This window comes from Mustelus asterias, chromosome 20 (genome assembly GCF_964213995.1).
Source record: "Mustelus asterias chromosome 20, sMusAst1.hap1.1, whole genome shotgun sequence".
NCBI classification, from domain to species: domain Eukaryota; kingdom Metazoa; phylum Chordata; class Chondrichthyes; order Carcharhiniformes; family Triakidae; genus Mustelus; species Mustelus asterias.
The window spans coordinates 33,594,592-33,738,770 of NC_135820.1; the positions used below are offsets into that span (position 1 = coordinate 33,594,592).

General features: G+C 40.3%; 2 protein-coding genes across 5 annotated transcripts; both read left to right on the forward strand.

The window, feature by feature from the left end:
- Positions 1–1,133: 1,133 nt before the first annotated feature.
- Positions 1,134–103,761, forward strand: LOC144508463 (ankyrin repeat domain-containing protein SOWAHC). 4 transcript variants are annotated; one of them, XM_078236396.1, is made up of 10 exons: positions 1,141–1,400; positions 8,843–8,904; positions 12,204–12,275; positions 21,039–21,077; positions 21,324–21,683; positions 33,663–33,812; positions 44,695–44,757; positions 71,843–71,944; positions 76,681–76,696; positions 90,694–91,044. In XM_078236396.1, the coding sequence occupies exons 1-10, from the start codon at positions 1,259–1,261 to the stop codon at positions 90,795–90,797; spliced, it is 1,110 nt and encodes a 369-aa protein (XP_078092522.1). In that variant the 5' UTR covers positions 1,141–1,258; the 3' UTR covers positions 90,798–91,044. The 4 variants fall into 4 exon arrangements, with proteins under 4 accessions (XP_078092524.1, XP_078092522.1, XP_078092523.1 ...); XM_078236397.1 differs by lacking the exons at positions 12,204–12,275; positions 76,681–76,696 and adding an exon at positions 99,977–103,761 and having other exon boundaries at positions 71,843–71,954; positions 90,694–90,780; XM_078236398.1 differs by lacking the exons at positions 12,204–12,275; positions 21,039–21,077; positions 76,681–76,696 and adding an exon at positions 99,977–103,761 and having other exon boundaries at positions 1,134–1,400; positions 71,843–71,954; positions 90,694–90,780.
- Positions 103,762–103,885: 124 nt separating this feature from the next.
- LOC144508464 (uncharacterized) lies at positions 103,886–119,784 on the forward strand. The gene is made up of 3 exons (XM_078236401.1): positions 103,886–107,424; positions 108,977–109,072; positions 114,837–119,784. Exons 1-3 carry the CDS (start codon positions 107,370–107,372, stop codon positions 115,019–115,021), a joined length of 336 nt encoding a protein of 111 aa, XP_078092527.1. The 5' UTR covers positions 103,886–107,369; the 3' UTR covers positions 115,022–119,784.
- Positions 119,785–144,179: the final 24,395 nt, after the last annotated feature.

Sequence of the window (144,179 nt, forward strand, 5' to 3'; positions counted from 1 at the left end):
TCTTGTTGAAGTTGTACAAGACATTGGTAAGGCCAAACTTGGAATACTGTGTGCAATTCTGGTCACCCTATTATAGAAAGGATATTATTAAACTAGAAAGAGTGCAGAAAAGGTTTACTAGAATGCTACCGGGACTTGATGGATTGAGTTATAAGGAGAGGCTGGATAGACTGGGACTTTTTCCTCTGGAGTGTAGGAGGCTGAGGGGTGACCTTATAGAGGTCTATAAAATAATGAGGGACACAGATCAGCTAGATAGTCAATATCTTTTCCCAAAGGTCAGGGAGTCTAAAACTAGAAGGCATAGGTTTAAGGTGAGAGGGGAGAGATACAAAAGTGTCCAGAGGGGCAATTCTTTCACACAGAGGGTGGTGAGTGTCTGGAACAAGCTACCAGAGGTAGTAGTAGAGGCAGGTACAATTTTGTCTTTTAAAAAGCATTTAGTTACATGCGTACGATGGGTATAGAGGGATATGGCCAAATGCAGACAATTGGGATTAGTTTAGGGTTTTTTTAAAAAAAGGGCGGCATGGACAAATTGGGCCGAAGGGCCCGTTTCCATGCTGTAAACCTCTATGACTAATACTGCTAGGCCATCGCCTCTCTGGGTTAGGGCATTTTTCTTCAAAGGAGAAGACTTGGAGATGACCTGAATGAGTCTTTAAAATTATGCATTGGACAGGAAAGGTCTGGAGAGAATGTTTCCACTTGTGGCAGCATCCAGCATTAGGGATTATAAATATAAGATTGTTACCAAAAAAAATCTAAGATAAAAATTTCATCACGCTCAAGGAATGCTCAGGATGTGGAACAGATACCACAGGAAGTGGTTGATTCAAGTAGCTCAGATGCTTTCTGTCGAAGAACCAGACAAATGAGAGAAAAGGGAATAAAAATAGAAAGGCTGAGGTGAGATAGATGGAAAGGGAGTTGGAGATGCATGTGGATCCGGCTGAGAGATCTGTTTCTGTACTGCACAGTCTATGTAAAATGACTCAAAAAAGTTCCTTATTTATTATGCTGTGTACTGATCTCCTGGGTTTAACGTGGGTCACCTTTAATGTAACCACGGCTATTACTTGAAAATGCAGTAGCAGTGGCGGGCTCCAGCGCAAGCGCGTTTGGGAGGGTGTGGCCGGTCGACGCGCACGCGCACTGGCCAGCTGCAATTTGAAGCACCAAGTGGGTGGCGTGCGCGAGCTGGGCATTCGGACCGTTATTTCAGAGGCTGCCAAACACCTACTCACCCCACACAGACATGGCGGAATGTGGCACCGCGGAGGATCTGCGAGAAGATGCTCTGATCGACTACTTGGCGAAGAAAGGCGGCCGAGTGAGGAACAAGGAGCTGGTGGAGAGGTTTAAAAAATTCATCAACGCCCCGGAGCCACAGCTGAAAGGTGAGATGCATCCTCCCTCCCGCCCGCATGGAGAGCCACCTGGTTGGCTTGCGGGCGACCCGATGTCGCGCATGGCAGCGCTTCTGGTTGTGTGAATGGTCAATCTAGCTGTCAATCATTAGCGGAGCGTGCGGGGTTGGTAAACTATGGGAGTGGGAGGGTTAACTTGGGGGTGGACGTTCAGGTGAGTTAACACATGAACGCAATGGAACTTTAAAGTTTATTTATTATTGTCACAAGTAGGCTTACATGAATGTTGCAATGAAGTTACTGTGAAAATCGCCTAGTCGCCACACTTTGGCTCTTGTCTGGGTATACTGAGGGAGAATTCAGCATGGCTAATGCGCCTAACCAGCACGTCTTTTGGACTGTGGGAGGAAACTTGATCACCCTGGGGAAACGCACGCAGACACTGGGAGAACATGCAAACTCCACATAGTGACCCAAGCTGGGAATTGAAATCAGGTCCCAGGTGCTGTGAGGCAGCAGTGCTAACCACTGTGCTGCCCTGTGAGTGGCAAGGTTTGTTTGGTTGGTAATGGGATCTTAAAGTTCTTGAGAAACTCCCCAGAGTATTGACCTAAACCCTGCATTATTAGCGTTGGCTGGAGTAGCTGCAACATTAAATTTGACTTTTTGAAGATCGAACGAATGGTTGCTGGATGAGGAGTGCTTCCAAATCATGACAGATATGGACAGAGCAGGTAGGAACTAATTCCATTGGCAAAAGGGTTAAGAACTAGAAAATGCCAGTTTAAGGTTATTGGCAAAAGAAGTGGTGGTGACATGAGGAAGAACTTTTTGTTTGCGCATAAAGTAATTGGGATGTGAAATACATTACTGAGAGTGTCATGGAGGTAGATTCAATACAGTCCTGGCTTTGAAAGGGAAATTGCAGAAGCACCTGTAACGTATATATTTGTTGGGCAATGGGGGAGTGGAACCAACATGTCTGTTTCCAAAACACAGGCATGAATACAATGGGCTAAATGGCCTCCTGTATTGTAACCATCCTATGATTCTATGTTTCAAGTGGCAGATGCTATCTGGATCATAAAGACCCTTGGCCTTAAAGATAATTAATTTAGCTGTGCTGGGAAATTGTCTCTCAGGAAGCAATGAGGCCAATCAACTAGAGTTTTCTGTTCCTGATTTCTATCCGTCTACTACTGTGACTTAGTGAGAGCCAAATCAAGCTCAGTAGTAATGACCATCACAGCTTAATCGTCTTCAGATTCTCCGGCTAAACATGCATGTGGTACTGGGTCCATGGCCAAAGGTGGCCTTTAATGATGTGTTTAAAAAACAGAGAGCATAACTACATCTATCTCTGTTCTAGTCAAATATTTACATCAAAACTTGTTTTCCATGGAATCAACAAACAATGTTTCTAACTCTGAAATGTGCTATAATTCCCTACCCTCCCTATTCTAATTATGCCTCTTCTCAGAAGTATTTGATTCCTGGATTTATTTGTAGTGTAGACTTTAGTATTTGGAAAAAGAAATTCTTGAAGTGATGTGCCAAAAAAGTGCCCAGTGCATTATATGATTTGTATCTCACTGTGTCAAGGTCAAAATTTTTGTTTTTTATAAATATTTTATTATGTAGTTTATTTGCTGTTTGTATAGGTGGCCCTGAGAATTATTGCAGTCCTTGCGAGAGTTAATATTTGCAGTTCTTCACGACAGGGAAAGCATACAAGTTTAATGCCCATTGAAACACATTGAAGATCTGGAACATGTTGCTTTGTGAAGGAGATGGAAAGTAGTAAGAATCATATGAGATTTGAATGCGCATAAGATTGTGAGTGTAATTTGAAACAGTAAAAGGGTAATGCATTGTAACATCTGGAGGTTGAGCTGGGAAGATGTTGAGATTGAGAAATTATCATTCTGTAGTTTATATATACATGTGCAAAATGTCTACATAGAATTTGTTGATACTGTGATTATACATTCTTGTATATCATTCCTTACAATATATCTGCAAATGTCTTGTACTTAGGCTTGTAAGGCCATTTCTTTCTGTCATTGTCTGTTGATTGATTAAACCAATGTGAAACCACTAAGGTTTTGGGAGCGCAGCCATTTCTTAATGACAAATCAAGAGAACTTATCTGCCCAAAATAAAACCAGCTAAAGCTAGTGTTTGATAACAACATGATCAAATTTATCTGATGAATCATCTTCACCTTCAGTAAAGTTTCAGCTTCATAGTCTCAGCAAGACTCAAACGTAGGATTCAATTGGATATGTTTTCTCCAGAGCAAGTGATGGTAGTTAACAAACAAATGTGAACGATGACTATATGCAATGTGATTGGTATTGTTTTTTTTCCTACATGTATTAAACCTAGTTCAACAACAATTGCAATCAAAAGACGAGTTTGAAGTTCCTTCTGACTGGCTGCTCCCCATGTCAGTCAGTCATCACTTTATTTTGGCTCCAAATAAAATTTTCATCTCACAACAAGAATGTGCTAAGCTTAAAGCTGTTCAGAAATGAACTTAAATGCATTTTGTGCATTGAATACTGGGTTTGAAATTCTGGAGTCTGTACTCTGCACTAGAGATGCACAAAGTATAATGGTTGGCCACAAACTATGTGAATCAGTTCATTTCAATACTTAGCATGAATAAGTCATGCAACACAAATGCTGCCCCCCTAGAAAGTGGCAGAAGATCACAGCTGCAGGGTGATGTTCCGATGGAGGAGAGCAAAAGGCTATTCAATAATGGATTAAAGAGATGATTTAAAAATTTTATTCTACAGGATTAAAGTTTTGGCACTATAAGGTACTCAACTCTGAAACCATGTCTGCCTTAGATGGTTGAGATATTTCTAAGACAATTTACAAAATTGATATCTGCTCTCTGTATGGTTTCAAGTTATGGGCCTAACCACAACTTGTTGGCTGGAATTCTTATGACAGCCAAGAAATAGGAACTGAAGCTGTGGAAGTTGGGAGGCGTGGTGTGTGTCTTCCTTCCCAATTTGAATTGGGGCCATGATGTAACTGGGATGGAGACCCGGTGGAACCAGGATCTGCTTCTAATTCTTGTTTCCTCTCAGTAGTTACCTCTTGTATTGCCTTCCACAATCCTCCCCAAATCTCCAGCTCAGGAATTTTGGCAACTGAAACTTGACATTGTGCTTTAAGTCAAGAAGTTAAGAGTAGGTTATGACTGATGATAGGAAAAGGGAGTGGATGCTTGATGATTCTAAGGCTGCAGTTTGAGAGGAATCTCAAAGGTACAAGCACATTTGTTTACATCTTAACAGCCTAAAAAAAACCAAGGGTCATTTTAACATATTTGTGCTCCCCTCTCTTAATGCTGCCAGAACCTGACACTGACCAAGCTGCAGCCCCCCCCCCCCCCCCTCCCCCCAACCCTCAGTCAAGTAAATTTTGGTATCACTCAAGATAGTTAACGCCAGATGGCACATGTTGCACATGTAAATCAAACACCTAAAGGAAGAGTATGAAAGTCAATCATTGCATGATGAGCTTTGATGTGGAGCCAGAAATTTGCCAGTAGCTACAATTGGTTTCTCATTCAGAAGTTGACAAATGGCTAGAAGCATTTGGCTTTACCATCTAAAATCACTTCAGCACAAAGTATTTGAGCAATGGCCTCAAGGAATAGTCATGATGTGGAGCGAAAAATCGCACCGACCTCCTCAGAAGATAAACACGGGACACAGTGGACAGAGTACCCTTCGTCGTCCAGTACTTCCCCGGAGCGGAGAAGCTACGGCATCTCCTCCGGAGCCTTCAACATGTCATTGATGAAGACGAACATCTCGCCAAGGCCATCCCCACACCCCCACTTCTTGCCTTCAAACAACCGCACAACCTCAAACAGGCCATTGTCCGCAGCAAACTACCCAGCCTTCAGGAGAACAGTGACCACGACACCACACAACCCTGCCACGGCAACCTCTGCAAGATGTGCCAGATCATCGACACAGATGCCATCATCTCACGTGAGAACACCATCCACCAGGTACACGGTACATACTCTTGCAACCCGGCCAACGTTGTCTACCTGATATACTGCAGGAAAGGATGTCCCGAGGCATGGTACATTGGGGAAACTATGCAGACACTGCGACAACGGATGAATGAACACCGCTCGACAATCACCAGGCAAGACTGTTCTCTTCCTGTTGGGGGGCACTTCAGCGATCACGGGCATTCGGCCTCTGATATTCGAGTAAGCGTTCTCCAAGGCAGCCTTCGCGACACACGACGGTACAGAGTCGCTGAGCAGAAACTGATAGCCAAGTTCTGCACACACGAGGACGGCCTCAACCAGGATATTGGGTTCATGTCACACTATTTGTAACCCCCACAGTTGTCTGGACCTGCAGAGTTTCACTGGCTGTCTTGTCTGGAGACAATACACATCTTTTTAGCCTGTCTTGATGCTCTCTCCACTCACATTGTTTTGTTTCTTAAATACTTGATTAGCTGTAAGTATTCGCATTCCAACCATTATTCATGTAAATTGAGTCTGTGTCTTTATATGCCCTGTTTGTGAACAGAATTCCCACTCACCTGGAGAAGGGGCTTGGAGCTCCGAAAGCTTGTGTGGCTTTTGCCACCAAATAAACCTGTTGGACTTTAACCTGGTATTGTTAAACTTCTTACACAAGGAATAGGTCAGGTTAAGCAAATAAGCATCACACTAGCTCTCAGACCAGGTATGTGTAACATCGTGAAGAAATTGATTAGATTTCCTGGAAAAGCCTAAAAGCATTGATTAAAATCTTCAATATTGATTTTTTAAAAAAAAAATCATAGTCCCAAATCCATGCATCTGTCGTTTGTATAACAGTTGTGAAGCTGTATACATGTATTTTGCCAATGCACTGTATGCTTATTTGGTACATCCAAGGATGTTTTATGATTATGTTTCTAAAATGGCAGTAATTATTTTTGAATTAATCTGGGTTGGGTTTGGTGAGGGGCATGTATGCAGAGGGAGGTGTTGGGGAAGGTAGTGTAGTTGGAGTCGTTGCAGTATTTCTCAAGCCACATGATATGTTTTGAAACATGAAATAACACCACCAAACTATATTATCTAATTGGCTAATCCATGGCAACTCTTTCAGAATCTGTAATCCTAAAAGGTAATTTGATTTTCATTGTTTTGGTTCCTTCTCTATTTTGGGATTCTGACTGCTGCCCGAGTTAAATACGTAAACCAGCACAAGACTGGGAACTGGGCCTGAGTTTCATGTGCTCTGACATAGTGTTGCAATCTATGGTGGGCAGGCTGCAATCTGTTTATCTATTTCAAAAAATTTACTGCATTCTTGGCTCGCACTAACCTTGCTGGACCACTGTTTTGAAGTTGTCGGTGACAGCCTGTTGCTTACAATCGGCATTAAATATGACATATTTCTCAAAGTTAATAAATTGAATGCAGCTGCTGAAATGATGTGTTGAAATAATAGCTTAGTTGCTTTAGTTTTCAAAGCACTGGACAAAATTAAAGCCCTTAATGTGGCTCATCAGTTGAGCTGTGTTTATGTGTGTGTGTGTGTACATAAATCTATTGAAAAGCTAAACATGCAGCAATTTAATACATGCTTTTAGATATTCAAAAATCTTCAGTGTTTCAAGAACTCCCCCTGATGCACTTTCTTTGCTACCAAATAAACCTGTTGGACTTTAACCCGGTGTTGTTAAAACTCTTACTGCACTTTCTTATGCCATATGTAGTGGTTTCCATGCCAATATTATCTGAGACAAATAAATGTCCATAAAAATGGCAAAAGTGTGAATGTATGCTGCTGTGCAAAACTCTTGAATGCTGCCACAGGCAATGCAAATAGTGAGAGTTTACCATAATGAATTTATGACTGTGATAACTTACCAAGATTTACTTCAGTGAAAAATGTTACAGCTTTGCCCATCCCCAATACAGCAGTTCCTGGCTAAAGCATAGATAGGCAACTTGTTCTTCGATTTACTTGTAAAACCATCATTTAAAATAACTACACAGTCTGTACATACAGCATTAGGCCTCACACTTTGTTTCATTACTCACTTTCCTCTTGTGGGGATACCCTTTGATGCCACAGTTGAAACTGTGAGGAAGCAGCTTGGTTGTAAACCCACCAGGTAACACCATGCTTTGGTGTTGTTATTGCACTCTGTTGCCTAAGACTGCGCTTTTACAAAGAGCAAAGAAAAGTACAGCACAGGAACAGGCCCTTGAAGGCCTAACTAAACTTTTTAGAAGTTAACTGCATTCATCAAATTACTTGTTTTACACAAGTTGTAGAGGGCCAGATAATAGTGCACATTTACTGTACAAATGTATTATGCCTTGGGAGTGGTTATCCCACTAACGTCTCACTTTAAGTGGGAAAAATCCCAGTTGTTTTCTTTTTTGAGTCCCTATTTTTATAACTTTATTCCTGCTAACATCTATTTTCATAGCATTCACATACAATACAAATGGTCATGATCACATCATTTATGACAACTGCGAGAATCAAATACATCAGTACATATGAATTGTTGTTCTATGTTTATATGGGGTGGATTGTAAACCTTTGCTCCAAGGTTGACACTCCTGGAAGGAGATATGCGAGTCATGGTATATTGTAGGATAGCGAGCAAGAAAGCTGGGTCTCAAGTTATACACTGAGATAATTACAGTTAATTACAGTCTGCGAGTTTTCACGCTTATAATGGAAGAGTGCTGATTTGAGAAGGAAAGCTACAAGGGTGAGAATTAAGAGCATTTCTTGAGATGATCTTATTCCAGAGCATAAAAAAACACTCGAATCTTTATCTCTAATATTTTTTATGTGATTGAGTGCCAGAATTGCATTTAATAACTCAATTTGTGGCCTAACCAATATCCTGTGCAAATTCAGCTCACTGAATTTATACTCTGCGCCCCTAATTATAAAATCTAGTCTTTAATTGCTCCTTATGGGCTTTGAACCTGCACTCACAGGTTCTATGTATCTGCACCCTCAGGTATTTCTGTTTTTCCTTTTTATTAAAAATTCAAAAATAAAAAAAATACTGCAGATGCTGGAAATCTGAAATAAAAAAGAATGCTGGAAAGACCCAGCAGATCTGACAGCATCTCTGGAGAGAGAATCAGAGTTAACATTTAGTCTGTGTGATTTTTTTTTCAGAGAGCTATTATTAATAGCTATTATTTAGGGTAAAATAGCTTTTAAATGTATTTTGATTAGCATCAGATGTGATCAGCTAATTCCTATGGGGAAAAATTGTAGATTAGAATAGTTCACATAGAAGCTATAAGCAAATGATAAGACATTGATAACCCTCTTTGGTCTATTGTATAAAATCCAGACAGCCTCTTGTTTCATGATTTATGCAATCTTATTTAACATGTTTAAGGTTGGAGTGTAATTGGCACTAAAATAAGTTTTACTTTTCTATAGCTAAATATCGTGATGTCTTCAAAGATATTGTCAACAAGATTGCACTGGTGAAGCAGGAAGATGTAAGTATTGGTTAGATTTCATTATTTGTTTAAATAATCTCTCTCATGCCCTTTTCCCTCTTTCACACATCTGCAATCTTCTTGTGCTCAATCCATTTTTTTTGTTACATCCAACTGACTTGACTATACATTACCTGTACAAGAAATCCAGAAAAAATGTGTGTAAATGCATTATTTTGCTTAGTTGCAAGATCTTGCAGCAAAAAAAGATGTGCAACTTGCTAATGATAACCCAGCAGATGCTGTATTTGCTGTTTTTTCCTATGTACCTAGATGGACCCCAGTGTTAGTGTTGAAGAATGTTTGTTTCAGCAGGGCTGAAGATGAAGGCTCTAGGGCTCTTACAATACTTTTCTGATTGCTGATTTGATAGTATGTAAATGACTAGTGCAAACCAAAGTTTGATCCTTCTATGCTCAATTGCCTGACCTTAGCATATTTGACAGTGCAGTGGATTCATGCCTTTGTTACCTCTAGATTTGACTACATCATTGCTCTCTTGACCACTCTGTGTCTGCATCAATGAGCTTATACAAAACTCTACTGTCCTTATATTAACTCACCGAGACCTAGTCACCCATCACCCCTGTGCTTGCTGACCTAGACTGGAAGCTGGTCTAACAATGGCATAATTTAAAACTTCTCATCCTGCTCTTCAAATCCCTTCATTGCCTTGCCCTCTTTATCTCTAAGTTCCTTTAACCCTATAACCAACATCAACAACAATTATGACTTGCATTTATATTGCAGGGTGCTTCACTGGAGAGTTATCAAACCAAATTTGACTGAATATAAATGCAAATGTCAAAATTATAGTACATTTGAGTGTTGTTTATTTTGACCAATGCAAAGAGAGAACTATTTTACCTATGCGGCTAATTGGTACCTACAGCTGATCAGCTTCAAATAAAACAATCACTTGTTGAATAATTTTTGTTTGTAATAAATATTTGGATGTATAGGCATCCAAAGTATGAGCCCATCTGTTCTTGCTCAGGTACTGGTAGACTAGCTTTGTTTTTCAGAATTTTTATTTCAATTATTTCAGCTATCTTTATCAAGTTTAGCAGTGTGGGGAAAATCCCTTGTCTGTATTAGTAGTGTATTATAATTCTTCTGGAATTTTTGATTGTATTCTTCTAATCTCAAGATTTGCTGCTGGGTATTTTGTTTTGTCTTGATTGTATACCAATTCATACAGCATGAGTAAGAGATAAAGTATGAATGAAGAGTTGAATAAAAGCAAGTGTACCATGTTACACAGCAGTATTCTGACCACTTCAACTGAATCATGTGCCTCTTTTGAGGACGCCTTGCCTTTTCCTTTTTGATCACTTAATTTCAGCTGCCTTAGTTTCCCTTCCCCTCCCCACATTCTTGCCCACCAAAAAATACCATCAACTTTCTGCCTACTCTGATCCCTGTATTTTTCAAGTTTCTCTTTTTAAGCCCTTTCCCTGCTCATTTCCCCCCCCCCTCAATTCCCAAATACATGCCTGTCTTTCCAGCAACTGCATGTGTGAATTGCCGATCAGGTTCTGTTCCTATCACAACACTTGCACAGCCTCTTCGAAGTCCTAGATGTTATCCTGTGGGATTGTGGTGAATTTTCCTCCCTGACTTCTCTGCAATCTTTAAAATTGTTTACCACACTTTCGATGCCGCTCTTCTGTTGTGCAGTTCAGTGGGACTGCTCTTTCTTGGTTCCACTCTTGCCCATTCAATTGTGGTCACGATATCTTCAACAGTGCCTTCTCTTTCAAAAGTCACAATAGGATCATTTCCAAATTGCTGTTTGTGGGAGCTGATATCACTCGAGATTGGGTAAACATGTTGTGCGTTCATATATTAAAACTGGGCACATGAGAACAGATATACATGGATAGAAAGCTTGAAAGCATCAGCGACAGAGCTTTCTTTGCGCGTGCACTGCTCGATCAAAAGTGAAACTAAGACTGGATCACATGAAACAGTTCCTTCTAATGATGTCATGCCACTATCTCTGAAAGGCATGTTACAACATCCCACTTCCTTTTGAAAGACATTTTCCCCTCTTCCAAAGAAGTATAACGAAACATGAACATGTATTGTAAATAGTCACCATTACATATGTGTAAAGAACTGATCAATCTATAAGCCTCTAAAAGGTAGAGGTAATCCACCCAGTTCTTGCAATCGTAACCTTCTCTGGGGGTGTCTTTAATTGCTCAGAGTGACCTGAGGGATTGGCATTCTTGGATGTCGTTTCTGGTTGCATTTGGGATTTAGTCTTCGATGCAATAGCTGGAATGCATCTGATTTGTTCTCGGTTACATCTCACCATTGGACCTTTTGTATGTAATTACTTCCTAGAACTTTGGTTCTGAACAAATCCTTGTCACCTTGGCTGATTGCCATGTACTTTTCCCTGAGATCCTAGATGAAAATTTGTTGTCCCAACTCTAAACTTGGCAATTTTGTACCTGCATTTTTGTTGTGCTCGTTGGTTATCTTCTCTTGCAGTTTTAAAAGTTGCTGTCTAATTTCTGAGAGGATAGAATGGGTAAGTGTAGGTACATTGGGATGCAATGGTCTGCTGAATGTGATTTTTGTCAGTGATGGAATAGTTGAACTTAAAAGGTGCCACACTTGGATGTAACATTACAATGTGTAGATCTTGCTTGGTCTGTCTATATTTGAGAAAATGATTTCACTGTGAGAATCATTTTTTCGGCTAGGCCTTTAGATCTAGAGTAATGAGGCAAATAAGTAGTGTGATCAATATTCTACTTCTCACATGTATTCTGAAACTACAAACTGTCATCCATAATGATCTCCAGGCACACCAGATAAAAGTGTGTATAAAAGTTGTGCTTAGGGTATTGTGCAATTGTTGAATAATGGAGTAATTGGTAAAGTAGTTGACGATGAAGTCAGCACCATGGACATGAGGGAGACGTTGGATATAATTTTAGACCAAGGATGGGTAGGAATTTCATATGGAATCCATGGTGCTTTGTGCTCACTCTGCATAGGCCTTGCACTTATTATGATGACTTCAGTGTCATTGTTCATACCTGGCCAATAGATTATCTCACTTGCGAATCTTCTCATCTGATCTATGCCTATGTTTGAGGAAGTTGGTGAAGAATATCGGGTGATCTACCTGCCTTTAAAAATGACTCCCCTTGAAGTGCCTAACTCATCAAAGTAAGGCCAAAAAGGTCTTGCGTGTATCTGGACATGCTGAATTGAATCGGGTCATCCTACGATGATTTTCCACATTTCTGTAGTTTTGAACCTTTGCCTTTTCTTTGTAGCTGCTGGCATCTGTGGTGTGCAAAATATACCAGATCAATTTGGAGAACACCTTCAAGCTCGATGTCAATGAAGTCAGGTTATCATTCAAAGGATACACCTTTTGTTTTTGCTGGGTTAGGTGAACTGCTAAGTGTATCTGTGTAATCGTCAAGTGACCTGGCTTGCATTTTTTTTAAGAGGCAGGGCACTTGTCAATAATTTTATCCAAATCATCTCCTCCAGATAGGTACGAAGACACATGACTGCAAACACTAAAGCTAATGTTCCTCATTCGATGTTGGAGCAGTTAGATTGTGTTGCACACATGCAATCGGTTTGTCTTTTCGAATTGTGTGTGCTTCCAGGCCTTTCTGTAAGGCATCTATATCCAGGATAGTTGTCTCCCTAGGATCATTAAAATTGCTGTGTTGATGCTTGTGGTGATGACAGTTTCAGCACTTTGAAAAAGTGTGCCACAGGAACTTCCTCAAATTCCCTTGCGCAATTAAGATTTTTCCGAAAAATTGGGAATGCATGGAGACAGAAAATTATAGCAATGCCAACTCCTCAAAATAAGGACGATCATCAAAAATATCTAGGTCTCTTTAATATATGTTCTTCATTTACTTGGATCAGGACATATTTCAGCATTGGAATAAATAAAATTGAAGAAAGTTATTTGATGCTGTGGATTTCGGACTATTGAATACCAATCCTTTGTTACATGCCACTTGCACCAATAAGTGCAGATTATGATCCTACTCTTGCTTCCTACAAAAGCAATGTCATTGGCAATGTAGATGTATCCTGACGCAGCACATGTAATGTGATCCATATGGTCTTGAAAGAGATCCTGGCTAACGGCCCGAAAAGAAGTCTTTGAAAGCAGTATCGTTTGAATAGGTTACAAAGCATAGTAAGCCCATCGGACTTCTCCGCGAGATGTACTAACCAGTTGCCATGCTTGACATCAATGTTGCACTTTCAAATCTTGGATTTAACTTTTCTAGTACAGGTGTTTGGTAGAGACAGTGTTTCAGAGCTGCATAATGAGGCACTGCGGATCAAGGCATACTTTCAATGATTCATCCTTTGATGTGCGTAATTGAGTTGCACCAGTCTGCATGCTCTTGTACTCTTCTAATGATTGAGTCTTTCTCCATTTTGTTTAGTTTGAACTTTTAATTTGTATTGTAAGTGGATGCTGTACTTGCATGTTGGATCAGTTAACAGTCTTGCATTCTCCTGCAAGGGTAATGTTGCAGCTCCCTTGAAACTGCCTATGTTGTCAAAACATTCTGTATATTTTGATGTTAGGTCATGAACTGAGGTAATAGGAGTTGTCTCTGAGGTTGTTCTGCCAAATGAATTCTGACTGATTCCATGGATTGTTACTCTGCGAGGACACTCGGGAGGATTGATTATATTTGTACTCCAGGGCAATGGATGCTGCACGTAGAATTTATGAACTGTTGTATGTTGAAAGTTTTGCATTAGTGAGTTTGGCTTGGTTCTATCGATATGTTTTCTTGTAGAATTTGCATAGTTAGTATGTTGGCACTTGTCTTTGTTGGCTGACTGGAATACTTTAAACCTTTTAATGCCCTCAGATATTTTCCCCTTGTGACTAACAAAGAACATAGAGCCAACTCAGCTTTCACTTAAATTCAATCACTCTTTATCATTTCAGATACCAATACTCAACATAAATACGTTCATTGCAACACTTTAGCTTAATTTAATTCTCAATTAATTCAACCTTAACTTCAACTCAATCATTTAACTTTAAGCTTTCACTGAAAATAAATATTACCCGCTTGAGTGAACTGGCCAGGTCTGCCCTCGGGTATGAATCTTCCCTTAGTTCTTTGATCTTCTCTGAAGATGATCTTCAGGACATGTGATTCCACTGAGGAAAAGACTCAAAGGTCCTCTTTTTACTCTAACCTTTACACATCCTTTCAGGAGGTTTTCTGGCACGCAACCAATAATATAACCGTAAACTGATCACAATATTTGACTTGCAGCCAATGGAGTTGCTTGGAAACAACTGCCAAATGTTTTTTTTTAGTCACAAGTAGGCTTATATTCCCACTGCAATGAGGTTACTGTGAAAATCCCCTAGTCGACACACTCCAGTGTCTGTTCGGGTACACCAAGGGAGAATTTGGCATGGCCAATCCAAATGTTTATACCAAGTTGCATGTTTCATATAGCCATGGAATAAGGCAATAATCATTGGCTCTGGTCTGTCTGGAACCCATCCAAACAACCGTCTTTATTTGGTCAACACAAAGTTACAGGTCATGATTTGCTTCAGCCTTCTTTGACCTGTACCAACTTGATCAAAATTCCCAGCGTGCTTGATTATAGCGCTATTGCCGTTGGCCACCTGGCCACACCTTTGTGTCAATCTTGACCAATAACAACTAGTTAGGGCAGTTAATTCAAATATTTTTAAAACTTCAGACAGTGTGGCGGCATGTAAGGTTTCAATGAGATTGTAGTGAAACAGGTTTTCACCATCTTTGTCTCATTGTGCATACCATTGGCAAACCAGAAAATTCCAAGGGAATACCAGATGGTCATTCTTGCTTGAAGGTACCTGTTTTGAATTGTTTTTGTACCTGCATCTGCTTTTGTTGCCAATGGTCTTTTCTACTACATGCCTTTTAGAATTGGTGGAAAACTGGGCATTTGCTTGATGCATGCACAAGGCCACACCTTCCACATGTTTTGCTAGGTTTGGGTGTTCCAGTAAATGCATCAATAATTGGAGTTGTCCACCCTTGGGTAATTCGACGACATTATACGTTTTGGATTTTTATGAAATGCTTCCACGGGAATGGATTTGATCATCAACTCCACAATCCTGTCTGCTAGCTCTACATCTCTCAAAATTCACAGTATATACTTTTTTTGTCTGCAACTTCTGACAATGGTCTCTGGAATCTGAACGCTGTTGTCAAAATGACGTGAACTGTAGTCGATGAATATGGAAGTTCACCTGATTCTGAACCCGCCCTCCAATGTATTCCATATCATTAGGGCATTCTTCAGCTCTTCTGTTAATTTGGACTTGTTCAGACAGTATAGACCTTCAGTCCCAATTGCTAGGCAAATTTTTATGGCTTGTTTTTCTGGTTCAGACACACCTGAATCAAGAAACCATAGCTTTGTCTGCTATATAAACATTTTGATTTCCAATAGTAGTCAACTGCGTCCCAATTCAAACTGGAAAATTTTGTAGACATTTGGATAATGTCCCTTTTTGAGCTTCCTCCTTCTATAATACCTGGGCTGAGTGTTGTTGTAGCTGTTTTTCTGTGCTTTTTCCAAAGCTCTGCCCATTATAATCACAACCTTCTCTGGCCTGAATTTTATGGCGGTTTTTTTTTTTGACTCTCCCTCGCTTGCTATCAATCCAGCCCATGCCCTGGTCATTCGGATTTCTGACTGAGCTAACCTGTTGCTGGTCCCCTCAATGCACTGTCCCACTCACTGAACTGACAGGTTATGTACTGAAATTGCACCACAAGAGATCTGTCTGCTTACCAACTCTTTATTTGAACGCTATCCTGGTATTGTGTCTACAAAGCCTATCTATGTAGTCACCACGCTACAGTTTCAACACTCTCCAACTCCAACACCGTTGCAATTCCATTGTGGTCTGCCCAGCACATCAAGGATCATCTCATGCCATGTAGCACAATCTAAGGCCGTTCACCATATCATACCTCTATTAATCTTGTTGCCACCTTGCTTGACTAGCTAGGTGGTCAAAACATGTATCTTTGATCTTGAGATCTCTGCATTTGCCTACATTAAAGTAAGAGGTGATGTCATTTCAGCCAGAAATAAGTCCAACTCTTGCTTGAACAGATTTAGTGAATCAGCATTCACCACACAAAATGGCAGCCTGTTGCTGAGGTCTACTATTCACTGGGGGGGATGTGGGGGGGGGAACCACTTCTTCCTTACATCCAACGTAGATCTGGACTGCTAAATGGCAAGTAACATTTGCGCCGCACATGTACCAGACCAATTTCAACTCGAGAGAGTCTAGATATCTCCCCTTGACATTCAGTGACATTTACCATCACTGAATCCCCTACTATCCACAGCCTGAGGGTTACCATTGATCAGAAAATGAACTGAAGTAGCCATATAAATACTGTGGCTACAAGAGCAACTCGGAGATTCAAGAACAGCATAAATTTAGACGTGAAATAACAGGCAAATTATGTTTGAGATAAAAATTTATATTTCACTTTAAATAATTGATACAACAAAGATGCATCTTGCACAACCACATGCACTCACATCACTTCCCACAGACATGTGGCACCACATGCACTTTCAAAGTTCTTAACTCGTCATCTGGTATGTAGAGTCTGTCTCTTTACCACTCAAACAGTTTAGTTGCATTCACCAGTAAATGTATTCCGTCTGAGGTCCCCAGGGACGGACGTCACCCGAATGGTACGCACCATGAGAACTTTACCTAGGTTCGCAGCAGTCTTGATGACAAAGATTATAAATCCCCCAGAGACTCCTTTTATCAGATCCCTTTAATACATCCCATTAAATGGCCTGATGAACGCCACCAAATCTGAAGCAGCACCTTGTCTTCAGCTTTCTGTCCTGTTTAACTGTATTGCGCACGCGCACACTGCTTCTTGTAAATGTGCCTTGTCTGTTCTTCCCCCTGCTATAGATATCCTTTGTCTGCAGCTCTTCCTTGTACCTGACCACAGCTTTTGTACATTAATTTCCTTCCTGTTGGTACTGTTTCTGGGTCAAAGATTGGCCGATCAGATGGACCAGTATTTCTTATTATTCAAGAAAATTAAAAGTCCTTTTCAAACATCCTTAAAAAGAATTACAGATTCTACAAATATTTTAAGAAATTACAGAATTTTCTTTTAGCACTGCTTTCAGGTCAAAGGTTGCCATAATCTGCAAATTGACAGATCATGGCCGGAATCTTCTAGTCTTCTCTGGACACAGTGGAGGTGCCAGAGGACTGGCAAATTGCAAATGTTATGCCCTAATTAAAAAAAAGGTTGTAAGGATAGCTCCAGCAATTACAGGCCAGTCAGTTTAACACAAGTAGTGGAAAAGCTTCTAGAAACAATTATTTGGGATAGAATTAGTCATCACATAGAAAAATGTGGGTTGGTTAGAAAGAAACAGCATGGATTTCTAAAGGGGAAATCGTATTTTGCCAACTTGCTAGAGTTTTTTGAGGTGGTAAGTGAAAGGGTCGATGCGGGTAATGCCGTTGATGTGGTGTACGTGGACTTTCAAAAGGCATTCAATACAGTGCCACACAACAGACTTGAGAAAAGTTATAGCTCATGGAATAAAAGAGACAGAAGAGATGTGATTGCAAAATTAGCTGAACCGATAGAATGCAGAGAGTAATGGTATTTTTCAGGTTGGAGGAAGGGTTGCATTTTAGTAGGAAGAACATGGAAAGACTATCAAATAAGGGGTAAAATTCTTAAAGGGTTGCAGGAGCAGAGGGACCTGGATGTATATATGCATAGAACCTTAGATCATTGAAAGGTGCAGGACAGGTGAAGAGAGCAGTTAATAAAGTGTATAGCATTCTGGGCTTCATCAACAGGGTCATAGATTGCAAGTGCAAGGTGGTTATACTGAATTTATACAAGATGATAGTCAGACCTCAGTTGGAATATTGTGTATTGTTCTGGGGCGCCACACTGAGAAGGATGTGAATTCATTGGAGAGAATGCAGAAGACGTTTACAGGAATGGTCCTGGCATGAGGAACTTCAGTTATGAGGATAGATTCACTGATCCATGAGGCTAAGAGATTTGATAGAGATGTTCAAAATCGTGAGGAGGCTGGCCTGAGTATATAGGATGAAACTGTTCCTGCTCATAAAAGGATCAAGAATGAGAGGGCACAAATCAAAATGATTTGCAAAAGAAGCAAGAAAAAACTTTTTCACACAATGAATAGTTTGGCTCTGGGATGCACTGCCTGGAAGTGTGCTGGAGGCAGGTTCAATCAGAGGCATTCAAGAGGGCATTAGATGATTACTTGTATAGAAACAATGTGCAGGGGTATGGGGGGAAAAAGGCAAGGGAATGGCATTAAACTTGCCTGTTTGGAGAGCCAGTGCAAACATGGGCCACATGTCGTCCTTCTACATCGTAACAATTGTGATTGTGTACCAACTCTTGTATCCAGAGCATTGTTGAAAATGGTTCCAGCACTGATCCATGTGGGACACCTAGATCTTAATCCAGCTATAACTACTTTGTGCCTATGTCCTTTCAACCAGATCTCAGTCTAGCAGAATGTATAATCACTAATACCAGAGACTACAATTTTAAAGGGAAGTTTCTTGCGCAGTACCCTTTCAAAAGCTTTTTGGAAGTCTAAGTAGAAAATGTCAACTTGGCTTCTTTAATCTACCAATTACATGATTTCTTAAAATGCAATTAAGTGTGTAAAGCATAACCTTTTAATAAAATCGTGTGGTGTCCCAAAGATTTCCCTCACTATGTAAGTAATCAAACATTGCACCAATAATAATTTTCACTGGTATCTTTCCTTTTTACTGATAAACTAATAGGCCTATTGTTACCAGGGTCCGTCTTATTTTTTTTAAAGATGGGAACTATATTAGCTTCTTTTCAGTCTAGAGGACCCATCCCACAGATCAGTGAACCATTAAAAATTCAGGCTGGCCTTCACGTGCCTGTTCCATCTCTCTTGAGTGCCCTTTAATGGATATCATCCTGCCTGGTTCCTCAGTCCATTTCCAAGACCCTATTCTTTCCAAATAAAATGCTGACCTCATTTAATACTTGTTTTATTATTAAAAATTATTCAATTCTAACATCTAAGTATCATTTTCAAGATTGAACACTGACACACAATACTGATTTAATTTTTCTTCCGCGTCTTTTTAAACTGTTCTTGTACACGCTTCAACGTCCTGATTCCGCCTTTGACAGCTCTTGGACTTTTCACATAAAGCTTTTAACCATTAGTTCCAGAAATGTCTCCCCTTTTTTCATTAGTCTTGTAGTTAATCTAACAGCAGCTTTTGTTTTCTTTCACTTTTCCTTGTACACAACTATTTAGTTGAAAAGGAAGTTGCTAAGTTATAGGATATGTTTATTTTGTCATGGCCAGTCAGCTTCTTGTTACAAAAAAGTCAACTTTTTACACATTTTTTGTGTTCTTGAAAGTTTTCCATTTGTATTTTACATTGGTCTCATCACTACTTTAAAATAGTTTGTTGTCTCAAAGTCTACTCTTTTTTGAAATTTGAGTTACTGATTTTTGGTGCTTCTAGTTATTTTGAAGCCATATAATGTTGTGATCCTAACACGGTTTCCCCTCCAGCAGTGGAGGTTGACACGGCTAGATTTAATGGACCCCACCAGAGCTGGCTAGGTGGTGGTTGGGTCCACATAATAGTGAGGGAGTCAATGTTTTGCATCACATTCCAGCCAGTGGGAAACCTAACCTCCATTAAGTCAGCAGCAGGAATAGGCTGACGTGGGGACCTGTTTGCTGGATTATTAGGCTCATTAAAGAGCCACTTTAAAATCATTATCCTGGCACCCACTGGAATTTGGTGGTTGCTCAAGGATACACTCGAACTCGCATGGGTTTCCCATATCTCCTGGGTAGAGGGAGGGGACAGTGGTATCCCTCTTTCAAAGGTAGTTAGCATCTAATAGAGGGTGTGCCCACTGAGAGCTACCCTTGCACCCAAACTCCTCTCCTTTCCTCCAGTTCTCACTGGCGACCTGCTCTCTGCAGCCTTCATCTTTCCCTCATTCACAAATGGCCTAGTTCCCTCATTGATGCTAGGCCATTGATGGGTGCATTGTTGGCAGCGGCCAACAGTTCTTGAGGGGAGTGGGTAGGATGGAGTTCTGCAGGGGTCCTAAATCCTGACACTAGCCACTAAAATGCCTGAGAAGCATTTTAGTGTGGTTGGGCCTCCCCCCTTCAAAGTGATGCAGGCCTCCCAGCAGTTGTAGAACTAGTGTGTGGGCCTGCATTGGGGACACTAAATTTGGCTCTCAACCATGTAACAGCATTTTCTGGTTGTTTTATAGAATTTTTGGGGGGATCAATTTTAAAACTTGTCGGAAAAGAGAGAAAATGTTGATACTCTGGAAGGCGAGAAAAAAACTGCAGTACTCGAAACTGAAACACTAAACAGTACAGCTCACAGCACAAATCAAATAGAATGCAACAGAATTTTGCGATCAACTATAAGATTTTTAATCCTCAAGACTTCCATTTTCAAACCTAAGAATTAAAGTAATCTATAGTTGAAACTGATGGCGATATTCGGTCTATTATCATGGCGACCTTGATTTTTAATAGGCTGCTACTGATACTTCATGAAGTTTCCAGTGTGCAAATGTGAATCAATGATCACATGTTAAATCCTGATGGCATATCTATTTAAAAACTTTACAGAAGCACGATTGCACTGATTCAACCATTTTGATATCATGATCAAGCAATGCTAACTGTAAATTACTCATTCATTTACAAAACCTTAAACCGTTGAAAAGTAAAGAGAAGGAAGTGCTGATATTGGAAACAAAAGCAGCAAAATGCTAGAAGTTGACAGCAGGTCAATCTGCATCTATGAAAAGGACAGACAAGCCAAATGTTTCAAAAGCTATTGGGAATCACAACCTAGCTGAAAATGTTTCTTGTCTCTTCTCTCCTCGGATACTGGTTTATCTACCCTGTATGTGTTTCTAGCTTTTTCTATTATTTAAACCTCAATCCCAGTTTCAAAATGCAAAATGTTTTATATTTTATTCATCGCTCTCTTCCAGAATGGTATACACATGATGTGCAAAGCAAGAAAAACACAGGTGACCATTTGACCGAGCCTTCATTCTGTAGGATTGTTTGTAAAGGGAATCTTTAGAGCACTTGTTTTTCAGTTGCTTGTGGGTTAAATAGTCTCATTTATTGCTGAAATTGACGTGGGTTTAACTTGTGGCATATCATTTAATTTTGTGTGGGTATTTTAACATGAGAATAGCTTTGTATGAAAATGTATAGAAAATATTGGTAATGTATTTTTTTAATTGACATTTAACTTTTAAAAATTTTAGGGTGAAAAATATATTGTTCTTAAAAAGAAATATCAGCATCTTGTGTTGGAAAGAGATGGTTGCAACAAAGAAGAAAAACTAATGTTGAGTACTCCTGTGGAAGAATTAGTTCAACAAGTACAGAAAGGAGAACTATACTCCCACTCTGGGGAGGAAAAGCTGAAGAACTCTAATGCTGATGCCTCAAAGGTCAAGGCAAGGTTTCAGAAAGAAAACTTAGAAAATATAGACATTAGCGGCCCTCTAAGTAGTAAGACCAATGCTGGAAACCCTACAGCAGAAACCGTGAACATGTGCGAGTGGATTGTACAAGAAACTGACAAGTCCAAGACACCTTCAGAACAAACCAGTGATAGCCAGGTACAGTAGTTTTTTGTGTTCTTGACAGTATTCTTTTGTGTCTCACCTGCCTTCTCTCCTGAAAGTATCAAGCCCTCTGGTTGATTCCACAAGTATCTGGACATATTTGGGTGCTGCCCTCTCATGACCATTCTTCATGTATAACCCAGAACAGTGAATAATAACAGACAGCTAAGTTTGATCCTGTTTTCATTCAATATCCACATTGGTGCAGTTCCAACAAAAATCACTGGGTAGCATACAGGAATGAGAAATCTGGAAGATTTTCTTCTCAAAGTGCTGAAGGAAGCTGAAATGCTCCTTTTTCTGCCTTAGTCACCAAAGACCATGACAGGGTTCTCCGGCCATTCATGCTAGCAGGATTCTCCCTTCCCGCTGCAGTAAATGGAGATTTGGCTAAGTGCCAAATTTTCCATCCTGTCTGGCAGTGGGGTGTGAATGGCTGGAGAATTCCGGCCCATGAATTTGGCATGTTTCTGGTCTTTGAAGATTGTGTTACATCATTAACTGAGCTATAAACATCAGTATAGCACAAATTCAGACATCAGTCTTTTTTTCTCTTAAATATTACTGAAGCAGGAAGTGAAAAAACATTTTCTAAAAATGCAGGTAAAGGATTCAATTGTTCAGCAGATCTGGCTCTGAGAATTTAAAATGGAGATTTGTAAGTAGGTATTTGAAATCTAGATCCATAGATGCAACCTGGGGACCTTGATGATTTCCTGTTAGGAGGCTCTGTTAAGTTTGAGGAAGGGATAATCAAGAAGGTAAAGAATTCAAGGTAGGAAGTCAGGCTTTAAATACATAGATTTGGAAATGAAGCAAAACAAGTTAGGAATGACACTGTCTTACCTAGAAAATGTTAATCATATCCCTATAACTCAGGTTAGATCCTCAGAGGATCCTGCCAGCAGGAAGAAACAGAACAAATAATTCGGCAGTTGAATTGGTTGTGCACTCAGACTAGACCCGACACTGGCTATGATGTGTTAGAGCTAAGTACCATGATGAAACATGCTTCAGTTAGAATCATTGAATCCCTACAGTGCAGAAGGATACCATTCAGCCCATCAGGCCTGCACCGACACTCTGACAGAGCACCTTACCCAGGCCCTATATCTGTAACCCCACATATTTACTCCGCTAATTCCCTTAACCTACATATCTTGGGACACTAAGGGGTAATTTAGCATGACCAATCCGCCTAACCTGCACATCGTAGGACTGGGGAAAGAAACTTGAGCCCCCGGAGGAAGCCCATGCAGACACGGGGCTAATGTACAAACTCCACACAGTCACCCAAGGCTGGAATTGAACCTGGGTCCTTGGTACTGTGAAGCAGCAGTGCTAACCACTGTGTCACCGTGCCACCAAATTCTGAGCAAATAAAACACTAAAGCTATAAAAGCAAATTACTGCGGATGCTGGAATTTTGAAACAAAAACAGAAAATGCTGTAAAGTCTCAGCAGGTCTGACAGCATCTATGCAGAGAGAATAGAGCTAAAGTTTTGAGTCTGGATGACCCTTTTTTCAAAGTCATCCAGACTCAAAACGTTAGCTTAGTTTTCTCTTCACAGATGCTGTCAGACCTGCTGAGACTTTCCAGCATTTTCTGTTTTTGTGACTATAAAAGTTATATTCAGAAAGTTGTGTGCTCAAGTTCCCAGTCTTGGGTGAGCCAGATAATGTGATTGGTCATTTTTAGTGATACTTCACATGCCAGTTTCCCAGATGAGTACTTCACAGCAGGGTTTATCATATTCTTGGTGGGGAAAAAATGAGAAGTGTTGTCCATTGGCTTGGGAGGCCAAGAAAATGAAGAGTCATAAAAAGTTCATTTGTTGCTGAAACACTGACATTGGTAGAAGCACTGGTTAAAGGGGTTTATTTCTCCAATATATTGTCAGAAATGTTATACAAGGGACAATATGAAAAAGGTTTATTTATAGAAGGCTATGTTGATAACTGGTCTCTTTGGGACAATGTTCATTCAATAAAGAATGTAACTGAGTTAAGGTTAGACCTAGCAGGCATAAAATAAATGTTAGAGAAGGGAATTCTCTTTTTTTAAAAAAAAATGGGTTGACACAAGTCACCAGCGATTGGGCTGTTTCAGAAAAAGTGCTTGCTCTAAGAAATTACTAAATGCATTAGAAAAAGGGCATCTTAGCTATAATGAGGCAATGAAAAAAAATCCACTAGTTTGTGTATATTTGGGATTCATAGATGCGGAAATATGAGAATTTATTTCTGTTTAGATTCACAATGTTCTATAATTTTGTATTTTCTTTCGAAGCTTTCATTACATAAGGAAAAGAGGGGAATCTGTCAATGTACAATTAACCACATTGTATGACAATTATCTTGTTAAGGAAATTTCTCATTAAACATGCGACATTGATTGTCCTATAAATAGAGACAGCTGGATATTTTTGTAGTGTAGTGGCTATCATGTTTGCCTAACACATGAAAGGTCTCCCGTTTGAAACTGGGTAGAAACAACAAATCTTTCTCACTTAGTGTAAGGAAAGTTTGCAGAATTCAAGTCTGTTGTTGAATATTACTTGAACATTTGGGTGGAGGGCTTCTTGTAGGTTAGTAGGATTGAGAAAGTATCTTACAATATACTGGCTTGAACCTAAAGGACCTGTCTGGATTGATTGTTCCACCACATCACTTGTTATGAATAACAGGTTTGAGAGGAGAAAAAATGTCTCCTTGTCTCCATCTTAAACAGTGGATCTTATTCATAAACTGTGTACTCTACTGCTACTCTCCGCTACAATTGGAAACGTCCTCCTTGTATCTACCCTCTAAAATCTGCTCAGGATCTAATATGTTTCAATAAGATCACTTCTCATTCTTCTAAACTTCAACTTATCCAATATTTCTTCATAGGATGAGCCCCTCATCCCAGGGGTGAGTCAAGTGACTTTCTCTGCGACCATATAGTTTTTACAATCCTTCTCTTGCATGTTAAAACATACACACGCTAAATCAGCATGTTCACTTACACTACCTTGCATCTTTTTCACTTTGTGCTAATTGACATACTCAACTAGAACTCCGCTGACATGAGCGTAACCAACCGTTAGAAAAGAGTGCTGCTATCTGAGTGCAAAGCATAAAATTGAATTAATGAAAATTGGAATTTCAACCAGACCATCAATACCGCTCTGTAGCAAAAGTATTTTTGTGATATTTCAGAAAACCATTGAAACTCCATGGGTGGGATTTTCCATGCTCCCTGTGGCATGTTTTAGGGCAGCACAATTAGCCAATGGCGCGATCTTATGATCCCACGGGTTTTTACACACCCTGCTGCCAGGGGACCCACAGTAGGGAGTTGCATTTGGTGAGACCAGAAGATCCTGCTGGTGGCAACAGCTGGAAAATTCCTGCCCATATCAAAATATTTGTTCCGTCTGAAGTGTTCATGTTCACAAATGGAGGGCAGGGAGAGAGGAGTGATCTGCAATTGTCACACTGCAATGCTTGAGTGTTCAGGTGATGTACAACACAATGTAAATTGGCTTAGCACACTGGAACACTCTATTTGGCTCTCTGGGCATGTTAATTTATATCAGAGTCCATGCTTTGTTTACCTTCAGTATTGTTTCCATGCAAAATTCCATCCTTCACATGTTTCAATGCAAACCCATCAATTTTCTTTAATATTACTCACGTCTGATCTGTAATAGATCCATGTTGTATGTTCTGAGATTCCTGACTAGATGCCTACATAATTATTGACTGGATAGTTTAAGTTTAAAGTTAATTTATTCGTGTTACAAATAGACTTGCATTAACACAGCAATGAAGTTGCTGTGAAAATTCCCGGTTGCCACTCTCCAGTGCCTGTTCGGGTACACTGAGGGAGAATTTAGCATGGCCAATCTCCCTAACCAGCACATCTTTCGAACTGTGGGAGGAAACTGGACCACCCGGAAGAAACTCACGCAGACACGGAGAATGTGCAGACTCCACACAGTGACCCAAGCCGGGAATCAAACCCAGGTCCCAGCTTCTGTGAGGCAGCGGTGCTAACCACTGTTTGGCTTTCGAATAATTATGGTGTTGAAATCATAATGTGCAATGATTGGTATACAAACTCTTAACATGTTCATAAGCAATTTGTTTTTTTAAATGGGGTGTTAACTTATTTAAATTATAATTTCAAAGTCTAAGTGATACTCTGTTGCAGCACTTAAAAAGCTGCTATATTATAGTATTTGTTTTTATTGAAACCTTTTTTGTGGGTTTTATGGAAGGAAAAACGCTAAGAAAGTGGAAACGCAGGGTATGTTTTAAACCACGAGGGCCAAGTATAGTGTCGCAATGCAAAATATGGTCAGTTCAAAGCCACTTAAGTGGAGGAAGCAAGATGTCTTCCTCCACATCTTGCTAATTTTCCCTCTTTATTAGGTTTATAATATTGGTTAACAAATGTTAATTGTCGTTAAATGCCACACATAATATGGTGCATAAAAGTGGTGCTTTTTAAAGGTCCTATTTTCTCGGAGTTAAAAACCAGTAAAGTTTCCTGAACAATATAAATAGGTGCTTCTTTAAAAATAAATTACGCAAGATATTTGGAGAAATGGAATATGTTTGATCTAAATTAGTTTACCTATCCAAAAATTAACCTTGGCTCTTCTCCCACTCCTCATCCCATTGGAGCATGTGTTTCTTAAATGATTCCAGCTTAAATCTAAAAATCTCACATTAATTATTCCTGTGTGAAGTTACATTTAATAATTCCATTCCTAAATTTGTATTTTATTACTACTTTCAATCTGTGGCACTTTGCTGTACTCGTGTGTTATGGACAGAAGGGCTTTAATTTAAGCAACCCTGATTTCTCCTCTTCCCCACCTGTCTGTAAACGGGTATTTTTGATTTCCTCCTCCAAGTGGTGGCATATTTCCCAACCCCCCCTTCATTTTTGGTGTGATCCAATGTTTATTAATAGCCCCACAGCAAACTTGAGAGGTTGTGAATCTTTGGAATTTCTACCCAGAGGGCTGTGGATGCTCCGTTGTTGACTGATTTTTGGACTTTCGGGGGATTGGGTGAAAAAGTGGAATTGAATTCCGTGGTCAGCCGTAATGCTGAATGGCCGAGCAGGCTCGAGGAGCGTGTTCCTACCATATTTCTTGTGTCTTGACCAAAGTTTATCCCTCCGATGACGTCACTAAGCCAAATTATCTGGCCATTTATCTTACTGCTGTTTCTGGGACCTTGCTGAGTGCAAATCAATTATTGTGTTTCTTGCGTTAAAACAGTTCAAAAGTACTTAATTAGCAGTTAAGCATTTGAGATACCCTGAGATTTTGAAAGATCGTATTTCTTTCTTCATCCCTTGCTTTTTTTCCTTCCCCTGTTTATTTGTAATTCTGTAATTTCCAAACTGCTTTCTTTGATTTCACTACCCTCTCAAAATCCAAAACAATGACTCTAAGACTCTTAAATAGAAAACCAGGACAAGGTTTGAGAAAAGTGTTATAGTGAAAATATTATACATGTTGGATGCCCAAAATCCAACTCTCAAACTGGAAATCGGACATGTTTGAAAATAATCCATTTAAGTTTTGACTTACCAGAACAGTTTGGCTAGGTGCTCGTTCTCAGTGGCGTGCCAGACTAATTATCTGCTTCGCCGCTTAATTTAGTGACATACCAACCTAGTTCCCACACTCCAATTCAATGACTATTAACCCGGCCCAAACTGCCCGACCTCTGCCCACGCACTGTTAGTGCTGTTGTTGTACTCGTTGCAATCGTATTTTTTTTAAAAAGTTAGCAGATACCTCATGAATAACACTTCAAAAAAGAAGCGTCATTCGTTGTCTGTAGAAAGTGCGAAGTATTGTAGCAAATTGACAGGGTGCACCCGTGTGAAAGCTGAGTGAGGAGTTTGCGGTGGGCATCTTCATCGTTTACAATTTAAAGAAACAAAGACTACATTTTTGTGCTGGAAGGGACTTTCAGAATGAAATAAATAAGCAAAAATACTATGCATAAGCCAAAATGATGATTTAGACAGATTGATGATGGAGTGGGTGTGACAGAGGTGGAGCGAAAAGATGCCATTAACTGGCAGATGTTGATTAAAGCAAACTAAGATTTTCTGCAATTACCTGAATATTTCAACTCCATGCAACTCCACTGGGTAACAAAATTCAAAAAGTGTTATGGAATAAGGCAATTAAGTGTGCACAGATAAAGCCTCAGCAGATCACTAGGCAGCTGAAAATTATTAGATGAGTTTGCGAAGCTGAAAACCTTTTCTGTTGAAATGTACAGTGCCAAGGAAACATAAGAAATAGGAGCAGGAGTAGGCCATCTAGCCCCTCGAGCCTGCCCCGCCATTCAGTAAGGTCATGGCTGATCTGAAGTGGATCAGTTCCACTTACCCGTCTGATCCCTATAACCCCTAATTCCCTTACCGATCAGGAATCCATCTATCTGTGATTTAAACATATTCAACGAGGTAGCCTCCACCACTTCAGTGGGCAGAGAATTCCAGCGATTCACCACCCTCTGAGAGAAGACGTTTCTCCTCAACTCTGTCCTAAACTGACCCCCCCTTTATTTTGAAGCTGTTCTAGCTTCCTTTCTAAGTGGAAAGAATCTCTCCACCTCTACCCTATCCAGCCCCTTCATTATCATAGAATCATAGAAACCCTACAGTGCAGAAAGAGGCCATTTGGCCCATCGAGTCTGCACCGACCACAGGCCCTACCCCCATATCCCTACATATTTACCCACTAATCCCTCTAACCTACGCATCTCAGGACTCTAAGGGGCAATTTTTAGCATAGCCAATCAACCTAACCCGCACATCTTTGGACTGTGGGAGGAAACCGGAGCACCCGGAGGAAACCCACGCAGACACGAGGAGAATGTGCAAACTCCACATGGTCAGGGACCCAAGCCGGGAATCGAACCCAGGTCCCTGGAGCTGTGAAGCAGCAGTGTTAACCACTGTGCTACCGTGCCGGTCTCTATAAGATCCCCCCTCAGCCTTCTAAATTCCAACGAGTACAAACCCAATCTGCTCAGTCTCTCCTCATAATCAACACCCCTTATCTCTGGTATCAACCTGGTGAACCTTCTCTGGACTCCCTCCAAAGCCAATATACCCTTCCGCAAATAAGGGGACCAATACTGCACACAGTATTCCAGCTGCGGCCTCACCAATGCCCTGTACAGATGCAGCAAGACATCTCTGCTTTTATATTCTATCCCCCTTGCGATATAGGCCAACATCCCATTTGCCTTCTTGATCACCTGTTGCACCTGCAGACTTGGTTTTTGCGTCTCATGCACAAGGACCCCCAGGTCCCTTTGCACAGTAGCATGTTGTAATTTTTTTCCATTTAGATAATTCAATTTGCTATTATTTCCTCCAAAGTGAATAACCTCGCATTTGTCAACGTTATACTCCATCTGCCAGATCCTCGCCCACTCACTCAGCCTGTCCAAATCTCTCTGCAGACCTTCTATGCCCTCCACACGATTCACTTCAAATTGGAACACCAAGGAAAACCTTAACAGTTGATGAAAAGGCACCAACAGGTGTAAAAGATAGGAGTATCTTCAAAGTTTCGGTAGGGGAACATGTGGCAAATAGTGACCACAATTCTGTTAGCTTTAGGATAGTGATGGAAAAGGATGAGTGGTGTCCCAAGGGTAAGGTGTTGGATTGGGGGAAGGCTAACTTTAGTGGGATTAGGCAGAAATTGGCAGCTCTTGATTGGGAGAGGCTGTTTGAGGGTAAATCCACATCTGGCATGTGGGAGTCTTTTAAGGAACAGTTGTTAGGGCTGCAGGACAGGCATGTGCCTGTAAAAAAGGGTAGGATTTGAGAACCGTGGATAACCAGGGAAATTGAGGGACTGGTCCAGGCAGCTAAAAACGGAGGGAGCTCTGGAGGAGTACAAAGAAAGTAGGAAAGAACTCAAACGGGGAATTAGAAGGGCAAAAAGGGGTCACGAAATGTCCTTGGCAGACAGGACTAAGGAGAATCCCAAGGCATTTTATTCATACGTTAGGAACAAAGGGGTTGTCAGGGAAAAAATTGGACCTCTTGGACAAAAGTGGGGAATTATGCTTGGAGCCCAAAGAAGTAGGGGAGATCCTAAATGAATACTTTGCGTCGGTATTCACAAAGGAGAGGGGTGTGTTGACTGGGAGTGTCTCAGAGGGGAGTGTTGAACCGTTGGAGAAAATCTCCATTACAAGGGAGGAAGTGTTAGGTTTGTTAGAGAATATAAAGACTGACAAATCCCCAGGGCGTGATGGAATCTATCCAAGGCTGCTCAGGGAGACGAGAGATGAAATCGCTGGGCCTCTGACGCAAATCTTTGTCTCGTCACTGGACACAGGTGAGGTCCCAGAGGATTGGAGGATAGCTAATGTGGTCCCGTTATTTAAGAAGGGTAGGAAGGATAACCCGGGTAATTATAGGCCGGTGAGCTTGACGTCCGTGGTGGGGAAGTTGTTGGAGAAGATTCTTCGAGATAGGATGTATGCGCATTTAGAAAGGAATAAACTCATTAACGATAGTCAGCATGGTTTTGTGAGAGGGAGGTCATGCCTCACTAACCTGGTGGAGTTTTTTGAAGAAGTGACCACAATGGTTGACGAGGGAAGGGCCGTGGATGTCGTCTATATGGACTTTAGTAAAGCGTTTGACAAAGTCCCTCATGGTAGGCTGGTGAAAAAGGTTGGATCTCATGGGATAAAGGGGGAGGTGGCTCGATGGGTGGAGAACTGACTTGGTCACAGAAGACAGAGGGTGGTAGTGGAAGGGTCTTTTTCCGGCTGGAGGCCTGTGACTAGTGGTGTTCCGCAGGGCTCTGTAAGGGGACCTCTGCTGTTTGTGATTTATACAAACGATCTGGAAGAAGGTGTAACTGGGGTGATCAGTAAGTTTGCGGACGACACAAAATTGGCAGGACTTGCAGATAGTGAGGAACATTGTCAGAAGCTACAGAAGGATATAGATAGGCTGGAAATTTGGGCAAAGAAATGGCAGATGGAGTTCAATCCTGATAAATGCGAAGTGATGCATTTTGGTAGAAATAATGTAGGGAGGAGCTATACGATAAATGGCAGAACCATAAAGGGTGTAGATACGCAGAGGGACCTGGGTGTGCAAGTCCACAGATCCTTGAAGGTGACGTCACAGGTGGTGAAGAAGGCATATGGCATGCTTGCCTTTATAGGACGGGGCATAGAGTATAAAAGTTGGGGTCTGATGTTGCAGATGTATAGAACGTTGGTTCGGCCGCATTTGGAATACTGCGTCCAGTTCTGGTCGCCACACTACCAGAAGGACGTGGAGGCTTTGGAGAGAGTACAGAGGAGGTTTACCAGGATGTTGCCTGGTATGGAGGGGCTTAGTTATGAGGAGAGATTGGGTAAACTGGGGTTGTTCTCCCTGGAAAGACGGAGGATGAGGGGAGACTTAATAGAGGTGTATAAAATTATGAAAGGCATAGATAGGGTGAATGGTGGGAAGCTTTTCCCCGGGTCGGTGGTGACGTTCACGAGGGGTCATAGGTTCAAGGTGAAGGGGGGGAGGTTTAACACAGATATCAGAAGGACATATTTTACACAGGGTGGTGGGGGCCTGGAATGCGCTGCCAGGCAAGGTGGTGGAGGCGGACACACTGGGAACGTTTAAGACTTATCTAGACAGCCATATGAACGGAGTGGGAATGGAGGGATACAAAAGAATGGTCTAGTTTGGACCAGGGAGCGGCGCGGGCTTGGAGGGCCGAAGGGCCTGTTCCTGTGCTGTATTGTTCTTTGTTCTGTTCTTTGAGTAGTGTTCATGTTTGTGCTAATGCAGCTGGGACCCATAAGTAAAAGCTGATGTGTATCAGAAAAAGCCAGCCAAGCTGTTTCAAGGGAGTAAAAATATTTCCAGTTTATTATAATGATAGCCATGGATAACCAGGAAAACTTGCTTGGGCAAGTTTGAGAAGCACCTCATTCCTGAGGCTCATGTTCATTGTAAGTCAATTGAGCTTGCTGAGAAGTTTTTAAAATTCCTTCATGGGGTGTGGGCGTCACTGGTAAGGCTGGTTGCCCATCCCTAACTGCCCTTGAATTGAGTGGCTTGCTGGACTATTTCAGAGAGTAGTTAAGAGGCAACCACCTTGCTGTAGGTCTGGAGTCACATGTAGATCAGATAGGATGGCAGATTTCCCTCCCAAAAATACATTAGTGAACCAGATGGGTTTTTAACGATAATTGACACTGGTTTCATGGTTGTCATTAGATATTTAATTCCAGATTTTTATTGAATACAAATTTCATCTGTCATGGCGGGATCCCGGTTGCCAGAGCATTACCCAGAGTCTCTGACAATACTAGACATCACTGCCTCCAGTGCAAAATGTTGTTGTTGCTTGATTATTGCTCAGTGCATTCAAATGCTGAACATGGCATGAAAGGCAATATCTTTTGCATGTAACTATCCCCGAACTTAATATAATTGATGCAGCCAATGGGTCAAGAAACTTTAAGGTCCGTGAAGTCTAAGTATAAAGGCAGATTTATGAGGCATATGTTTAGTGCTGTTGACCGAGGTTTGGTGATGGAAACATTTTAAAAAAACTTTTAGTGGAGGATGCCAACTGGGCTGCTACGCAAACATGGAAGCAAGTGACTAAAGACAATAACTAACACTTGGTACATGTGTAGCCAGCAACTATACAGATGACAGTGCTAACTTTGAAGGATTTGCTGTGTCTAATGAGAAGAAAATTATTTTGAAACTGTTAGAGTATGTGAAAGGTTTGTCTTCTCAAGCTGCACAATCGTTGGATAACCAAGATATCGAAGAAGTTTTAAAACATACAGTGATACACACTTAGATGGTGAAATTTCAGAAATGGATTTTAATTCCCGAGGGGAGAGAGAAAAACAGATCAAGCAGTGAAAGTGTCTATAGACAAATATAAATGTGTGAAGATTTAATTAATACCCCACAACGACATAGCTTCATAATGAAGCAACAGATAATGCAGGTTTACAGGATTCAAGAAAAATTAATCATAATGAAGTCCAAGTTAATGAAACAAATGAAATTAGCTAACCTCTTTAAAGAAGGCATCCCAGCAGAGTGCTATTGACCTGACTTCAACTTCAAATGCAATTTCCACACTGGAAAACCTCTTGGTGACATATCATCAACCCCAGCTGAGTCTTCTCCCTCAAGCTCATCCTTCAGTCAGTTATAAATAACCCAGTATCCATTTTTGTGCATCTTAACTTTTGTAAGCGGATAACAGGAAGAATATTTGATCAGTACAAAAATAAGCTTATATATTTATTCACACTTATACATGATTATGTATTATTTTCCATACTATCTTTTATTAATTGAACTCCGCCTTGGATAGATGACTGATCTGGAAAATCCAAAATCGAGCATGTTCTCTGTGTTGGATCTTGGACTTCCAACCTGTGTTTGCCAATATTCAAAATGTGTATGACTGATTAAAGCACCCAATACTGTATTTGCTGTATTACCTGATATTGGTCTGCAATAACAGATGTTTCATCATTCTCACCTTGCGTAGAATTAGGCCACATTTATGCACCCGATTCAGTTCTTGCTCTCTGCTGAGTTATCTGATCCGTGCCAAGGCAGTATTTTAGGGTGCTGCTTAGTTGGTTTCAAATCATTGGAAGAAATTGTTAATTTGTAGCCTATTTACAGCAGCTGTGTGTCACTATTGGGTTAGCCCAGGACTGGATTACTTCTAGTGATAAAATAACCTAGAGGCTGGGATATTGCCCGAATGGCTGTTGGACAGTTATTAGAACTCTTGGTAATAGTTTACTGTACAAGAGGTAGGAAAAAAAATAGTATTGTTTAAATAAAGTCTGACTGAGGAATTTACTTCAATATATTTGACTTGCACCAGCAGCTGACCTTTTTATTGGTTAAATTGCAGGAAAGCCCCAGTATTTGCTGCAATGAAGCATTCGAAGAAAAGCAGAGCAAAAAGCTTGGTACTGCATCTGAAGGTGATACAGCATATCCAGTGCAGATTGAGGTAAAGGTGGAAGAACCCCAAGAGGAAGAATTCGATTCAGTGTTCAAGGTACTCTTTCTTATAAACGTGTATCTCCATAACCACTGGGGAAATTAGGAAAATTAAAAGCAAACTGACAATGCCAAGCTGATATTGAAACTTAAAACCAAATGTAAAATTCATGAAACTGTTAGTCATAGTCATTAGGCACAGAATGAGACCATTTAGCCCATTGGGCCCATGTCATCTCTCTATATAGGGTCTAGTCCATTCCCCCATTCTATCCATTTAGTCCTGCAACTTTATTTCCTTCATGTACTAATTCAATTTCTTCTTGAAGTCATTCTGCCTCTGCTTCCACAACCCTTAGGCAGAGCGTTTCCAGGTTATTACCAGTTGCTAAGTAAAAAAGAAAGTTCTTCATAACCCCACCACCATGAACATCTTGCCCAAAACCTTAAACCTGTGTTCCCTAGTCCCTATGCTATCAGCTAATGGAAAAAGATACAGAAAAGCATAGTGGAAAATTTGAGAATGAGGAAATTTAATAAATATTAGTAATAGAAACGTACTGGAGAATTTATTGGCAACCTCTGACCCTCTTGGCCTAAGAAGTAGCTGCAGAGACAGCTGACATTGCAGAGACATTGGTTTTCATCTTCTAGAAATTGAACAACAATCCCTGTGGATTGGATGGCCACTGATGTAACCGTGCTGTTCAAGAAAGGAGGGAGAAAGAAAACAGAAAAGTGCTACAAACCAGAGAGCCTGACATCAATATGGTTTGAGCATAACATTAATAGGAGCAAGGGTAGACCAAACAGCGCTTGACCTACACTGCCATTCGATATGGGTATGACTAAACAGCTGCTTCAACTCAAATTTCCTGCCTGTTCCCCATTTCCCTTGATCCCGAGACACACAAAATTTGTGTATCTTAGATTTGATGGTTCATCCACTATCTTCTGGGGCAGAGAATTCTGAAGAGACTCGACCCTTTTGAGTAAGAAATTTCTCCTAATCTCATTCCTAAATGATTAGTCATTTATCCTGAGACTGTACCCCTGTGTTCAGAGAGCTCAGCCAGGGGAAATGAGCTCTGTGTCTATCCTGTTAAGTCCCTTCAGAACTTTGTAAATTTCAATGAGACCAGAACTTTTCCAAACTCCAGAAAACATAGGCCCAACTTACTCAGCCTCTCATCATAGGACAACACACTTGTTCCAGGAAGCAATCTAGTTGACCTTCGCTCTGTTGCCTGCAATTCAAAGATATCCTTCCTTAAATATGGAGGCCGAAACTGCACACGGTCCTCCAGACATGGTCTCACCAAAGACCTGTAGAATTGTAGAAAGACTTCTTTATTCTTTGTCTCGAATCACTTGTAATAACAACCAACATCCTATTTGCCTTGCTAATTGCATGCTACATCTGCATGCTAACTTTGTGCCATCCTTGTACAAGTGTACTTGAGACCCTCTGAAAATCAACATTTCAAAGCTCCATGTTTTAGGAAGAAAAATCTGCTTTTCTATTCTTACGATCAAAGTGCGTGACCTCACATTTCATCAACTACCTCGCTGTTCACTTGCTTGACCTGTCTATATCTCTTTACTGCCTCTCTGTATCACCCTCACAACTTCATTCTTGCCTAACTTTGTATCATCAGCAAGTGGGGGGGGTCAGTTACCTCAGTTGGCTAGATGACTAGTTTTGGTGCAGTGTGCCACTAACTATGCAGGTTCAATGTGGTAGTTCATGGAGGTCTACCTGTTGTCTCGCCCTACGCTTGATGCGGAGTGGTGCTCCTCAGGCAATATAACCACTGACTCCCTTTAACGGAAGTAATTAGCTAGAGTCCTTATGGACCAAGACTAATTACCATCATCATCAAACTTGGATACATTACTCTTGGTCTCTTTGTCTAAGGCATTCCTGCAAATTGTAAATTTGAAATCCACCACTGATCCTTGCTGCACTCCACTGGTTACAGCCTGCCAATTTGAAAATACCCTATTTATCCCTACTTTGTTTCCTGCCCATTAACCAATCCTTTATCCATGTTAATATATTGCTCTGAACTTCAATGAGCCCTAATCCTGTGTGTTAACATTTTATGTGACACCTTATCAAATGCTTAATGGGAAATCCATGTATGCTGTATCTACTCGTCTTCTGGCTACTTTCGAAAAAACTCTAATAAATTTGTCAAACATGATTTTGCTTTGTAAAGCCATGTTGACCACGACTTTCTAATTGTATTGATAAGACTTTTTAGATTCCGACATTTCCCTCCTATTGATGCCAACATTTCCCTCCTATTGATGCCAGAAGAAGGTAGATGAGGGCAGTGCAGTTGATGTTGTCCACATGGACTTTAGCAAGGCCTTTGACAAGGTACCACATGGTAGGTTGTTGCATAAAGTTAAATCTCACGGGATCCAGGGTGAGGTATCTAAATGGAGACAAAATTGGCTTCTTGACAGAAGCCAGAGGGTGGTTGTAGAGAGTTGTTTTTCAAACTGGAGGCCTGTGACCAGCGGTGTGCCTCGGGTCAGTGCTGAGTCCACTGTTATTTGTTATTTGTGATTTTGTATTGATGATTTGGATGAGAATATAGGAGACATGGTTCGTAAGTTTGCAGATGACACCAAGATTGGTGGCATAGTGGACAGTGAAGAAGGTTATCTCCAATTGCAACGGGATCTTGATCAATTGGGCCAGTGGGCTGACGAATGGCAGATGGAGTTTAATTTGGACAAATGCGAGGTGGTGCATTTTGGTAGATTGAATCAGGGCAGGACTTACTCAGTTAATGGTAGGGCACTGGGGAGAGTTACAGAACAAAGAGATCTAGGGGTACATGTTCATAGCTCCTTGAAAGTGGAGTCACAGGTGGACAGAGTGGTGAAGAAGACATTCGGCATGCTTGGTTTCATCGGTCAGAACATTGATTACAGGAGTTGGGACGTCTTGTTGAAGTTGTACAAGACATTGGTAAGGCCACACTTGGAATACTGTGTGCAATTCTGGTCACCCTATTATAGAAAGGATATTATGAAACTACAAAGAGTGCAGAAAAGATTTACTAGGATGCTATCGGGACTTGATGGATTGAGTTATAAGGAGAGGTTGGATAGACTGGGACTTTTTTCTCTGGAGTGTCGGAGGCTGAGGGATGATCTTATAGAGGTCTATAAAATAATGAGGGGCATAGATCAGCTAGATAGTCAATATCTTTTCCCAAAGGTAGGGGAGTCTAAAACTAGAGGGCATAGGTTTAAGGTGAAAGGGGAGAGATACAAAAGTATCCCGAGGGGCAATTTGTTCACAGAGGGTGGTGAGTGTCTGGAACAAGCTGCCAGAGGTAGTAGTAGAGGCGGGTACAATTTTGTCTTTTTAAAAAGCACTTAGATAGTTACATGGGTATGATGGGTATAGAGGGATATGGGCCAAATGCAGGCAATTGGGATTAGCTTAGGGTTTTTTAGAAAAAAAGGGCGGCATGGACAAGTTGGGCCGAAGGGCCTGTTTCCATGCTGTAAACTTCTATGACTCTATAACTGGCCTGTAAATCTCTTGTTATTTTTCTCTCTTCTTTCTTGAATAGTGGTGTTACATATGCTAACTTCCAATCTGCTAGGGCTATTCTAGAATTTAAGGAATTTTGGAAAATTACAATCAGAACATCCACGAATGTTGGCCATCAGATCCTGGGGATTTGTCAGATTTTAGTCCCTTAAGTTTCTCCAACACTTTTTCTCTGCTAATTTTCATGACCTTTGGATTTCAGGCAACCATGAAAATGCTGCATTTAAGCTTTGTGAGAAAAATCATACCTAATGGATTGAAAACAATAAATTGTTTGTGAAAATGATTCTCAACATTTGTATGACTACACACTTGCTCTCTAACATTCTTGCTTAGGGTGAGAGATGAGCAGTGAAAGAAAGGTGTTGCTGTTTTTCGGACAGCATTATGGACAAAGAAATGTTCTGTTGATTCTGTTTCTCTAATTTCCCCACTAATTTTGTTTCTGCAGCTGTTGCATGATAGAAAACAGGTGCCTTCTTATGAAGTTGCAAATAATGTCCACAATAGAAAAGATCTCAAAATACATTCAACTTGAAGCATCCAACAAGCATGACTGTATAAAAGATTGGACTAAGTTTATGATATCTGCATTTTAATATAAATGTTTTGGGAATATTCTCAAAATGGAAACTGTAGTTATTAAAAAATTATTGTAGATTTTTGAGAGAGACAAAAACGAGCGTTTTGAATTGACAAATTGTATGGTAATGCTGGTTTTTTTTTTGGTCAGGATCAGTGCATCCAGATTTCAAATGCTGGAACATGGAAAAATACTTCAATTTAGAATAGAATCTGTAATAGTCAAACATTAAATGAAATTGTGTAAAATTGCAGTGAATTAGGAGGAATGATAATTGCTTCAGGATTTAGCATTTTGGCAGAGGTTTGTTTATGTAGCCCGGAATAATTTCAGATCTGACCGCCATTTCTATCAAAGCCAAGTTCTGCTTGACTGTAGGTCAGAATTATAACACTGAAGCAAAGTAAATTCTAACTGATAAAACTGACATGGAAATTGCCATTTATTACAACATAGTTTCAAAGCTAATTGTTATCAGATTGTTTTACCTTTGTTACACTCTTGCAGATACTACTGTATGGAACAGCTTAGCTATCTCCCCAGTCAGCAAGACTAATAGACCACCTAATTTTATTTATTAATGTTAATTGTTCGTTCTTCACTGTAGAAGTCTTGCAATCTCTACCATCTGGTCAGTCTTGAAATTGGCCTAGGCTTCAATATTTGTGAAAAATGCTGCAGGAGGGAAAGTCCTGCATTTCCCCTTTGATTTGTAATTGTATTTATTGCTTAAACAGCTCCCAGGTTGTTAATGGTATATAATGTTATGCTTATGCGCTATTGGAATGTAAAGGTGCAATTGCCAGTATCATTCTTCATCTCCTGCACTAGCTATTCTGCAGCATGAACCCCTTGGTTTTCAAAGTATATGCTGCTTAATGCAGCAATCTATCACTGCCACTATCAGAAACAACACAGTATAGGACATGGCATGCTTTTAAAATTTGCCATCATTGTGTAATGTCCCATAAACAGTTAAATTGCATATAAAAATTCTGTGTAATCTAATCTTGTACTGAATAGCACAATACTTTACATTATCATAAAAATAAAAGTAGTGTTTTTTGGGGGATAATTCAATTTTTCTTCCAGTTTCTCCTGAATGCCGTTGATGATCTACAGTTTTGTGAGCACTATTCAGTCAATGGGTTCTTACCCAAGTGACCATTCTTCGTGTATGAACCAAGACAATGAATCTGCAGGGATTATATAGTTATGGAGAGCATGACTAATGAACCTGATCTATTCTTTCTTGACATCCCAACACCCCATTCTTTCCTGTTAAAGGTCACTGGCTGATTTTTCTCATCTCAAGCTCAGTGCTGATCGTCCATTGAATTGCTCTCCAGACTTGAGGTCTGCTATAACAAAAGCAAAATGCTGCAGATGCTGGAAATCTGAAATTAACAACAGGAAATGCTGCAAAACCTCAGCAGCTCTGGCAACATCTGTGAAGAGAGAAACTGAGTTAACATTACGTATCCATATAACTTCTTCAAGGCTTCTAACTTGGTCTGCTAACAGACCATGGCTTTCAAATGATTATTGGCCACTTTGAGGAAAATTATATTAATTTCACTTCTTGCACCCTCTTATATGTTGTGCTATTATGCAGATGAGGGTTTTTTAACCATCTCATTTAAATGCATGTTACAGAAAAAGTACTTTACAAAGAAATGAGAACATTACATTTTTGTAATGTTTTAAGTAAAACTGAGTTTTTCAAGGCCATTGCATGGTTGATGGATTCAGATGTCACAAGCTGTAAGAGTGAATTCTGCTTTTAACCAAAAAGCAGAAAACTGCAAATTCTGGAAATTTGAAACAAAAAACTGCCTTTAAACTAAGAGGTAGATGAGGGTTCGGGTGAAGGGAGATTTAGAATTCCAAAGATAAAAGCTGAGGCAGCAGAAAAGTATATCAATGTGGTTGAGGACAAGCTGAATGGGACAGGAAAGGACAAAGTTTAACGGTAATAGTGTATCAGAATATCAAATTAAAAGATCCACTGCGAAATAATGGAACATAATCCAATCGCAAAACAGAATCTTAAACTTAAAGCCAATTATATAGGTATATGGGGAGAACTGGTTTGGGTTTATTGGGTAAATGACCTAAAAAGTATGGCCACATAAACAGTGGGAAATATTTAAAGAACCAATTCAAAATATTCAACACAACAATAGATTCAATTGAAATACAAAGGCTCAGCAAGACCAATTGTGGCTTACTAAACAAGTAAAGATTGTACTGGATTTAAAGAAAAGACTTGTAATGTTGCAAATAACAGTAGTAAATCTGAGGAATGGGAATATTTTGAAATCCAGCAAAGAACCACCAAGAAATTGATGAAATGGTAAAATAAATTGAGGGTAAAGGAGCCAGGAATATGTAATTGGATTATAAAAACTTTTGCCAGTAACGAGTAGCTAAAGTAAACATTAGTACCTTAGAAGAATGAAAGGTAAGCTTATGGAAACATTAAAGATTATTAAGGTGCTTGATGGAGTAGATACTGAGAGATTTTATTTCTCCTCACTGGGGAATCCAGAACAAGGGGTCACAGTTTAAGGACAAGGTTTCAGCATAAGGGGCTGATCATTTAGGACCAAGATGAGAAGTTTCATCACTCAAAGGATTTTGAATCTTTGGAATCCTCTATCCCAGACTGAATGTGCCATTATATTTAAGGACGGGATAGACAGATTATTGATCTCTCAGAATTGAGGGATATGGGGTGTGGGCTGGAAAGTGGATTTGAAGCCCAAGATCAGTCATGATCAAATTGATTGGTGAAGCAGGTTAGGGCGGCACAGTGGTTAGCACTGCTGCCTCACAGTGCCAGAGACCCGGGTTCAATTCTTTGTGGAGTTTGCACATTCTCCCTGTGTCTGCGTGGGTTTCCTCCGAGTGCTCCGGTTTCCTTCCACAGTCCAAAAGATGTGCTCATTAGCTGTATTGGCCATGCTAAATGCTCCCTCAGTGTACCCAAACAGGTGCCGGAGTGTGGTGACTAGGGCATTTTCACAATAACTTCATTACAGTGTTATTAATGTAAGCCTACTTGTGACACTAACAAATAAATAAACTTTAAAAACTTAATGGTATCCTCCTGCTCCTATTATGTTATGTTTTTAGATCAGAAAATATTGGAGACAATTAGCAGGCCAGTCAGCAACTATGGAGGAAACAGACAAGCCAGAAGAACTTTGTAGTAGTTAAAAGCAAAATACTAAGGATGCAAATCTAAAATAACAAAGAGAAAATGCTAGAAATACTCTGGATACTGAAAGACCGATCTAACATGTTAACTCTCTTTCTCCAAGTGCTGCTCAACCAACTGAGCTTTTTTCCAGGGATTTATGTTTTTATTGAAATGACCAAGTCTGGAGCTATAAAAACTCTCAATATTTTTATCACTACGTTTGAAAATAGCATTTAGGTGTCCCTGTCTTATGCCCCATAATGGTAATTGAACTGCTGATCTACATGTACTGCAGTAGTTGCATTTGTCCATGGAAGATTTATTCCAAAGATTAATAGAGGAGGTCTGTCAAATACAACCATGGAGCCTCCACTATAGCCTCCTAGTGCGGTAGTAAGTTTCCCAGTGGACATATTAAAGTAACTACTGATTATTATTGCATGTGTACTTTGGCTGTGAAGGTAACAAATGAATCTAGCACTTGTAATTATTATGTGGTGCTATTTTAGTGGAGTTTATGTACTATACTGTAAATACCTTAAAGAGATTACTTTCATTTGTCAATTTAAAAATAAAATCACAAGGTGAAGAGATTTATTTTTCATTTAAATTTAAAAATATCATTCAAGTAATGGGTAGTGACAGCTGTGATACCTATTTTCCTTTCACTTCTGAAAACGAATTGTAACTCTTGTATAATGGTTGATCTGAACTACATATGGTGAACACCTAAGTCTATGTGAAGAATGTGCCAACTAATCTGATCATTGTCATGTTTACATTTCCTCTCTGGAAATGATTAATGCAACAAAATTAGGAACATCTACCACAACAACTTGTATCTATGTAGCACCATGAATGTAGAAAACATGTCCCAAGGCTTAATACAAGTAAATAATAGGATTGGGTAAATTCTTAGTCTCATTTGATCTGTTTTACTTTTTCCTGTACTGTAGATTTTCACTAAAGTGATAGTTCCTGATATTTTTCCAATTTTATTTTACATACAATGATAAATGCTGATTCATGAACAAATTTAACCGAGTTAAGAAAATCCTGCAAGTTCATAGTATTTTGTAACACTTCTTCCATTGCAGTTTTAACTGCAAAAATATTGATTGCATCGAAGAATTTTCCAATAAAATAAAGTTGAATCTGAAATTATAGTTATTCATAACCATACTGCTTTCAGGCTTGTTAAATATAATGTGAAAAGCATATTACTGGAATAATATTTGAACAATATAAATCGTAACAAACACATTATTTTTGACCTTGCTTCACAAAGAAAACACCAAGTTCCCTTTATTTCATTGGTAAGTCAGTGATTTTAATTTCCGTAATGGACATGAAAGTTGTTTTCAAAAAAGGTACACATTCCAAATACCAGTTTACCTTACAATATTTTAAATTCTCTTTCCTTTGAGCGGTTAGCAAAAAGTGTCCCCACAGTTGAACAGCTGGCAGGCACTTTTTTGAACATATTGGAAGATTGCAGGCACCTATGGAACCACGAGGAATACGAGTGTCAAATCTTAATTGATTTAATTTTTTGTGTTCTAATTTCTGACCTTAATATTGTTAAATGTCTATTCTCAAAATTCGGTCCATTTCATCAGGTACCTTAGTCCATAGCCTTTTTGTAAACATGCAATAGTTATTCTCATCAACAATAGAAAAATAAAGTTAGAATTAACATTCTTTACAAAAACTAGAACAGGCATTGATATCAGTAGTTTACAAATGGAAACCATTTTGTAGCTGTTACCATTTTGTGATTTAATTTCCATAAATTATTAACTCTGAATGTTATCCTGTTGATCCTGCATAATTGTCATCAATGTTTTAAGCCTTTCGCTATGCTTATTTTAATTTCAAAGTAGGAGTGGAACTTGATGGTTCCTTCCAATATGATTTAAATCTACAAACAAAATGCAGTATCATAAGTAACATTTTTGGTTTGTCTTCGATTTGAATGACCATATGGGTTGCTTTTATTTTCAATATTTTTATTAAACTAAGTTTAATATGGTTGCTTGATTGTGTTTTTATATGAACAATTGTACATCAATTCACTTTGAACAGTGATAAATAATACACTTGATATGAACTTTGAGAATAAATCAAAGTAGAATTTTTTACTATGGTGCCAAGCCAATTAAAAAGGCAAAAGAAGAGTATTGTACAAAAAGTTGAAAAGTAGCTTGCATCCATTTTTTTAATGCTCCTTTATCTCTTTAGGTTGATTAAAATTTTGTTTTGCTAGCATTGAACCACTACCCCATTCAAGCCGACATTTCAGTTCCGAGTACAGTCTTCCTTTGCACTCAGTTTATATCAGCCCTGGGCTATAATTAAATGGTTGAGCTTGTGCAAGAGGGACCAAACTCATGTCTGTTCTTGGAAACCAGTTTGAAGCTGACAAAATCTCCTGCACTATGCCAGCATGTTAATAGTAAATTTGCCAACAGAGTTAACACTGGTCAGTTGGAGTGAATGGTATCAACAAATTATCACAAAAACATTTCACATTAGCAACTTTCTACTGAAGGAGTCCAACATACCTGGCAAAACTGCTGGTTTTGAGCTGGGTTACTGTGTGTTAGTAGCATTAGGAGCATGAGTAGGCCATATGGGCTGTCAAACCTGCCCTCCTTTATGATCATGACTGATCTTTTACTTCAACCCTACTTCCTTGCCCATTCCCCAAATCCAAAAGTTCCCTGAGAGACCAAAAACATACCTTAAATATATTCAAGAATGAAGCATTCACAACCCTCTGGAGAAGAGAATTCCAAAGATTCATAACCATTGAGAAGAAATTTCTCCTCATCTCAATCATAAATAATGAGTCCTTTATCCTGAGACCACTACCATGTTCTGTATTCACCTCCTATACTCCAGAGTATGGGTCCATTTTCACAGACTATCATAAGATTAGCTTCTCAATCCAGGAACCAGTCTAGTCTACCTTTGCTATACTGCCTCCAAGGCAAGTATGTGCTTAAATATGGAGAGCAGAACTGTGCATAATACTTCATGTGTGGTCACCCCAAAGCAGAAAGACTCCCTTGTTCTTGTTCTATTCTTTCATAATGACAACTGGTATGACATTTGTCTTCCTAATTGTTTGTTGAAAAGCATACTAACTTTCATCATTCCTTGTACAAGTACACCCAAATCCCTCTGATTAGTAATTAATCATAGTCCACAAAGGACCAGAGGCATCTCTGCTCATCAGTGAGATAAAATTAGTTATTTAAAAATGAGGAGCACTGCTCAGGAAGCGTAAGGCAAGGAGGCAGGCCTCCATGAACATGAGCCGTTACAAGAATTGAACCGGTGCCATTGGCATCATTCTGCATCGCACTTTCATCTAGCCAACTGACCCTCCCCTCTTCCATCCTGCCCACCCTTCTAAACATCAACATCTCTATTTTTCATGCCTTAAACATCAGCGTCTCCATTCCCTTTTTAAAAAAAGAGAAAAGTTTACGTTGTAAAATGAATAATATACACTTTAATGTATTGCCAGTGAGGACCAACACATTGATATTTTGTATTTCTTAAAGGATGACTCTGAGCAAAATGGATTTGAAGATGGTAGTGGAAGTATGGGGTCGCCATCTGTTGCTGTGAGTATTGATGGATTTATAATGAGAATTCTTATCAATTCTGTTTAATTGTACATTTTCAGAGTTAGTCACAGCCTCCTTGTTTTCTGATCCAAATCCTCAAATTTGTAAAATATTATTTTGATGGAGTTGTGCAGCAAAGCTGTTCCAGATTAAATTGTCTGAAAGAAGTAAAGGTTGCCCATTTCGTAGAACTGAATATATTGTTTATAAAAATACATTTCTTTTAAGCAAAGAAGTTTTATGTAAAGCTTGCATAAGCAGTTTTCCACTGCCTGCTTGTAAAACAGCAGAAGTACAGAAGAATCCATTTGCTTTTGTTACTGTGTTTCTAGAACTTTCGGATGACGAATTAGAAACTGCAGATCACAGCACAGCACTCAAGCAATAAATGATGCTGTCTGGCCACAAATAAATGAGGGATTGCTCACTAGTCACCAGTGAGATTTTTAACAGATGAAAAGAAGTAACCAAGTTGTTGCTTAAATTATGAAATGTAAATGGAAGAATTACTCCCAGATTTCTTCGTGAATAAATGCACCTCTGTGCTTCCCATGCTGCTATTGGGGAGCTGAATCAATCAGCGTTTCCACCACATTGTTGCCTAGTTCTCTCTTTATTTTTGATAAAACAAAGAGAAAATAGTGAGGCAGATTTTGCTGCAGCAGGACATTGAACAACATCTATTGGAATTTGTCCATACAAATTAGTAGCATCACCATAAGAGAAACAGGGTCCTGGGTGAACACTGACAAATAACAACGTTATCTCCTTGATAAATGAGATTTAAAGATTGAGCAATAAACAGCAGAGGGACTCGGAAGGAAGTTGAATTAAAGGAGGTGAATTTAATATCAAATTGATTAAGTAAAAGGAATAAAATGAAATGAAGATTTTATTGAGACAGGAAAAAGAACAGAAAGGAAGATTGATATACTTCTTAAAATTTGACATCCTTAAACATTAGCACCATCCTTAAAAAAAAAATCAACTTGAAGGAATGAGGCTTAACAAATAAAATGGTTCATTTTTAGTACCAGAGAGGTTGAATGGCAGTCATTAACACTTGCAATGCTGCTAAAAGGTGCTTGTAATTATTTGTACCTGTGACAGGTTTATTTCATATCATAAAAATATAGCAACATCATGACATTCACTACTTATCAATGGTGAGGCAAATAACACGATGCTGTTTTGCCAAATTAATGACAGATCGGTGCACCTCAGACACCATCTTTTGGATGTTTGCAATTTACCATTCACCTGTTCCTTCGTTTGAAGTTCTTGTTATATTTACTCATAAATAACAGTGAACACCATTAGCCTCACCATTATTTTGACAGCAAATTCTGGCCCAGTCTGTGATGCCAAGTGTAGTTGGTAATGTAATCATGTCATTGTGCTCACTTCTGTTTTGTTAACCTGCAAATTGGCAAGATCATTCCAGTTATTGATATTTTAGTCACATTGAACAACGCTGTCTTAGCAAACAAGTTTACAATGATCATTGTGTTTCCAAAGTTGGTCTATTATGCAGAATTTTGGCTTTCTCAACTAAGTCATAATTCAATATTTATTTTCTACCAATAAAAGGCAAAAGTAATATTCAGCAATCACTTCATTACAGCAAGGATTTGATATTGTTTGTAGAGCAATTACTTTGTCGAGAACTGTTTTCAGTAATGTAAATCCTGAATTTTCAAGCTATATTTGTTCCAAACATTACATAATGTTGGTATACTGCACTCCATCTACTAGCCACTCGAACGAGGGAATCTTGTTCAATTATGGGCCTTGTTGTATATTCCTTTTGAGACATTTTTGCTTGGCAACAGTTACATAGAAATTGCAGAAAGAAGCAGACCATTCAATCCAACAGTTCAGCTTCACACAAGCCTTCTCAGCTTATCCCTTTCTTCCTTTCTTCTCGTGCTTATCTAGCCTTCCTTCAAATGTACCTGTGCTATTAATCTTAGCAACTCCATGTAGTCATGACTTCCACATTCTAACCACTCTCTCGGTAAGGAGGTTTCTCCTGAATTCCTTGTTGGATTTATTCATAACTTTTTTTTTCTCTTGCCTGTCTTTTCTGATTCACCCAGTGTCCTCTTGATTTTCTTCTAGTTCTTTCTCCGGTCCACCCTTCCCTCCAAAACAGTTTTAAAATTCTAACTTAACTCAGAAAAAGAACAGGAGAAGCTATTCAGCAGTTTGAGTTTATTCTGCCATTCAGTTGGATCATTGCTGATTGATATCTTAAATCTATCCATATGCCTTGACTCCATAATCGTTAATATCTTTACAATTAGCCTCTAATTTTACTCAGCGTAGGCTCTCTTAAAGGCACAGGCCAAGTTGATTGCACCTCTAATTGAGCAGCAGAATACACCATGAAATAATTGTCCTGTTTTCAGGATTTCTAGCTAAAACTAAATTTTTAAGTTTTGTATTGATAGAGTAACAGCTTTACAAGGTGATTGGAAAAGGCAAGTTGATTGGTAACTTGATTGATTGATTGTGTAGAAGCAGAGTGGAGTTTTTTTTTGTAAGTCTGTCTTTGTGGTTTTAAAAAAACTCAAGTTGTAATTATACTTGTTCTCCATTTCTCCCCCATGTTTGCAATTTTCACGTACAAGTAGGTTCGCCCAATTGCTGAATCAACTGCTCATGAGGGGAATGTTGGTGGCTATTCAGGATACAGTCCAAAAATAGCTTTGGGAGAATTTTGTGAGGGGTTGAGAAGAGCAGGAGTGCTCCTCCTGCTGACAGCAGCTTGGTTCTCTTTAGTATCATTTTTTCCTCAACTGCCTTCCCACATACAAATTGCATTGGGGCACCTTTTGGTGCCTGTGCTTGCGAGCAACATTTGAGCAAACCTGAAAGTTGTTCCTAACTTTGTGTCAGCTTCAGGCCATCTGCTGCGCCAGTATTGCAACATTTATAGGCGGGTCTAAAATTGCTCCCAAGGTATTTGTTACTTCGGTCGGGATGTATTATTAAGTTATTCTTCACTCGCTCAAAACTGAAATGCAGATATCTTGTTCAATGAATCATTCAGTGAGCTGCTTTGAATAATAGACAATTTAGTTGCACCTGCACAGCCATATGCAACTTAATTGAGGTGAAGGTTTGATGCAGTCGGGAATTTCGTACCTGCTTTCCTCAAATAAGAATCTTAATAGATTGGCAAAACATTGAAAAATATCAGTGTTGCACAGATCCACTCATTAGCCTTAATGGAAATAACCCATTTGCATCAAATTATGTAAACACCTTCAAGTTCTGTCAATCCATAATCTATTGGGGATAGAACAAGGGTGGGACTAATCAGCACATGCCCCTTCTTTGTTATATAATTCTATGAATCTGTAACCTCATCTCCTTTGTCCTAATACGTCACATACATAGCTATATATTCCATTATTTAATTTGTTATTTTCACCACTTGTTAACCCCAAAAGTTCCCATTCTTTTTTCCAATGTGTTACGTTGTTATTTAATACATAATTCATAACCTTGTTTCTATCAAACCAAGGCGTCAGGCTAATTTTTGCTGAACCTACATACTTCTCATTGCACATTAATTAGTCTAACGTTCCAGATTGTCTAGCTAGCATCATGGACCACTTTACTACATCTGGTGATGTCTACAATCTTGGACCCCTTGAATAATGTTCCAACCTCAACGTCATTGGAAAAGATTGATATTAGTTTACTCCCTCATCTAATAGTTTAAAAAATCCCCTGAAACTATCAGTTAACTATTCAATGTGCTATCAGTTTTTTCTGCCCCTCATTCCACCTGAGCAAGTGATAAGTGGCTTGTGCCAGTCATAGAAAAAGGGGGGGGGGGGGGGGGAGGGGGAGACAGGCTCACAGTAATTTTCCTTCCATGGTTTGCTTTTCTCTCTTCCCTGTTACCCTTTCAGAAATTATCTGGTATCTCCTTCAACATAGCTAGGTGTAGGAATTTGCTACACATGAAACTTTGAGCTCAAACTCGTTTTCCCCATGTATCATCTCAAAAGTTATGATCTGTGTATGAATATGTGTATTTTTGCTTTGAGTTAATGTGATCCATGCCTCTTGATCTTCACACTCACTGATTTATAATTGTGACCTCATTTATTCACAATGTAAGCCCACAGAGGTTTTCACTGTGCAATATTGTCCAGTCTATAGAGCTCCTTTATAAACATGTCGCTTGTATAAGTAATGGATGCAACATTGCAGACATCTGAGAGCACTTAAGAGGGAATGGTTGAGGAACTTTTGAAGGCATCTTTTGTGGAAATGTGATAGACATCTTGGGTTGTTTACAAGAGTGAACAAAAATGACAGACAAACTATGTACTATTGAAGTAAGTATGCTTAAAGCGACATTATAGTGTCACACTGAATTTTAACATAATTCACACATTGTTTGGGTACTTGAACTATAGCAAGATATTGTGTATGCATTGATTTAGTAAAGGTCATCAATTCTGAAGTACATTTCCAACAGTAAATATAATGCCAATTCCGAATTGTTGCAGTTGTTGAAAGATCATTTATCATGAAAGCAGAAGCGCAGTTTAACAGTCTGCCAAGACCTGTTTTTATTAGCCTTGGGTCACTCTTCATTGAATGGGATGCCGTGAGTAAGTAGTAGTGTAATCCCTTGATACTAAGTGAATTTTATTCTGGGAATGCATAAAGCTGCTTTATGGATGTCCATAGTGTATTATTCCAACAAGTAATTACACTAAAGTGGTGACATTAAAGCAACTGTGATTGCAGAAAATGATCAGCAAATTAGATCCTATTACTGTGCACATCAAAAACTATCCTTAATACTTTAACTCTGTCAGTAATAATGCTATGTAATCATCCATCAGACAGACACATGCTAAATCTGACTGGGATACTGCCAAAGATCTATTTTTTATATCTGGCATTATCCTTTCAGGTTACTTTTAAATCAAGCCACACTGCTTTGCATTTTTATTATAATTGAGATGAAATATTAAAATAACTGACAGATTTAAGTCTGCTTGTACGATTCTTCACTATGTTAAAATGCTGCAACATGGTGACTAGAAAGGTAATGCAGTTAACTTTAATCCCCCTTCCAGTGCTGACTTTTTGTGACTTGGTATTAGTATTGTAGCACAATTTGATGAGACTTGGAGTGGAAGCAGTTCACAGCTGCAAAATATGAACTGCAACAGCAGAAAAAATATAACTTTATTGACAAAACATTCAGCGGGGCAGGAACTAAAATTGGTAATTTATTGTAAGAGAGTTTTAAATGTGCAAGACCAGTTTGGGGATGTATGACAAAGATAAACATCAACTTTGCTGTTGCAGTGGATTATGTCCTAAGATTATACTACAGCTATTAATGCTCTAAATATCATTCCAATATCATATCTACTGTTAGATGAAAATTTTGTAAAGAAATTCCATTGTTTGTACAAGTATCCTCTATTCTAATAGTGTGTTTTTGTTTCTAAAATAGGAATGTTTCCCAAATTGTACTTGCCTCCATTGTCATTTTAGCGCAAATATTGCTTAGTCTTTTAGAAACAAATCGTCGCTGCCCTACTTGACCCTTCAGCTTGCCACTTTCCTCCTGCTCGCTGCTCTTCCCACTCCCTTCCCAGCCCTCCCATTTCCTGAGCTCTTAGAGTGAAGTTTGGAGAGAGAGTGAGAGGGGCTGAGAGTGGTAGGGGAGGCAGGGATGCTGGCAGGAAGCAGTAAGCTGAGAGAGAGGATAGCGATGAGTAAGAGGGTCAGGATGGGAAGTGGTGAGTTGAAGGCAGGAAGCGGAGAGCTAGAGTTGAGTGGTAAGAGTTTACAAGAGGATTTTTGGATTGGTTAGGTTCAAGGCAAAGATGCAAGAAAGCAGACAAGGCACCAAAAGGACCACAGATCACGAACCCACTCAGGTCAACCAATAACACAGACTACACTGAGAGACTTTGCTGTCGCACCTCTCTCACACTCCTCAACCACCTCATACACCAGCTCTACAGCAAACGCTGCATTCTGGAAATCAAGATAGAGTCCATATTCTCAACTTGTGCTCAGGACGCAGACCAGCTGCGAAACTCTGCCAAGCAGACGAGACAAAGGAACTACGCCATCTACATGCACACATGAACAAGAAACTTGAGAAACTCTGCATTACCACCAGCAGGAACCAAGCCTCCCCCGGTACCACAGTAGAAAACAGTACCACTGCAGGGAAATCCATTGTCAACTTGTCGGACTACACACTTTAACCAGATGAAATCGAAGTTCTCAGCCGAGGGCTCAATTTCTGCCCCACCACCAAAATAGACCCCATCAGTCTCACAGCAGACACAGAGGAATTCATCAGGCGAATGAGGCTGCGGGAGTTCTTCTACAAACCCCAAGAGGCCAACAATGAGACAGCCAATGAACTGGAACAGCCAACACACACATCTGCAGTGCAGCAACCGAAGAGGAAAGAGTCGAATTGGACTCCTCCGGAAGGCCACTGCCCTCGGCTTGACATGTATGTCCAAGCCGTGAAGAGGTGCATCGACACCAGATTCATCAGCCGCACTCTCAAGACAGTCCCGAACATCACCCAAGCACATTGCAATGCCAATCACACTCTCAAGACCAACCGCAACATTGTCATCAAACCAGCAGACACAGAACAGAACGGATTATTTCAAAGAAGTGTACTGACAACTGAACAACGAGGAACACTAGAGACAGTTACCCGCAGATCCAACCAAAGAGAACACCCGTCAACTCAACAGACTGATCAAGACCTTTGATCCGGACCTTCAGAGCACCCCCCGTGCTCTCATCCCACGTACTCCCCGCGTTGGAGATCTCTACTGCCTCCCGAAGATGCACAAGGCAAACACACCCGGCCGTCCCATCGTATCGGGCAATGGGATCCTGTGCGCGAACCTCTCCGACTACGTCGAGGGCATCCTGAAACCCATTGTACAAAGAACTCCCAGCTTTTGTTGCGACACTACGGACGTTCTACAGAAACTCCGCACACATGGAGCAGTTGAACCAGGAGCACTCCTTGTCACAATGGATGTCTCGGCACTTTACACCAGCATCCTCCACGACTAGGGCATTGCTGCAACTGCCTCAGTACTCCACGCCGACAACTGCCGGTCTCCAGATGCAATTTTACAACTCATCCGCTTCATCCTGGACCACAATGTCTTCACCTTCAACAACCAGTTCTTCTTCCAGACACACTGAACAGCCATGGGGACCAAATTTGCACCTCAATATGCCAACATCTTCATGCACAGGTTCGAACAAGACCTCTTCACCGTACAGGACCTTCAACCAATGCTATACACTAGATACATCGATGACATTTTCTTCCTTTGGACTCATGGTGACCAATCACTGAAACAACTATATGATGACATCAACAAGTTCCATCCCACCATCAGACTCACCGGAATCGGTTGCATTCTTGAACACACGCATCTCCATTAAGGATGGTCACCTCAGCACTTCTCTGTACCGCAAGCCCACGGATAACCTCACGATGCTCCACTTCTCCAGCTTCCACCCTAAACACATTAAAGAAGCCATCCCCTACGGACAAGCCCTCCGTATACACAGGATCTACTCAGATGAGGAGGATCGCAACAGACACCTCCAGACGCTGAAAGATGCCCTCATAAGAACAGGATATGGCGCTCGACTCATCGATCGACAGTTCCGATGCGTCACAGTGAAAAACCGCACCGCCCTCAGAAGACACATACGGGACACGGCAGACAGAGTACCCTTCGTCGTCCAGTACTTCCCAGGAGCATAGAAGCTACAACATCTTCTCCGGAGCCTTCAACATGTCATTGATGGAGATTAACATCTCACCAAGGCCATCCCCACACCCTCACTACTTGCCTTCAAACAACTGCACAACCTCAAACAGACCATTGTCCGCAGCAAACTACCCAGCCTTCAGGAGAACAGTGACCACAACACCACACAACCCTGCCACAGCAACCTCTGCAAGACGTGCCGGATCATCGATACGGATGCTATCATCTCACGTGGGAACATCATCCACCAGGTACATGGTGCATACTCTTGCAACTCGCCAATATTGTCTACCTGATACGCTGTAGGAAAGGATGTCCCGAGGTATGGTACATTGGGGAGACCATGCAGACTCTACGACAATGGATGAATGAACACCGCTCAACAATCACCAGGCAGGAGTGTTCTCTTCCTGTTGGGGAACACTTCAGCGGTCACGGGCATTCGGCCTCTGATCTTCGGGTACATGTTCTCCAAGGCGGCCTTCACAGCACACGACAACGCAGAGTCGCTGAGCAGAGACTGATAGCCAAGTTCCACACACATGAGGACGGCCTCAACCGGGATCTTGGGTTCATGTCACACTATCTGTAAGCCCCACGACTTGCCTGGGCTTGCAAAATCTCACTAACTGTCCTGGCTGGAGACAATACACATCTCTTTAACCTGTGCTTAACCCTCTCTCCACTCACATTGTCTGTACCTTTAAGACTTGATTACCTGTAAAGACTCGCATTCCAATCAGTATTTTGTAAATTGAGTTTGTGTCTTTATATGCCCGGTTTGTGAACAGAATTCCCACTTACCTGACAAAGGAGCAGCGAGCGCTCCGAAAGCTAGTGGCTTGTGCTACCAAATAAACCTGTTGGACTTTAACCTGGTGTTGTGAGACTTCTTACTAGGTTCAAGGCAGCCAGTAGGTTTCTAATGTAAACATTTTCATTTAGCATGTTTTTTGTTTAGCACACCGTTCATTTGAGGAAGAAATTAGGAGTGCTATACGAAGGATTGCTGTAATCTAAAGCACCAATTTAGATACAATATGAATAATATCCTGGTTTCAGTTAAATTACGTATACCACCAATCTAATGAAAACTGTGAATACTAACTTTCAACTGCTTCCATGTTACAATTGGAAGTTCTCTGTTGTGTGATTCTAAGTGTTCATAAAGGTAGGAAAGTCTCAAATGATTTAAATTGAGATATTTAACCATAATTGCTGAGTGACATATAACATTCATAAGGCATATAACAGGGCGGCATGGTGGCACAGTGGTTAGCACTGCTGCCTCTGTGCCAGGGATATGGGTTCGATTCCCGGCTTGGGTCGCTGTCTGTGTGGAGTTTGCACATTCTCCCCGTGTCTGTGTGGGTTTCCTCTGCGTGCTCCAGTTTCCTCCCACAGTCCAAAGATAAGCTGGTTAGGTGCATTGGCAGTGCTAAATTCCATTTCCAATGCATTGAAAAATCATTATCCCATTTCGTATAAAAATGCATTCGAAACATTTCAACTTTTACCTGCCGTAATGGTTAATGCCAGTCACTGGTGATATAATGAACATTATCAGTGTTAACGTTTACATGATATTAGCTGCCAAAATTTAAAAAGTGCCCTGAAAATTAATGATGAAAGAGATGATTTTGTTCCAGAATCTAGCCACTGAGTGTCACTGTGGAGCAGTATAATTTTCTTGCTGTGTTAGATAGCAACCATGTTGGTATAGGAATGCAAAGGAAGTAAATAATTGGGTTTAAATGTGAGAAACTGGGTAGCTAGGATTTAGGAGAGGTTGGAAAGGAGGTCCCAAAACCACTCATCCTGTCCTACAGTTGCTGCATATGTTACCAGTGAGGAGAAAGAGTGCACAGGGAAGATGGCCACGATGCAGGCCAATGCACCATGATGCAAAAGGCTGTGTCGGCAGGGGTGGTAGGAGAGTAGAACTGAAATGTGACAGTAATGGGGACTGTATAATTAGGGGAATAAATAGCAACCTCTTCAGCCAAGAATGAGAATCCCAAAGGGTGCATTACTTATCTAGAGCTCAGGAAAGTGGTATTTCTCAGTGACTGGACAGTAACCGGAAAGAGGTTGGATCTATTTGTCTTTGTCCATATTGGGACAGATGATTAGTAGAAATCGGGAGCATTTCCTGATGCAATAGTATCAAGAGTTGGGTTCCAAACTGAAAAGCAAGATCTTCAGGTCATTAATCCCTGGATTATTGCCTGAGCCAATGCAAATTGGCATAGGAGCAGATAGATCAGGAGAACAAAGAACAGCATAGCACAGGAACAGGCCCTTCGGCCCACCAAGACTGTGCCGACCAACATATGCCTCCAATCTAATATTTTCTTGCTTCTGTGGTCCATATCTCTCTATTCCCTGCCTATTCATGTATCTATCCAGATGCCTCTTGAACACTGTTATAGAATCTGCTTCCACCACTTCCTCTGGCATCGTGTTCCAGGCATTCACCACTGAGAGAAAAACTTGCCCCTTACATCTCTCAAACTTTCCCCTCTCACTTTCAACTCCATAGATGTGCCATGATAAATTGCCCCTTAATGTGTCAGGGGGATTAGTAGGTTAAATACATGGAGTTACGCTTGGGCCTGGGTGGGATTGTTATCAGTGTAGGCTCAATAGGCCAAATGGCCCCCTTCTGCACTGTAGGGATTCTATGCCCCTGAGTAATTGACCCTTCGACCCTGGGAAAAAGACACTGACTATCCACTATACCCAAGCCTGTCATAATATTGTAAAACTCTAGCAGGTCGCCCCTCGTCCTCTGACGCTCCATGAAAACAATCCAAGTTTGTTCAACCTTTCTTCATAGACCATATCCTCCAAATGAGGCAATATCCTGGTAAATCTCTTCTGCACCCTTTCCAATGCATCAACATCCTTCCGGTAGTGTGGTGACCAGAATTGTGCACAATACTCCAAATACGGCCTGACCAAAGTTTTACACAGCTGCAACATGATTTTCCAATTCCTATACTCGAATGCTCCGACCGATGAAGGCCAGCATGCCATATGCCTTCTTGACCACCTTGTCCACCTGAGTTGCCACCTCCAGGGAACTGTGGATCTGCGCACCGAGATCCCTCTGTATGTTAATATTTCTAAGGGCTCTAGCATTTACTGTATACTTTCCTTCTGCAGTAGATCTTCCAAATCGCATCATCTCACGTTCTTCCAGATTAAATTCCATCTGCCATCTTTCGGTCCAGGTCTCCAGCCGATTATGTCCTGCTGTATCCTCTGACAATCCTCCTCACTATCCGCTACTCCCCCAATTTTTGTATCATCTGCAAATTTACTAATTGGACCACCTGCATTTTCCTATATAAACCCCAGCACTGATCCTTGTGGAACACCGCCTGTCACAGGCCTCCAGTTAAAATAGTACTCTTCTACTACTACTCTCTGCTTTCTACGCTCAAGCCAGTTTTGTATCCATCTTACCAGCTCACCTCGGTTCCCATATAACTTCACCTTCTTTATCAGCCTGCCATGGGGAACCTTATCAAAGGCTTTGTTAAAGTCCACATATACAGCATCCACTGCCCTGGTCATTTTTTTTTGTCACTTCTTCCTCAAAGAACTCAATCGAGTTCGAATTGAGTTAACGTGACTAAAAGTTGGGAGTGGAAAAGAGGGATTCCTTTTCATGAGACACTGGCACCAGTTGTGGGACATGAAGGATCTGTGCTGAAGGGATGGGCCCCACTTGAACCATGGTAGGATCTGTGTGGCATTGACAAGGGTAAATAAGGAGGTGAAGAACCTTTTGGCGGCGGGGGGTGCAAGGAGTGATTTACAAGAAATATAAGCAGCCTATTGTAAACAGGACAGGAAAAATTGGGAAGAAGATATTGATGGCAAAGAAATAAGTTGATTACAGAATGGGAATCAAAAAAGTTGATTAAACATAAATGGAGAAGACATCCCATTAAAATGCCTGTACAGCAATGCACACTGTCTATAAGACAGGGGAGCTGGAGGCAATCCTATGTGGGAGGAATCTCACATTTGAGACATGACTACAGAAAAAAAATCAGGACCTGGAATTAAACATTGCAAGTTATAACATATATTTAGAAAAATAGAGGGGGGTGGGTAGCTGGGATGGTGAAGTTAGTTATACTTTGGGATAACAGTGTCCCTTTTTTCTACTGGCATTATCAGCAAGACAAAGAATCCATATGATAGAGATTAAAGACAGTAAAGGATCAAGCATACTAATTGGTCGAGGCTACAGGTTAGGAGGTGGAGAAAGAAATAGTTGGACAAATTAGGGAATTGAATTAAAAAGCATAAATGAATAATCGGGTAATTTCAGGTACTAATTGGACAGAAGAAGTAGGTAAATGTGTTAAAGGAATGGAGTTTGTGTAATGTGTATAGACCCCCTTTGTAGTCAATATATGAAAAGCTCAACCAGAGAAGATCCGGTCAAGTAATGGGACATAACCCAGAGTGGATAAGAAAAGGAAAAGTAGAGGAACTTCTGGGCAATAGCAACCATAATATAATTCTATAATATAAAACCATGTTAATAGATTGGAGAAAAGCACATTTTGAGGGATGAAAGTAGAACTTGGTGTCATGGATAGAATTTGCATTTTTGCACTGCCCGTAATCAGTGTGTGGTTTATATGAGGAGTGTGTTTTCTTAGTGATTGCCCTAAGTTAATAAATCCAGCAACAAACTTCTTTATTGTGAATTTAAAAATAAGGAAGGTTATTTGTTATCACATTCTTGTATTGGAAGTTTAAAAGACATGGAGGCCAATTCTCCCAGCCCGTTGCACTGCTCGAGGAGTGCAGTCCGGTCCGGTTGCATCTGATTAACGGGCCCAAGACTGAAGTCTCTCCCCCCGCCCCCCCCCCCCCCCGCCGATTTTTTTTTTTTAAAAAAACCTCCGCTGGGAGTGGCTCACTCCAGCAGGATTTACTCCTGCTCTCCACTAACAGGGCGGCCCGACCCTGCTGGAGGGAAGACAGGCCATTGAGGACCCGCCCAGAAGGTTGGAAGGGGGGTGCCTGGCACCCTGGCACAGCTCAAGGGGTAAACTGGCACAGCTCAAGCTGCACCTTGTCACTTCCCACTGGGCATCAGGCTGTGCCAAGACGGGGTGGGTCCTATTGGGGGTGGGGGGGCCAGCTGTCACTCTGCAAAAAGGATCAGTGGGTGAGGGAGGGCGATCAGGGCTGGCCATCAGGGAAGGAGGGTGGAGGCTAGCCAGTGGTTGGGGGTGGGGTCGGTGAGATCATGTCTCATCTGATCAACATGCATAAATGTAAGGTAGTATGAAGGTCACTTATTTCTTGGAAGAAGCAAATCTAGTTGGGGTAAGGGGACTAAGAGATTTTGGGATACAAATGCAACATTCACGAAAGTTGCACCACAGGTTAGCAAAGCCACAAGAAAAGCAAACCAAGTACTAGGTTTTATTTCTAGAGGGGCAATAGAATTGAAGAGTAAAGAAATTATGCCAAATCGGTATCAAACCTTTGGCCATACCCAAGGGCAATGTGTGCAGTTCTGGTTGCCATATTATATAAAGGAAATAGACATTGGAGAAAGTGTAGAGGTTTACAAGGATGATACCTATGCCATATGGACTGCACCACTTCAAGAAGGCAGGTCATCACCACCTTCTCGAGAGAAACTAGAAATGGGCAATTAATGCTGGCCTAGCCAGTGATGCCCACATCCCGTGCTTTTTTTTTAAAAAAAATGCCAGAAATGCATGTATTAGCAAAGGAGCAACAGGCTGGGTCTCTCTTTTTTTTAAAAAAAAAGAGGCTGCAAGGTTACTTTAATGGCATTTAATTATCAAAGATTTTGATAGAGCGGAGAGAATATTTCTCTGTGGAGAAGAGCATAGTAAGAAGTTTAACAACACCAGGTTAAAGTCCAACAGGTTTATTTGGTAGCAAAAGCCACACAAGCTTTCGAGGCTCTGAGCCCCTTCTTCAGGTGAGTGGGAATTCTGTTCACAAACAGAACTTATAAAGACACAGACTCAATTTACATGAATAATGGTTGGAATGCGAATACTTACAACTAATCCAGTCTTTAAGAAACAAAACAATGGGAGTGGAGAGAGCATCAAGACAGGCTAAAAAGATGTGTATTGTCTCCACTCGCGTGAGAACACCATCCACCAGGTACACGGTACATACTCTTGCAACTCGGCCAACGTTGTCTACCTGATACGCTGCAAGAAAGGATGTCCCGAGGCATGGTACATTGGGGAAACTATGCAGACGCTGCGACAACGGATGAATGAACACCGCTCGACAATCACCAGGCAAGACTGTTCTCTTCCTGTTGGGGAGCACTTCAGTGGTCACGGGCATTCGGCCTCTGATATTCGGGTAAGCGTTCTCCAAGGCGGCCTTCGCGACACACGACAGCGCAGAGTCGCTGAGCAGAAACTGATAGCCAAGTTCCGCACACACAAGGACGGCCTCAACCGGGATATTGGGTTTATGTCACACTATTTGTAACTCCCACAGTTGCGTGGACCTGCAGAGTTTCACTGGCTGTCTTGTCTGGAGACAATACACATCTTTTTAGCCTGTCTTGATGCTCTCTCCACTCCCATTGTTTTGTTTCTTAAAGACTGGGTTAGTTGTAAGTATTCGCATTCCAACCATTATTCATGTAAATTGAGTCTGTGTCTTTATAAGTTCTGTTTGTGAACAGAATTCCCACTCACCTGAAGAAGGGGCTCAGAGCCTCGAAAGCTTGTGTGGTTTTTGCTACCAAATAAACCTGTTGGACTTTAACCTGGTGTTGTTAAACTTCTTACTGTGTTTACCCCAGTCCAACGCCGGCATCTCCACATCACGAGAAGAGCATAACCAGAGGCAATCAATATAAGAAAGTCACCAGGAAATCCAATGGGCATTCAGAAGAAACATCCCCACCCAAAGAGTGGTGAGAATGTTGAACTCGCTGCAAGGAATGATTGAAGCGAATCATAAGGAGAAACTATGACCACATAACAAATATGTGGCAAAGATGGTGGGATACTTGAGTGGAGCAAAAACACTGACATGGATGGTTGTGCTGAATGGCCTGTTTCTGTCTTAAATCCTAAGTACTACTTCGTAAATAAAATGTGCAATATAATTATTGAATATCTCATTTAGAATATAATTGCTGAGCTTCTGTTTCTACAAATAACTCTCCTCTTCAATAACATGCATTGACCAACTTCATATTATTATTTAAAAACTGGAAACTGCACTTAAACTACTTTTTCCAATTGCTGAGTCCTCTACAGTAGTTCCATTTACAACAGGCAGATTAATCTGCTTTTAAAATAGGGTCTGTCTTTTTTTCTGTTGGGTAGTTTTTGATTTCAGATTATATCTTCTAATGTGATTTTAAATGAACTATTACAAAGGTGTGGGGGAACTATTACAGAGGCTGGGGAAATATATTTATAATGGCTTCCTGCCAAATTTTAAAATGTATGTATTTAATCAAACTGCCTGGTTGTTTAAGTCTGCCCAAAGCAAAAACAGCTGCCACTCTGTTCAGGTGTGAAACTTGGCACTTAGTTCCAATAGGTCTTGACCTGGTTCCTCTGTTCCCACCTTGCCTGTTGCTGGGCAGAATCCAGTACAACTTCAGCCCATTCCCCTTTTCCAGGGCATCCAGTTTTACATCAAATTAAAAGAGACAGTCAAAATATAATCTTCTTAAATCTTGCATTTGTAACAAAATACTCCTTTAAACCCCACTTCTTTAATCAAACTGTTGGTCACCATATCTAATATTGCTTTCTGTGGCTTGGCATCCCATTTTTGATTATGCTTCTGTGAAGCACTTGGAATTTATCTGTGGTGAAGGTACTCTATAAATGCAAGTTGTCATTGACAAATTCAGCTAAACCGTTTCCATTCTAAATAAAATGTGAATTTGTAATCCAATATAAAAATAAGGACAGAGTGTATGACTTAGCAACTGAATTACATATGTGTGCCCTGATGTAATTATTCCCTGCCCTCTGCTAAAGTCTACTCTTGATCTTGACTCATTCTATGCAATCCTGTGGGAGATAAACTACTTATAGTATGTAAAAAGTCTTATCTGCATGCACTTCCTGTTATGTAACAAGCTCTAACAGTTATGTTTGCCACTCCTGGCTTCCAGCACTACCAACCACACTTGAAGTTATTTTCAAGCTGTAAGTTGAGCACCCTTACCATTACGTTTGCCCTTCAGATCTTTCGATGCTGCATGGCACTATTGTTCCTCAAAACTTTGTCACCTAGGCAAATTCTATTATGTGGAATCTATTACCTGAAAGAATGGCGGAAACTACTACATTATTATTTCAAGAAATGAATTTGATATATGCTTTTAAAAATGAAACAAAATATGCAGGGCATAGAATGCAAAGGTGTGGAAATAATAGGATTGCTGGCAAAAGGACATTGAGCCTAATGGCCTCCTGAGTTGTATGATTCTGTGATTTTTCTTCTATCTCTGGGCTGTTGTTTCCTGATGTGGAGATGTCGGCGTTGGACTGGGGTAAACACAGTAAGAAGTCTCACAACACCAGGTTAAAGTCCAACAGGTTTATTTGGTAGCAAAAGCCACCAGCTTTCGGAGCGTTGCCCCTTCGTCAGGTGAGTGGGAGTTCTTGCATTAAGTTGTCTTCCTCTACACCCTAGCTATGACTGTAACACTACCTTCTTCACTCTCATTTCCATCTCTATCAACGGTATGCTTTGCCCATTAACTTCATCTAAATCACTGAAGTTTATACGCTGCTTCTGCCTTTCAAGCCCTGCAGAGTCTGGAACAGAGAAATGAGACGTATGCTTTGTGGGAGGATAACTCTTGGGGGGTTTTAGCCCTTCGCCGCCCAACCCCTGGAGAGGATTCAGGAGAGATGTCATTTGTAAGTCAGCTTTCACTTCCTGCAGTTAATTTTTTCTTGTTTTTCTCAGATGATCTGTTCGCTTTCTTATGTTGAAGATTCCAATCCTGGTTATTAAGCTGATCATCCAGACTACCATTATTCACAGCACAGTTGGGCAAGTCCTGAACTTCAATACTTTCCTCAAACAAAGGATCACCACCAGTTGCCATCTTGCCATGGGGGAGGGGGCTGCTCAGTAACAGAACCCTGCCTCGTGGGCTCGAGCGCGCTCTCCCGTTACTGAGCAGCCCCCTCCCCCACGGCAAGGTGAGCAGCCCCTCTTTCCCCCACAGCAAGATGGCAACTGGTGGTGATCCTTTGTTTGAGGAAAGTATTGAAGTTCAGGACTTGCCCAACTGTGCTGTGAATAATGGTAGTCTGGATGATCAGCTTAATAACCGGAATTGGAATCTTCAGCATAAGAAAGCGAACAGATCATCTGAGAAAAACAAGAAAAAGTTAACTGCAGGAAGTGAAAGCTGACTTACAAATGACATCTCTCCTGAATCCTCTCCAGGGGTTGGGCGGCAAAGGGCTAAAACCCCCCAAGAGTTATCCTCCCACAAAGCATACATCTCATTTCTCTGTTCCAGACTCTGCAGGGCTTGAAAGGCAGAAGCAGCGTATAAACTTCAGTGATTTAGATGAAGTTAATGGGCAAAGCATACCGTTGATAGAGAAGGAAACAAGAGAGTGAAGAAGGTAGTGTTACAGTCATAGCTAGGGTGTATAGGAAGACAACTTAATGCAAGAACTCCCACTCGCCAGACGAAGGGGCAGCGCTCCGAAAACTAGTGGCTTTTGCTACCAAATAAACCTGTTGGACTTTAACCTGGTGTTGTGAGACTTCTAACTCTGTTGTTTCCTTCCAGGTAAGTTTTTTTTTCTTTAGTTAATTCATGTAAATTGCTAACATATGAGAGCCAGTGCAGTTGTTTCTCAATGGCTCCCATCTTTCCCCTGAAAACCCTCAACAATGCCTGTTGACCCTGACGAGGATTTGGGTCGCCTGCCCTTTGCCACTGAACTGACACCACCTTGCTAATACCCTGCCTTGTTCACTTTGCTTCCACTCCTACTGCCCCCCTCACCCAGCCCACTTTAATCTCTGGCCATTTGATCTCTCTATAACTGATGTTCATCTGCCCCAAGGTTGTCCCTGCTCTGTCCCAGCCACTCTTTTTGTCAGTTGACTAGCACTAAGAGTCCATGAATGCTATTATTAACAAATGTCAGTTACATAAACCATATGTGTGGTTTATGTAACTGACATTTTTGTAACTGCCAACCCTATCACCAGGATGTAGATTTTCATGTTATTGTCAGATGGAATGCAGGATTCAGCAGGATTTACAATCCCACTTTGAGGTCAGTTGCAATATATCCTAGCTCCACTTGGGCACAAAATTGGGCGTGCAAACAGGATACTGGAGGTAAATGTTCCAGGATAATTGTTTTGTAAATATTTTTTAATGAGTTTTGCACTGATCAAGGTGTGAAGAATCATGGGGAATGAGACACATTTTTCTTTCAATGTCAGCATTGACAGCGTTCAAGTTTAATAAACCACTCATTCTTAAAACGTGCATTAATATCAAACTCAGTGGTACACCCTATAGTAACATTTTTTCTTTGTCTTCCACGCTAGTCATTACTTGGTTACTCTAAACAAAGACTACTAGGTTTTTTTTTTGTTGGATCACAGAATCTTCACAATGCAGAGGGAGGCCATTTGGTCTATAGAGTCTGCACTGGATCTCTGAAAGAGCATTGTACCAAATCCCACTCCTGTAACCTTGCACATTTCTTTCTGTTCAGATGGGAATCCAATTCCTTTTTAAACACAAGACTGTGTACTCAGCCCCCTAATATACTCCTTATATACCTATGACTGTGCGGCCAAATTCCCCTCCAATTTGATTTTCAAGTTTGCTGACGACACCACCATGGTGGGTTGGACCTCAAACAATGACGAGACAGAGTACTGGAATGAGATAGAGAATCTGGTCAGCTGACCCTTGCATCTTGTTCCCATTGGTCACATTACATCCAATGCAAAGTTGCCACCGGTTACATTCTAACACTTAATACCTCTATCAAGTCCTCTCAGTCTTTTCTACAAAGAAAACAGTTCCAACCCCTCTAATCTATCCTCATAGCTACAGTTTTTTATCCCTGGGATCATTATTCTGAATCTCCTCTGTGCTCTCTCCAATGCTTTCACATCCTTCCTCAAGTAGGCTGCCCAGAACTGGGTGCAGTGCTCCACATAAAGCCTAACTACTGTCTTTTACAAGCTCAACATGACCTTGCTCTCATACTCAGTGCTCCTATTCACAAAGCCCACAATGTTATGTGCTTCATTGATTTGATTTATTATTGTCACATGAATTAGTATAATGTTTCTTGCGTGCTATACAGACAAAGCATACCATACATAGAGAAGGAAAGGAGAGGGTGCAGAATGTAGTGTTGCAGTCATAACTAGGGTGTAAGAAAGATCAATTTAATACGAAGTAGGTCCATTCAAAAGTCTGATGGCAGCAGGGAAGAAGCTATTCTTGATCCCAGACTTTTGTATCCTTTTCCCGACGGAAGAAGGTAGAAGAGTCCGAGGTCCTTGATTATGCTGGCTGCTTTTCTGAGGCAGTGGGAAATGTAGACCGTCAACACATACTACTCTGTCAGCATGTCCCAACTTCAGTGACTTATTACACATACACTGAAGTCCCTCTGTTCCTGCCCTCCTTTAGAATTTCTCTCTTTACTTTGTCTTTCCATAGTCTTCCTGCCAAAATGAATCACTTTACACTTCTCTGTATTGAACTTCAGTTGCTACTTGTCTGCCCAATAACCAGATGTCCAAGTTCTTTTTGAAGCTCAAGAATATTCACATTACAGTTGACAATGTTTCCAATCTTTGCATCATCTGCAAATTTTGAAATCATGCTCTGCACACTGTAGTCTAGGCCATTGATATACATCAGGAAGATATATACACTGACCCCTAGGGAGCTCCACTACAAACCTTCCTTCAATCTGAAAAACAACTATTTATCACTGCTCTCTCTTTCCTGTCACTCAGCCAATTTCTTATCCAAGTGCCTACTTTTCCTTTTGTTCCATGTGCTAGAACTTTGCTCAAGTCTGTTGAATGGCTCTATATCAAATGCCTTTTGAAAATCCATATGCACCACATCAGCAGTGTTGCCCTATTCTTCAAAAAAGTCCAGCAAGTTAGTTAAACATGATTTACTCTTAATGAATCCATGCTGGTTTTCCTGAATTACCCTGCATTTGTCTAAGTGACTATTGATTTTTGCCCCAAACTGTGGTTTCCAGAAGTTTCCTTACCACTGAAATCAAGCTGACTGCACTGTAGTTGCTGGCTTTATCCTTTGCACCCCTTGAACAAGGGTGTAACATTGACAATTCTCTAGTTGTCTGACACCATCCTGTATCTAAGGAAGACTGGAAGATTATACACATGCCTCTGCAATTTTGACTAATTTCCCTCGGTACCCTTGGAAGGACCAGTTGGAAGTGGTAAAACTAGTAAGAAAAGCAAGGAGAGAACATGAAAAGAGACCTGTAGTTAACATAAAAGGGAATCCCAAGGTCTAGCATATTAATAATAGAAGGGTGGTAAAAGAAACAGTGGAGATTTAAAAAGGAACTTGCACATGGAGGCATTAAATGAGCACTTGGCACTTGTCTTTACAAAGGATGACTTTGCTGCTCAGATTGAAGGAAGGTTTGTAGTGGGGCTCCCTAGGGGTCAGTGTATATATCTTCCTGATGTATATCAATGGCCTAGACTACAGTGTGCAGAGCATGATTTCAAAATTTGTAGATGATGCAAAGATTGGAAACATTGTCAACTGTAATGTGAATATTCTTGAGCTTCAAAAAGAACTTGGACATCTGGTTATTGGGCAGACAAGTAGCAACTGAAGTTCAATACAGAGAAGTGTAAGGTGATCTCATGTGACCTTGGTATCCTAACAATTTTAAGTAATGATAGCCTTTCTAACACCACCTCCTTCTCAATTATAAATTTTCCTTGTGTACCAGTTACTACTACTAACCTCAGCCTGAGCAGCAACGTCATCCTTTGTAAAGAGAAGTGCCAAGTGCTCATTTAATGCCTCCGTGTGCAAGTTCCTTTTTAAACCTCCACTGTTTCTTTTACCACCCTTCTATTATTAATATGCTAGACCTTGGGATTCCCTTTTATGTTAACTACAGGTCTCTTTTCATGTTCTCTCCTTGCTTTTCTTACTAGTTTTACCACTTCCAACTGGTCCTTCTATATTCATGAGGTGGAGGTGCCAGTGTTAGGTGCCGACTCACCTAATGAAGGAGCAGCACTGCGAAAGCTCGTGATTCCAAATAAACCTGTTGGACTTTAACCTGCTGTTGTGAGACCTCTTCTATATTCAGCCTGTTTCTCTATTTCTATCTGGTATCTGTTGTATGTACACTTCATCCTTTTCGTCATCACCTGTGTGTGTGTCGTCATTCAGGGTGCTGGATTCATTTGTTCTAAACCCCCCCCCCCCCCTCAAAAGTTAATTACCCCTGCTCTGGATTGTTCCTTGTCGTTTTCCATGGCCAACTTAAACCTTACGATAAAATGATCACTGTACCCTGAATGCTCTTCCACTGATATGTGATCCATTTGGGCCAACTCATTCCCCAGGACCGGGTCTAACAATGCCGGCCCTTTTGTCAAACTGGAAGCATATTGCTGCAGAAAATTATCTTGAACACATTCCAGGAGCTCTCACATTCTTGGCCCTTTGCACTATTCCTATCTGAGTCTATATTTGGATAATTGAAGTCTCCCATTATAATTACTGTACAATTCTTGCACCTCTTTGTAATTTCTTTGCAAATTTGTTTCTCTTTGTCGCTTCCTCTGGTGGTTGATATAGTGCACTGGTCAACATTATTGCACCTTTTGTATTCTTTACCTCTAGCCAGAGAGATTCCATCCTTGACCCCTCTGCAACACCTTTTCAGTGACATCAATGCCACCATTCCACCACCGCCCCCAAAAGTTCCTTTCTTGTCTCTCCTAAACATCTTGTACCCAGGAATATTTAATGCCCAGTCCTGCCCTTCTTAAGCCAGTTCTCTGTTATAGCAATGCTTTCATAATTCCATTTGTTAATCTGAGCCTGCAGTTTACCAATCTTACCCACACTCCATGCATTCACATACATGTGCATTAATCCTCATTTAGCTTTTCTTTCTTTCTCTCTTACTCTGACCCCATGTAATAACTTACTATTGCTGACTCTAATTCTATTAAATATTCCAAGTACTCTATTTATCTTGACAGTATTCTCTGATATATCCTCCTTAACAGTTAATGCTTCTCTACTTCTCTTTCAGTTTTTCTCCTGAATTTCCCTTCAGGTTCCCATCTCCCTGCAGATCTAGTTTAAACCCTCCCCAATAGCATTGACAGATCTCCCCAGGAGGACATTAGTCCCAATCATGTTTAGGTGTAACCAGTCCTCATGCAGATCTCACTGCTCCAGCACCAGTTGCAGTGCCTTAGAAATCTAAAACCCTCCTACTTCATTTCTGCAGCCACATATTGAATTGCTCAATATTCCCATTCTTATGCTCACTAATACGTGCTATTGGGAATAATCCTGAGATTACTGCTCCTGAGGTCCTATTTTTAATTCCCTTCTGAGTTCCCTAAAATCTGTTTTCAGGGCCATGTCCCTTTACCTACCTATGTCATTGGTCCCAATGAGGGCCATAACCTCTGGCTGTTTAACCTCTCCCAAAAGAACATCCTGCAGTAGCTCTGTGACATCCTTGACCCTGGCACCAGAGAAACAACATACCATCCTGACCACAGAAACACCTGCCTGCTCCCCTAACTATGAAATCCCCAACCATTATAGCACTTCCACTCTTCCTCCTCCCCTCCTGTGCAGCTGAGCCACCCATTGTGTCACAAACTTAGCTTTCGCTGCAGTCCTCCGAGGAATCGTCTCGTGCGCCAGTATCCAAAATGGAGAAGCAGTTAGGCAGTGAGATGGTCTCAGGAGATTCCTGCATTGCCTGCCTGTTTCTCTTCGATACTCTGCTGGTCATCTATTTTCCTTCTCTGCCTGTTTACTTCTTGGCTGTGGTGTGACCATCTCTCTAAGCATGCTGTCCATGTGATCCTCGGCTTTCTGGATACACCACAGTGACTCCAGCCACGTCCCAAATTCTGCAACTCAGCTCAAGTTTCTGCAGCTGGTCACACTTCCTGCAGATGGGTTTGGCAACAATAAACTGAATTGCATCTATCCAGTCTAATTTCATCTTGGGTGCTTTAAGCTGTTGTGATTAGATTAATGCTCAGGCTCTTAATCTGCAAACCTCAAGAAGATGTTTGCCTTAATGGTAATTTTCCATAACTGAACTATACAGTTCTTAATTTTGTGTGCTTATTCTATTTGGATGTATATATGACTTTTACTCATACTATAGGTAGATAAATCCCCAGGACCTGATGAAGTATATCCCAGGACATTGTGGGAGACTAGAGAGGAAATTGCAGGTCCCTTAGCCGAGATATTTGAATCATCGAGAGTCACGGGTGAGGTGCCTGAAGATTGGAGAGTGGCAAATGTTGTGCCTTTGTTTAAAAAGGACTGCAGGGAAAAGCCTGGGAACTACAGGCCAGTGAGCCTCCCATCTGTGGTGGGTAAATTGTTGGAAGGTATTTTGAGAGACAGGATCTACAGGCATTTAGAGGTGCAAGGACTGATTAGGGACAGTCAGCATGGCTTTGTGACTGGAAAATCATGTCTCACAATTTTGATTGAGTTTTTTGAAGGGGTAACCAAGAAGGTAGATGAGGGCAGTGCAGTTGATGTTGTCTACATGGACTTTAACAAGGCCTTTGACAAGGTACCACATGGTAGGTTGTTGCATAAAGTTAAATCTCACGGGATCCAGGGTGAGGTATCTAAATGGAGACAAAATTGGCTTCTTGACAGAAGCCAGAGGGTGGTTGTAGAGAGTTGTTTTTCAAACTGGAGGCCTGTGACCAGCGGTGTGCCTCGGGGATCAGTGCTGAGTCCTCTGTTATTTGTTATTTGTGATTTTATATTGATTTGGATGAGAATATAGGAGACATGGTTAGTAAGTTTGCAGATGACACCAAGATTGGTGGCATAGTGGACAGTGAAGAAGGTTATCTCCAATTGCAACGGGATCTTGATCAATTGGGCCAGTGGGCTGACGAATGGCAGATGGAGTTTAATTTAGACAAATGTGAGGTGATGCATTTTGGTAGATTGAACCAGGGCAGGACTTACTCAGTTAATGGTAGGGCGTTGGGGAGAGTTACAGAACAAAGAGATCTTAGGGGTACATGTTCATAGCTCCTTGAAAGTGGAGTCACAGGTGGACAGAGTGGTGAAGAAGGCATTCGGCATTCTTGGTTTCATCGGTCAGAACATTGAATACAGGAATTGGGATGTCTTTTTGAAGTTGTACAAGACATTGGTAAGGCCACACTTGGAATACTGTGTGCAATTCTGGTCACCCTATTATAGAAAGGATATTATTAAACTAGATGGAGTGCAGAAAAGATATTTACTAGGATGTTACCGGGACTTGATGGATTGAGTTATAAGGAGGGGCTGGATAGATTGGGACTTTTTTCTCTGGAGCGTAGGAGGCTGAGGGGTGATCTTATAGCGGTCTATAAAATAATGAGGGGCACAGATCAGCTAAATAGTCAATATCTTTTCCCAAAGGTAGGGGAGTCTAAAACTAGAGGGCATAGGTTTAAGGTGAAAGGGGAGAGATACAAAAGTGTCCAGAGGGGCAATTTTTTCACACACAGGTGGTGAGTGTCTGGAACAAGCTGCCAGAGGTAGTAGTAGAGGCGTGAACAATTTTTATCTTTTAAAAATCATTTAGATAGTTACATGGGTACGATGGGTATAGAGGGATATGGACCAAATGCGGGCAATTGGGATTAGTTTAGGGTTTTTTAAAAAAAAGGGCGGCATGGACAAGACGGGCCAAAGGGCCTATTCATAGAAATCATAGAAACCCTACAGTGCAGAAGGAGGCCATTCGGCCCATCGAGTCTGCACCGACCACAATCCCACCCAGGCCCTACTCCCACATATTTTACCCGCTAATCCCTCTAACCTACGCATCCCTGGACTCTAAGGGGCAATTTTTTTTTTAACCTGGCCAATCAACCTAACCCACACATCTTTGGACTGTGGGAGGAAACCGGAGCACCCGGAGGAAACCCACGCAGACACGAGGAGAATGTGCAAACTCCACACAGACAGTGACCCGAGCCGGGAATCGAACCCAGGACCCTGGAGCTGTGAAGCAGCAGTGCTAACCACTGTGCTACCGTGCCGCCCAAGTCTTTTTGAAGTTGTACAAGACATTGGTAAGGCCACACTTGGGATACTGTGTGCAATTCTGGTCACCCTATTATAGAAAGGATATTATTAAACTAGAAGGAGTGCAGAAAATCCATGCTGTAAACCTCTGTGACTCTAATTTCTGGAAATGTTGTTGCTTCATGAAAGGAAACAGCCCTAACCTTCCAAACTTTGTGTGCTTTTTAAAGAAAGCTTTGGTTCAATATTCGTTATGTATATTATGTGTGCACAGTTGGAGATGAAACCATGATCAAATTTATTGCTGTATAAAACCAATGGGCCCCTATAATTTTATTAAGCTTAGCTCTTGATTTGTGAATTATGTGAGAGTTTGATTGGTGATGATCGCTATCAGCAGGTAAAATGGGTTTCTTACCGCTGGTATTGACATTTGATTCCATTGTCTCTTGCCACAATCCTAATGTTCCCTACTGACAATAATCGACCATTCCCCACTTTTCAGTTTTTAGCAGAATTCAGTTATGGAAAAGTGCCTTCCATCTGCTTGTTGGTGTGGTTGAGAGCCAGAGTTCAACATCTGGTGATTCATTGATGCTAACCTGGATTCAGTATGTCAAATTCAAAGGACTTGTTCTATTGCCTATCCAATCAAGATTTTGTTGAGTTTTTTTTGGTCTCATAAAGGGGAGTGCTTCTAATAATACCTTCCATTCCCCCTTGTGTTAGCATCAAGTACTCTTGGTATAGCACCTTTTCAGTTTGAGCTCAGTAACTCCCTTCAGCCTCAAAAGCACCTCTTCTGCAGAGTTGTAGCTAAATTTGGAGTCACCTTGTGCTACGGAACCACTGTTTTTGGAAACTGAATGAAATTATGCATATGCAGATAAGACTTGCAGCTGGCAGAGGGCATTTTAAATTTTGAGGTGGATTTAACAGCAGGTTGACTCTGCATCCCTGTTCTCTGTTTGCATATTTTAAGTAAGAAGTCTAACAACAAGAGGTTAAAGTCCAACAGGTTTATTTGGTAGCAAAAGCCACATCATGCATATTTTAAACCATTGTTACTGGTAAAAAGTATGAATAGATGTTACGTTTGGACTTGCTGTAAGGTGGGAACCAGGAGATGGATTTTGCTGGACCACAACATGTCACTTGCATATCTGGTTGGGTAAATCCCAACTACAAGAAGTTCCCACCAAAATTAAGTCGATTTATTATACAGGTAAATCATGTTTTTACGAAATGGGTTGGGGCCAAGTTAATTCTGTAAAAAGATTTTGCTTAAAACTGGCATTGTGTAGTTCAGCCTTAGAATTATAGTAAAATATACAAAGATATTAATCACATTGGAAAATAAAACATATGTAGGCCTGTATTTTTTCTTCGTTAACAAATACGTAGCCTACTGTATATGATTGCGTAATCACAATAATACATTTTATACATTATTGTGGCAGGCAGGAGAATCGGAGAACAGCGTTACAGGGAGTGGCCAGTGCCAGAGCGTGCACAACTGTCAGTTTACACCCCACTCACTTTCTCTGTAAAACTGACATTTCCAGTAAAATGGTGCTATGTAAAAATGGGAATAACCTGTAATATATAATGCAGTGGAAGTTATCGGTGTGGCTCCATCCTGATTATTACATCAGGAATGGACTTGACATTAATTGAGCCCTACAAAATGGATTTCCAGAGTTGCTAGATTCTGTCTTGTATTACAAATGGTATTACTTTTATAAAATTGCTAGAATTTGGCAAGTTTTTATCCAGGGATGTAATAGTGATAAATCAGTTGCCTGGAGAAGTCCCCTATTATCTCAAGACTAAATTACGACAAATCTATACAGCAAGTAGAATTGTTACATAGAATATTTTAAATGAGATCTCAATTTTTGGTTTCTTGCAGTTGGATCCTTTAGAAAAGGAGTGGCTGAAGTGTGCTGCCAGTGGACATTTAACTGCTTTGTGTGATCTTCTCAGGCAGGATCCCTCTTTGGCAACAAAAAAGGTAAACTTTTGTTCTAGTCAAATTTATCTCTAGGGCAAGTAGGAGCTTTAAAAAAAACCTCTCAAATATAAAGAAAACAATAATGCAACTATTTAAAACAGTCATGCAATAATATGGCCTGAAATTTGGTAGCCATGATGTGGAGATGCCAGCGTTGGACTGGGGTAAACACAATAAGAAGTCTCACAACACCAGGTTAAAGTCCAACAGGTTTATTTGGTAGCACAAGCCACTAGCTTTCAGAGCACTGCCCCTTCATCAGGTGAGTGGGAGTTCTGTTCACAAACAGGGCATATAAAGACACAAACTCAATTTACAAAATAATGGTTGGAATGCGAGTCTTTACAGGTAATCAAGTCTCAATGGTACAGACAATGTGAGTGGAGAGAGGGTTAAGCACAGGTTAAAGAAATGTGTATTGTCTCCAGCCAGGACAGTTAGTGAGATTTTGCAAGCCCAGGCAAGTCATGGAGGTTACAAATGGTGTGACATGAACCCAAGATCCCAGTTGAGGCTGTCCTCGTGTGCGGAACCATAGAAATCATAGAAATCATAGAAACCCTACAGTGCAGAAGGAGGCCATTCGGCCCATCGAGTCTGCACCGACCACAATCCCACCCAGGCCCTACCCCACATATTTACCCACTAATCCCTCTAACCTACGCATCTCAGGCCTCTAAGGGGCAATTTTTAACCTGGCCAATCAACCTAACCCGCACATCTTTGGACTGTGGGAGGAAACCGGAGCACCCGGAGGAAACCCACGCAGACACGAGGAGAATGTGCAAACTCCACACAGACAGTGACCCGAGCTGGGAATCGAACCCAGGACCCTGGAGCTGTCATAAGCCAGGACCCTGGACCCTGGAGCTCTCATAAGCCTGGACCCTGGAGCTCTCATAAGCCAGGACCCTGGACCCTGGAACATGGCTATCAGTCTCTGCTCAGCGACTGCGCTGTCGTGTGTCGTGAAGGCCGCCTTGGAGAACGCTTACCCGAAGATCAGAGGCCGAATGCCCGTGACCGCTGAAGTGTTCCCCAACAGGAAGAGAACACTCTTGCCTGGTGATTGTCGAGCGATGTTCATTCATCCATTGTCGTAGCGTTTGCATGGTCTCCCCAATGTACCATGCCTCGGGACATCCTTTCCTGCAGTGTATCAGGTAGACAACGTTGGCCGAGTTGCAAGTGTATGAACCGTGTACCTGGTGGATGGTGTTATCACATGAGATGATGGCATCCGTGCCAATGATCTGGCACGTCTTGCAGAGGTTGCTGTGGCAGGGTTGTGTGGTGTCGTGGTCACTCTGTTCTCCTGAAGGCTGGATAGTTTGCTGCGGACAATGTCTGTTTGAGGTTGTGCAGTTGTTTGGAGGCAAGAAGTGGGGGTGTGGGGATGGCCTTGGTGAGATGTTTGTCTCCAATGACATGTTGAAGGCTCCAGAGAAGGTGTCGTAGCTTCTCCACTCCCCTACAGACAAGCCCACTGTATACACAGGATCTGCTCAGTTGAGAAGGATTGTAACAGACGCTGAAAGATGCCCTCATAAGAACAGGATATGGCGCTCAACTCATCGATCAACAGTTCCGACGGGCCACAGCGAAAAACCGCACCGCCCTCCTCAGAAGACAAACATGGGAAACGGCGGACAGAGTACCCTTCGTCATCCAGTACTTCCCCAGCGCGTAGAAGCTACGACATCTTCTCTGGAGCCTTCAACATGTCATTGATGAAGACGAACATCTCGCCAATGCCATCCCCACACCCCCACTTTTTGTCTTCAAACAACCGCACAACCTCAAACAGACCATTGTCCGCCGCAAACTACCCAGCCTTCAGGAGAACAGTGACCACGACACCACACAACCCTGCCACAGCAGCCTCTGCAAGACATGCCGGATCATCGACACGGATGCCATCATCTCGTGTGAGTACACCATCCACCAGGTACATGGTACATACACTTGCAACTCAGCCAACGTTGTCTATCTGATACGCTGCAGGAAAAGATGTCCCAAGGCATGGTACATTTGGGAGACCATGCAGACACTACGACAATGGATGAATGAACATTGCTCGACAATCACCAGGCAAGAGTGTTCTCTTCCTGTTGGGGAACATTTCAGCGGTCACGGGCATTCGGCCTCTGATCTTTGGGTAAGCGTTCTTCAAGGCGGCCTTCATGACACACAGCACAGAGTCACTGAGCAGAGACTGATAGCCAAGTTCCGCACACATGAGGGCGGCCTCGACCGGGATCTTGGGTTCATGTCACACTATCTGTAACCCCCATGACTTGCCTGGGCTTACAAAATCTCACTAACTGTCCTGGCTGAAGACAATACACATCTCTTTAACCTGTGCTTAACCCTCTCTCCACTCATCTTGTCTGTACCTTTAAGACTTGATTACCTGTAAAGACTCGCATTTCCAACCATTATCTTGTAAATTGAGTTTGTGTCTTTATATGCCCTGTTTGTGAACAGAACTCCCACTCACCTGATGAAGGGGCAGTGCTCTGAAAGCTAGTGGCTTGTGCTACCAAATAAATCTGTTGGACTTTAACCTGGTATTGTGAGACTTCTTACTCTGAAATTTGGTGTCAGTGGTGAAGGAATGGCAACTGCCACTTACCTTGAAGAAATACACCCACAAAGTTCTAACAATCTATTGGGGTGTGGACTTTCTCTTTTGCAATGTCAGTTTGAACCGAGGGCCAAGTTGAGGGGATCTCCGGGTGTCCAGCAACAGTCCTTCAATCAAAATAAGCAGCCAGTCATATTGAAGAACATTGGAGGACAGGGTGCACTTGACCATGCATGACATACTTGTCAACAACTCTGATACTCTCCTAGCAAACCTATTTTCCAAGAATAATAAAAGGATGTTTTCTGGGGATAACTGGAGATATTATCATGTAGATTATGACAGATTCCTGTTCAAGTATGTCCAACCATTTCCCTGTGAAGGAGCAGCCTGAATACATCCAGCTCAGCAAGTTGATGAAATTTCTGATGCACAAGTTTATCAAACAGAGCTCACTGATTTAACAAGGCATACCAAAAAAATATTGAGGAACATTCCCAGAGCAGTGAAATGCTGGCTAAGAATATTCCTCACTCCAGGGCAACAGAGAAGAGACCAGGATTTAATTACCACAACTCTGACACTTGTCTGGCATAAGTTGCAAAGTTTTGGATTGTGACAGGATCATGCTGTGTCACGATTGCTCCAGCCAAAGAAATTTTGGGAATATACTGAACGTGAACTGGAAACCTGATCGATCACCTGAAAAGCACACCTGACCAGGTATTCCCTGAAATTCTCCCACCTGGGTAAACTGATTGAAGTCTTATCAAGCAGCAACCATGAGCCAGTACAGAGACAACCAGATGAGGAGTAGATGCACTGAGTTTGTATATCTCATAAGGTTGCATTTATTTAGCAATGCAACCTGATTTAAGAGCAAACAAAAGAAGCAACTTTAATAAGATTTCTGTGTAAAGTGTAAAGAATCCAGCAGCATATTCCAGTATACAAAGTTCCAGTATTACAACACACTAAAAACAATTGAATAGCACAAGTTCTAATTAAAATTTCATTATGGTTGAATCTCCTAAAGGATATTCATGTTGTTGCCTTATCTCCTCAGAATTGCAAACATTGACCATGCCATATCTCATTTTCTGCTGTATTAGCTGCAGCATGCTCTCATTCAGTTACCAGGAAATTTGAGGGTGAGATGTCACGGTGAGATTGACACACTAGGCGATGAAATTTAAAGCTTGTGTCATCCGTCTTGCCGTTGCAGAAAATTTTGAACCATCATTTTGAAACGGGCTAAGAAATTCTGGGCTGTCCTCAGTAGGTTTGTGAACATAATGGTGGCAACAGGTGGAGGGTTCTTTGCGTTCCCAGATGAGCAACTGACTGGCCTAGGAAGAGCATAGGTTTGGACATTAGTACTGCTGGAAGTTACAAATGTCAGATGAAACTGGGAAGAAGCTTGTCTATTATATGTTTAGTTAGTGGGCTGTCACTTTCTGACTGTATGTATCAAGAATGACAAGTAAACAAGGTACCATAGGCTACAGGTCCCATGAGCTGCTGCCTTCTGGAGCACAGGTGAAGTAAAACCATTTTTTAAAGCTGTGACTTAGTTATCAGCTGATCTGCCATCTTGGTGCCTTCAGTGAAGTTGGAGCACTGTGAATAAGTGAAATGGTTCATATCTTGTCAAAAAAAGGATATCCAACTATCACTGGATATTTCTATCATGCTTCTTGATTGGCTGACTGAGTAGCATTAATACTAATTAATAAATTACATTTCTGTACAGAGAAAGATGATGGCTAGGATTCTCTGACCTTGTCCACAGCTGGGATTTTCCGGTTCCGCTGCTGTGAATGGAGACTTGGCTGAGTGCCAGATTCTCTGTTCACGCTGACAGTGGTGGTGGTACATACGACATTGGAAAATTCCAGCCAATGTGCTTGCACAATACTTGAGTTTGTGAAGATAGGGTACATCTCATTCTAAACTAATTCGCTAGAATTATCTCTCAAATTCAACATCCATTGGTTGCATTAAGTAGGTTATTAAAGATCATTTGTTTTCTGCTGAAAGCTGAGTTATTGTTCCACATGTTGTTTCTGTAATAGAATGGTAAAGTAATGTCTGTTAAATAACTAATTTCTCTCTCTTCCATCTAAATTGTTCTTGTGAAAATATAAAGGACTTCACATCTGTAAGTGACCATGTTTATATACTTTGGCTTTTATTTGGCATGCTGAATTTATCATGTAAAATCTGCAGTATTTAAATATGTTCAACAAAGTTTATACCCAATCCCTTTCACAATAAGGCAATATATTTAGTGAGCAACTGCTCAAGCTATATAAGTGAGATGATTGAAAAACCTTAGCAAAATATTGCAATACTGTATAGTTAAATTACAAATGTAGGAATTTATTAGTTTAATAATTTGTACTTTGAACATTTTATCTAAGCTTCTTTATGTTTTTAAATGGATTTTGCTAAGGCTACTAAGTCCCCTTGTTCTGTCATAACCTTTAAACATAAGAAATAGGAATAGACCATTCAGCCTTGACAATAAGATCATGGTTGATCTGATGTAGCCTTAACTTCACCTTTCTGCCTGTCTCCCATAAGCCTTGACTTGTCAATTAAAAGTCTCTCTAACACATACTTGAATACATTCAATGATCAAGTTTCCACTGCACTCTGGAAGAGAATTCCAGACACTAAAGACTGAATAGAAATTCCCCCATCTCCACCTTAAATGGGAAACCCTTTATTTTTAAACTGTGATAGGTTCCTGCGCAAGGTAAAAGATCCTTTCAGCATCTACCCTGTCAAGCCCCTTCAGAATACTTCATAATTTCAATAAGATCACTTCTCATTCTTCTAAACACCAACATGTAAAGGTACGTCCTGCTCCTACCTTTCCTCATAAGACAACCTCTTTGGTCAAGGAATCAGCAAGTGAATCTTTGTGAACTGCCTCCAATGCAAGTATGTTCTTCCTTAACTAAAGTGACCAAAACTATACATGATGTTCTAGTTGTGGTCTGACCAATGCCCTGTATTGGTGTAGACAAACTTCCCTACTTTTATGCTCCATCCTCCTTGTAATAAATGTCAATATTCCATTTGCCGCCTTAATTATTTGCTGTATCTTCATGCTGACTTTTTGGGTCATGTACAAGGACATGAAATTCCTCTGTATCAATGCATTCTGCAATTGTTCTCCAGTTAAATACTCAAAACAACCTCCCATTTCCCCACATTGTACATCTGTATCCCTTTGTAAATTCTTTGTATCCTCCTCACATAAAGGTTTTCCTACCTATCTTTGTGTCGTCTGCAAAATTGATATTTGACACTGATCATTGTCACCCTCATTAATTTCATGCAAGTATATACTTCTTCCCTCCATTGGCACTGGACATTCTAATGCTACAAATTCCCATATTAAAATTCTAAAATAGCATTAATGTTTATAGCTATTTAGAGCTAAATATTCAAAATTCAAACCAAAAAATGCTGAAATGCAAGTTGCAGGATGCTTCATCTGCAGTCATTGGTTTCAATTCCTATTTTGTGAATATTTAAAAATCAGAAATAGTAGCCTGCACACATGTATTGCACATGTATTTTAGCTTCATTTATCTACTTTTGGAATAGTGTTCAAGCACTAACTTAGAATTATTGGAAATTTAATTAGCTTATCTGATAGCTTTAACTTGAATTTGTCAGCAGATCTCGAAGTTGCAATATCATTTCCCAGATTCTGGACTTGCTGACCGATCCTATTTAAAACTTTATTTCTGAAATAAACTGTCAAATAAAGTGAATGCAATTTAGAAATCTGAGGGCTGATGATTTTTTTCTGAAAGATCTCCAGATAAATTCATATCAAAAACATCCAAGGAAGAGACAAACTTGTTTTGGTTTTACTTGATGCTCAATAAAGGCAGCAAGCAAATACACGTTGTAACATTTGATTTTTAAGTTACTTTAAAACTCGGCAAGATCCATGACTAAGTATTTTAAATATTATCTTTCAAAAGCTCGAGCACATACATCTATAAAAGTTACCCTTGTAATAATGTTGCCTTATTTAACGACTGAAATTTGTCTACTTGGTAGACAATTTCATTTCCTTTTCTCAATCTAATCAAAATTTTGGTTATTTTTCATCTTTCAAAAACACACAAAGGTTATCAAGTGATTGGGTAGAATAGATCTATGTATAATATATCTACATGGAAGGTCTAAATCAACTTGAAGGGGTAGCTGGCCCTGTTTGGTACCTAGCCACCTGCTGAGCTTACTTACTTTCTTAGTTAAATGGCTTAGAAACTAAGTGATCTACAACAGTAATGTTGGGAATTGGGGGAATGCTTTGCTGGGGTCCAAATCAAGTCGATTAAATGTCAGAATGCCATATCGTAACATCCAAATTACTCAAACCACTGGCTAATGTATTAGGAATGTTTCAAGATTTGTCCAATAAGTTTGCTTGTGAATCAACATTGATATTGTTTCAGTGGAGGATTTGAGGGCATGATTGTACTGTTAAGAGCAGAAACGTTCAAAGTATTTAGTATAAATTGAAAAATGTTTTAAATAATTTCATATCAGCTAACGTGTTAACTTGTCTGAAGATCTAAATTTTAAGTTCTTCACTAAATATATTTTTGTTTTTCATCTGCACTGTATATATGAAATTAATTTTTCTGTTTTTGATTCCAATAACCGTGAAACAACCTGCCTGATATTAGGGGGTAAGTACCTGACAAAAATATTTCACCATCTAAAATTCTGAGAATTTTCTTTCGGCTTCTTTGCTTCCGGACCAGAAGATAGTACAATACATTTTAATTGAAAACTGTTACATTTTAGATTTATTTCATGCTAATACATTGAATATGCTTTTTTATTTGTTAATAAAACAATTATTTTTAACTAGCGATGTACTATGTAGTAATACACTCTAGTCTAATTCTGTTTGCTAAAATGTTGTATTTTATTTAATATACTAACAAGTTATTGCTAGTTTCCATTAACCAGCAGTTAAACAGAGTGCTTTGTGGGCTGCAGAAAATATTGATTTAATTTTATTGCTGTTTTTCATTTTGAAAAGTTAGTTTCACATTCTCTTTATGCTGTAAAAACTCATGAGATTAGAAACACTGATCATTTCAAAAGGAAATGGCTTATTTGCACGTTGCTTCGTGAGTTTGCAAACGTTAAAGAGAATATTAAGACCTAGTGACAGTCTTAACTGTGTTACAATGGTCATGACAACAGTCCTGACATTAGCTCCAATCTTCACTGCTTCTTTGTCCAAGAAATTTCTCATGGCCTCCTAAATCCTTTTTTTATTTGTGGCTCAGTGTAGATAACTCACATGGTACCTTCTAGTCCTCCAGGTCTTGCGCACTTGCTCCATGATGTGGAGATGCCGATGTTGGACTGGGGTAGGCACGGTAAGAAGTCTCTCAACACCAGGTTAAAGTCCAACAGGTTTATTTGGTAGCACGAGCTTTTGGAGCACTGCTCCGAAAGCTCGTGCTACCAAATAAACCTGTTGGACTTTAACCTGGTGTTGTGAGACTTCTAACTGCATTTACTCCAGCCGCAGCAGCCTCTTTTTCCCTCCCAGTCTGTGTATTAACATAAATAAACCTTTAGGCTGGCTCCAGTAATCCCTTGCAGTCGTATTTTCAAGTTATGTAACTTATGTGATTATGGGCAACATTTTAGTTTCACAGAAATTTGGGGAGGGTGAGAGCAAGGTAGAGACAGAAAATAGTTAAGTATCTCCTTTAATTCAAGGTAAAATGAAGTAATTTGGGAATCTAAGATAAAGGCAAAATACTTTGGATGTTGGAAGTTGAAACAAAAATAGAAAATGATGGAGAAACTCAGGTCTGACAGCATCTGTGGAAAGAGAGTAGAGCCAACGTTTTGAGGGATGACCCTTCATCAGCTGTTCACCCAAAACCCAATTGCTTGCAGCAATTTTATGCTGGGGACAGCCTTAACTGTGTCAGAATGGGACTTCTGCCCCTATCTGGGAGTAAGTCCCAACCGAGAGAGCTGCTCGTCTGACTGGCAGCTCTGTAGGCCCAGCAGCAACAGAATAGAGTAGTGGCGAATGTTGAAACTGCTGGAAGTCCCCAAGTGTCAAGGTAAATTTCAAGTAAATATTGAGAAACTGGACGGGCCTCACTGGCAGAACTTCTAAGGGGGAGAAGTGCGGGGAGCTGTAATGGATGAGGGGTTTTAAATGGAGAGTACTTTCTTGTAGAAGGATGGCGATATTGCGCCTTACCACCACCAAACAGGAGATCCCATTATATTAATTTTATTATTACTATGCCTAATTATTCTGTTGACATCCCATGTTTCCGACATGACATTATATAACTTATTAACTTCCCTACTTTTAAGTTACTGACCTCATATTTTTAACTTGAATTTTTTTAAGCTATCCTCACTATTTTTCCACTCTTTTTTTTCCCAGTCATTTCCAATTTCCCCCTCTCGCCCCTCTCCATCAATCCAAATCTCCAAATCCTTCCCATTATAACCATGCGCCAAGTTCATGATTCAGTTAGAATCAATTTCTCTCAAGTGGAAAGAAAGTAAAGCAAATTCAAAAGGTAAAAATATGTACCTGAGGTGAGAGAGAAGAATGGTGCATGTGAAGAGAATTTATGCAGGAAGGTGCTCAGAAAAGGACTAAAGGCCACAGGTGGAAGTCACATTAAAGAAAAGTTACGAAGCAAAGGGCAGACTTTCAAAAGGAATTGGAAAATTTGAAGATGGGCAGAAAGAAACGAGAGGAACATGTATTCTAAGCCGCCAAGAGAGAAGGATGTATGAATAAATGACACTGAAAACAAAATTTTCACAGTAACTTCATTGCAGTGTTAATGTAAGCCTACTTGTGACACTGATAAATAAACTTTAAATATGTGAGAGTTACATAAAGAGAAAATACAAATGTTATTGTTTTCTGTGCAACTATCCGTTCCCAACTTATTTTTAAAACCATTTACTGTGTGACGAACTCATCTTTATACTTGTCTAATGATGTTCAATCTAAATATTAGGCTATCTTTTTTAAGTTTGGGCTGAAAGCACAGACTCTTTCCCTGATGGGGGCACAAGTCAGGAACTTAGATAATGCCAGAATTCCCAATATACACTCCTGGCAGGCAAGGCTATGTTCCAAGAGTACTAACTAGTACAATTACCCCTTGCCTGTGTACTGCTATTTTTGATGATCTTTCAGTTGATTGCTCTGTGAGTTAGAGCCTGTATGCAATTAAATTTTGAAAATACGAGTTGTTAACTGGTGCATTTTGTGCAACACAGACTTTTTCTACACTTAAAAACTTAAATATAGAGCAAATATTGAAATATATATTTTTGAATGTTGTGCTCATTTTGATACTCATGTTTTGTTCTATTCTCCCATATCAATTGCAATTTGCTTCTCATCTATGAATTATGGATCATCTCTTCAACGCTTGAATTTATGGTGCTTCACAATAGTTTGTAAGTATTATTTTGCCCCAAATTAAGATATATTATAGTTAATGAAGGGAGATGATCAGAAAAGACGAAACACTGTCCTTTTTTATTTGGTAAGAAGTTTAACAACACCAGGTTAAGGTTCAACAGGTTTATTTGGTAGCAAAAGCCAAATAAACCTGTTGGACTTTAACCTGGTGTTGTTAAACTTCTTGGTGTGTTTACCCCAGTCCAACGCCGGCATCTCCACATCTTTTTTATTTGAGCAGTTTTTACAGTCCATTAAAGCTAATTTCTGTTGTACTCTTAGCCTAGCATTCAACTGCAGTTTAAATGCCCAAAATGTCTTCAACCTTCAAATGCAATGTTCATTTTTCACCGGTACATCTTTTTTGTAGCTTTGTGACTTCCAGATGTGGTGTAAATATCATTTTGTAATTTACGGCATAATTTCTATATATTTTGCTGTTCTGGCCGCATGTTCCAATACTATGTTCACCTTTATGTTTCGCTATTTGTATCGCCACATTGAACAATTGAACAGCAAAATTGTTACATCTAATATTATTCCAGATCCTTTAAGTATCATTTTATTATTATTCTTTGTATGCTTAATATCTCAGATCTTGCCATTGTCTATAATTGTTGGCATTAAATTTCATATTATTTGTTTGGCCAGTTGTGAAGCCAATTTAAATTCTTCAACAAATCACTAAATTGCATCTACGGTCTGTCAAGTGAAACCATCAGCGATTCAGTAATTCAACAATAATGTATGAAACTACAAGACAAAAGGATTTACAGCAAGCAGTTTACTAGGACTCTCTGCCCCTTTGCATTGTGACGCAAGCCAATTTGGAAATTCAGGATTGACTCTGCATAGTGGGGGAAGTTTAGGAAAATTTGGAGTCCAATGTTAATCGGATAAATTTTGACGTTAATGCTACAGTGACCTGCTTGAAACTGAAATCTAAAAATCAAGGAAATGTAATATAAATCTACTGATTTATAACCAAGTTTTTATGGAGTTCTTCTTTCAGTGAGATAATAAAGCAGCAAAGGGACAATGCTTGTAGCAAATAGTTTTACCTATCTGTTAGGACTGGCAACCTCTTGAATCCCAGCAAATTGTCAGGTGTAGAAGCAATTCTGAATTTGTCAGAGTAAACTGCCAAGTAAACAGGATTTCTTTCCTTTTTGTTCCTATCTGTTTTTGACCTCAAACTGCACTTGTTTTTCAAAAATTGAGAGGTTTGTTTTTCAGGTAATGTGCTTAGAAACCTGTTACCTATGCTTCCACATGAGCAAGTGTCGAAGCAGATTTTTCTCTGTTGTATACTTAAATAGTTGCATATTTGCTTTGAGTTGATCACATTTGATGGTGATGGCATTAGGGTGTTGCACAGGCTGCTGTTTTAGTTTCAATTTGTGCTCTACAGTGCAGAGAACATCTCTTTCAATCAACCTGTTGTATGTTATTTTGAATCTGTGCAATCTACGTTATTTTCTTTTTGTCGAAATCCCAAATCTCCTAACATAGTTAGGATATTACCCTCTTCAGGTTCAAGTGACAAGCAAATGTCTTCAGAAATTAATTACAGTATTCACATTTCTTTGAGTGAAAGAATCTATATATTTTCACCTTGATCAAAGGTGTGATCTTTGGCAATAATTTTTAAGCAAGTCAGTTGGACTATTGAGCCAGAAATCTAACCTTAAAGTTTTGAAGCTTGCGTATTGCAATCCCTGGAATTTTACAAGATTAAGGGGTTAATTGAAGTTTACAAGATATTAGAGCAACTGGTGGATAGATGGAGAGAAACTACTTCTGCTGGTTAGTCAGTCTGGGACTAGGGGACTTCGTTTAAAATTAGAGACATGCCTTTCAAGAATGAAATTTAGCAAAGGCTCCTGTATGCAAAGGGTTGAAGTTGTTTGGAACTCTCCTTCATAAATGGCAGTTGATAAATCAGTTAATTTTCAAATGGGATTGTTGTCAATCAGTAGGTACGAAGGGATATAGTGCAAAGGCATGCCAATGGAGATAGCCATGATCTTGAAGAATGGTGGAACAGACTCTAGGTTAAATGGCCAATTTCCATTTTTCATGGAAACTGAAGGAATGGCGCAGGTTCAGATTAACTGATCCTTTTGGTGTGGAATTGTAAAGTCCCGTTAACTGCCCAACATTCGACATGTGAAGAATATAAAAGCAAAATCTTGCCATCCATGTAATTCTATTCCTCAGATAGATATGCGTACAATCATACAAACCAAATAGACCAAATTTTTCATGCCATTTTGAGAGTTTGAAGCATTCAGAGGTGCCTTTAAATAAAATGGATCAGTTGGTCCTTCTGGCTGGAAGAGGGCATGAGTTTGAAGGTTCTGTCATAGGAACATACAAAGCAGGAGCAGAAGTAGGCCATTCAGCCCCATCAAGCCTGCTCTGCTATTCAAGATCATGGCTGATCTGTTTGTGTTTGAGTTCCACATTTCCCAACCACCCCCAATAACCTTTGATTTGGGGAATTCGGCCATTGTAATGTCATTGAATGTCAAGGTGAGATAGCTAGATTCTCTCTTGTTGGAGATGTTTGTTACCTGGCACTTGTGTGGCCTGTAGGTTACTTGCCACTTATCAACCCAAGCCAGAATATTGTCCAGGTCTTGCTACATATGGACATGGACTGCTTCAGTATCTGAAGAGTTGCGAATGGTGCTGAACATGGTACAATCATCCACTGCTGACCTTCTGATGAATGGAAGGTCATTGATGAAACAGCTGAAGGTGGTTGGGCCTAGGGCACTACCCTGAGGATATCCTGCAAAAAAGTCCCGGCACTGAGATGATTGACCTGCAACAACTACAACCAACTTTATGCAAGATATGACTCCAATCAGTTTTGCTAGGGTTCTTTGATGCCACACTCTGTCGAGTAATGTCAAGGGCAGTCATTCTCACCTCCCCTTTTGTGATCAGCTCTTTTGTCTGTGTTTGAATCCAGGCTGTAATGAGGTCAGGAGCTGAGTGGCTCTCTCAGAACCCAACCTGAGCATCAATGAGCAGATTATTGCCACTTGATATCATGTGGAGCAAATTGACACTTGTGATGCTGGGGACCCAAGAAGAGGCCGAGATGGATTATCCACTTGGCATTTCTGGTTGAAGATGGCTGCAAATGCTTCAGCCTCGACTTTTGCACTGATGTGCTAGGCTCCCCCCATCATTGAGGATGGGGATATTTGTGGTACCTCATCCAGTGGGTTGTTTAATTGTCCACTGTTCACGATTGGATGTGGCAGGGCTACAGAGCTTAGATGATCTATTAGTTGTGGAATCGCTTAGCTCTGTCTATTGCATGCTGCTGCTTCCTTTTGGCATGCAATTAGTCCTGTGTTATAGCTTCATCAGGTTGACACCTCATTTTTAGGTATGCCTGGTGCTGCTCCTGGCATGCCCTCCTGAATACGTCATGGAACCAGGGTTGATCTTCTGGCTTGATGATGATGGTAGAGTAGGAGATATGCCAGGACATTAGGTTTCAGATTTTGGTTGCATACAGTTCTACTGTTGGTGGCCCCCAGTTCCTCATGGATGCTCAGTTTTGAGTTGCTAGATTTGTTCGATTATTTATCCCAATTAGCACAGTGGTAGTTCCACACAACAGGATGGATCGTATCTTCAATGTGAACACAGGACTTTGTCTCCATAAGGACTGTGCTGTGGTTACTCCTACCGATACTGCCATAGACAGATGCATCTGCAACAGGTAGATTAGTGAGGATGAGGTCAAGTATGCTTTTTTTCCCTTTTGTTGGTTCCTTCACCACCTGTCAAAGACCGAGTCTAGCAGCTATGTCCTTTATGACAGACATTGAAGCCCCCCACCTAGAGTACATTCTGTGCCTTTTGTCTTCCTCCGTGCTTCCTCCAAGTGGCGTTCAAGATGGAGGACTTCTCTTTGATCAGTTGAGATGGGTCAATAGGTGATAACCAGTAAGAGGTTTCTTTGCCCTTGTTTAAACTAATGCCATGAGACTTAATGAGGTCCAGAGTCAATGTCAAGAACACTCTCTCCTGACTGTTTAGCACTGTGCGGCCATCTCTGAGTCTTTTCTGCCAGTGGGACATCTGATGGTGTCTGGGACGTTGTCTGTGAGTATAACTATGTCAGGCTGTTGTTTGACTAGTCTGAGGCAGCTCTTACAATTTTAACACAAGCCCCCAGATTTTAACAAGGGAGACTTTGCAGGGTTGAAACTGGGTTCGATGTTGTCATTTCCAGTGCCTAGTTCTATGCCAGGTGGTCTGTCTGGTTTCATTCCTTTTAAACTTTGTCACAGTTTGATGCAACTGAGTGGTTTGCTAGGCCATTTCAGAGAGCATTTAAGAATCAACCACATTGCTGTGGGTCTGGAGTCACATTTAGGCCAGACCAGGTAAGGATGGAAGATTTCCTTCCCCAAAGGACATGAATGAACCAGATGGGTTTTTATGATGGTCAGCAATGGTTTTTGGTCACCATTTAGACTTTTTTTAAATTACAGATTTATTGATTGATCCCAACAGCTGCCATGGTGGAGTTGAACCCATGTCTGCTTTCCACCACTAAGCTACCGCTTCCCTCTCGAGTATTGGTAATTTACAAAGCTGAATAGCAAGGAGAAATTTGCAAAAACATGATGGAAATGGTTTTAGTTTATTGGGCCTGAAAGTATATTTCAGAATTTTTTCTGGAAAATACTTTACAGTGAGTGAAAAGTTTATAAGATTTGTGTATTTCTCCAATCTGAGAATGCATTATTTTCATCAATTCATTTTTCATTCTCCAATTACCTGACCCATATTCTAATGTTTCCTGAAAGCACAGCACCCCACACACCAACCCTCACTTCTCCCCCCAAATGTGTACTTGTGGAATTATTTAAAATTTTTAAATTTCTGTCAGTGTCAAGTCTATAACTAGCCACAAGGTGGTCAATGAATAGCCTGGTCAACTTGTCTCTCTTGCCCACCACTGCCTCCCCACACGAAGTGTGGAGCCACCTTGCTGTTGACTCTGGCAGGTGGGCTGATGGAAATTAGGCGTTATTCACGTAAATCTTTCAAGTGTGCAAGGGAAAGCCTCAAAGACTACAATGAGAAGAGAATATCACTTTTAGAACTGATGACTTTTATTTATGTACGTGTTTAATATGTGCATACCAAAAAAAATCTGCAGATAAATAAATCTATGCATTCGTCAGAAAAATGCCAGTCTTAGTAATGTCTTTGCCACACACATCAGAGCTCCTGCACCTCTGCACAAACTGCTACAAATTACTATCCAAAACTAGGCATGCATTGTCTAAATTGAATGTTTAGATTATGAGGACACAATCAGAAAAGCGGCTCAATTATAATGAGGTGGTAATAATACTGTTTCATGAAAATAAATTGGCTTCTAGTGGAAGTTTCTTCTCCCAGGTGTCTAATGAGCCCATTGCAATTACTCTGGTTTTCTTTCTTTCACTAAAATCATTTTTAACATAAATATTAAGCTTCAGTTGTGACATTCCCACTGAGTAAGATTTTGGTGAAAGCATAACTAGGCCCCTGTTCAGCACAGCCGATGGGTCGCAGCAAACATCATCAATCATCAGCCCTGACAGGCACTTACACCTTGGCTTCGTTTGAGGCACGTTTGGTTTGTTGTTTTGCAATTAGCTTGGCCAAATGGGCAGGAAATGTCGTACATACACTCCTCGTGCAGCTGGCAAATTCAGCAAATTTTCCAGAATTAAACAGACGGTATGCTGCAAGCACTGGGGCTCCAGGGAAAAAATACGCTGATCAGGTAGTATTAGGCTGACACATTTCTTCGGATCATCAAGGACATATCCATGATCCATATTAAAAAGGATCATGTCATTTCAGCATAGCACTTAAACTGTGGGTCTATTTGAAGATAAAGTCTTTTAAAAATATTTGCTTTTAGCAATTTGCAATTCTAAAGAATATTCATCTCCTCAGGTTTAGCAGAATTAGAACTGTGTTAAACATGGTTTTTTTATTGGCAAATTTGCCTTGGGAGTTGTATTTTATTTCATAGCAAATACAATTCCTATTCAGTAAATACCTGTAACCTGCCTTTGTCCATCTGTTACAATGCAAATAAGGGCATTGGATGTGAATACTTTGATTTATAAACTGTAAATACTGGAAATAACAGGTATGTTGACTTTTAAAAAGAGCAAATACATTAATTTTTTGATGAAAGGGAATGTATATTGGCTTTGCAAATGTTGTTCTTTTCATTGCTGCTGATTATTGTTGGTATTGACATTTTCTTTCTTTGCTGATGATTAACTCCATACTGGGATACAGTTCCATATGCTCCCTAAGATACCTTGCTAAATCTAGGATTGTTCATGTTTGAACCTTTTAACACATAGTGTCAAAACATTATTCAAGTAAGTGGGACATTGCCACCAAGCCCAACCCTCTCTCACATACCCGCATCCATTCCTTAAAGGACCATTACTCTTGATTACTTTTTCAATCCAGAGTCGGGTTGATGGGGCAGAAGTGTAAGGCAATGAACCCAGCGGATTAGGGATCAAACTTTGGGTTATTTCAGTCTGTGATTCAGCTAATTCCTGTATGAATTCATTGAACTATGTTGTACTGTTGTAATGTAGAATATGCAGCAGACAGTACTGTCTTAATGACTAGAACCTTTTTAGTGGTGTTAATTAAAAGGTATACATACCACCTTTGCTGTCTCAGACAAATATTGGGCATCTCCTGGCAGCAAAGTGCTGAAAGCACGCCAGTATTCAGCGACCCCAGCACGTTTTCCCTCGAGTCAGCAGTGACTTTGGCTAGGTCATGTGAGCTGAATGGATTACGACCACACCCCCAAAAACATTCTCTATTGCAAGACAGCCTGCATGAGACCAGCAAGTTGCCAGTGTCTGTGAAACAAGACTGTTTGCAAGCAAGACTTCAAATTGACTAGGACCGGTGTCCACATTCCTGGAAGTGCTGGATGCTGACTGGATTGCCTGGAGATGAGCAGTCAAGACCAATTGAATAAACAGAGGGCAAAAAAATGACCAGATGGCAGAAAGGACAGAATGAATCAGCATCAGTCAATCTCTTTTACTCCCATCTGAGAGGGCAGTTTATCTTTTCATCTGAAAGACTGTACCACCAACAGTGCAGCACTCTCTCAAAACTGCACTCTCATATCAGTCTGGATAATGTGCTCAGTGTTTTGGAGTGGGGCTGAAAGTGCCAGCACTATGTTGAAGCTGGTACCTAATTTTTAAAAGGAGCTTCAAATCTGCTCCAGATGTCAAGAATAGGAACACACTAACAATTTAAATTAGTGCCTTTCTATTGTTTGAAAATAACTGTAGATAGTTTTTTTGCATGAAATGGTGCGAGAGGCAAGGTTTAAAGGAGATGTATGAGGCAATTTTTTTACACAGAGGGTGGTGGGTGCCTGGAACTCGTTGCCGGGGGAGGTAGTGGAAGCAGATACGATAGTGACTTTTAAGGAGCATCTGGACAAATACATGAATAGGATGGGAATAGACGGATATGGTCCCCGGAAGGATAGGGGTTTTTTAAAATCATTTTCCCTTCTCCCAGCTCAGGATAAGAATGCCTTTGTTATATTGAACAGCAAGAAAATTATAGTCCTGCATCTTCAGAATTGCCCTTGCGTTTACAAATTAGCGAAAAACTGGTAGCATTCAGGAGCTTTTTAACTTTCAGCTTTCTTAATGCACCTTGACTTTCCTTCATAGAATCCTACTGTGCAGAAGGAGGCCATTCGGCCCATCAAGTTTGCACTGACCACAATCCCACCCAGCCCCTATCCCCTCAACTCCATGTATTTACCCTACTAGCTAGTTCACCTGACACTAAGGGGCAATTTAGCATGGCCAATCAACTTAACCTGCACATCCTTTTTTCAACTCATATCCCTGTCAAATTTAGTTCAACCACAGTGAATAATACACCAAGCATGCAGCAGCAAAATCTTAGTTGCTTTTTTTTTCAAACTGTTTTGAAGGTGTTTAGCTAAAGCTATGGAAATTCCCTGAGCAAAGTAGTCAAACCTCCCCATGACTGCATGGACTTGCAGGCTAAAGTGTTAACATAGATAAAACGCATTCAGGACATGCCAATAATTCTGCAATTGCAATATTATGTCTCAAGAATATATTCCACAATTTGACATCATTGTGGACAGCTGACTGTAACTAATGTACATCTGATTCTGGTGCCTGCATTATTAATTTATAGTTTGATTGCTGCAAAATAGGTAAATGCATCCTTTAGAAATGAAGATAATTGGTTATTGAGTGAAACACTGTACCTGCCTCGTTAAATGTTGACCTTCAGCTGTCCCAGTAAAGGGTTTTTTTTAATCAGAAAAGGGTTGTGTATCACAACATGAAGCATAGCAAAACTAACTGAAGGTGGTCTGTAACTGTCCAAGTCAGTGCCATGAATTGAGGGCAGACCAACCAGATAGTTAGGTCCATCTGTAATAATGTGGATCATTTTATCTAGGAGAGGGGTGAAGCTTAAAAGAACTTGGGTAAACCTTTTGATTTAGAATCATTTTTCAGTTAAAACATCTAATTTACATGTTTTTGTGTATAATTTCTTTGGCAGACGGCTTTACACTGGGCAGCAAAACATGGCAAAGAAAACATGGCACGCATGCTAATAAATGCGGGTGTAGATATCAATCTCCGAGCAGTGAGTTACTTTTTTAATTAATTGTTGTACTTTTACTGCTGAATAGGAACTTTTGTGTCTAAAATTCATAGTTCTCCACCTCTCCACTTTCCTCCTTGAAGGCACTTATCTCTTTGATCAGGCTCTTGGTTATCTGGCTTAGCATCTCCTTATTATGGTTCAGTGTTTTGTTTTTTAATGCTCCTGTGAAACCTCTTGGAACGATTTATTACATTAAAGGTACCATATAAATAAATATGTTGCTGTTGTTGTTGAAACCATAAAAGCAGCAGACTTTCAACTTGTCATTTCTGAGAATGTAATTCTTTACTGGGTTGTTAATCATAGAGAAAAATAGACATGCTTTCTTGTTTCCCCTAAAAGAATGATATCACTCTCAAGTTCACAATTGTATGACACATCAGTATTTAAAGACCAGCTATGATTCAAAGATGTGCAGGTTAGGTTGATTGGCCATGCTAAAATTGCCCCTTCGAGTCCTGAGATGTCTAGGTTAGAGGGATTAGTGGGTGGGATATGGGGAAAGGGCCTGGGTGGGATTGTGGTTGGTGCAGACTCAATGGGCCGAAGGGCCTCTTTCTGCACTGTAGGGTATCTATCTATCTATCATGACTGTTTCCTAACATTCCTTTCAATAAAACAAAATAACAAATGTATTTCAGTTGCACACCTGTGATGTGAAAGTTAATCCTTAAGAAATGTATGATAACTTCACTATTATTTGACTCTTTTGAAATTTTGTGTAAATACATTAATGCAAAAAATTATTTTTATTTAAGTTTTCAGCTCCTTTACTCCCCATACCACTCTTTCTCGATACAGTGCAGCTCATAACCATGCTTAACCACTGATGGCTGTCTCTGACACTCGAATTGACATTTCTTTTTTTTTTCATTCTCATTGTTCACAAGCCATAAAAAAACAGTCTACTTTGCTCAGCAGCTCAGTACAGGGGAAGGGGCTACATTCGTGTTCTGTTACTGCTTTGCATAAAGTCTCAGGATTTGTGCATTAATTTTCTCCCTATTTTAATTTCATTTCCCATTCTGCCAAAAGTTTGAGAGAAAATCTCCTGCATCTCTGCTGAGTAAGTTAGAAAGTATCAGAATTCTGTTAATTGTTATTTGCTTGCCTAGATTCTTTTGTGTTTCTTTGTCAGGTTTCCCAATACTCTCAGGTGTCAAGGAAGGTTGGCACTAGATATTAAACTTTCAGAAATTAGCATTCTAGCAGTAATATCCACAGGCAGTCACTGTATAGTTCCCAAGATTATCTTTGCTGCCTTTAGCATTATTTACTTACACACACCCCCCCAGAGTCGCACACAGATTTTGAGGGACTGCTGCAATCTTCAAAGATGAAACAATATCATGTACATGTTTTAAAGGCTTGACTTGTTCTACTACGTTACAACTGAATCTCACATTTTTCAAGGGAATCCTTTCCTCGATTCAGGCCACGTCACTACCTGTAATTTGAAAGATTACTTTATGTAGGAGTACATATGATATATGGCACAGAAACTGGCCATTCCGGCCAACCAGTTCATTGTAATTGTGCTCCACCAACTCTCCTCCCACCTTTCCTCCTCCAAGTCTATCATTTTACCCCTCTATTCCCCTCTCCTTTGTGTGCATTTTCAGTTTCCCCTTAAATACATTTATATTATTCACTTCAGTCATTCCCTGTGGCAAGTTTCATATCCTCATCATTCTTTGGATAAAGAAGTTTCAGAAATTCAGAAAAGATTTCTTTACCCAAAGGATTCACTTGGCCCAAAATTGCATTGTGATGCCATCTTTCAGCTCAGCCTTGTTCATATAGGTGTACTGTCAACATCCTTACAATAGGCAAATGCATGAATGTGCTGTAACTCCGTTACTGAGCCAGTTTATAGCACATTCTCAATAAAAACAGTGGCAATGTCTGACCATAGCTCGCTGTTACATACCAGGTGAATAGCAGCACAAGCTGAAAGATGCTTAATAAAAACTTAAATTTGGGGTGAAATTAGCAGAGCTTTTAAAGCAGTTTCTTGAAGAAAACACATTTAACAAGGCATGCAAAGCTTATTGAAATACCTAAAATAGCAGGAATGCTATTAGCAGTGCCTTTGTCATCAAGTTCTATGGTGATGGAAAATGGTTGAAAAATTACTTGGTATAGCTGGTTGCATGTCATGAGCAAGGTTGGAAAATGCGGTCAATATCAATCACTGAATTTAAAGATTTTAACATGAACTGTCTACTATATTGTGCATATAATATAAAACTACATCTATATTTACATTGTATGCATACCCAAAATTACACTGTATAATTCAAATCATGAGCACACTTGAATCCTATTTCAATAAAATAATACTATTTAAGATGTATATCACTAAAATGACAACATTATTTACATTATCTATAATTACACACTTCTGTATATGATTAAAATGATTTGCACATGTGCTACAGCACAAACATGTTAAATTGGAAATGTCATGTCAGTTGTGGAATACACAGTCAGCATGCGAATCAAGTATATGCAGCAGTATGCAGACAGGCATAGATGTCATTAAATGGGTAGACACAGCAAGGGAAATAAGTGGGCAAATACAGAGCTATTTATAGCAAAATAAGAGGGGTCATTAGATAGCCTATAATAAACTGTAGAATGTTTTACAGGGAATTAGATAGCATTGCACATACAGGAACATCAGATGGAGGAAGAGGGTGGATGATGTGCAGAATACATATTTGGGCATTTAGACAGGTGAGAAAAGAGAGTGAGTGACAGAACAAAATTAGACTTAAAATTGGACTTAAACTTCACAATAAACTTAAATGGTGGCAGAAGATGAAAAATGCTTCTAATTTTAAACTAATACAGTAAAGCACATCACTGTGCAGGAAGGCTTGCACACAATGATGGGGAAACTTCCGTTTGAAGTAAAATTTACCAAGTACCAAAAAAAGAAACTTTATGCTAGTATATGGATAGCAAACTACAGTGTTGCACACAATAAGGTAGGAAGTGTCACTGCTTGTAACTGTTTCAAAGACTTTTCCAGTTGTGTGCCATTGTTCTTTATTCTTTCTAGATGCTTATGCAACAAAGCTGAGATACTAGCTCTGATATTGTGGTAGTAATGATGGTGTAACTCTGTTCACCATCAATATTCCACTGACATTGACAGTAATTTTATGGAGTTTACATATGTACGTTTAAACAGAAATCCAGAAGTTGCTCTGTGATTCTACGCATCCTTATTGTTACAATGTTGAAGCCCAATAGAAGGCAATCAATTAGAAATTACTGATGTAACTCATTTTTTATGCTATTGGTCTCACTATGAAACCTCAGTGTTGCACCTTATTGAATGAGATGTAACTGCGTTCTAGTGGTCTATGTAGTATGTTTGTAATTATTACTGAATGTTCTCGACCTACTTTATAGGATTTCATTTTTGATATTTTTAAACTTAATATTTTAACTTCTACCTTTTGTCCAAATCGTTTATTTCACTCTGTAAATTTCTAAAAATGAAAAATTCATTTCTTCTTGGTTTACTGTCTGAGAGAATGCTCCGCCTTGATTGGCTGTTTACCATGCTTGATGATAGTACTTGCTGGATACCTGGCGAATCACTTAACGTGGCATCAGTTTCAAACTGACATCAGGATATGGATAAATTCACAGCAGTGTGATTACTTGCACTTGATGGATAGTTTTCTTCAACATCAATGACAAACTGCTAACTTTGCCGCTGACTGCAAAATCTGGGCTAGTGTCTTGTTTGTATTGTCCCAAGGAATTGAGGATAGATCTGAAAGATTTTTCAATTAAGAAACCTTTATGAAAGGTCAAGGTTCCATACTGCAAACCAACACTACATTTAAAAAGAGTGAAAAGATAAATAGTGATTTATCTAATACAGTTTGATCTTTGCAAAGCTAAAGATTGTAAGAGGAAGACTGAAGGAAGTAAAAATGTCAGCAGTTGTAATGTTTTGTGTAAGAATGAGTTAATTCAGGATACTGCATCCTCAACAACAACAACCTGTATTTTGTACCTTTTATGTTAAAGTGCCTAATGCATTTCACAGGAATGTTAAAAAGCAAGGTCTGACACCAAAACAAAAAAATGAACAGTAATGCAGATAGCCAAAAGATTGGTCAAAGAGGTTTTACGAACTCTCAAGAGGTAGAGAGAGGATTCTAGAGCTTGTGCAGTTTAAGGTGCAGCCACCAGTGATGGAGCAGTTAACATCAGGGATGTTCAAGAAGTAGAATTAATTGTACATGACTGTCTGAGGTTTGTGGGTTTGGAGAAGATTACAGGGGAGGGCAAGGCCATAGAGGAATTTGACAACAAGCATGAGAATTTTAAAGTTGATGTGTTGCTTGACCAAGAGCCAATGTAGGTCAATGACCATAGGGTTGACGGGTGAATGGGACTTGATGCAAGTAAGAGCATAGGCAGAAGGTTTTTGGATGACCTAAAATTTTCACAGGAATGTGGGAAGCTACCCAGGAGTGGATTGGAATAATCACGTCCAGAGGTGGTAAAAGACATGGATGAGGGTTTCGACAGGGGTGCTCAAGTGGAACGAGCTCGAGCAATGCTACAGAGGTGAAAACACAGTCTTCGTGAAAATGCAGATATCTGATGGGGAACGCATTTTGTGATCAAATGTGACACCAAGGTTGCAAAAGCTCTAGTTTAGCTTCAGACAGTTGTCAGAGGGAGGAATTGAGCCAGTGGCTAGGGAATGGAATTTGTAACTGGAACCAAAAACAATGGCTTTGGTCTTTACAATATTGAATTGGAAAAAATTTATGCTCACCCATTATTGGATTTCACACAAGGAATTGGATGATATGATAACAGTGGAGGAATTGAGAGAGATAGTGATGAGGTAGAATGGTGGGGTGTTGTCAACATAGTTGTGAAACCCCCATGCTGTGGTTTCAGATGTTGACAAGGGGGCGCATGTGGATGAGCAGTCGGGAGGATGTGAAGAATAGACCCTTGGTAACACTGCGGGACCAGGAAAAGATACTTTGGTTGCGATAAGATAGATAAGAATGAAACCAGGAGGTGCAGTCCTGCTGTCAACTGTGGAAAGGCATTGAGAAGAATGGTATGATCGACCATGTCAAAGATTGCAGACAGGATGAGGAGGGACAGTTTACCTTTTAATCATGTTGGATGTAATTTCTGTTTGAGACAAGCCTTTTTGGTACGTGGCAGGGGCAGAAACTTAATTAGAGGGATTCAAGCCATGGAGAAAAATGGGCATGAACTTCCAACCGAATTAAGATTGTACAATATATAGGACATTTTATAGTGAGCTTAAAGAAACAGGAAAAGCAATGTCGGATATGCCCTGGCTATGGTATTACTGATAAGAGATGAGAAGGATGTGACAGAATGATAGCTTAGAAGTTTGAAGTGAGAAAATGAGTGACTATCAGATGGCCAATTGTTTATTCTGTCCAGGGTGTCCTCAGTTTCTCGCCGCTCTTTCTGCCTGATGACAGCTTTTGCTACTATTTGAGCCACTCCTTTGCCCCTTTCAGATGGGAAATTTAAGTGCTGAAATGCTTGCAGTTACAAGTGACATACTGAAGGAGGTTGGTTAATTAGTTGAACCCTTGCCACCTTCATGGGGGCAATCGCAGCTGAGCCAGATGGAACACAGTTGTGTTGAATACTGGACAAATGTGGCATAAAGATCTCTTCTGATCTAGGATATTTAATCCATCTTTTTGTTGTTTCAATGTTGTATAAAATTGTAGTTAAATTGAAATTAAAATGAATAACACATTTTTCTTTTATTGCTTCCTGCCAACTGATGAATAAACACAGCATGTAAGTTTAAGTTTGTTTTAACAACATTGTTTTGAAAATTATTTTCTGTTACAAAGAAAAACCTAATTATGTTCAGTATACATACTACATGATAAATTAAATACAGAGCACGTAATATGATTGCCATTACTTTGAGGCATTATTTTAGATTTTATCTTGCAAATTCCCTCTGTCAGTTTGCTTCTTTTCCCCTAAAATTATCGAATCCTTGTTTCGGTATGGCTTCACTTACATGGTCACCCTCTGGCACCTCACTCTTGGACATTATTCAACAGGTTATTCAGCGGTAGGGAATATCCTCGCCTAGCTTGATTCCAGCCTCACCTGCTATTTGAACATAAGAACATAAGCAGTAGGAGCAGGAGTATGCCATACGGCCCCACGAACCTGTTCTGCTGATCTGATCTTGGCCTCAACCTCACTTTCCTGTCTGTTCTTCAGAACCTTTAATTCCCCTATAGTTCAAGAATCTGTCTATCTCAGCCTTGAATATGATTAGTGACTCAGCCTCCACAATTTTCTGGGATGGAGAATTCCACAGATTCACACCCCTTTGAGAGGAGAAATTTCTCCTCATCCCATAGTTCCAAATTCCCCCACATCCCATAGTTCCAAATTCCCCCACAAGGAGAAACATCAAGTGGAATTTAATGAAGACTTTTGGAGCAGGAAACCTGAAAAGTGCGGTGAGTTGCAATCGGGTGGAAGCTGAAATATTGAAACCATAACAAGTTCAGAATGAATAATTAAGTCTTCCTTGTGGCAGGTCAGGCCTCGTGCAGTCCTATTGTGTGTCCCCACTTGTGCTACATTAGTATGTCATGATCTGTAGTTTTTCTAGTCCTAGCAGTATTTGCGCTAAACATTGGTTCGTCACAGTAATTGCTCAGATATTTACCAAGTTGCAAATTTAGGACAGTTTTGTAACTGTGACTATATAGCTTTGACATCTCCATTAGATCTCTATCCAAAGCCAACCTCAAATGGTAATTTGCATTTTGCCATCCTTGGTTGAGTTTCCATTGCACTCAGAAGGATTGCCTGGTTACTCAGCTGGAAAACTACAATGGGCAGGATTTTTTTCCCTAGCGCTGCTTGCTGGTGATAGGACCTTGTTGGTGTGGTTTCCCGTTGAATGGCAGCAAGATTTTGGCGATTGATTTGCAACATATATTTGCATTGGAGGCAGCACAGCGAAGGTTCACTAAATTGGTTCCTGGGAAGAGGGAGCTGTCCTGTGAAGAGAGGCTGAGTAAAATGGTCTTGTATTCTTTGGTGCTTCGAAGAATGAAAGACAATCTTATTAAAACCTAGAAGATTCTGAAGGGAAAACCGAAAATGCTGGAAAATCTCAGCAGGTCTGACAGCATCTGTGGAGAGAGAATAGTGCCAACATTTTGAGTCTAGGTGACCCTTTTTCTTAGCTCTGACGAAGGGTCATCTAGATTGAAACGTTGGCTCTAATCTCTCCCCACAGATGCTATCAGACCTGCTGAGATTTTCCAGCATTTTCTGTTTTTGTTTCAGATTCCAGCATCTGCAGTATTTTGCTTTTATCTCAAGATTCTGAAGGGGCTAGGTAGGGTTGATGCTGAGAGATTGTTTCCATTGGTCGGGGAATGTTTTAAAACACTGGGGCACAGTCTTAGGATAAGGACCCAATTGTTCAGGACCGTGATGAGGAGAAATTACTTCGCTCAATGGGTTGTGAATCTTTGATATGCTCTACACCAGAGGGTTGTGTATGCTCTATCGTTAAGTACTTCTAAGGCTGGAATAAATTGATTTTTGGTGTGTCAGTGAATCAAGGGAAATGGAGAGTGGGCAAGAAAGTGGAGTTGAAGTCCTAATTCAGCCATAATTGTCTACTCCTATTTCTTGTGTTCTTAACAGTGTTGTGGAGATCCTTTTTGACAGCCAAATTCCCCCCACCTTGGTCCTTTCCTTGGTGAAATTATCTCTTAAATATTTAAAATCTGTTACAATTTCACTTTTAGAGGTGAAATGCAAGGAGAAATATACAGTAACAACATACAATTAATGATCATGACGTTTGCTACAGGTTTGCTGATAATCGATTCCATGTTACTGGGCAGCAACATATGTTGTACAGAGAGATGAGTACTGGTCAACATTAATTGAACAATGCTGCTAGATGGGGTTGTGCTCTAGAATCATATAATGTTACAGCATAGAAACACACCTTTAAACTAAAAAGTCTATGCCTATACTTTGCTCTGCCTAGTTCGAATTCCAACCTCCTGCTCACTGCCCGTATTTTTAATATTCCTCCTTCTCAAATCACTTCCAAATTTATTTTCAACAAAGCTTTTTGGCCAAGTTCTACGTTATAATAGCACTGAATGAAGATCGTTACCATTCTGTAAATCAGACTGAAATATATTTACCCATTTCCTCTTCTCACACCTTTATCTCCAATCAGCTTGATGTTACTACTGTGAATTGGGCATTGGAAGGGATTGACGAGGGATTCACTTGAAGAGAGTATCTTCAATATGGGGGAAAGCTGTCTCTAGAAAAATGTTAATTGTTGCAAATTAAATCTTGAAAAAGCACTTTGTTTGATTAAACTTTTTTTTCCCCTCCTTGCTTTTGGTGATTGTCTTGCCGTCTGCTTCTGTTGCAAGGGAGTGAGTATTGCATGTTTTTTTTATTTTTTATTTTACATTGACTGTTAAAGTTATTGCATTTTTCTTTGCAATTTCTGAACTAATATTAAACTTATTGTTTGCTAATATCTATTTTCCTGTCTACGTAAAGTGCATTATTTCATAGACCCGTGTAGAGATAGGATTGCTGCAATGTTTGAAACCTTTTTACCTGTTTATATTTCTTGGTTAACATTCAACCAGATAAGTTTTGTTGGTATACATATCTTTCATGGAAAAAACTTTGAGCAATTTTTGTTTCCAGTGAGGGAGAAATAAGAGGCAGTGTCCATGCTTTTATCATGATGCATTTTAAACACATTCATCATTGGAGGTGGCACAGTGATTAGCATTGCTGCCTCACAGCGCCAGGATCCTAGGTTAGATTCCTGGCTTGGGTCACTATCTTTGCAGAATCTGCACGTTCTCCCCGTGTCTGCGTGAGTTTCCTCTGGGTGCTCCGGTTTCCTCCCACAGTCCAAAAGGCATGCTGGTTAGGTGCATTGGCCATGCTAAATTCTCCCTAAGTGTATCCAAATTGTCATCGGCTTAATAGTTGAATAAAAGGTTTTCCATTTGTTCTAACAAAGCATTTTTGTGTTACTTGGACCATGTTCTAGAAAATACAACTTAAAATAGATTGATGATGATTATTGTTTTCCCAGGGTTACACACCACTGCATATAGCAGCCCTCCATTCCCATATGGATATCATGGACCTTTTAATTCATAACTATGGTGAGTTTCCTGCTGAATTATGTCTATTGCAGTAACATTTTACTGTTTTAGTCATTGTTGGCAGACATTTAAACTGGACTGGAATTACCGAAGTATGGAAACCTATTCCATTAAAACTATGGATTACATGTAATATACTGTGGATAATACAAACATTAATTGATCAGCCATTGAGAATTTGTGTCTTCGTATTCATTAAATATATATTTTTCTTGTTACTTGGACATTTTTAATGTTTTTACTGAGGGTTTTCCATTTTACCACAAGGCGCAACAAATCCCCAAAATCTAGTGCAGTACAGAGTGAGTATTATTCCACATATACAGAAAAGACCAGCAAATACTCATGAATATGGTTCAGATTTTCAATCATTGTAATCGTTGTAGTCAACATCTCCTTTCGTATGAATAAATAAAGGATACCAGAAAGAGAAGAAATCTCAGGATAACAGGATAAAGCCATGAGCACATGGTACCATGTGCACCTCCACAGGATAGTACAGACAGAGCTACACAATATACGGGATCCATTATGGGATGATATACAACCAATCAGGACCCAACTCAGCATCCCAAGGCATCCAAGCAATGAAAAGATACCGCAGAAAAAGGGAACATTAGGATACCGCCATCGGTACAAGACGTGGTGTGGCAGTGTACGCTTTCGTATACAGGAGCCAGTAAGCAAAGGATTCTTAGACAACGCCAAGGCTCGGAACAAAGCAGACCTTATTCCACCAGATCAGAGACACCGTTCAGGCCTGACTATTTACCAACAAGGAAACCCTACCTTTTAAGGAGAAGAAAAATTGTTAAGACACAACAAGATAAGGGAAACCCTCTAGAGTTAAATAAAGCAAATAAGAGCCTGTATCAGCATCTCGCCTAACCAGATAAAGAAAGGAAACCCCAGAAAGACAGGAACACCAGGATTAGCCAATAGAAGCCACATGTGGTCCAGCAATGTACATTTTTGCAAATAGGATAAGAAGCAGGATCCTTGGGCCCTGCGATCAATGAGATTCCACCTCATTTCCCCATATTAATCATAACCGGATCAGATGCCCACAATATATTCCATGAGCCAAGTAACCAGTATCCGTGCAACCAAATAATTATAGAAAACCAACTCAAAGGCCAGATATTCAAGGATTAGCCAATTACAGCCAGACATGCACCATTACATATTTTCCCCCACTCCGACAATACCAGAGGCACCAACGACAGAGAAAAAACAATGAACCCAATTTTTTTCCAGGATACATGATCTATCTGTGCTCTCGGTCACGGGCATTCGGCCTCTGATATTCGGGTAAGCGTTCTCCAAGGCGGCCTTCGCGACACACGACAGCGCAGAGTCGCTGAGCAGAAACTGATAGCCAAGTTCCGCACACATGAGGACGGCCTCAACCGGGATATTGGGTTCATGTCACACTATTTGTAACTCCCACAGTTGCGTGGACCTGCAGAGTTTCACTGGCTGTCTTGTCTGGAGACAATACACATCTTTTTAGCCTGTCTTGATGCTCTCTCCACTCACATTGTTTTGTTTCTTAAAGACTTGATTAGTTGTAAGTATTCGCATTCCAACCATTATTCATGTAAATTGAGTCTGTGTCTTTATAAGCTCTGTTTGTGAACAGAATTCCCACTCACCTGAAGAAGGGGCTTAGAGCTCCGAAAGCTTGTGTCGCTTTTGCTACCAAATAAACCTGTTGGACTTTAACCTGGTGTTGTTAAACTTCTTACTGTGTTTACCCCAGTCCAACGCCGGCATCTCCACCTCATTAGAGACAAGCAGGGATTCCGTAATCCCAAAATAACAAAAGTACAGAAGAAAACACCACCATTAGTTCTAAAGGGGGTTTTCCTCACCTAAAATGAGGATGTATAAGGCCGTACTGACATTTCTGTACCAAATAAACTACGCATCATTCTGCTCTGGCACTACTCATCTATAAATAAAGTGAAGAGTACCCAAAAAACATACTCCCTCAGTGTAAATGCAAGGATTACAGCACATAAATGAACAGCTAAATACTGCACAACCCTCATGTCATAACAACCAACTCCCCAATAGAAAGAAGGAGACCTACAAACAATCCCTAAACAAGAAACATCTTCATATTGTAAACACTGAATCCCAAGAATTAGAATTTGACACAGGGTCTGAAGCAGAGTGGGCAGACCCCTCACCCACCCCACCCCACTCCTACAGTACCACACATCAAAACCAAGATTGAATGAATGCAAATAGTAATGCATATTAAACTAAGGCCTCCCTCATTCGACTGTTGGAACATGCCAGTGGACAAATACCATCAAAGGAAAAAAATAGACCATCCTGATTTTGGCAGTGTAACAGGATAACGGGTGACAAACACCTCTGTGCTCATATATCTGTATGATATAAGACAATATCACAAAATCAGGAGTATAATCACAAGGAACAAAGTTCCGGATTAATGATGAACTATGTGGTAACAGAACCGTTCACTGAGCTTGAAAAGACCAAAGCCATGAAAGGATCGTTGAGCAACATCCAGGATCCATAGAGTTTCACTGAAGCCTTTACACCTCTGCTATGTCATCATCCCGAATCCCCAATAAAGAGAAACCTAGGCCCCAGCGGGTGGTAAAGAGCAGTCAACCTTCTCAATGAACACCAAGGACGAGACAACATAAGACCTATAGTCGAACTCTTTGACCGACCCCAGGCCTCGAAGACTGGATACTCCATCAAAAGCCCAGCCTTCGAATCTAGATTGTGAAAGCATGGGAACCAGTTCTCAAATTCAGTCTGGTTTTATCCCAACACCCCTCGACAGACCAAGCGTGTGGATATTCTTTTACCATCCCCCAAATCAATCGAGATGTTCGACATACCATGCAGCAGGATTTCGAAGAACTAAAGGTGAGCCTCCACTGAGAAAATTGCCCTCTCGACTGACAGGATTCTCTTCTCCACTTCATCCATTCTGTTCTCACAGTTCATCAATGTGAGCACCAATAATCTGTGCTGAGGGGCCGAGACCTTCATCCACAATTTCACTCGCCATGGCAGCCAACATCATCTCAATGCCTATGGTACTGGAACTTCGGCCCGCTCACCAGCAAAACTGCCACTGCGAACTGGGCCCCACTCTAGCCATCTCCAACTGTCTCAATCAAACAAGAATTTTCTTAACTCTGCCCCCCATCACCAAACTTTAGCCAGGAACATAGCACAGATTATACACATCAAGATCAAATAATTGTAGGTTATACATCAAGATAAAAATTAGGATTAAAAGATGCGCGCAAAAACACAGCCATTCCTGTGCTTGCATCGTGTGATCCCCACTTGGATATCTTTCAGTTATCTGAGTCAGACAGGACCATGTTCCCAAAGAATGAACTTTAAATAATGGATTTCCTAGAAGGACCTGAGATTATCAATCAGTGGAATTGTAATTGTATAGATGACATCATCTTTTAATATCTAAAATTGCTCTAATGTTCTTAGCTGTTTGTTGTTTTACATCATACATATATATAAAATATATATGCCCAAGGGTTTTTGTATTCAGATTGTGACCTGTGGGTTTAAAATAGTAAAGCCTCAATAAATGTTCTGTTATTTTGTTTCCATTCCCCAAGATTCTATGCTTGATTCCAGGGTATGAATCCTGCTCCAGTATAGTTCCGTGAATTTTGGCCATCCTCCTGTGCTGTACCTGTTTAGCCATTATTCACTTGTAAGCTTTAATAACAAGGGTTGATGGGATTTGAGGTGGGAGGCAATAATTTGATTTGATTTATTATTGTCACGTGTTAATAGACAGTGAAAATTATTGTTTCTTGCGCGCTATACAGATAAAGCATACCGTTCATAAAGAAGAAAACGAGAAAGTGCAGAATGTAGTGTTAGTCATAGCTAGGTTGTAAAGAAAGATCAACTTAATGCAAGGTAAGTCCATACAAAAGTTTGACAACAGCAGGGAAGAAGCTGTTCTTGAGTCGGTTGATATGTGACCTCAGACTTTTGTATCTTTTTCCCGTCGGAAGAAGGTGGAAGAGAAGATGTCCGGGGTGCGTGGGGTCCTTAATTATGCTGGCTGCTTTGCTGAGGCAGCGAGAAGTGTATACAGAGTCAATGGATGGGAGGCTGGTTTGCGTGATGGATTGGACTACATTCATGACCTTTTGTAGTTCCTTGCCGTCTTTGGGCAGAGCAGGAGCCATACCAAGCTGTGATACAACCAGAAAGACTGCTTTCTATGATGCATCTGTAAAGGTTGGTGAGCGTCGTAGCTGACATGCCAAATTTCCTTAGTCTTCTGACAAAGTAGAGGTGTTGGTGAGCTTTCTCAACTATAGTATCAGCATGGGGGGACCAGGACAGGTTGGTGATCTGAACACCTAAAAACTTGAAGCTCTCGACCCTTTCTACTTCGTCTCCGTTGATGTAGACAGGGGCATGTTCTCCTTTTATGCTTCCTGAAGTCGATGACAATCTCCATCATTTTGTTGACATTGAGGGAGAGATTATTGTCGTCGCATCAGTTCACCAGATTCACTGGCGTCTACTGTGGACCTGTTGCGGCAGTAGGCAAACTGTAGTGGATCCAGGTAGTCCAGGAGGCTGGAATTGATTCGTGCCATGACTAGCCTTTCGAAACACTTCATAGTGATGGATGTCAGAGCCACCGGCCGATAGTCATTAAGGCATGCTGCTTGGTTTTCCTTAGGTATCGGGATGATTGTCGTCGTCTTGAAGCAGTTAGGTACCTCAGATTGTTGTAAAGAGAGGTTGAAGATGTCTGTGAATACCCCCGCCAGCTGATCCGCGCAGGATCTGAGTGCTTGTCCGGGTACCCCGTCCGGGTACCCCATCCAGGCTAGTCGCTTTCCATGGGTTGACCTTCGACAAAGCTGCTCTGACATCTGCGATGGTGACCCCAGATACAGTTTTTCCAGGGTGGAGGGCATGCTCTCGCTGACCTCTTGCTCAAAACGGGCGTAGAACGCATTGAGCTCATCAGGGAGGGGCAAGCGTTGGAGCTAGCGATTTTACATGCCTTCATCTTGTAGCCTGTTACGTCTTGCAGACCTTGCCATTGTCAGCGGGTGTCGGTGTGACTAGCCTCGGGCTCTAGCTTGGTCCGGTCTTTTGGCATCTTTAATGGATCTCCTTAGATCGTATCTGGCTTTCTTGTATATGTCAGTGTCGCCTGACTTGAACTCCTCAGACCTGGACTTCAGCAAGCAATGGATATCCCTGTTCATCCATGGTTTCCGGTTGGGGAACACACGGATTTTTCTTTTGCACAGTCTTCTGCGCACTTACTAATGAAGTCAGTTACTGAGTCACTTAAGTCAGTTAATTGGGATGAAGTCAGTTAATTGAGAAGAAGAGTCATCCAGATTCAAAACGTTAGCTCTGTTCTCTCTCCACAGATGCTGTCAGAGCTGATTTAAACAATTAAGCCTGATTTTTTTGTACTCATCTAGCTTCAGCAAACATACAGGAACTTTGGATGTAATTAACAGTTGAATCTGTGGCCTCCCAATACTCAGAGCACTGGTGTCAATTGTAGCAATCCCAATCATCAAACAGACTGAGATCAGTTAATTCAGAAAATCTTACTCAGCCGTGTTTGGAGACATTAGGATTGGACTCAACAAGGTTCTGTTAGGGAGTGTGACTACTCAAGAGTGACTAGCATCCATGTAACTACACACTCCAGTGAGGAGTCAAAGCCTTCACAAGAGGAGTGGAGAAAATTAGGACATCCGGTTGAGTTCTTTGACAGCCCTGGTCAGTATGGCCCCTTCCATCATTCAATTTTCCTGTTCAGGTTCTCAGTTTATATCTTTTGTCACTGGCCCAGTTTTCCATTCTGGTAGTGGAGTTTTGCTGTGTAGCTTTCAATAAAACGTGGTAGGAATTATTCTAATGATACACCAGAGGTTTACTGTATCACTTCTAATGATGCTGCTGTTCTCTGGATAAACGTGATATCTAATATCTATGTATTGCATTTACTGTTTGAATTGAAACAGATTAGAGAAATAGTCAAGTACATAATCGGGTTCAAATGATCTTATTATTTTGACTTGACTTCACCTGAAACCGTGAATGTGTTATTGTATTCTATTGCTTCCTAGTACTGATGAGGACAGAAATTTCCAAAATCAGCTTGGCATAAGTACAATTTGAGAGCAAAGTTGTACTGTTCTGTTTGTTTTGTAAAACCTTGTGTAATTGTTTTATGCTGGTTTTACTCCCAAATTTCACTCTGTCACCTTCCCAAGTGAAACCCCACTTGACTCATTAATATAGCTTTCTCCACCCCCCCCCCCCCCCACCATGCATAGGACCAGGAAATGCAAGTTTCCTGCCCTGAGTGGATGTAAATTTAGACTAAATATTTAAAATGCACAGAATCCAAAGTCGCTAATTTCGAAATTTTTTACTAGTTTCCTTTCCTCCTCTTACTGAGGTTTGCACTAAATTAACAACAGCTTCCATAGTTGCATTCTTAATCATGCTGTGCTTAATATTCATAAATGATTGTTTGGTGGCTTCGAATTTTAGTTTCCATAACTTCAATAAGAAGCATATGCATGCTGCAATTCGTAATTGTTTACGTGGATTTATACCAGTTAATATAGTTCTCAGGAAATGTGGACCAATGTTCCTGCCATCAAGATTTGGTGTGGAAAACTAAATTTTTGCATAATTTCTGTCTGTGTGATACAGAAATTTCCAAATGTGTGTGTCATTCCTCGGCATTCACCTTCAGTCAAGTACAAGCATGTTCAGTACAAATATTCCAGCAATATCGAACGTGGGTAGATCTGTTCTGCATTCGTGTGAAGTATGTTTTCAATATACTGTGCCGTGTTTATTGTTGCCTTCATTGTCTGTGACTCAGATTTCTATTTCTGAAACTATTCTATTCACATTTCAACATATTGGTAGATTTTATTATCTTTACATTTTGGTCAATTTTAAGATGGTAATCTAATCTTGGTGTTCATATTACAAACATGAGCCACTTCAACTTTAATTTCAAATTTTCTGAATTCCATGATTGGATTAATATGTTGTAATTCATTTTGAGTTGCTCATTATTTTTTATTGTGCCCCTTTGCATTGTATATCCACTTTTAAGGTGCACAACAGCTTGGTTTCTGTTCAAATTTCCTGATATTGGCAGAAAAATGTTTAATTTCTTTTTATTGAATTTTCCTGTCCTCAAATTTTATCTCCTTTATCAATCTCCTTCACTTGTTGCTTTTATTTCTTGCGCATCTGTCCTCATCAAGCTGAAGGATGGTGCTACTGGTCTCTTTGAACCGAGAGACAGCCTCAAGTACTCCTAGGTCAGGTATGGATTGGGTCCATTAGAAGGCAGGATATCCCTTCTAATTACCACCTTCTTGAGAAGAACATGCCCTGCTGCCCCCCCCCCCCCCCCCCCCAACCAAACTCCCCACTAAACCAGTGTGAATCTTGTCCTTTGACATATCGTGTCATATTTTTGAATTTGAAGCCATTTTGTATTCCTGATTCTGACCCACTGATGATTAAATGACTAAAGTTACTTATATGGGAAGGCAATACAACTCCAGTTAGATCTCAGGCTGAGACCTCGGGGATTGGGTGTAAGGGGATTTTTTCAGAGTGTCCCACTGGGGTGTCTTGTATTCAGCCAATCTTAGCTAACACACAGACTTGCAACAGACAGTATGCAGTTAAAGACATTCTTTATTTGATCAACACGTATTGGGAAAGAGATAGAGGATTCCAACTTCTCTCTGATACATCACATGAGCACAACAGATATACATTTTCGAAGATTCATTCTTCCCACCCAACCTTGTCATCCAAGCTGGACGGTCCAATTACATTAATACACCTTCTTTACTTTGGCCAATAGCATTCTACCTTCCAGCAGATTGCCTAGTAACCTTATCTATGCAAATCCAGTACGTTCAAGGGTCACTCCTAACACCTACAGTCCTGGGAACGAGAAGGGAGCCATCTTTCTTGTCTGCTTTCTGTCCCCTGATCAGTGGAGGCTGAATACGTCTATTCGTTGCAGCTAGAAGCTGAATCCTTCTATTCATTTTCAAAAACCTTGGTAGCTTGTAGCTGCCTGGTCTGCCCCTGTTGATAAGCTTCTATGCTTCATTGTTTCAAAAGAATGTGGTCTAATTAAACTTATTTCCCATTTATACCAAGGGATAATTTGCTTGTTGGCCAAGGCTCACAAGAAAATACAAAAATACAGTTTAAATCTATAATACTTGTTCAAAAATGATTATATGTGTGCTTATATAGACAATACCTTCGTACAGTATATAAGTAAGCACATTGTAATATCTTATATATAAGGCACACTGTGCTCCCTATTTTAAACTAATCTACTTTGTTTTAATAGTCTTCAATAGGTTTCTGTATCCCCTGCTACAATTGGGTACTATAGAAGGGCATGAAAAGGTACATAGGTTCAAAAATCAATTTCCTACTTTGAACCGAAATACAAGCAGTTCAGTTTTGGATCAGGTATAGATTCAGCCCCCAAGTAAGACAGAGATTTTACAGTTACCCTGATGAGCCTCGCCTGCAGTGTTTTTTTTTCTGGTTATAGTACTGTAAAAACGTTTTTTTTTAATTTATGAAATGGTTTCAAATTATTTTAGGCAACATTACTTAAGTGTTGCTCAATAGTCTAACATATTCTAGTTTTAATAGTTCTTGGCTTCACTAGAACGAAACCTTTACCAATTAACATGTATAGTGCTGTCTGTACCATTAACACTAAAGCCTGTAGTTGAAATACTTTAATGCTATACTTACCCACTTATCAATGTTGCTTTTGCGAGAGATTTTGGAAACAGCAATGTAAAATACAAATTTTTTTAAATTTTAAACAGGTGCCAAAACAAATGTGAGAGATTATAGTGGACGGTTCGCATCCCACTATCTGAAAGACAGTGAGGACTCTACTGACTGTTTAAATATCTCTTCACGTAAGCTTTTCTTATACCACTGGTGTTGGTGATAGCTGATTTGTATGCTATATATGCTGGTTGTCTGATTCATCTTCACAATATGCTGCCATTTAAAAAGGCAAGTTCTTCTTAAATTCCATATCATTGTATTGAACAGTATATTGACAGTGATGACTGCATTCAGATAAGTCAAAACATCTGAAAAATGAACTGCTTTTGCAATGTATTTTGTGAAAATCAATCCAGTCCCACTAGTTCAAAGCTAAAGCAACTTTTGTGATACAGATAAACGTGTAATTGGATTTCAAGTACTGGCAACAATTTACCCTTGAATTGTGCAAAAGATAAATTTGTTATATATGCTCTTCTGTTGATAACCACTTACCCGTGGTTTATGATAAATAAGACACCACAGAGTGCCACTGTAACTCAAGTATGACAGATTAAGACGGCAATGTTTGTGAGTTTATAAAACCTACAATAAGTGTAATTTATTTTCGTTAAAACCATCAGTCTTTTCCCCAGTGGCTGAGCTATAATAATGCATTGAATCGCTGAAAAAAGCATTCCTGAAGAACGATTAGTTAGTTGAGGCAAAAAACATGCATGCAAATTTACCTTGGGAAAGGTAAAGCATGGCTTCAGAAGAGGAGAGGTGTAAATTGGACTATGACACATATTCAATTTATACAGCATACAGGACAGGCATCTTCATTATGGGTGTACGTCTTGTGTTTAGAAGTATAAATATTTGTGCTTCTTCAGCACACTCTTGCAATTGTGAATGGCTGTGTGAATTGTATATTTTAGTTTTTGTATCTGTCACAAGTACATTTAGAATCCTTGCAATATCAAAATAGTCACAACCAAACTCAAACTGTTCCTCAGCTGGTGCTAACATACACATCCAGCAGGAGTCATTGAATTGTGATCAGGAAAGGGAACATTGACCAATGTTTTTTTAGCACAAGTTATTGCTGAAGCCAGCTAACTCTGGGGATCAAACACCAAACAAGGTATTGCTCTTCTGTCCAGCCTTCAACTTCCAGCTTGGTTTACTGATCATTGCCACATTCTCACTAAGACTGCAGAAAGAGTGAGAAAACAAATACTGGTGACCACAGGAATATGGGTATAAGATTTTTTAAAGGAGATGCCTCAGGGAAAAAAAAGAAATATTTGTATCTGTTATGTACTGTTTAAAATGAAGGTTGTCACTGGATGAGCTTACCCACAATTGACTCGGGTCAGCCTGTTTATACATGATGTGCACACTACATATGAAATGCATTGCATTATAATTAGAATCTGCTTCAGCAGAACAAAAACCTACATGGACTGGTTGGGTAGAATAATCTGTTTCTGTGCTGCATATTTTATGAGGTAGATTTGAATTAAAATGCCTCTTAATGATTAATGTTTGACTAGATGAACTTCTGTACTATTGGCTATCTTTGAAACTATGTTTTGCAATGTGAGGAAGTTTTTTAATTAAGACTGTGCGTCAGTCGTAGTTCAGTTAGTAGCACCCTTGCTTATGTTGTGGGTTCAAGACCCAGGCTGGGAACATAACACAGAAATTCAGCTGACACTGGGAGTGCTGCACTGCTGGAGGTGCTGTCTTTGGAGTAAGATGTTAAACCAAAGATGTTCTCAGGGAAAGTTCTTCCTGATGTCTTGAACAATAATTATCTCTTAACCAGCGTCTCTTTTAAAAACAAATCTCGTCATTGTCACAGTGGTGTTTATGTAGTCTTGTCTGCCAAATATCAGTACACTCCAACATTGCACTTAATTGGTTGCAAAACACTTTAGGACATCCTAAGATTATGAAAAGTGCTGTATAAACGCAAGTGCTTCTTTCATTTTAAGAATAATGTTAACCTGAGCAGACTCATCAAATTATTTTCTGTGCATCCTAATTGTGTATTTTTAGTTCTATTTTGCATAAAATATGGTTTATGTTATTAAAGCCAGCTGAAATGGTAAACTGCAACAAGCTCGAACATTTTTACAACTCAACGTGATCTAGTACGCATATATTTTGCTGGAATGACAATGCATAGCTGTCAGTAAAGAATATGCTGATGATACTTGTATGTAATGCTTCAGACATTTTATTTTGACAGATGTAAATGCATGTTTCTATCAAGAGTCCACATTTGTAAGTTGTTCTAACAAAACTTGAATTGCTGCTAGATTATTTTTCTCCTATTGGTTTCTTGCTCAAAACCACATTGCATTTTCTCAGTTTGGTGTTTCACAGGTTTAGGATAAAGTTTAGTGCAAGAGTTCTTGAACAGTTTTGACATGGGGAGTGAGGAGGTTTTGGTGGGCTTAAAAGTGGACAAATCCCCAAGTCTGGGTGAGGAGGAAATTACAGGGGCTCTGACCCAAATTTTTAATTCCTCTCTGGCCAAAGGAGAGGTGCCAGAGGACTGGAGGACAACTTATGTGGTTCCATTTTCCAAGAAGGGTGGTAGAGATAAACTAGGGAATTATAACCAGTGAGTCTCACATCAGTGGTAGAGAAACCATTGAAGAAAATTCTGAAGGAGAAAATTAATCTCCACTTGGAGAGGCAAGGTTTGATCAGGAATTGTCAACATGGCTTCATCAGAGGGAGGTCATGCCGAACAAAATTTGAATGGATTTTTCGAGGAGGTGACCGGGGATGTTGATGAAGATAGTGTAGTTGATGTAGTTTATATGGATTTCAGCAAAACCTTTGGCAAGGTCCCACATGGTGAAAGTACATGGGATCCAGGGTAACATGGCAAGATGAATCAAAAACTGGCTTAGTGGTTGGAAGCGAAGGATAGTGGTAGAAGGCTGTTTGTCTGACTGGAGGCCGGTGTCTAGTGGTGTACCACAAGGGTCAGTGCTAGGTCCCTTATTGTTCAAGATATATATAAATGATATAGATGAGAATGTGGCGGGGGGGTGTAGTTAATAATGAGGAAGAAGGCCTTGTGTTGCAGGAAGATTATAGATGGGTTGGTCAGATAGTCAGATCAGTGACAGGTGGAACTTAACCCTGAAAAATGAGAGGTGGTGCACTTTAGAAGGAGTAACAAGACAAAGGCATATTCAATGAATGGCAGGACACTAGGAAAAGGAACAGAAGGATCTGAGGGTGCTTGTCCACGGATCCCTGAGGGCAGCAGGGCAAATTAATAGGTAAATCAAGGAGGCATATGCCTTTATCAGTCATGGCATAGGTTATGAGCAACGAGGTTTTGTTGGAGCTGTACAAAACTTTGGTTAGGCCATAGCTGGTATACTGTGTGCAGTTCTGGTTGCCTCAATATAGGAAGGATATGATTGCACTGAGAGAGTGCAGAGGAGATTTGCCATGATGTTGTCTGGGATGGAGCATTTCAACTATGAAGAGAGGCTGGATAGGCTCAGATTGATTTCTTCAGAGCAAAGAAGGGGGACCTGTTTGAGGTATATAAGATTGAGGGGTATGGACAGGGTGGATAGGAAGCAGCTGTTCTCCTTACTTGAAGGGTCAATAACGAGGGGGCATAATTTTAAAGTGAAGGACAGAAGGTTTCGAGGGGATCTGAGGAAACATTTTTTCACCCAGAGAATGGTGGGAGTCTGGAATGCACTGCCTGGGAGGGTAGTAGAAGCGGGAAACCTCATAACTCGTAAAAAATATGTGGATGAGCACCTGAAATGTCGTAACACTCAAGGCTATGGACCAAGTGCTGAAAAGCGGGGTTAGTGTAGATTTAGTATAGTCGGTGCAGACGTGATGAACCTAAGGGCAAAGCTATTGCAATATTTTGTTTTAAAAAAGATTAAATAAAATGTTGGATATCTTGATATTATTGCAGATAGACTAGTTCCATATTGTTACAGACATGATCTGACTTTACACCCTCCAGTTGATTTGTGTGCACCCGCTTTCATTAGTTTTCAGCTGTGCCACAAAGTAGGACACTCCATTTTCCCATCAAAAAAAACTGGCTTTTCATCAGCTGCTGGAGGGAACCTCCTACAGATTCTTTCAAATATGGGCATTCGAAGCATTTCAAAATCTGAGCCTTGTCTCCATACAGCAGCATGATGTGCCATTTGTTGCCTTCTGAGTTATTTTTACCGAGATGCACAACGTGTAATAAAGTGTCCACTATTTATAATTGAGTATTCATGATGAGGGAGCAATTGAGTTATATTGTTAAACTTGCTAATCTGATCCGGTGTTAATATTGACTCTCAAATGCTGATGGTGATGGGTAATAACAGTAAACCACATCTATTCTTGAACTTCAAATACATAAGTTACTAGTAGATCCTGGTAGATTCCAATTGTCAGGGACTGACTATTTTTCATCTCCCAAACCACAACATTGAAACGAGCAGTTATTACAGTAATGGAGGTATTTTATTGTCATGACTCAATGTGGCTATTACAATGCAACACTAAAACCCTTTCTTAAAAAAGCTGTTTACACTTTCACTGAAATCTCCAATTTTCTGGAGCCATTTCTTGGTTTTAAAATGGTTCTAACCAATTAAACTCTTCTAGTCAATTCAATACCATTTTCTAGGCTATTTAATTTTTAAAAAATGTTTCTTGACCTAATTTTCCTTGCCTTACAAGTTCCACTGTCCATTTATAAGAGGGTATCTATTCCAAACTATTATCTTTTACTGAAAATTGGCTTCAAAAACCAATTCCCAGTCAGTCTAACAGTGTAACGGTTGACCTGGTCTCTCAATTGCTTTTCAATAATCTTCCAACATTCGTTCCTGAGCACAGATTCCTTGCTGGGGTAAAATTTCACGTGTAAACCATATCTCATCTATATATTATACCCCATTATGCATGTATGATCCTGGTAAGTGAATATTGGTAGGCTATTAACCACATGAACATCCCAACCTGACCTTGTTATCACCCAAATTGTATATTAACAAGAGGTCCCAATTTCGAAGGAGGCAACAGAAAAGTTGTCATAGAATCCCATAATAGAATTCCTACAGTGCAGGAGGAAGCCATTCGGCCCGTTGAGCCTGCACCGACAAAAATCCCACCTAGGCCCGATGCCGTAACCCCTCATATTTAGCCTGTTAATTCTCCTAACACGAAGGGGCAAGTTAGCATGGCCAATCGACCTAACCCGCACATCTTTTGAGTGTGGGAGTAAATCGGAGTACCCGGAGGAAACCCATGCAGAACTCCACACAGTGACCCACGGTTAGAATTGAACCTGGGTCCCTGGCGCTGTGAGGCAGCAGTGCTAGTCACTGTACCACCCAAATTTACTAAAATAATAATACAATTAAAGTAAAATGTAAATTTGATAATGGATATTTGTATATTGGACTGAAGAACATCTTCGGCAGTATAATAAAACTTTCTTCGACTGAAGGCAACTTAATTTTATGTTGAAGTTTTAGATATAGTCTGTTGCTCTTAACTTGCCATAAACTTAATTCTAGTTGATGGATAATTCAAATTTTGTAGTTAATATTTTTAAAGTCATGTGGCACTTAAATGTTTAATTTGATCGAATTTCAGCGGAGGATGCCATCAAAAATTGACTTAATTAGCAGGAATTTCCTTTCAATATGATGTTTAATTTAAAAAGAGTACATGCCTAATATTTGATTGTGTCCTAATACGATCTTTACTTTGTGGCAATCTTTTTTGAGTATTAATATTTGTGGTTTACTTTGAGTTACTACTATACAGCCAAGCAATAAGTTTGCTGCATCCACTTCTTTTATTGTTCGGGTGGTAACTGATCTCTTTTTTTTCTTGTAGAATTCCAGCAGTCCCGGGGAGAACGACGGAACAGAAAACTTGCTGGACTCTTCCTGCCAAAGAGCCATGGAAGCAGTAAAAAGAATTGGGGTTCAGTAGAGAACCTGACAATGGAAGACAAAGATGGTTCCATATTCCTGTCTGTGCCAACATCATACAAGGCTGTGCGCAAGTTCTCCAGATAAGGCACTTCACTAAACTAGAAAGTGTGACACAAATAAGTCAGCAGACCTGTTACAGTATTGTTTTTATGAACTACACATATTTTAACTTGTTAAATGAATACCAATGTTCAACAGCAAATTGATACTCATAAGCAAATTTACTTTAGGGCCCTCTTTTCCTACTGTACAATATTGCTACGTGTAGAAACCAGAGGAAATTCCTTACTAGTTTTTAATATATAATGGCAAGTTAATTGTTTTCACAAATGTGATGCTAGTTGCACACACTTTTGAGATTTTGTTCCTCCTCCTTCCTATCATAAGGTCAGGAATGACAAGAACCTTGTGCATAGGCGCGAAGGGTCATGATTAATGAACTTAATGGGGGAGGGGTGACGGGGCGTGCACGGAAGGTGGTTTTTGCATTGTGTGCCAAATTTAATATGTTTTCTCTTTTGGTGGTTCTAATAAGATTTGCTTCAGACCTGCCTTATTCGGGTCTATATTTTGGGTGGGACATGGATCAACATTTAACAACACTATTTCTTTCCTTTTATTTATTTGTGTCACAAATAGGCTTACATTAACACTGCAATGAAGTTGCCATGAAAATCCCTAGTCGCCACACTCTGGTGCCTTTTCGGGTACACTGAGGGAGAATTTAGCACCTAACCAACATGTCTTTTGGACTGTGGGAGGAAACCGAAGTACCCGGAGGAAACCCGTGCAAACTCCACACAGACAGTGACCCAAGCCAGGAATCGAACCTGGGTCCCTGGCACTGTGAGGCAGCAGTGCTAACCACTGTGCTACCATGCTGCCCCACCTTAGTGCTCATAAGAATAAACATCCAGGCAGTTAATAGACACCAAAGCCCTTGCATTTGAGTAATATTAATATACACAATCCAGCCATTTTGGTACATCACAAGTGATGGATGCTCAATCAACACTCTGGTGCTCCACCCTTCCCTAAATCTATTTCCAGTATAGATCCCAGTGACCTAGTCATGAGCACATATTGAGTTTGTCTAGAAGATGATGATCTGGCTCCATTATACTGGCCTCTAAGGCAAACATGCTCAATATTCCTTCACACACAAGCATAGTCATTTGTGGAAGCACGTGCACCCATCGTGCCATTATGTTAACCAGAATCAATGAACTTGGGAAGAGAAGAAAACCAGAGTGGTGAAACCTGGGGCAGAATTTAAGTTCCCCGCCCACAGGTTTGCGGGTTAGGGGTCAGGTGAGTATAAAATTCCTTGGATGACCTTCCACCAGGCTTCTGCCCGCAGCCACCCCTCTGCAGTCTAGCCTCAATTTTCAGGATGGGAGGAGTTCAGCCCCATCACATCCCACCCCCGACAAGATCTAGCCCTGGGTTGTTTGCTTCCCATCCTGCCTCCCTGTCTGCCCTGAGATCCCTCCCCACACTTGCCTGGTTTTGACTCTTGGAACTTAGAAACATAGAAACTAGGAGCAGGAATAGGCCATTTGGCCCTTCAAATCAGTCGTGTCCACTGTAGTTTCTGGTGCAGCTGGGGCGAGAGGGCAGTTGACTAATCAAACTGGCCAGCACATTCTTGAGACAGGACTGCCTCTAGAGTGAGAGGTGGAAGTCCCAATTCCAGTTAGTTAACACTAGGGAGTATTAAATGGCTGTGGGGCCGCCAGTATAGACAGGAATATGATCACTGTCAGCTCATCAGATGGCGTGAAAAGAAACCCCACAATTCTAAAACTCCTGCCCAATAAAAAAAAATCCATGTCATTGACATATTGTGCTTCATTTAGAGAACAAAGATTTTTTGCTCTGTCTACTGACCCTTCTATGTAGAATTGTGGTTGACCAATTCATGAACAGTAAGCCCCGATATTCAAATACCAACAATTCTATGGCAGAATATGATTTTCAAATAGGCCAAATTATTTAAATATAACATGAACACTAAAATGTATGTAAGCCCAATTACAGGCAGACATGAAGCAGGAGTACACTGGGCATTCCTCCTGTTAATGATAAAATAAATTTATAAGAATAATGAGAGTACATACTCATTATTGTCCATTTGCAAGCAAACTTGCAATAAAATTCATAATTATATCCTTTTTTTGTGAAGCGATAAAAATGTCACCTAATGAGAATGTGATGTAACCTAGTTCACACTAGAAATTTTATAGTCATGTTGAGGCTGTGCTTACACAAAGCTGCTGGTTTCATATGAGGTGGAATGTACAGTTGGTAAACAGGATTCTTATTGATTAATCTCATTGGAGCTATTCTACAACTGGTGCAAATTAAATGCTGTGTGGATAGTTTCTTGGAAAATGTGTTATACTACATGACTTTAGTGCTCTTTGCATCAGATCAGGCACTGACTCCAGTTGTAGCTCTTTAGTTCTACTTGTAACAGGTCTTCAGTGTGGAAATGACATGTGTATAACTGCAGCTTTAGAAAGTGAAGAGTAGTTTCTCAAAACTCCACTTTGCACTGCTTTACTTTGAATCTATGTTTTGCTACATTAATGCAGTCCCTGTGTTCTCGTGCATGGATTTAAGATCTTGGTGTCTCTGCCACCAAAGTAAGATTCTAGTATCACTAAGTTTGCAATTATTTAGTATCATAAAATATGGTCAGATTTATTCTGGAGTGGATTCTTCAAGTTACTTTAGCATATTTTTCATGCATTTATTTAGCATGTAGTTGAGGTTAAAGTACTCTTAATTCTTTATTTTCTAACTCCATTATGTAGTGTGAAACTGGACCAAGTTTACCAAAACAATCTGAGAACTGAACTCTGTTGTCTCAATGAGTTGGTTGGTCACTAAGCAATAGTGAGATACTGCCAATCCCTATCCACTGGTCTAACTGGAAGTCCACAAGTATAGATCTGTAGAAATGACAGTCGGGCTCAGCTGAGATGGTCTATTATTCAAATAAACCAGGAATACATGGCTCCTTTATGGAAAATTTCCATTTGGGTAAGATGGCAGAAGGAGATACCTTTATGGACTACCACCATGGTATGAGCCACAACTTTCAGGAGTTAATTGGATAACAGTAAAATCAGAGAATGGATTATTCCGATTAATATTGAGGCACAACTACTCAATATCATCAAGCAGTAAATGTAAGGATAGCAGAACAAAAAGCTACTGGATTGCCTACATTTATTCTTCCAAATGCATTTTGGTGCATGAAATTACAAAATATGCTGAGGTGAATTAGTTCTGAGCATTTTCATCACTTTCTTCCCAAAAGTTTTACACTAATGAAAATATATGTGAAATTGCACCAGTGAGTGATGATGTGACCTTTGTTATAGGGTGCTGTTTTTTAAAAAAAAAAGTATTTCTACTTCTTTATCCTTTTCAGATGAGTTGATATTTGAGCTAATTTGGGGAGTGGGTGAGGGTGGATGGAAGGGACATTGAGGAACTTATCTATTCAGGTATCAGTGATAGACTCCCTTCTTGGTAGATGCCAGCCTCCAAATCAAGATGACATCTTAATTTAAAGACATTGTAGCTTGGATTAACCACACTGGAAAATGTCTTGCCCAGTTTAAAAATATTTCAAAACATCAAAGGCACATTGAAAATATAAAAATATCTAACTGTATTAAATAAAATGTGCATATTACCCTGTAATTCCTGAAAAGAATGGTATTCCAGAAAATATGTGGGAAGTATAGCTGATAGCATTGCTGGCTGTAAATTGTTTGTACTTGGTACTGTTCTTTAATGTTAACAGAAGGGTTAGGTGATCCTCGGTAGTCCTGAATTACAAGCTCTTTCAGTCCCTTCCATCCCTTAGAGGACTCGTGTAAGGTTATGCCAACTCATGTAAAAACTTTACCCACAGTGTGATGGTGCATTATACTTCAAAGGAAACTGGGTGACATGGATGAACAGGGTGATTGCATGACATTATAAGTGGCACCATAAGTGAAAAAGGCCATTGAAAAAGCTAATGGAAAACCCAATTTTATGGCAAGTAATTTGGAATATAAAAGTTAAAATGGAAATTTAATTCTGTATAAAGCTCTATTGAGACCACAGTATTGTGCTGTTCTGAATGTCACACTGTAGAGAAAATGTTGAGTCAATAGAAAGGATACAGCACAGAATCTCTCATATACTACCTGGTGTGGAAAATACCAATATGGAAAAACTGGGGCCATTTTCATTAGAACAGAGATGGTTAAGGTGTGATTGATGGAACAAAATAGAATAAACAGACTACTTCGAATAGAGTCCAGAATGAAGGGACATAGATACAAGATTAAATGTGTAAGATTTTTAAGATAGAGCAGAAGAAACATTTTTTACACAAAGGATTGAGACTCTGGAATTTTCCACCAAACCTGGCGAATAAAGCTTGGGACCATGTCAATATTTAAGAATAGATTCGATAGGTAGTTAAGTAAAGGGAAATAAAGATATATGGAAACAGAGAGGGCACAGGGGATTAATACTACTGCTTCTGTTGGAGGACTAGCACAAATACAGACTGAGCAAATATCTGTTTCTGTGTTGCAATTTTTGTGATTAACAAAATGGTTCAGTGTTATACTGTTTAAATTATAAGCTGATTATGTACTGCAGAGAATGAGTCATCGAATCAGTATTAAAAACAAAGAAAGGTGAGAGTTGCTCATACTGGGAGAATGAAGAATACTAGAGCATTTAATTTGTTCCTTTATAAATAAAACTATGGAAAGTTCTATATTGCACAGCAATCTGCACCACCACATTATTACCCATGCAGGGAAGATTTTTTTAAAAAAACCTCATTGTACTAAAGGGATGTTGTCCGTTTCCCAGATTACATAATTCTAAACTTCTAATTCTAATATAGAAGCACAGCTGTCTGTGTGGGTACAAGCAAATACCAGTATACCAAGTAAATGTTAATGTTTTGCTGCCTGTTTGTTGTAAGGAGTACTAAGAACTGCAATAATCTGGCATCGTATTGCTATAAATTGGGTGAGAATAGAATCAAATCCTATAGCACGGAAGGAGGCCATTTGACCCATTGTGCCTGTGCTATACCTTTGAAAGAGCTATCCAATTACGTCTGCTCTCCCACTGCCCTCATAGCCCAGCAATTATTTTTCTCCTTTTGAGGTATATATCAAATTCCCTTTTAAAGTTGATAGTGATCTGTTTTCACCGCACTTTAGGCAGTACGTTCCAGAATAACTTGCTTTGTAAACAAAAATGAAGTCCCTTATACCTCTAGTACTTTTTTCCAGTTAAATTTAATGTGTCTTGGGTTAGTGATCCACCTGCACATAGGATCAGTTTTTCTGTATTTACTCCATCAAAAAATAATTATTTTCAGCACCTTTATTAAATCTCCTCTTAACCTTTCCATCTCTAAGGACTTTTTTTTAATTATTCATTTATGGGATATGGGTGTCACTGGATGGACCAGCATTTATTGTCTATCCCTTATTGCCCTTTAGAAGGTCGTGATGAGTTGTCTTCTTGGACCGCTGCAGTTCCTGAGGTGTAGGTACACCCACAGTGCTGTAATGGAGGTAGTTCCAGGATTTTGACCCAGCAACAGTGAGGGAACAGTGATATATTTCCAAATCAGGATAGTGAATGACTTGGAGGGATACTTCCAGGTGATGGTGTTCCAATTTGTTTGCTATCCTTGTCCTTCTACTTGGTAGCAGTTGTGTTTGGAAGGTGCTGCTTATGGAGCCTTGGTGAGTTCCAGTAGTGCATCCAACTGTTCTAATCTCTCCATATAAACTGAAATTACTCAAAAGAAGATTAATTTCTTTCAAAAATAGCTTCAGTGTCTGTTCAATTGTAAGCTCACACCCTGCTCTACCTCACCACCATTTCTTTCGATCCCTCCACTTGCAAATAAATTGTCCAACTGTTTGTTTGATATCCAGTACTGGGTTGTTCACAACCATATTTGACCTCTCATGAGCTTCCAACCATATACTCACATTGTCACATGGACTGTATATTTCCATAACCCAGCTCTGCCCTCCCCCCTCCACTCACCAGCTGAACCTCTCATCCATGCTTTTGTTATCTAGGCTACTCCACTCCTGGTCAACCTCCCCCAATCCATCATTTGTAAACTTGAGGCCAACCAAAACTCATGTCCTAACATGCACCAAGTCCTATTCAACAGGACATCTGTCCTCACTTAGAGGACTCCTGCTTAAACACAACTTGATTTTAAAATTCTCATCCTTTTTCAAATCTGTCTATGGTCTCACCCATCCCTATCTCTGATCTTTTCCAGTTCCATTATCTTTGACCTCTACAATGCTCCAACTCCACATTGCTCTTGATATCTGCACTAATGCTGGCCTCTTGTGCATCTCAATTTCAGTCACTTGACCATTGGTGGCAGTGCAGTCAGCTGTCAAGGGTCTAAGCTGTGGAACACACTCCTTAAACATCTCTAACTCTCCTCCTTTTAAGACACTCTGTAAACTCTACCTCTTTGACCAAGTTTCTGGTCATCTGCCCTATTATCAACTTGTGTGCCTCAGTATCAAATCTTGCTTTATGACATTTGTGAAACGTCTTATTACATAAATGTGCAATATAAATAGAAGTTCTGTAATCGTCATTGCTACCTTTGCTCCATTACTGCTTTTGCAGGTCTTAATTTTTTTTCCCCCTGGAATGTGAGTGCCACTGATCAAGCCAATGTTTGTGCACATCCATCATTGAAGATGGTGGTGGTCTGTCTTCTTGAACCACTGCAGTTCATCTGGTGTAGGTACACCCAAGGTGGTGTTGGGAAGAAAGTTTCAGATTTTGAATTTTGCTCCCATGACAAGTGAAGGAACAGCAATATAGTTTCAGGTCAGGATGCTGTGTGGCTAGGAGAGAAACAGGAGAACTTGGAGGTGGTAGTGTTTCCATATGTCTGCTGCATTGGTTATTCCTTGTGGGTTTGGAAGGTGATTTGGTGAGTTGTTGCAGTGCATCTTGTATTTGGTACAACTGTCACTGTGTGCCAGTGGTGGAGAGGATGAATTTTTTTTTCAGGCAAGTGGAGAGTATTCCATCATACTAACTTGTGCCTTGTAGACAAACTTTGGGGAATTAATATTTGAGTAATTTTGTCTTTTTTATATAAAGGACTGGTATATGAAATGTTTATATAGAACACGTATTTTAATGAGAACCCAGTTAATGGAGCATTTGCTCCAACTAGTTAATTTTGTATATAATGCAATGAAAAAGTTGATGACTTTTCTATATTGAGTCTGAATTACACCATGAGGTGTACTCCTCAGCCAATGCTGTAATCGATTCCAATAGAGGTAGAAGTATTTGAAAGTTCAGCAAACTTCGCAAAGCTGTGCTTTTCAGGTTTTGTTCATCTGTATCCTGTCAGTTTTCTTTTTGGTAAATCAGTAATTGTTGAGGTCAAATTGTCGAGAACCAGTTGTTATCTCAACTATACAAAAGTAACATGCTATGGATGATGCAAATCTGAAATAAAATCAGAAAATGCTGGAAATATTCAGCAGGTCCAGACAGAATCTGTGGAGAAATGTGTATGTTATGTTAATTATGTCATTATATTATGTTACCAATAAATTGTTATTTGTGTTATCCATCTTAAATAAAGTTATATTTAATATTGAAACATGATGTATTTTTTTCATGGGAAAAATTCCATTATAAATTTTCTGTCTTAGGACTTGTCTGTAGATGAGGCAACTTTTTGGCCCAAACCTTCTAATTTTCTGCCAAAATAACTATTCATTGACTTCCAATATGTGGCTGAGTAGCCTGCACTAGGTGACTCATCCACCAGTTTACAATCTGAGAACATGGCCAAATCTGTATTCATTTGTGTGGACTAAGGTCCCAGGTATGGTCCCTAATCTCTTGGCTTTAGCATCAGTAAGCACCCTACAATTGGCCATAGCAACCTTTGCTGACGTTGTGTGTATGTGGATGATAAATGAGGACATTTGGAACTGCACTAAGGAGACAAAGCCTTCAGGAGAAGAGGGTAGAAAATCAAAGGAAAAAAAGGCAGAAGCAAGCCTCCATCAGAGCCCAACGTAACCTCTTTTAGTGCATTAAAACGCGTTATATTGTTGTGAACCCAATTCTTATTTGTATTGACACCAACTTGTTTATATAGGTTAATAAAGTAGTACATGTTAAATATAGTACACTGAAGGAATCAAATCCTTGTACTGTAATTGTGCAGTTAATCTTTGGAGTGTTAAATGTATTCAATTTGTTATTTTAGTTCTCAACAACAAAGCTTTCTTTATTTTCACAACATAAACCATCACCCACCACTAGAGATGTAAAACTTTTGAGAGACATTTTTAAAATCTCTAGCTGTACTTTCTTCCTATGTATTGTTGCTGTTTTGTTAGCTGCTTCCCAGTAGGTAAAGAAAGAACTTAACATTTGCAACCTTCATATCCTTTGGCAGTCCCAAAGTACTTCACTACCAGTAAGTAAACTTAGAAGTATAGTCGCGGTTGTTCTGTAATTAGGTGTGGCAGCCAAGTTTCACACAGCAACAAGATAAATGCCCAGACAATCTGTTTGGTGATGTTGGCTGAAAGACAAGTGTTAACCAGGACACTTAATTAAATTGCACCAGTATCTGTTCTTTGTGTTAGGCCATTTAATTATTGACAGATAACCCAGCCAACCTGGACTCTGATCTCAACTATAACTACTTTCCAACAAGATCATTAAAGGCAATTCAGGAATGGGAATAATTGCTGGTTTGTTCCGCCTAACCTCATGATGCTGGACTATTGTAGCATCCCAACTAACTTGCTTAATGAGATCTATTGCAGCATTGTACAATGTTTTGCTACAAATATTTTGCTTCTAAATATTTTTAAATCTGTCAACCATAACCTGACGAATTTAAGGAATCTCTTTAGAATCATCACTTACAATGTTAAAATTATCATTTTATCAGTATTGAGCAATAGAAATTAAACTAACGATTAACTCTGCTAGCTAAAATGTGCACTAATTGTGCACCTTTTGGTATGTAAAGAGAAAGCACTTTGGTGTACTCATTAGAAAATGCTGGGAAATAATGTACATAATAGTGAAATAATGTAACGGAGGAGATGGTTGCATGGTGGTAATGTCACTGGACTAGTAATACAGGGCCCAGGCTAATATTCTGGGGACAAGGGTTCAAATCCCACCAGTAGCTGAATTAATATATGGACTTGAAAAACTAATCTCAATAATGGTAACCATGAACCATTGCCAGTTATCATAAAAACGCATCTGGTTTACTCTTGTTCTTTAGGGAAGGAAGTCTGCTGACCTTACTTGATCTAGCCATGTGATTTCAGACCCACAGCAATGTGTGTCCTCTAAAATGGTGTGGCAAGCCACTGCATTCAAGGGTAGTTAGAGATGGGCATAAAATGCTTTCCTTGCCAGAGATGCCCACAATCCATGAAAGAACAAAAAAGATTTGAATATTTCTACTAGATATGATATATGCATTAACTTTTCCTGGTCCTTTGCTCCGCTTGCCTTATCCTCCCCACTTTATCTCCTAATTGCAGCTACTTGTGGATTTGTCTTTTCTCTTTGTTCCTCTGATGCATCCTGACTTCTAGCTGACTTGGTGTAACAGTGAAAATGTTATGACTGGCAGATGGTGCAAAATTAAACTCACTTTTTGAAAATGATTACAAACCAGTTTCCCCAAACTCCCCTTATGGCTCAGCAAGAGCATCCATTGAGCCGCTGATTAGATCAGTGGGGAAACTGATCCTAGCTAGGCCTTTGCTGAGTTTGGTGATTTTAATTGAGACAATAGAGGGTAGTATATTTGGCTTCAGTGCTGGTTAGGACTGGGTTGGGGATGTCAGCCAAGGTTACAACTCCTGATTGCTATCCAATAATTCCTGCTGCAAGTTGGTGAGGGGAGATGTTGGGTGAGGTCAGGATCAAGTTCCTTTTGCGGTGCCCCATGCAGTCAAGTAATCTGTCGATGCTGTCAGTTGTTGTTTAGACTTACACATCAATAATAAACCTCAACATGGAGTCAATGATTTCAATGGGAGGGGGTGGAAAATGGAACACAAAAAAAATTGTTGTCTAATAATTATTGCTCGCTGATGTATTTCTTTAATTGTCGCACACTGAATATTTTGTTTTGTCATTTTAACTAGATTAACGATTATGCACAGAACAATATTTAAGTCTTTCCCTACAACTCTTTAATGGCAACAAAATAAAAAAAGGAAAATATGAAATGGAAGAGGAAGGAAAGAGCATAAAACCCAGAGTTAGTTTGGACAAGACAAAGGAATGCAAAATGTAGCAGTGTGGGCAAACTAAACAGATGCTTCTATTAACTTCCTTTAAATACTTGTATTTTGCTATGGAAATGCATCTATATGAAACATTTCCAAATTAATCAATTGAATAAACCATTATACAACAATTTTTTTGGAAACTCATTGAGGCGGTTTCCAAATTCATCATTTTGTGCTTCATAGCCTTCTGGCCTCTGCTGCTGCTTTTGGGTTGATAAGCAGCCAAAGCCAATTTGCATAGTGTATGCAGATAGATTCACGAGTTGTAACTTATAATGATCCAACACAAGGAAATATAAGTTTTTAAAGGGTACTGTGTCTCGGAGAACAGCCCACCATTCGTCTCATCCATGAAGTGAAGTCAGACTCCTGATGAGGTGACTACAACTCAATTTGTCAGCACAGTGATATTGCAACAAAAAAAAATCTCCCTCAGATAAAGCCATCCTTGATGGATCTCACATCCTTGGAAACCTCTTGGTGGTGGAGGATCAGATCTAATTATTTGGCAGGAATACTTTGCAACCCTTCCATCTGCGTTGCTTCTGTGCCAGGCTGATTAAGATTTGGACAGGTGGGCTCATGATTTTCACAGCAGTTAGTCAATCAGTGTGTAATCAAGCCAGAACTCAGGAACATAGCTAGCAATACATCACTGCAGCTCCAAATACAGGGTAAATCCCCTGTGTTATGACTGTATGTATCAACAGTGGAGTGAAGCACTTCAGTCAAAGCCAAAGTCATGGCCTGAAATGAACTGTTGAATAAAATAAGAAAATTTCCATGTGCAAATCTCTTTCAAATGAATGAGACTTTTAAACAAATTACATAAATCTTTATTTACTCAAGTGTTATAATACCTTGCTAAATCTGAAGCGTTAAGCATTTTTAACCAATTAGTGTGTTTAATTCTTACACGTGTTATTGACTGGGTATGAAAATTGCCCAGGAACCAATTTGGTCCTAGTTTCTCACCTCTTCAGGTGCCTGGGCTGAAGCATTTTTGGGGACTGGTGACCATTACTGGTGTTTAGGTAGGAAACCCACATTGTCAGGGGCTTGAGCTTTATGAAGCTTTTTTTAAAAAAAAATTACCCACATTTTAGTGGCAGACAAAGCCTGTGGCAACATACTGGCAGAACCTTCCCCTGGGAAAAATGCGAATGCCACCTCAACAAAAAAGTTGTCTTGCTGAAGTGAACATAAATGGTGATGCTAAATGGGACCACAAAAAGCTCCACCCAATTAAAATATAGGTTGGGGTGTATGTCACAAAATAAAGATCAAGTTATAGAATAGAAATAGTATCAGAATACAAACCCAGAAAGAAAATGATAGAGAAGAGACAATAAGTAGCACTTCGTCAAAGCTGTGGTATTAGTTTAAGAACGCCTATGCAGTCAGCATTCCAACAAATAGTCTGCTTACACAGCTGAAAGTTTTTTTTAAAAAGCCTGGTAGGATAGGTAAGTCAAATCCTAACAATGGCAGATTGTCTCACTTCAAAGTTATAGACACAACATTGGTTTTAGAATGGTTTGTGATGCTGCTTAACCAGCATTGGAAACACATTGGATCTCATCAATTATTTCCCATCTAAAATGTTACAACTGGTCTCTTTCTCTCTCAGGGCCATTCCAGAAATAATTCTGTCCTTTTAAAACAATACATAATCGCAATTTTTCAAACAAAATGAGTGACATAGGCATATACACCAATTTAGGTGGATCTGGAAACAATAGGCTTTTTAATTGTAGGCAAAAGCCTGAATCCAGGATGCTTTTGCAGTGGTTATTTGTAGCAAGTGGCAATTAGTGCATAGATTCGGAGAGTGGTTCCAGAAGTTAAACTTATGAAACAACGTTATTGTCCCATTTCCCCTCTCACTTCAGATTGCATTTTATTTACACAGAAAATTGCTGGAAATAAAAAATGTCAGCTTTGCATCTGGGACCCAGTGATCATCATGCCCGATCATCTATCCCTTTACCAAATGAATTTAAAGATAGAAGGGGCAAAAACAGCAAATAACAGAGAAGGAAATACGATGATTAGAGTCAAATTAGATCTGGGAAGAGAAATGGAGAAAAGAATAGTGGATTAAGAGGACAAAAGTATAAAAAATAAGAATAGACAGAAAATAACGTAACAATGTTTGATAATTGTATTGTTGCTTGACATGTTATGGATGTGTGAATGATAGAGTAGATATGCACAGTATACAAACTTTCTTGTACTGTATCCTAGTTTATTTTCTGAAAGTAATCTATCTGGTTTATATTTGAGGGTCAGAACAACTTTAGGTCCTGAAAAATATTGCCTTCTCCCCTTAAAAGACAGGGTGGCAAGGCTAGCACAAAAATGCTGTCGAAATGGATTTCTGTTAAAGTTTTAAAAATATATAGGAACAATACACTGCTGGAGTGAAATTTGTTCCTCTTCTGAGCCTCCATTTAAATTGCATGATTAAATCGCATAATTAAGGGGTCATTGTGCATGAATTACCAGCCCCAAATAGCAGCGTTGGACTAATTCCCATTTTTATTCTTTCGTGGGATGTGATTTCCCTGGCTATTTGTTACCCACCCCTAATTGTCCTCGAAAGTGACGCTGAGTGCCTTGAACCATTGCAATCCCCGAGGTGTAGGTGCACCCAGAGTGCTGTTAGGAAGGGAGTTCAAGGATTTTGGCCCAATAACGGGCAAGTAACAGTGATATTTTCCAAGTCAGGATGATGAGTGTCTTGGAGGGGAAGTCCCAGGTGGTGGTGCCCCATGTGTCTGCTGCCCTTGTCTGTCCAGATGGTAGTGGTCATGGGTTTGGAAGGTGTTGTCTGAGGAGCCTTGATGAGCTCCTGCAGCACACCTTGTAGATGGTACACACTGCTGCCAATGTGCATCCGAGGTGAAGGGAGTGAATCTTTGTGGATCGGATGCCAATCAGGTGGGCTGCTTTGGGCATGAACCTAGCAATTTCATGATAGGTGGAGAGGCTCAAATGATTTTAATGTTTTTCAGGTTTTGGCGAGGCTAACGACAGGACAGCATCAATAACACTAAAGCTTGTGGAAAATCAAACCTCGAGGTGCTGGACTTTCTTGGTAAACTAATAATGGCGAGTGCCATTAATTGGCCATGATTTTTCCAGTAATTTTGGACTGTTTCTTGATGTAGTGCTCACCCATTGTCTAACCTGAAGCTGATTTTCATGACCCCACAACTGCACCACAAAAAAAAAACATTACTAATCCAGTTTCTAGATTAAGGCATCACTCAGAAGTTCTCATAAAGAGATGCTCTTCGCAAATACAGTATTTGATAGCAGGGGTACTGAATCAGGGGATGAACTGCCCAAAGAGCTGACAATTTTGGATTCCCCACATGTTACAGTGCAACATACAGAGAAATATGCTTTGGCAATCTGAAAATATAACTATTTTGACTGGATAAAATAATGGAAACTCCTGTGATTAATTATGTTCAAATTCCAGGATCATTAAAATTAAGGACAGTGTGGTTTGGGGAACATGGCGATGCTGGAATTGTTGAATCTGTTAGAGTTGATGAATAGAACAAAACTGAAGATTGGACTCCATCCCCATTTCCCATCAAAATTTGAAAAGATCATGTTTAATTGAATGGAGATATTACTTGGAATGTCATTCTGTACCATCGGACCTAACTCCAGCTAAAAGACACATGTTAATTGATTAACTGCTTTTAAAAATAAAAAGATTAACTGAGAGAGAACTCACATTTTTAATGTTGTATGATATCTGTGTTTACAGCTGCTGTAATGTAAATGACAATTGCACTCGGCTATGGTGACCATTTTTGCAGTCCTGTCATTGCAATCCTGTTCGCATTCCATTACTGACTCCAATTGTCAAATATAATTATTATATTTAATTATAATTAAAACTGATAAAATACTAGAATGGTTAAGTTCATAAATTAATTCTTTTGCCAAATCATTTTAACTGTTTTGCTTAGCACATATGTATGATCAGGTTGACTGTCCAATTAATGACACATTAGTGCAGAACGTCTAAATATTTTGATCCTCCAGAAAAGTCTTTACATGGAGGCAGTCTTTTTGTCTTTGAGGAGCTAATGACCTTTTTAATTTGGAATATAACTATAGTACTTTTGTTTCCGTTTTATCACACTAAAATGAAAAGTACCCAATATCTGAGCTTTTATTGCAAAATGGTTTCCCAAAGCAGTTCTGAAATACCCAAGTGCTATGAATTAGTCTGAAACCCAACGCAATTGTAATTTTTAAAAACCCTTGTATGCTGCAGTAATTTACACTGTACTAAAGTTTGAGCTACTAGTAGCTTTGAAACTGTATTGTGGATCAAGGATTTGCACCACTAATTTTGTTGTATTTGGGAAGGGATTTTGGAACTCGACCATTGGCCCTCAGGATCTAAAAGTGCCAACAAACTTCTGCGTATTGATCCTCCTGAGGTGGATTTTTGTGTACTGCAATTGGTTTAGTATTGCGGGGCTAAACTCATTAACGCTTGCTGGAAAGTGTGTACATTTGGAGAAAAATCAGATCTCGGCCCACACATGAAGAATGATCCAATGGGAGAGATACAGCTGTCAACCAGAAAGACAACAACTTTAAGAAAAGTAAAAGAGGAGAGAGATGCTGGACTTCACCAGATTTATGTTCTAATATCTGTGACCCTGAAAATTAGCACACTGTTAAAACTTGCATTTATATAATGTCTTGCAATTTCAGAATGTCCCAAATCACTTTAAAGCCAATGAAGCACTTTGAAATCAGGTCACTATTGAAATGTAGGAAATGCAGCAGTACAATCCCACATACAGCAGTTAGATTTTAATGAGATTTTAATGAAGCTTGTGGGAATGATAAATATTGATAACACCAGGAAAATTCCCGTACTCTTCAACTTCGTGCCATGGTTTCTTTTGTGTCTACCTGAGAGTGTAGCTTTGCTGTAATAGCTCATACCGAAAGCAGCATATCTGACAGAGCAGCACTCCCTCAGTATTGCACAAAATTGTCATTTTGGATTATGTGTTAAAGTCTCCAAAGTGGAGCTTGACCCCATGACTTTGATTTCAGAAGCAAGAACACTACCACCAGGCCACAGCTTGAGACTTGAATCTGATGTGTGGATATCTGTCTCCTGCTGATTTCCTGTAGTTCTTAAACTATAGTGTTGAGATTGATTCCCTCTTTGCCTTAGTTGCTTCATTGGGAACACCTAACACATTCTAGATATAAAACAATGTTGTCAGAAATACACATACGGCGATGCCAATTATATCACACCATGAAATGCCAAGTTAACAAACTCTAGAATCAACAACTTTGTTTACATAGCACTTTTAACATAAAACATCCCAAGGTGCTTTACAGGACCATTGCAAAATAAAATATGATAGAGATTGGGTTTTAAGTCAGTTGACCAAAAGCTTTATCAAAAAGATAGGTTTTAAAGAGTGTTTTAAAAGGAGAAAAAGAGACAGAGAGCTTAGGTCTGAGGCAACTGAATATGTAGCTATCAGTGGTGGAGCAATTAAAATCATGGATGTTTAAGAGACCAGAATTTGATGAGCACAGATATCTTGGGAGGATTGTTGGGCTGGAGGAGAGTAAAGGTAAGGAGAAGCAAGGCCATGAAAGGATTTGAAAACTAGGATGAGAATCTTAAAATCAAGACATTACTTAACCAGGAGCCAATGTAGGTTAGTGAGCACGTGAGTAATAGGTGAACCGAATTTGGTCTGAATTAAGACACAGACAGCAGAGCTTTATTTAGGAAGAATGCCGGAGACTAGCCAGGGATTGTAATAATCAAATCCAGAGGTACTAAACGCACAAATGAGTGTTTTAGCAGCAGATGAGCTGAGACAGGTGAATTTGGGTGATGTAACAAGTGAAAATAGGCATGCTTAGCGATAGCATAAATACATGGTTGGCAGCTCATTCTCAGGGTCAAATGTAGTGAAGTCTCAGAGAGAGATGAAGACAGTTGTTATGGAATAGAGTTTGAACCAATGGCTTCAGTTTTCCCAATTTTTAACGGGAGGAAATTTCTGTAACAGTGGAGGAGTCAAGAGAGGTGGTGGTGAGGAAGAGTTGGACGTCATCAGTGTGAAACTCAAGGCTGTTCTTTTGGATGATGTTGCCAAGGGGCAGCATGTAAATGAGAAACAGGTTGGGTCAAGGATGCTGCAAATGATACTCGGGCTATGATAAATAGATAAGAATGAAACCAAGTGAGGGCAGTTACACCCAGCTGGATGATAGAGGAGAGGCTTTGGTGGAGAATGATGTGGTCAACTGTCAAAGGCTGTAGACAGGTTGAGAAGGATGAGAAGGAAAGCTTATTTTTCTCACCATCACATAGGATGTAACTTGTGACTTTGAAAAGAGCCATTTCAGTGCTGTGGTAGGAGCAGAAATCTAATTCAAGGGTTTCAAACATAGAATTCTAGGAAAGATGGGCACAGATTTGGGAAGTGACAACACATACAAGGACTTTTGAAAGGAAAGGGAGATTGGGGATGGGGCTGTAGTTCGAAAGAACAATAGGATCCAGGGTATTTTTTCGATAAGAGGGTGATCATGTCAAATTTAAAAGGGAGAAGAACAACACCTGAAGAGAGACAACCTAACATGGAGACTGGGGAGGGGATGCTCAGCAGTTTAGTAAGAATAGTGTCAAGGGAGCAGCAGGTGCATTTTTTATAAACAAATAGGTTCAGACAGAGCATGATGGATTTGGAGAGAAACTAGGACGGGGGAGAGGACTTTCAAAGAAATTCTGCCCAGTGGATGCGTGGAAGAGAGGGACAGGTGAGGCAGTTGATTGGATGGAGTTAAAGGGAGAAGGGTTTGCAGTAGAGAAAAGAAGCCATGGATAGAGGTTTATAAAATGATGAAGGGGATAGATAGAGTGAACGTTCAAAGACTATTTCCTCGGGTGGATGGAGCTATTACAAGGGGGCATAACTATAGGGTTCATGGTGGGAGATACAGGAAGGATATCAGAGGTAGGTTCTTTACGCAGAGAGTGGTTGGGGTGTGGAATGGACTGCCTGCAGTGATAGAACATAGAACAGCACAGAACAGGCCCTTCGGCCCATGATGTTGTGCCGAGCTTTATCTGAAACCAAGATCAAGCTATCCCACTCCCTATCATCCTGGTGTGCTCCATGTGCCTATCCAATAACCGCTTAAATGTTTCTAAAGTGTCTGACTCCACTATCACTGCAGGCAGTCCATTCCACACCCCAACCACTCTCTGCGTAAAGAACCTACCTCTGATATCCGTCCTGTATCTCCCACCACGAACCCTATAGTTATGCCCCCTTGTAATAGCTCCATCCACCCGAGGAAATAGTCTTTGAACGTTCACTCTATCTATCCCCTTCATCATTTTATACACCTCTATTAAGTCTCCCCTCAGCCTCCTCCGCTCCAGAGAGAACAGCCCTAGCTCCCTCAACCTTTCCTCATATGACCTACCCTCCAAACCAGGCAGCATCCTGGTAAATCTCCTCTGCACTCTTTCCAGCGCTTCCACATCCTTCTTATAGTGAGGTGACCAGAACTGCACACAATATTCCAAATGTGGTCTCACCAAGGTCCTGTACAGTTGCAGCATAACCCCACGGCTCTTAAACTCCAACCCCCTGTTAATAAAAGGACTGCCTGCAGTGATAGTGGAGTCAGACACTTTAGGAACATTTAAGCGGTTATTGGATAGGCACATGGAGCACACCAGGATGATAGGGAGTGGGATGGCTTGATCTTGGTTTCAGATAAAGCTCGGCACAACATCGTGGGCCGAAGAGCCTGTTCTGTACTGTACTGTTCTATGATAATCTTTACATTCCAGGGTAAGCCTGGAACAGTGAGTGCTTTTAGCAGGTGAGAGCAAGACCCAAAAGTGTTTTATGTGGTTCAACCAGACCTGGCAATGAATGGCTAAACACAGTAAGAAGTTTAACAACACCAGGTTAAAGTCCAACAGGTTTATTTGGTAGCAAAAGCCACACCAGGTTTCGGAGCCTCAAGCCCCTTCTTCAGGTGAGTGAGAATTCTGTTCACAAACAGGGCATATAAAGACACAAACTCAATTTACATGAATAATGGTTGGAATGCGAATACTTACAGCTAATGAAGTCTTTAAGATACAAACAATGTGAGGAGAGAGCATCAAGACAGGCTAAAGAGATGTGTATTGTCTCCAGACAGGACAGCCAGTGAGACTCTGCAGGTCCAGGCAAGCTGTGGGGATTACAAATAGTGTGACATGAACCCAATATCCCGGTTGAGGCCGTCCTCATGTGTGCGGAATTTGGCTATCAGTTTCTGCTCAGCGACTCTGCGCCGTCGTGTGTCGTGAAGGCTGCCTTGGAGAACGCTTACCCGAATATCAGAGGCCGAATGCCCGTGACCGCTGAAGTGCTCCCCAACAGGAAGAGAACAGTCTTGCCTGGTGATTGTTGAGTGGTGTTCATTCATCCGTTGTCGCAGCGTCTGCATGGTTTCCCCAATGTACCATGCCTCGGGACATCCTGTGATCAGAGATGGCCTTATCTGTGACTGATATAATGGGACTATGATGGAAATTATGCCTAGCCTACAAGTATGTGTAAAATAACCCTGAAATAAGTAAAGAAATTCTGGAAACTGTTCAAGGTTTTGTTTCGCTAGAAACAAAGCTGGTGGAATTATTCCTAATGACAGCAGTACGTAGCCTGAAAAGGGGCGCATTGACAGACCAGGCCCAATATGAGAGCAAATGGTAGATACTTAAAGTAAACAAACATCATACAAAGATGTGTTAGGCCTTTCATTTAATCTTGCTTAATTAGGAGTCTGTAAAGTACCTGGATGAGTACTTGGCACACCATAACATTCAAGGCTATGGGCCAAGCGCTGGCAAGTGGGATTAAGTGGGCAGGTCAGGGCCTTTCATGCAAATGTGCAGACTCGAAGGGCCGAAGGGCCTCTTCTAGACTGTCGGATTCTGTAAAGGAGTCAGCTGGAATGTAAGTTCAGTAGTGTGCGGAAATAAATAAAAGTTTTGTAAACAACACCATAGTTCAATAGCCTGATAAGGAATTAAAATAGCTGAACTGAATGGCCATTATGAACAGCTTGTTACCAGGTCTTACAAACAGTCTTAGGCATAAATAACTCATGGTGAAGTAGATAGATATAATGAATTTTTTGGGAGTTTGATGCTAGAGATGGATTGTTACTGGAAGGTTGAGCTTGAGATGTGATATGGAAACGATAAGTTAAGAATGATTGATCAAGGCCAGAAAGGTACGAGTAAAGGCTCAAGAAGCTAATGGCAGGTGAATGTCAATGTTGATACTTTCAACCCGAGGGTAGACAAAGAACTCAACATTTTAAGGGGGTTTTCAGAATAAAGTAAATCATGATAGGACGAAAAAGGCCCTATCAATAATCTATCCGGGTATCCACCCCTGAAAAAGGGTTTTAAAAAAAAGACACTTTGGGAGAGCTCAGTGTAGTAGATGGAGGAAAAGAACTTTTCAAAAAGACTCCAGTCAAACTGGAGTGGTTTGAGAATTCAAGAAGACTTGAGGCACCAAGAAAAGAAGCGGGGAAAAAAACGCTGATCATGTATGCAAGCTATCCTGCCCAATCTAGACTGGTCATTGCATATGATTGCATGTTTTTGCTGTATAACTAATGTGTTATATCCCATCTTGAACTTGGATTAAACACAACATCCTACCATATTGATTGCTGTTGATTAATTAGATAGTGATCACTTACAACTATCTTTCAAAGATTAATAGTACAGCTATCAAGAACACAAGATAACAATGTGAAAATAGTAGCTGTGTATACCAGCTGGGGAGTTTACAGGGAAGAAGTTCTGAAAGATGAGAACAATGAACTCAAAGGACAGAGCATAATTTATTGAGATGGAGGTTAAAATCAGCAACGATTAGAAGTTGTTCAGTGCAGTGCTGAGGGAGGAAAACAGTCAAGATTATTTATTAGTGTAACAAGTAGGCTTACATTAACACTACAATGAAGTTACTGTGAAAATCCCCTAGTTGCCACACTAAGGGTACACTAAGGGAAAATTTAGCATAGCCAATGCACCTAACCAGCATGTCTTTCGGACTATGGGAGGAAACCGGGGCACCCGGAGGAAATCCACGCAGACACTTGGAGAACGTACGGACTCCCAAGCTGGGAATTGAACCCGTGTCCCTGGCGTTGTGAGGCAGCAGTGCTAACCACTGTGCCACCATGCCGCCCTGTTTCAGTGAGAAAATGTATTATGGGAAGGTGTTAGAGAACATGTATTCTGAAAAAGAGGTAAGAGGGCTAGAACAAGCTGAAATTCTTGGAGGAGGAGAAAATGCTAAAGGAGTTAGGGGGTCACACCAAGATTTGATTTGGTGATAAGTACCACAATGTCACCACAGCGGTCTTGTTGGGGCAAGCGGTGGAAGTTGTAGCAAGTCGGGGAGATTTCAATAATGTTTCCATCAAGGACATGGTGTCAGTGAACCATCCATGCTGTGATGGCTTTTCCACTGCATGTGAATGAGTTCAGATTTTGGTTTGGCGGGCATGTGCAAAAGGCAAGACAATTTACTTGACTGTGTCTTAGGAAAACCACTTGCTGATGTCAGGACACTCATTGGATTCAAGCTAATTAATTTACTAAGCAGACTCCCATGAATGAATGCTCTGCCAACTCATCCACCATCCACATTGCACAGCAATGTAAGAAATTATAATTTATTTTATTAAACTCTGTCTTACCATATCTGTATATGAAGAGTTGATCATTGAATCATTTATTTATTCTTAGAAAGTAAGATTTAAGAATTTGTGGAATTAAATAAAGACAAAGAGCAGGAAAAGTATTTCTGACCAAAAATTAGAGCAAAGTGGAATTGCAGCCATAAAAAATGCATTTGAAATGTACTCAAGGGAAAAGAAATAAGTCATTTAAATATCATAGAATAGAATAGAATCCCCACAGTACAGATGGAGACCATTTGGCCCATCGAGTCTGTACCGACCACATCCCACCCAGGCCCTATTCCTGTAACCCCACACATTTACCCTGTAATTCCCCTGACACTAAGATCAATTTAGCATATCAATCAACCTAATTTGGTCTGTGCTTTATTTTCTTTCCATATGGTTACTGTGTATCTTCCATGTATTTTTTCCCCCAGCATGGAGCTGCTTTTAAGGCTTTTAGCACCTTCAGTGAGATTATTGATAAGGTTCCTTACAAACATCTTTTATGGGACAATGACATGAAATAACAATAACCTCCAGCTAATACAAATTACATGTCTATTGCACACATTCTTAGTTCCTCAATAGGCAATCCCTCTGTTCACACTGACTGTAAACGTGCCTGTATTTGCTGCTGCGAGAGAGCGATGTAATTTCAGGGAAAGTGGTGGAGCAGAAAGCTCTAGTTGTTATCAGCAGAATACATATGAAGATCAATCCCTGGGAGGTGCAGCGATTGATAGAGTGATTAGTAATGGAGGGAAATTTGAGTCAGCAGGATTCACTCTTACACAACTGAAGAGTCAAGCTCTTCACCTGATGGACTTGATTCTTGCTGAAATGCAGTTCCAAACATGTCAGCAGGCCTCTGGTCACTCACCATTTGACTTTTTTTATAAATGAGGCTGAATGTACTTGTGGTCAAATGACAACAGAGACTACAATTCAAAATTACACCATTTTCTGTAAAGCTCTATGGAGACATCCAGTGGTCATGTCTTTCCTTTTAAAAGGCATTACATGCAATTCTGATCTTGTTTGTACATGTAAATGCATCACTCACTCAGACACAAATACCTCTTCCTGTAAGGGACGTTGAACAATGATAAGAACAGGAACACTGACTGATTTTTTTCTCTTTATAGGCCAGGGTCACGGAAAACTACTGTAACATTTTAATGATTGCCCCAGCTAGGATCAGAGAGTTATTATAGAGCAAAGATCAGACCTGGGTCTTTCAGGACTATATAGCCAAGCACTAAGCCAAGCATTGCCTTTAGTCACTCAACAACCTGGTTTAGGACTTTATTTTTTAATGCATTTGGTGCTGTTCAGTATTTTTTAAGTATTTAAGATGTTTATTTACTGTTCTTCATCTTCCTGCTAAACGAAGTGACTGACAGAGAAAGAAGTGATTCTGCATTATGGTTCTTCAAATAACCCAAGGACATTAAATTTAAATAAATGACAACTGTCCATCTTGTGTTATGCAGGCAAAAAGCACAGAATATACATCCCTCAACACTGAAACAACAAACTCTCAATAAATGCCAATGTAGGGAATTTTTCTATAAAATCCAACCAAGGTGAGTCTCAGTTTGTTAGTGTGTGTGTGTGAGATCTTAAATGCCGTTATTTATTTTCTGTACAACTGCATTGTTCTTCATGTACACATTATATGAAAAAATGTAGTCCTGTCTAACACAGCTAAGGAGTCTGTCTAACTCTGCTGAGGAATGCTACAGTAAGTGTTAACAGGATTGAAGACACTAAACAACTGGTTGACGGTTAACTAATAAGAAGTGTCTTTTACAAACTCCGGCAGCATTAATGAGATCAGTGGATAGCTGGGCCACTAGCACAGTTCTTCATCCCCTTACCCCAATAATCTGACTTTACAAAGTTCCTTTGATCTACAAAGCCCAGTGTAAATCAGTTTGAGGTGCACAGATGGAGTAAATATGGAGATTAACTGTTCTCCATACGGCTTTAGCAGCTAATGCCTGATTAGTGCAGAATGGCCCCAGTTGTTTCAGTGTCAGGTATCAGAGCTGGGTGACTCAGAAGGGGGTAAGATGAAGGCAGTTTCTGTAACAGATACTTATTTTGACCCAGTTCTCTGAAGAGATTATAGGCCTATGGTGGCACATTAGCCATAATCCAAAACTTCTGTGCTGTCCCTTCAATGCATTCAGACACCACTGTTGTAGGCCGAAGAACAAATGGGCAACTCGGTCTCACTGTTGGGGAGTCTGAGGTGTCATGCTGTGCCAAAAAGAATACTGGCTCCCTGCATGAGGCTGGAAGAGCGCAAACTGCTGTGTAAATGCCTGATCCTTTAGCTCAGAAGATTAGGCTCTCATTGTCTTACAGTGGCTGCACATTCTATTGAACAACTGAGCATTGTGTAGAGCGTAGCTCAGACTCAGATTACAGCTCCCTTTGTTGTTCAGAGCTCTCCGTTTGCCTTGTTTAGAATTCACATTCTATGTTTTCCCTAAAAAATGTGCATGAAAGTCAGTAATTAGTTCTCCGCATGACGTAAAGTTTTGAAATCCATAGGGCAAAAAAAATAGAAAATAAAGAATTAAAATGTTACGGGATCTTTATTTTTACTTACTTTTAACTCTTTTCCTTCAACTCATCAAAGTGGCCTTACATGTGCACCAGCCAAGCCTGTGTACCTGATATAATCTCCAGTTTCCTGAATCTCAAACTGATAGATTCAGAGAGGACTGATTCTCCAGAATGTGAGGAAAGAATATATTTGCTGAATGGGTGATAATCAAAAGAATGGAAACTGAACCCAGGACAAGTGAAGAATTTTCTTTTGACTTGTGGTCTGCTTTTTTTAATCTACCCCTCGACCACCCCCCACTCCACCCATCTTCCCCGCCTACTTTCCTGAAGAACTAGCTCATGCTGGAGTACAATTCTGTGGGGCCCTGACTGCTTTCCATTGCCTCACTGAACTGGTAATCCCTCAGATGTGAAGCAAGACGTGAGAATATGGGCGGACTATTCAACGACAGAGGGCATCAGAAAACATTCCCAAACCTGGCATCCGTTTTCTTCTTGAACAGTAAGGAAGATCAAGAACTGTGACTGCTGTCAGTTACAGTGCTATTTTAACTGCTAACTCAGTGCAGACCATGAATCAAACCTGGACTGTCTCGGGTTTCTACTGGTCAATAGCACAATAGGCATTGTATAGGCACTGAACCATCTGACTGGTATAGAATCCCTACAGTGCAGAAGAAACCATTCAGCCCATCTAATCTAACTGACTCTTGGACATAGTATTTTACAGTAAGAGTTTTAACAACACCAGGTTAAAGTCCAACAGGTTTATTTGGTAGCAAATGCCATTAGCTTTCGGAGCGCTGCTCCTTCATCAGATGGAGTGGATATCTGCTCACAAACAAGGATCCAGAGACACAAACTCAAGTTACAGAATACTGATTAGAATGCGAATCTTTACAACTAATCAAGTCTTAAAGATACAGACCCACAGACCATGTGCGTGGAGTGAACATTAGGCACAGGTTAAAGAGATGTGTATTGTCTCCAGATAGGACAGCCAGTGAGATTCTGCAAGTCCAGGCAAGCTGTGGGGGTTACCGATAGTGTGACATGAACCCAAGATCCCGGTTGAGGCTGTCCTCATGTGTGCGGAACTTGGCTATCAGTTTCTGCTCAGCAACTCTGCGCTGTCGTGAAGGCCGCCTTGGAGAACGCTTACCTGAAGATCAGAGGCCGAATGCTGTGACCGCATGTGATTCGCATTCTAATCAGTATTCTGTAACTTGAGTTTGTGTCTCTGTGTGCCTTGTTTGTGAGCAGATATCCACTCCATCTGAAGAAGGAGCAGCGCTCCGAAAGCTAATGGCATTTGCTACCAAACAAACCTGTTGGACTTTAACCTGGTGTTGTTAAAACTCTTACTGTGTTTACCCCAGTCCAACGCCGGCATCTCCACATCATAGTATTTTACCCAGGCCTTCTCCCTTCCCCTACTCTGTAACCACACACATTTACCATGGTTAATCCATCCATCTAACCTACATGTCTTGGGACACCTAAGAGGCAATTTAGCATCACCAATCCACCTAGCCTGCACATTCCTGTGAAGGGAAACCATAGCCCATGAAGAAAACCTACACTGACACATGGAGAATGTGCAAACTCCACACAGTCACCCAAGGCCAGAATTGAACCTGGGTCCCTGGAGCTGTAGTTGTGAGTTCATTTGATTTTCAAATTAGAATTATTATTAGTATATCAACTGTATTGTGCTTATTGGCTCAAAATAAACTATTAAACATTTTGCATAATATTTAAAATATAATGCATTAAAACAATCAAACATGGGATATAATATGTTTGGCTTTGAGTTATTTTGACAGTGGCGCAGACGGATTGTTCCTGCAGCCCTTGAAGAAATAGGGAACATTCAAACTGGAACAATTTGCTCTTTTAGCAAACACTGGGATGCTTCACAAAGAGGACAAAGCCACTCAGCTGGGGTTTGGGTGGAGGCTTAGGTGAAGTGGCTGAAAAAGTGAGTTCTGAGGAGGACTTTAAAATGGGGATAAATGTGTCAAGGCTGAGGCCAGTAGGCTTGGAGTTCTAGAATTCAGGGATCTAGTGGAGCAGCAGGAAAGAGGAAAAGAGTAGGGTTAGAATTGTTGCAAACAGCTAGAGAGAAAGACCAGTGCTGTCTTTGTTTCATCAGTGCATTATGGACTGCAAGAAAGAAAAAGAGCAATATTTCACATTTCTGGGAATTCTGCAGAGAGTCACTCACCTTCTGACTCCCCAGAGCATGTCCATGATCTCCAAGGCACAGGTCAGGAGTGTCATGAATACACTCCACTATCCTGGATGAGTGCAGATCCAACAACACTCAAGCAGATCGACACATTTAAGACAAAGCAGCCTGCTTGATTGGTACTCCAACCACCACCTTAACCATTCACTGCCTTCATTATTGGAGCATTCTGGTAGCAATGTGCACCATCTACAAGATGCAGTGCAGCAATTTGTCAAACCTCCTTCAACAGCACCTTCCAAACCCACAAGGGAGCAAATACATGGGAATAACACCGCCACCTGCAAGCCCTTCCAGGTCACACACCATCCTGACCTGGAACTATATTGCCATTCTTTTGCTGTCACTGGGTCAACTCCCTAACAGCACTGTGGGTGTACCTACAGCATATGAACTGCAACGATTCAAGAAGATGGCTCACTACCATCATCTCAGGAGCAATTAGGGATCAACAATAAATGATGGCCATATCAGTGGTACTCATATCCCAGGAACAAATTTTAAAACGTTCAGATCCTTCTTCCACGACCCTCTGTCTATGGTAAAGAAGTGAGGACAGGATTGCACCCTGTTGCTCTGCTCCTCATAGATAGGTAGGAAGTCTACAATGGTCTCAGTCAAGACTCACACATGAAGAGTGTGCACCTGGGTAAGGTATCAAAGACTGCCTTTGCATGAGGAACTGTATTCCTGTGTAAACAACTGTCTTTAGAGCAAAAGGAATAAAGGGAGCAAAATGGGAGGGAAAAGTAAAGATGGAACAGAAAACATATCACATAGCTCACAACCCAGAAACTCTACCCCAGCAGCACTACCACTGCCTGGCAACATGGATAATTTGATGCCAGAGGTGCCTGACATCTTGCTGGCATGTGGCCATTGTTACATGCCATTATTCAGAGCCACTCTACTGTGTCTGCAATGTAAAAGGAACAAACGCAACTGATTATCCCAGTAGCAACAGTGAGAGCTTTACCAGAGTCACAGCATCTATTGGCACAAATATCATCTCTGTACGTTAACAGATCAACATTAGTGTAAGCCATTAAAATCTGACAAGGACAGCTGGACAAAGTGGTGTTTACATTACAACAGCAACCACATGCTACTTCATTAGCTTTAAAATCCTTTGCGACGTCTGAGGGCATATATAAATGCAAGTTTGTTCTTACTGTTACATATAATAGCACAGTTAGCTCTATGGTACTGACTGTCAAGTTTGCTTTCTTGGCCACACTGATGCAGTTACTGAGGAGCCACGAGTTTAATGTGGGAACTACAAGCTTTACTGGGTTAACTCACAGCTGGTCTTATAGCCCTTTCTATTATAAACAATCCCTGATACACAGGGCTCATACAGTCAGCTCATACACATCAAAAACCAGGGACGCTGGCACTTTTAAAATCAGATGTCCAATATATTTGCTTTTGGGCTAGCACAGGTCTTGCAACAAGCAAAAAAAAAGTGTTAATTCAAAAGAAAAACAAACTCAACCCCTCCAGCCTGTTTTATTCTCAAAGCTAGTTAAGTAACTAGTTTGTACAATGTAGAGGACAGTGTGTGTATTCAGCATACCACACACCCAGCTGATCCATAGCTTCAAAGCCAAGCCTCACACCTTTACCATGAACCAAACCCATTGTCTGTTGCCCTTCACTCAAAGCATCCTGCTGCTATGAAGTGTTTGAATCTCACTAATAACCTGACTGTTGCATTGTCCATTTCTATTCAGCTGGGAGAGGTGCTTAGCAGCTTTGCTTCACATAACAGGCTTTTCATCACCCAGCCTGTTGCGACAGCACATCAACTAAGTGGTGAATGGCTGGGGCGGGGGAGGGGAGGGACTGATTTGACATCTCCCTTTATCGCTGATAATAAAAGCAGTGATTGCTTTTCAGTAGAGTAACCACTGCAAGCACTATTTCTAATCTGTGCATAGCCATTAGCTTTGTTTATTGGATGTTGCTAATTCCAATAAAGCTCCATTACATGGGAATCAGATCAAGTTCAGCTCAACCTGTTGTACTTTTTAAGAGTTCTATTCACTCATCAGATGATGGTTAAAAACTATAGTGTGCGATGCCAATAGATTACACTTATATTATGGTTGATTATGGGAGCACTGGTCAATAGAGGTTCATGATGTGGAGAGGTTCACCACAAGTGTGGTGGAGCCAGTGATAGCAATGTGCAGAGGCCATTCATTACCTGATGCATACTCGGCATTAAATTACATTTTACCTTTAATGTTGTAAAACAACCCATGGCACTTCACGGGAATGTTATCAAATAAGATGTGACACATAGGAATAGGATTTAAGGTCTAAAGCAGGACAGGGAGACAGAAAAGTTTTGTGAGGGCGGCTCAGTGGCACAGTGGTTAGCACTGCTGCCTCACAGCGCCGGGGACCTGGGTTCAATTCCAGTCTTGAGTCAAAGTCTGTGTGGAGTTTGCATGTTCTCCTCGTGTGTGCGTGGGTTTCCTCCGAGTGCTCCGATTTCCTCCCACGGTCAAACGATGTGCGGGTTAGGTTGATTGGCCATGGTAAATTGCCCCATAGTGTCAGGGGGACTAGCAGGGTAAATACGTGGGGTCAAGGAGATAGGGCCTGGGTGGGATTGTGATCGGTGCAGACTCAGTGGGCTGAATGGCCTCCTCCTGCACTGTAGGGATTCTATGATTGATTCTATAATTCCAGAATTTAGGGCCTAGACATCTGCAGAGACAGCTACCAATGGTGCGGTGAAAAAAACTGAGCATGCACACTGCAGATTTCAAGGTGGTGTAGTATTGGCAGTAAAGGTTGAGATCAGGTAATTGAGCACAGGCTAGTGTTTGAACTTGGCTTGGAATGTGTTGCTCAGTATCGTGACACACGGCATTGACCCTTCAGAGTCACAGATGGAATATTTTATGCAAGAGTGGACAAAGAATTAACATTCATCACAGTTTGAATAAAAACACTTCCAGGCCTTCATTCCTCCTTACTTGGGACTGAATTGCTGCTAGCCTTTTCATGCAGTGAGAATGTTTTACAGCTGTACCCCATTTGAGGGATGTATGCAACAGATGCGGTGCTGTAAACAGTATAACAGAGTTATTTTAAATACCAGCCAAATAAACAAAATCCAACTTCAAACATGAGTTTATACCAACTTTAATTTATTGTCATATTCAGATGTTCCAGTGCTTATAAACAGAGCTAATTTAGAAAA

Coding starts and splice junctions, on each gene's coding strand:
- LOC144508464 (XM_078236401.1), top strand. CDS start 107,370: ATGGTGCTACTGGTCTCTTTGAACCGAGAGACAGCCTCAAGTACTCCT. Junction 107,425..108,976: donor CTCAAGTACTCCTAGGTCAG/GTATGGATTGGG, acceptor AATTTTAAACAG/GTGCCAAAACAAATGTGAGA. Junction 109,073..114,836: donor CTGTTTAAATATCTCTTCAC/GTAAGCTTTTCT, acceptor TTTTTCTTGTAG/AATTCCAGCAGTCCCGGGGA.
- LOC144508463 (XM_078236396.1), top strand. CDS start 1,259: ATGGCGGAATGTGGCACCGCGGAGGATCTGCGAGAAGATGCTCTGATC. Junction 12,276..21,038: donor TCAAGCTCGATGTCAATGAA/GTCAGGTTATCA, acceptor GCTCTCTTCCAG/AATGGTATACACATGATGTG. Junction 33,813..44,694: donor AATTCGATTCAGTGTTCAAG/GTACTCTTTCTT, acceptor TATTTCTTAAAG/GATGACTCTGAGCAAAATGG.